Source organism: Phasianus colchicus, chromosome 35 (assembly GCF_987193195.1).
Source record: "Phasianus colchicus chromosome 35, bPhaCol1.hap1.1, whole genome shotgun sequence".
NCBI lineage: Eukaryota > Metazoa > Chordata > Aves > Galliformes > Phasianidae > Phasianus > Phasianus colchicus.
In genome coordinates this window covers 1,033,633-1,147,759 of record NC_143470.1, presented here as the reverse complement: position 1 = coordinate 1,147,759, position 114,127 = coordinate 1,033,633, and the positions used below count along the sequence as shown (strand labels likewise).

At 51.6% G+C, this 114,127-nt stretch overlaps 6 protein-coding genes, 2 long non-coding RNA genes and 4 pseudogenes across 11 annotated transcripts; 5 read left to right on the top strand and 7 right to left on the bottom strand.

Moving 5' to 3' along the window:
• Positions 1-8,546: 8,546 nt before the first annotated feature.
• Positions 8,547-9,576, top strand: LOC116238845 (olfactory receptor 14J1-like; annotated as a pseudogene).
• An 882-nt stretch (positions 9,577-10,458) lies between these two features.
• Positions 10,459-16,836, bottom strand: LOC116240313 (protein OSCP1-like; annotated as a pseudogene).
• A 4,737-nt stretch (positions 16,837-21,573) lies between these two features.
• POLR2I (RNA polymerase II subunit I) lies at positions 21,574-23,447 on the bottom strand. Its single transcript, XM_031608744.2, has 6 exons — positions 23,290-23,447; positions 23,145-23,199; positions 22,964-23,037; positions 22,223-22,297; positions 21,864-21,915; positions 21,574-21,768 (listed from the first exon to the last, which is right to left on the bottom strand). The coding sequence occupies exons 1-6, from the start codon at positions 23,361-23,363 to the stop codon at positions 21,706-21,708; spliced, it is 393 nt and encodes a 130-aa protein (XP_031464604.1). The 5' UTR covers positions 23,364-23,447; the 3' UTR covers positions 21,574-21,705.
• A 12,328-nt stretch (positions 23,448-35,775) lies between these two features.
• On the bottom strand, positions 35,776-44,372 carry LOC116241876 (uncharacterized). 3 transcript variants are annotated; one of them, XM_090129012.1, is made up of 5 exons: positions 44,241-44,371; positions 38,104-38,176; positions 37,795-37,921; positions 37,234-37,332; positions 35,776-37,122 (listed from the first exon to the last, which is right to left on the bottom strand). In XM_090129012.1, exons 2-5 carry the CDS (start codon positions 38,125-38,127, stop codon positions 35,915-35,917), a joined length of 1,458 nt encoding a protein of 485 aa, XP_089985138.1. In that variant the 5' UTR covers positions 38,128-38,176; positions 44,241-44,371; the 3' UTR covers positions 35,776-35,914. The 3 variants fall into 3 exon arrangements, with proteins under 3 accessions (XP_089985138.1, XP_089985139.1, XP_089985137.1); XM_090129013.1 differs by having other exon boundaries at positions 35,776-37,119; XM_090129011.1 differs by having other exon boundaries at positions 35,776-37,332; positions 44,241-44,372.
• Positions 44,373-48,320: 3,948 nt separating this feature from the next.
• LOC116238841 (uncharacterized) lies at positions 48,321-49,083 on the bottom strand (annotated as a pseudogene).
• A 4,179-nt stretch (positions 49,084-53,262) lies between these two features.
• Positions 53,263-54,172, bottom strand: LOC116238843 (kinetochore protein Nuf2 pseudogene; annotated as a pseudogene).
• A 10,969-nt stretch (positions 54,173-65,141) lies between these two features.
• Positions 65,142-69,964, bottom strand: LOC149913727 (olfactory receptor 14J1-like). Its single transcript, XM_090129014.1, has 3 exons — positions 69,886-69,964; positions 67,975-68,256; positions 65,142-66,273 (listed from the first exon to the last, which is right to left on the bottom strand). The coding sequence occupies exon 3, from the start codon at positions 66,248-66,250 to the stop codon at positions 65,288-65,290; it is 963 nt and encodes a 320-aa protein (XP_089985140.1). The 5' UTR covers positions 66,251-66,273; positions 67,975-68,256; positions 69,886-69,964; the 3' UTR covers positions 65,142-65,287.
• Positions 69,965-70,533: 569 nt separating this feature from the next.
• On the top strand, positions 70,534-74,406 carry LOC149913726 (uncharacterized). Its single transcript, XM_090128995.1, has 9 exons — positions 70,534-70,676; positions 70,894-70,955; positions 71,391-71,544; positions 71,750-72,006; positions 72,205-72,290; positions 72,959-73,083; positions 73,596-73,710; positions 74,021-74,348; positions 74,398-74,406. The coding sequence occupies exons 1-9, from the start codon at positions 70,562-70,564 to the stop codon at positions 74,404-74,406; spliced, it is 1,251 nt and encodes a 416-aa protein (XP_089985121.1). The 5' UTR covers positions 70,534-70,561.
• A 3,951-nt stretch (positions 74,407-78,357) lies between these two features.
• Positions 78,358-80,920, top strand: LOC149913725 (uncharacterized). The gene is made up of 3 exons (XR_016460983.1): positions 78,358-78,391; positions 79,493-79,582; positions 80,225-80,920. It is a non-coding gene; the product is annotated as an uncharacterized LOC149913725 (long non-coding RNA).
• A 7,571-nt stretch (positions 80,921-88,491) lies between these two features.
• Positions 88,492-90,413, top strand: LOC149913724 (uncharacterized). The gene is made up of 3 exons (XM_090128994.1): positions 88,492-88,498; positions 88,831-88,896; positions 88,995-90,413. The coding sequence occupies exons 1-3, from the start codon at positions 88,492-88,494 to the stop codon at positions 90,176-90,178; spliced, it is 1,257 nt and encodes a 418-aa protein (XP_089985120.1). The 3' UTR covers positions 90,179-90,413.
• An 8,950-nt stretch (positions 90,414-99,363) lies between these two features.
• Positions 99,364-102,053, top strand: LOC149913723 (uncharacterized). 2 transcript variants are annotated; one of them, XR_016460984.1, is made up of 4 exons: positions 99,364-99,819; positions 100,072-100,189; positions 100,355-100,445; positions 101,346-102,053. It is a non-coding gene; the product is annotated as an uncharacterized LOC149913723 (long non-coding RNA). The 2 variants fall into 2 exon arrangements; XR_016460985.1 differs by lacking the exon at positions 101,346-102,053 and adding an exon at positions 100,870-100,980.
• Positions 102,054-106,247: 4,194 nt separating this feature from the next.
• Positions 106,248-109,257, bottom strand: LOC149913722 (uncharacterized). The gene is made up of 5 exons (XM_090128993.1): positions 109,074-109,257; positions 108,331-108,874; positions 107,743-107,837; positions 107,111-107,222; positions 106,248-106,791 (listed from the first exon to the last, which is right to left on the bottom strand). The coding sequence occupies exons 2-5, from the start codon at positions 108,684-108,686 to the stop codon at positions 106,248-106,250; spliced, it is 1,107 nt and encodes a 368-aa protein (XP_089985119.1). The 5' UTR covers positions 108,687-108,874; positions 109,074-109,257.
• Positions 109,258-114,127: the final 4,870 nt, after the last annotated feature.

The following is a 114,127-nucleotide window of genomic DNA, read 5'->3' as shown; positions in this document are numbered from 1 at the left end:
AGCTGCAGCACGGAATGGAAGGGGTCGGCTTTGGTGGGAAGGAGCTCCGCCTTCTGTGTTTGCTCTCGCAGAGCTGTTGTGTGAGGAAAGGGTTCGGCGCTCTGCCCTGCTCTGCCTCACCTGCTCTGCTGGGAAGAGTCGGCTCTCTCCTGGAAGGATGGGGGGAAGCACTGAATGGCAGCGTGCTGCCCGGGAGAGCTTTCCGTGTGTAGCACAAGTGATGGATGGAAGCTGAAGATGCCAGGCATCCGTACAGACTGGAAGGAGCAGGTCCTTGAGAGCAGCCCTGGGGGTCCTGATGGATGAAAAGCTGAACATGAGCCAGCAGCGTGCCCTTGTGGCTCGGAAGGCAAATGGTTTCCTGGGCTCCATCAGCAGAGGGGTGGCCAGCAGGGACAGGGAGGTGATCGTCCCCCCCTACTCTGCTCTTGTGAGGCCCCATCTGCAGCACTGCGTCCAGGTCTGGAGCCCCCAGTACAAGAAAGACAGGGAGCTGTTGGAGAGGGTCCAGAGGAGGGCCACGAAGATGATCAGGGGACTGGAGCACCTTCCCTATGAGGACAGGCTGAGGGAGCTGGGCTTGTTCAGCCTGGAGAAAAGAAGGCTGCGGGGTGACCTCATTGCAGCCTTTCAGGTTGCCTTTCTCCATAGACTACACCAGAATGCTTTTCTCTTCTGCAGATTGTCCCTTTCCTGGCTAGCCAGACAACAATAGCCTGAACTTAGACTGGAAACAAGCCAAAGTCCCTCAAGATCCAGCTGACTGGATCCATGTCAATATGTTTAATAGGGTCACTGGATGAGAAAGAGCTGCAAATTTTGGAATTCAGCTCTGCCCACACCTTCCATGAAGGCACATCAAGGACATGAGGATAGAGAGAAAGAAGGGAGTATGGCTGAATCTAGTTTGGCTTCTTGCTCCAGGAAGGTCTACGAGCCAATTTGAATGTGTTATAAAAAGAAGAAAGAAGTCAGTGGGCCTGATGATCAGGAGACTTATGTTTCTTAGCAATGTGGACACTGCTGGCTTGTTGGGTGTTTTGCAGATGGGAATATGAGTGGTTGAGGCTGATCTCTGGGTATGCCTATCCCCATTCATTCACTGGGACTGAAGGGAGGTGCTCAGCTGTCTTGGCTTTTGGTGTCCTAGAGCCTTTCCAAGGCACGTGCTGAAGCCACCCAGGCACACAGAGCTGGGTGGAGCAGCTGAATGGCTGGGAGGCCCTGGGTGGAAGTGCTTGTGGTGTTTGCACAGTGGATGGCTGTTTGACTTAGGAGTAGCTCCTGAAGTGCAGAGCCTCCTGCCCAGCTGCAGTGGTGCAGTTTCTCAGCAGATCTATAGCAAATGCTGCTGGATTTGTTTTTTGGCTGTGCTATGCCTCATCCTGCTAGGCTAGAAGTTTGCCTACATTCAAGTTTCCCCATGATGGAAACATATTTGTGCGACCTGGTGTAGGGAAATTGCTTTGGCAGGGGGTTGGACTCGATGATCTCTGGAGATCCCTTCCAACCCCTATGATCCTGTGATCAACTGCAGGGGTGGATTAATTCTTTTTATAGTGCAGCCAGTCCAAAACCATGTCCCACAGTGCCTGTCATGTCTCTCCCCTTTCCAAGGACCCCAAAATTTCATTATTGAGGAGCTTCCTCTGCAGTCAGCAAATCCTCAAAGTCACGGAGGAGTGAGAGGAGGGCTTTCCCTCTCTATTTTTTCTCCCCCAAAACATTTTCATTGCCAATTTCCCACATGTTTTAAGATGCATCAACAATTTAAAACATCAGTTTTTTTTTTTTTTTTTCCACTTCCTCTTGAATTTACCTGTTTTCCTCTGTCTTTGGAGCAAAACCTTCCAAGGGAGCCCTGAGTCCTTTCGGAGCCGTGAGTGCAGCACCCAGTCTGATGGAACAGGAGCATTTCAGATGCCAAAATGGTTTGTTTTCCTTGTAGTGGTGCTGTGGGGTGCGTGGAGGAGGGGAACTTCCACTCTCAGGGTGGATGTTCACACGAGAGGGTGTGCAGTGAGGGTAATGTCTTGGCTTGCTTAATTACAGCACGTTTCACATTCATGGATAACCTGTGTGCAACCCAACTCTGTGCAATAGCATCCATGGTCAAGTCCACCCCTCGGTCCTCATCTGTATCCTGCATCTCTTCCTTGATGGCCTGAAGTTTCACGGACCCCTCAAGCTATGAATAATTCACACTTATGTTGCCAGACCAGGTCACTTCAGTCTTACTGGCCCAGTCTACTAGCTGGAAGGAGAGGTCCTTGAGAGCAGCCCTGTGGAGAAGGACCTGGGGGTCTTGATGGATGAAAAGCTTAACATGAGCCAGCAGCGTGCCCTTGCAGCTGGGAAAGCAAATGGGATCCTGGGCTCCATCAGCAGAGGGGTGGCCAGCAGGGACAGGGAGGTGATTGTTCCCCTCTACTCTGCTCTTGTGAGGCCCCATCTGGAATACTGCGTCCAGGTCTGGAGCCCCCAGTACAAGAAAGACGGGGAGCTGTTGGAGAGGGTCCAGAGGAGGGCCACGAAGATGATCAGGGGACTGGAGCATCTTCCCTATGAGGACAGGCTGAAAGAGCTGGGCTTGTTCAGCCTGGAGAAAAGAAGGCTGCAGGGTGACCTCATTGCAGCCTTTCAGTACCTAAAGGGAGCCTACAAACAGGAGGGGAATCAACTCTTTGAAAGGGTGAGTGACAGCAGGACAAGGGGAAATGGTTTTAAGCTGAGGGAAGGGAGATTTAGGTTGGACGTCAGGGGGAAATTCTTTACGGAGAGAGTGGTGAGGTGCTGGAACAGGCTGCCCAGGGAGGTTGTGGATGCCCCGTCCATCCCTGGAGGTGTTCAAGGCCAGGTTGGATGGGGCCCTGGGCAGCCTGGTCCAGCATTAGGTGGGATGGTTGGTGGCCCTGAGTGTGGCAGGGGGGTTGGAGATTCATGATCCTTGAGGTCCCTTCCAACCCTGGCAATTCTGTGATTCTGTTGTTTCAGTGTTCATCAGTGGCACAACGCATGGTGCACGAGCATCTGCGTGACATCCCTTCACAGCCATGTTCTCTACCTGGGCAGCAGTATCTTTCCACAATGCAGTGGCCCTGATGGCTTTGCCCTGTGCTGCCAGTCGTTCTGCTTCCATTGCTGTAACCACCCCCATCGGGCGTTTGCCACTTAATCGAGGAGTCAGCGCAGAGGTAGAGGACTGGTGACTTTTGTCGTCCAGCAGTGCCTAAAGCCATCTGGATGGCCTTCACGTCTGCAGATTGGCTTGGTTCACCCTTTCCTTCTGCAGCTCGTTGTGTAGAGCAGCAGCTTTGTGCTTCCTCACAATGCAACAGGACCCATCAGTGAACAGGGCATATTTCTTCTCATTCTCCAGCAGTTGATTATATAATGGAAACTGTTCAACACACGTCACCTCCTCTTCTGCTGACGTTCCAAAATCTTTGCCTTTGTAATCTCTTCTATGATTCCTGAATGACCAGGATTCCAATTTCGAAGCCTCTTAGTGCGACTCGCTTACTGCACATAGCATCAGTTGCATGCTGGATGGAGGGGACCTTGCCCTTCAACATCCAGCCCAGCACAGGCAGTCATACAGAACAACTGTCCCAGCTGAAACTAAGGCAAGAAGTAACCAAAACTTATTTTTATCTTTTTATGTCTTTAGTTAAAACCTAAAAAACGGGAGCAGCAAAACCGTAAAACAAGTGATATTTTATCTTGTTTTTGTGAAAAAAAAAACAACAAACCAGTCTGGTTCGGTGGAAGCTGTTGCAATTCTTAGTGAGTTCTCAGGGTGTTTGTCAGAGATTTGTGATGAAATTTTACTCTTCCTGAGCTTCAGCCTTGAAATAGTTGTTCACAAATGCACCTACTGCCAAAAAGTGAGGACAGGAAGAAGTGTGGAGCGACACCATCGCTTCACACGTGGTTGTGAAGTGAGGGATATCTTTCTCTGGCAAGAGAGGTCTTCTAAAATTCTAGTGAAGAATCAAATTTTTGAGTTGGGTGTCCAACTGCAACACTATATTCTATATATATATATATATATCTTATCTGAAAATGTACTGGTAATGTCCACTGGCAATGGAGTCACGGATACACCAAGCAATGGATTAATTTTCTGGCAGTCTTGCAGCCTATTCCCAAATTCCTTTATCAAGATGGAAACTAAGGCTGCATATTTCTCCCCCGTTCGCAGAGCTGTGTTTAGGCAACGTATCAATCAAAATGCCTGAATTTATTTGCCATACCTTGAGCTATCTGATCAACCTCTAGGAATACCTAAGGTGCAGGAGGCAAAGGGATGAGGCCAGACTCTTTTTAGAGGTGTGTGGCGATAGGACAAAGGGGGAAATGGCCACAAACCGAAGTTCTGCACATGTGTGTGTAAGAACTACTTCACTGGAACAGGGCTGCCCAGGGGAATCTCCTTCTTTGGAGACAGTCAAGACCTCCCTGGATTCGTACCTGTGCAACCTGGGCTCGGGAGCCTGCTTTGGTAGAGAGGTTGGACTGGATGATCTCTGAAGGTCCCTTTTGAATGCTACAGTTCTGTGATGCTCTATCAGATGACACTGCACTGTGCCCTGCTTTCAGCCCAGGCTATGCTGGTCACACACTGATGTTTGGTTGTTGCTGAGAGATAGATGCACGCCCAAGGCTGCTTGGTGGGAAGAGCTGCCCACCACGATGGTGCAGAGCAGGGATGACTCCAGTCCTCATTTTCCCCTGGTTATCTTAATCTGTCTTTATGAGTGAAACTACGTTGGTTGATCGTTAACTTTCACAGAATCACAGAATTGCCAGGGTTGGAAGGGACCCCAAGCATCATGAATCTCCAACCCCCCTGCCACACGCAGGGCCACCAATCATCTCACCTAATGCTGGACCAGGCTGCCCAGGGTCCCATCCAACCTGGCCTTGAACACCTCCAGGGACGGGGCATCCACAGCCTCTCTGGGCAGCTGTTCCAGCACCTCACCACTCTCTCCATAAAGAATTTCCCCCTGATGTCCAACCTAAATCTCCCTTCCCTCAACTTCAAACCATTTCCCCTTGTCCTGCTGTCACTCACCCTTTCAAAGAGTTGATTCCCCTCCTCTTTGTAGGCTCCCTTTAGGTACCTTTCAGTACCTTTCAACTTTGTAGATGCACACCCAAGGCTGCTTGGTGGGAAGAGCTGCCCACCACGATGGTGCAGGGCAGGGATGACTCCAGTTCTCATTTTCCCCTGGTTATCTTAATCTGTCTTAATGAGTGAAACTACGTTGGTTGATCATTTGTGGGGCTCCATTCACTGCCCACCCTGGGAAAACTGCCAGTGACACTCCTTGAATCTCCAGACAGCTCCACACCTTCACCTTGATTGCAGGTTCTTTAACTCCCCATCTGATGTCTCTCTGCCTGGACCCTCCTCTGATCCCCATCCACAAGGGTTCACCCAGCCTGTTGCCCAACCCACAGAGGACCTCCATACATCCAGGCAGCTCCTTCACACGGAGGGTTTCTTCTGAATGTTCACCACCTGCCTCTCTTGGAGAGCCTGGATCCACGGTCTTAGCACTCCAGTCATTGCTGTCAGTGTCACGGAGCTGTGATGGCCCAAATGGATTCTGGTCCTCCTCTCCCTGTCCCAGGTAGAGGGCACAGGCATTCCTTTCATCTGCAGCATCTCAGGTGTGTCATCAGGGCCAAGCTCAATTTTGTCATGGGGAAATCTCAAACCGAGCCCTAAAACCCTGTATAAGACTTTATTTCAGAGCATAAATGTGCTGGACTGGATGGCAGACAGCAATGTAAGGAGGAAAGGAGAGATTCATAGGGAGAGCAAATCCGAGCATTGTCCAGGCCAGAACGAAAATGGATTTTGTTGTGTAAACCTGATAGGAACCAACTTTACAATCAGAGATTTCCAATCACTGAGAACCTGATAGGAACCAACTTTACAATCAGAGATTTCCAATCACTGAGAACCTGATAGGAACCAACTTTACAATCAGTGGTCTATTTCCAATCACTGAGAACCTGATAGGAACCAACTTTACAATCAGTGATTTCCAGTCACTGAGAACCTGATAGGAATCAACTTTACAGTCAGTGGTCTATTTCCAATCACTGAGAACCTGATAGGAATCAACTTTACAATCAGTGGTCTATTTCCAATCACTGAGAACCAGTGGAGGTGATGCTGATCTCCAGAAGAGGGAAGAGGCTGCCGGAAAGATCCTGGGCTGTGAACATTCTGTAACCCAGGAACCTTGAAGACTGTTGTTCTGTTGACAACTGCATAATCAAGGGGGTGAGGTGGAGGGAAGAACCAGCAGCATTTGAGAACTTTGGCACATGAGAGGCATGCTTGGCACCCAGCAGCGCCCCTTTCCTTCAAATCTAAGAGTGATCAAAATCCCTGAGCATTGGCTGGGTGAGAAGAGGACGAGTAAAGGATGGGATAAGAAGCAGCAGCAGCGTTGCAGAGCACGAGGACACAAGCAGAAACCCTGGTGCCATGTCTCGTACCAGCTGTGAACGGGCAGAGCCTTGGCTGGCTGCACTGCACCCCTTACTTCAGCACTAAGGTAGAGATGATCCCCGTTCGTCCCTGTCTGGGTGTCCTGTCTATAAACACTGGGCATGAAAAGGTGATTCTTATGCCCAGCAGTTTTTCCCGGAGGAGAAATAATACTTCTAGAAGAAATGCTTGCTCAGCCAAAGGAGGAAACACCGGGGATTGGTTCAGCCTGTCTCACACCAGGCGCATCTCCAGGGAGCCTGGTGGGGCTCAGAGAAAGGGAAGCCTTGGGCTGAGCCTCTGCTGCCGAGATGGGTTGGGCTCCTGGGATGCAAGGAGCTCATACAACTGGGCAGCACTGCAGGGAGACAGATCTGCCCAGGAACAGCTCCTCTGCACCGCACCGTACGACCTGCATCCGGCATGGGGAGAGGGGAGAAGGGAGAGATGCTAAAAGCCGCATGGACTGTGAGCGCGCCGAGAGCTCGCAGACCGTAACGTGGTAAGCCTCTGGCTGCTGAGCAGTGCTGCTGCTGAGCAGTGCTGCTGCAGTTCCCCTAAACCTGGCGTAGCCCAAAGCTTACGAGATCTTTCGGGAGGACTCCAAGTCCAGAGGCACTTAGAAAAACGTTGCAGGGCTGTGAAAGCAAGGTGCAGCTGTGTGCTCAGGCTGTCCAGCAGAGTCCCTGCGCCCCAGGGCTGTGTGCTGGGGCAGGGACTCTGCTGCCTGCCAGGCTGCGGGGAGACGTGTGGGGGGAAGGAGCCCCCCGGCAGGGCAGGGACCTTCTGTTACAGAGCTGCTGCCTGGGGCAGGGGGCTGAAAGCTACGCAGCACCCCAGGACACTGCCAGTGGACTTTGAATGGAGACGAGGCTGTGGTTAGGTGTCTCAAGGCGAGCTTTTCTCAGTCTCCGTTTTCAGTTTTGTCTTCTTTGGCTCAGTGGGAATGCAAATAGAGCCTGTGCTGTTAGAGAAGAGGCAGGGACCCCTAAATCAGCACTAGGACCCGCCACAAGATCCTTTGTTGTTCCTCAGCCTGTAGAAAGCACTAGCATTGCTCGTGCAGTGTCGCTAGCATTTGTCTGACCTTTGCTGGAGCAACCCTCAGTTCTGCCCTCCTTCCCCAGGATAGAACTCTACTGATAGTTTCATGGGAAGTGACAAGTTGCCTTTGAAATCTCTGAGGTGGGGGATGAAGATTCAGATGTAGCTCAGACACCAATGCTATGGGTTCTGTTTCGCAGATGCGTCTTGGAGGTGTTCAAAGAACGTTGGGATGTGGTTTAGCAAGAACCATTGGTGATGGGTGAATGGTTGGACTGGATGATCCTGTGGGTCTTTCCCAACCTTAGTGATTCTATGATTCTATGATACGTGGAGGAAAAGCATCCATGCTCCTCCTAATTTCTGGGTTCTAGGAAATGATGTATGCGGCCTCAAAGTGGGAATTCCATTCAGGACAGCTCATCCTTGGTTCACGTTTGACTTTGCCCCTGTGGTTCCTCCTGGGCTGCTCTGGGACGCAGCTCTGCAATAACAGCTCCGTGGAGAGAACACCTCAGTGCTAAAGCCACGTAAATGTTGCAGGATGCCTGTATGCAGGCAGCCACAAAGAGCCCACTGTGTGCTTGGCCAGAAAGGAGAAAGGGTAGGATGAGATAGGTAAGGGGCTTTGGAGGTCATGCACTTTGAACCTGAATTCCTCTGGTCTCAGCAGCATCTTGAGTCTTCAGGGGAGCTCCTCAGTGCAGCCATCAGAGGACCCTGCTTGACAGCTTTATAAAATTGGAGCAATACTTCTGTAAATACGCCTTGATCCTGCAGGTTTAGTTGATTTGAGATCAGCTCATAAGCTATTTTTTCTGTTGTTAGAGGGCCGGACTGACTCCCCTAGAGTCCACAGCAGAGTCTCCTATTCCCAGTGACATCCCCAGCCACCACCACACAGAACTCAAGCAAGGGGATTTGCAAAGGTCTTCCTGAAATGCGAGTAGCAGGCTGGGGGGTTGTTACAAGGCACGGAGTTGACTTTGCACGGAGAGGTGACACCAACATCTTGTTGTCTCTCCCTCCTTTAATAGGTCCACATATTTAGAGACAGCAGATGCCCAACAGCAGCTCCATCAGCGAGTTCCTCCTGCTGGCGTTTGCAGACAGGTGGGAACTTCGGCTCCTGCACTTCTGGCTCTTGCTGGGCATCTACCTGGCTGCCCTCCTGGGCAATGGCCTCATCATCACAGCCGTAGCCTGCGACCCCCGCCTGCACACCCCCATGTACTTCTTCCTCCTCAACCTCGCCCTCCTTGATCTAGGCAGCATCTCCACCACTGTCCCCAAATCCATGGCCAATTCCCTTTTGGACAGCAGGTCTATTTCCTACTCAGGATGCGTTGCCCAGGTCTTTGTCTTCTTGGCTGGAGCAGAGTTTTCTCTTCTCACCGTCATGTCCTACGACCGCTACGTTGCCATCTGCAAACCCCTGCACTACGGGACCCTGCTGAGCAGCAGAGCTTGTGCCACCACGGCAGCAGCTGCCTGGGGCTGCGGGTTGCTCAGTGCCGTACTGCACGCTGCCAATACATTCTCACTGCCTCTCTGCCAAAGCAACGCTGTGAACCAGTTCTTCTGTGAAATCCCTCAGATCCTCAAGCTCTCCTGCTCACACTCCATCCTCAGGGAAATATGGGCGACCGCGGCTGTCGTCTCTTTGGCATCCGTGTTTTTTGTTTTCATTCTTTTCTCCTACGTGCAGATCTTCAGGGCTGTGCTGAGGATGCCCTCTGAGCAGGGACGGCACAAAGCCTTTTCCACGTGCCTCCCTCACCTGGCCGTGCTCTCCCTGTTTCTCAGCACTGCCTTTTTTTGCCTACTTGAAGCCCCCCTCCATCTCCTCCCCGCTCTCAGATCTGGTGGTGGCCGTTCTCTACTCCGTGCTGCCTCCAACGCTGAACCCCCTCATCTACAGCATGAGGAACACGGAGCTCAAGGTTGCTGTTAGAAAAGTTATTTCACAGATGTTTCTGAATGTTTGTAAATTTACGCTGTCTTATAGCTATCTTTAGTGTTATTTGCATTTGTTATGCTCCTCGCCGTGTTTTCAATTCATCTCGCTTCTACCGAGGAATGAAAGTTCTGCTTACTTTTGAGGCTGTATGGAGGTGTGTCTCAGTGCTACCTCTGAGTCAGCACCCGCTTAATAAAAAAAAGGAATTGCACTGCCTGAAGACCTGGCTCTGCTTCTCAAGCTGGTGCCAGAGACGGGGCTGAGCAGCTGTACCCCGAAAGCCCTGTTGCTCCACGGTTTTGGGAGAGAAGAAGATTGCTGTGATGCTGGGAATTGTGGCAGACTGAGGTTAGGGTTTATGAGTAAGCGAGTGGCATCTGGTGACAGTGGAGATGGTGACTGGTCAGTGAGGTGCATCCCTGCTGTCCCGCACGTGGCAGAGGACATTCCCCAGCAGAGGGGATATGGAGATCCTAAGGGTTCTCCATGAATGCTGAGGGAGGACAGTGACTGGCGCCCCGTAAAATGAGAGCTCAGCCAAGGAGGTGTCACCCATAGGGTGGCCATTTCTCCCATCCGTCCCCTTCAACAGCATGTGAGGTGTTGCCATCCCTAACAGCACTGCCTCATAGCCACCTCGTAGCCACCTCGTAGCCACCTCGTAGCCACCTCATAGCCACCTCATAGCCACCTCGTAGGCACCTCATAGGCACCTCATAGGCACCTCATAGCCACCTCGTAGCCACCTCGTCGCCACCTCCCAGCCACCTCGTAGCCGCCTCATAGCCACCTCATAGCCACCTCGTAGCCACCTCGTAGCCACCTCGTAGGCACCTCGTAGCCACCTCATAGCCACCTCGTGGCCACCTCGTGGCCACCTCGTAGCCACCTCATAGCCACCTCATAGCCACCTCATAGCCACCTCGTAGCCACCTCGTAGTCACCTCATAGGCACCTCATAGCCACCTCGTAGCCACCTCGTAGCCACCTCGTGGTCACCTCCCAGCCACCTCGTAGCCACCTCATAGCCACCTCGTAGCCACCTCGTGGCCACCTGGTGGCCACCTCCCAGCCACGTCACCTGGACCACCTTCTGCCTCTCCCAGCTCTCAGCACTGCTGGTGATTTTTCTGATACAGGAACAGAGCTGGGCAGGGCGGTTTCTCGTATTCTGGCCCTCCTGCAAGACAGCAAAAAAAAAAGAATTTTAGTTTAATTCAATTCAACATTACCTGGAAAAAAAAAAAGGGACGCGTTCTATCAGCTGCAGTGATTGAGCTTTTGTAATAAATCGATGTTTTCACACAGTGACAGCAAAAGAATTTTTTTTTTTTTATCTTTCCAGTTTCTGTTTTAATAGAAAGAGAAAAAATAAATCTTGATGCTTTCCTGTACCTGCATTACGAGTTCTTTGCCTCTTATGCACTGCACTCCTGTTGCATCAGGCAGACCTGATGCCAGAAGCCAAATTTCCAGCAGCTTTCTGGACGTGCATTTGGCGCACAGTTTGGGACTGCATTCTCCCATGGTTGTAAATCTTACACGTTTTGCTTTGTTACTTCTAAAGAAAATTAAAAAGGGGGGGAAAAAAAATATATATATATCCTTCTTTGTACATATTTGTTCCAAGTTTGAGGACTCTGTCTCCATAAAGCTCAAAAGATCCTTCCCTTTGTGGAGTGACATAATTTCCACCAGTGGTGAACTCGGTTCTTTTAACTTCATCTCCATTGCAATTAAACATCCTGATGACTCCTGGTACTTCTGTACCCCAAGGAACAGGGCCTGATATTGGCAGCACAAAGCGACCATTAGAGTTCTGCACTTTATCCTTCAGAAAGATTAGAGACCCTTATGTGCATGTCCTGAAAAAAAAAATGAGGAGCGTTTGCCTGATCAGCTGAAATTCACCAGCAGAAAGACAGCCATTCATCTCAATCAGCTGTCGGAAAGTTTCATCCACTTGGTTCAGAATGCCAGGAGCATCACAGATGAAATCTTTGATGGCATCCAGGTGATTGAACGTGACCAGCAGGATGTCTTTGGGCCGGGGACACAGCAAGACTTGGTACTTGAAAGCCATAGTCATGAGATCATACAGCTTATCCATGCTGGCCTGGTTCAGTCTCATGATTGAAGCATGAGCTAGCCGGTCATACACGGTTCTCAGAGCTTTCTTGGGATAGAGTTCCTGTGGTTTAAACAGCTTTTCCATCAATTTTTTATTGAACGTGGTTGTGATGATGTCATTCATAACTTTTCGGGCTTTCTCACCTGGGATGCTCTGGGCGCGCAGCCACTGGTCCAGGGATCCTGACCTGGTGTAGGGATCCTGCTTTGGCAGGGGGGTTGGACTCGATGATCTCTGGAGGTCCCTTCCAACCCCTACGATTCTGTGATCCTGTGATTCTTTGTCTGTGTGCAGGGATTGGTCTGAGCAGGTGGGAGTTTGTGCGAAGGAGCTGGAATGTTCAGCTGCAGGCTCCAGTTGAGAAGTCTGCTGAAAGGAAAAGTGGTGGAGGTCCCAGCTGACTGATGAGCAAAGTGGTGGGGAAGAGGAAGTGAGGAGGAAGGTCGTCTGTACGGTGATTTTCCCAGACATCCTTAGGAGACAGCCTGAAAAAGCACAGAATGCAACGAGCTTCTAACACTTCTTCGCTCAACAGAAAAGTAATATTAAAAAATATATATATATATACTCTCAAATATGAAAACTCATTTTTAGGACAATGTTCTTTGGAAAATTTCCTCTTTTATCCCAACTTTGAAACCTCCCTCATTAAGAGTACAGATCTTGAAGACTTGAGGGAAATGGCTTATTAGGCCTTTCTCACTGTAATTAGTCCCACGGCGTCGAGTCCAAGCATTGCAGATACTGACTGATGGAACCACGTGATAAAAGTAAAGTCAAAAGGAAATGCTGAAGCGTCTTGGAGCATTAATTAGCCCTAACAGAGCAATTACCAACAAAGACTCGTTAGAGCAAATAACTGGAGGCTGCAATTACAGGTAGGAAAAGACCCTGTGGGGATGATTTTGTTATTGGGTAAAGCCTATGGTTTGTTTGATGAAGCTAAAAGGCCAAGCCACAGATCCGGTCCCCAGGCAGGGAGGTCCTCACACATGTCCAGAGCTTTTCCATGGTCAGTGAGTGCGTAATGTTCTGTGAAGGAGAACGGTCTGACACCTCCTGACCTTCCTGTAGGGCTGCAGGGAGGCAAGGAATCCTATAATCACAGGATGGTGCACTGCTGCTGACCGACACCATGTGAGCTGGTTGGTGACATCAGGATTGGAGGCTGCCTGGCCTCTTGTGACCCTGCGATGCTGGAATTCGCAATCCTGAAGGATATGGGGCAAAGTGTAAAATCAGGATGCTGAATTTTAGGAAAGCCAACCTTGAGCTCTTCAGGGAGCTGGTCAACAAGACCCCCTGCAAAAGCATCTGCAGGGGTAAGGGAGCGGAGCAGAGCTGTCAGATCTTTAAGGCAGCTTTTCTTCAGGCTCTCCATCCCCGGGTGAAAGAAGTCAGGAAAGAAAAGCAAGAAACCGGCAGGGCTGAATCAGGATGTGCTGGTCAAACTGGGCAACATGGAGAAAATGCTGGGCAGTGGGAGCAGGGACAGGTACTCTGGGGGGAACATAGGTGTGCTGCTGGCTGTGTAGGTATGGGGTCGGGAAGGGCAAAGCCCAACTGGAACTGGGCTTGGCATGAGTGAAAGAAGAACAAGAAAGGCTTGTACAGGTATGTAAACCAGAAAAGGAAAGTCCGAGAATGGGGTACTAATGGGTACAGAACTGCAACGTGGATGTGGCACTGGGTCCTGCTGATGTCTCCCAGTGCTCCTCCCAACCCCACACGCAGCTCTCAGGCTTCTTAGCCTGGATCCCTGTCCTGTTAGCTCAGGATCCCTGCGCCAGTGGTAATGCAGCTGTGGTGGGCATGAGTGGACCAGGAGGGAGTAGGGGTTGGGAGGGTGCTGGGCTTCTGACAAGGGGCAGCTGGGCACTCTGACGTGCAGCATTTTTCTGATTCCACGGTGAAGGTGAGTGCATTTCCTCAGCAGCACTGAGGGGGTGAGGGTTTTTGAAGACATACGCCTAAAACCAGCAGCAGTACACACACTTGGACAGCAAAATGGAGATGTAAGTGGCCAGAACAGCTCTGAGCTGGTCTCAAGCCAAACACTTCAACAGCCAAGCCTGAGTTCCTGGCGAACACATCCTGCTGGCACGACAACAATGTGTGGATGCCCTTTTTATGGTGCAGGAGGTGAACGCCTGCAATGCTCCGGGTACAGCACCGGTGGGCATGTGCCATGCTCTTCCAGCCATTCACCAGTGCTCTCCCTCTCCCTTCCCCAGTGAAGCTCAAGGTGAGGGTCTCTGTGCTGAAGGTGGGACCTCTGCCTCAAGCTGACTGGTTTGCTTGGTCCACAACGGGCTTCTACCTGCTGGAGATCGAAGTGAAGTCATTCCAGAATAGGTGTGAGGAAATGGACGTGTGATGTTCATGGACATGGTCTAGAACCAGGATTGGATTTAGCAGGTATTTCTGGTGCTGGAGACCAACCACGTCCCTTCCTGAGTCACCCCTGCTGCCACTGCAGGGAATGCTCTGCTCCCTTCCTAATAAGAAATCTTAGAGACTTTGACCCCAGGGCTTTCAAATCCTTGGGGATATTCTGCTGTATGAGAAGAGTGAAGGGAAGGATGGAGCTTCTGGTGTTCCAGCTGGTGTCCATTGCCCCCATCGCCCCTGGGCACTGCTGAAAAGAGCCTGACTCAATCCACTTCACTGCTGCCCTTTAGATGCCTACAAGCATTAGTAAGATCCCCTCTCAGTCTGCTGAATGGTCCGAGGTCTCTTAGCTTTTCCTCATAAGGGAGCTGCTCCCAAAATCGATCGTCTTTGTGGCCAGACTCTTGCCAGCAGTTCCCTGGTCTCACCAGTGCAGAGTAAAGAGGGAGGATCACCTTCCTCAACCCGATGCCCACGCTGTATTTAATGCACCCCATTGACCTTCTCGGCCACAAGGGCAGGCTGCTGGCTCACAGCTCACCTGCTGACCACCAGGTCGTCCAGGTCCTGCTCCTCAAAGCTCCTCTCCAGCAGATCAGCCCTAACCTGTACTGACAACAATGCCTGTGCTGCCTTTGGAGCCTTTTTCAGTAACTCCCACAATTATCTCCTCCATCATTTTGCAGTTAGCGCTCTCTTCTGTTCCACATAAGGCAAGATTCGGGAGAGTAGAATTAATAATTCAGGGGGTTTTGTAGCTGAATTTCAAAGAGGGAACTTCAAATCGTAGCTGTTCTGACATGGCTTGGTAAAAAAAAAGTCAAAAAGTGCCACCAGCAGTGATTCTCCTACAGGAAATGGAGTGGTGAACCGGAGAAGTCAGGAAAGTGGAAGTCAGTTTTCATCAGCAATATCCAGAAAATGAAAGGGAACAGGAGGGGTTGAATCAGTTCTGCAATCAAGGTCGGGTACCCAAGCATGGACTGGGGTTGTATTTCTGTGCTCTCAGCCACCATTCTCTGCTGTGCTCACAAAGCCATCTCCCAGTTAACACACAATGGGATGCAGCTCCTTTACATTGATTGCTCCTACTGGCTGCACTGCATTAAACCACGGTTAAACCTTGTCTGAGCAAGGAGAATGCTTTTCAGGGTGTTTCTAAGACGAGTTTCTTATGAAGCTTTTCCTCTGCTCAAGGGATACGCGAGGTTTATCTGCACACAAAGCCACAGGTGGCTGATCAGGCTGGGGCTCCAGCTGAAGCTCTTCCAACATCTGGGGTATTGCAGGCTCTGTGTCCTGTGAGGATGTATAGGTTGGTAATGAGGCAGGAACTGATTTTGAAGATTCTTGCAGATTCGGGGCACCTTTATGGTCTGTCACTTCTGTGGATGTGCTTATGGGAGCTGGGCTTAGAACTGCTCGTATTGGCCTTCCCACACCCATTGCACTTAAAGGTCAGACTCCACTGTGAATGTGATGGTAGTGGGTGAGGCTGGAACTGCTTGTGAAACCTTTTGTCCACTCATTTTCCTTGGGTCCCGCTTTTAAAAAGTGGCTTCCTATGACCTAATAAGCAATGCAAATCTTCCAGACTGGGGAAAAGGGGATGGCAGCGAGTCAAATGGTTCAGTGATGAAGCTGATGGTGAAAAAAAGGGGAAGAAGTTAGGTGGGCAATTCCACCATCCTAAAGACCACTGAGCTTGGCCAAAGGGACATTAGCACTTACCTACGAGACCCTGGGAAAGAATGAATATGTATGGCAATGTACTGCATGTGTATGTGATATGATTTGTTTAGTAATAGGGATTGGTACAATTAGTTTAAGAACCAATACGTTAGTTTAGCAAAAGGAATCCATAAGTGATAGCTCTGAAACTTTCCACTTCAGCTTTAGTGAGCGAACAGCTTTGTTTTTCCTAATAGTTTTGCACTGGGGATGATCCCGCTTCACAGGAGCACCAGAGTCAGAATGGACTATTATCTTTGCATCCACCAGGTGCGAGGTCTTTTTCCTTGGATATCATATATATTGACTTGGAAATTGCTCATCGTGGCCTAACAAGCGATGGAATTTATCCAAACTGGGGAAAAACAGCTAGAGGTCAGCCAAAAGTCTGTGATGAAGCTGATGATGGGAAAACGGAGAGAAACCAAGAGGTTGTACAACCACCTTAGATGCAACTGCATGCCCAGAAAGACATTAGCATACATTAATGAGTCGTTGCCACCGCTGATCCGGACAACGTAGCCCTTCCACTCCTCACCAAGAGAATCAGCCGTAACCTCCTTGGCCATTCGCTTCTCATAGAATGTTCTCAGCTTGCAGTCATCATCCACTTCAATAAGCTTCTGGCAGCCAGTGGCTGGGAAAGAAATGTTGAGCTTCATCCTCGCCGAGTTGCGCCGCCGCACAAAAAGGCTCTTCTTTGTCTGAAGAGGAAGACGGTGACCAAAGCCAGGAACTCACCCTTCCCTGCTGGTGATGCAGAAAACCAGCCCCACCTGTCTGGCTGGCAAATTCCCCAAGAAGCCCCTTTCCCCCTCCTCGGCTGGTCTTTAAAGAGCCTGGGTTGCTGGAGGAGAGTGCTGTGTGATTGGTAGGGTGCCCATCACATGAGGAATATATATATATTTTTTTTTCTAGCCAAACCTGTTCCCCAGTTCTTGTGGGACCAGAGGGTGTCTCTGTGATTCTTAGATGGTATCGGAATGCTGTTGTGCCAAAAACAGAAAGCTTAAAGAATTTCACTCATTGTACTCTCAAAAAGGTGGACGAGTGACTCACCTGCATGAGATACTTGAGCTTTAAAGAGGATAGGCAAATTTGAAGGGTGTAAAGCTAAATATTAGCATTGCTGAACTGCTGTTTGAACAGAGTGTAAAAAGAATGCGTGGATGAGAAAAGAGAGAAATTAATATTCGTGTTTTCATTTAATTGTATTGCATGGGAAAAGCTTGAAAAATATAGTAGTTTGGGTTGGAATCACTGTGATGTTCTTTAACTTGGGAATTTTTTTAGAAACGAATGTGTAGGTATTGGCTGCTGTGTAAGACAGAGTGGATAGCTAGAAAAGTGGAACAACTGTTGCATTGCCTTGGGCCCAGTGGTTTTTTAACTCATTCAATCTTATATTAAGCACTGGAATAGGCTCCCCAGGGAGGTGGTTGAGTCACCATCCCTGCATGTGTTTAAAAACTGTTTGGATGTGGTGCTCAAGGACATGATTTAGTGGAGGGTTGTTAGAGTTAGGGTAGTTTGGTTAGGTTGTGGTTGGACTCGATGATCTTTAAGGTCTTTTCCAACCAGAGTGATTCTGTGATTAATGAGTGTTTGAAAATTGAATATGTTTGCCAATATGTATATGCATGTCTTCACTGTTTAAAAGTAGAGCCTGAACTCTGAGTGCACGTGCTTGTTCTGACAAGTTGCCAGGTACATCATGAGGAATAAAGGAACGTTGCTTTCTAACACCACGCTGGAGATAAGAGTGTTTTCTTCCTGGGTTTCAGATGACAAACTTGAGCTCCGTGTGCTGCCCGTGCTCAGCCCCACTGCACCCCACACGGCAAGCAAGGAGTGCTGGGCAGGGCCTCCATCTAAATCACCAAACAAGGAAAGATCCTGCAGAGCAGCTGGCTTCAGCTGAGCACCCAGATCACACACAGGTCCGTGGGGCGGGCTGGAAAGGCAAGCTGCACATCAGGAGGAGCTGTGGGCAAGGCTGAGCTGCAGCCCTGGGCTCCTCCAACACAGCTGAGCAGGAGTTAAGTATACCTTGGTCTGGGCTTAAACTGAGCCCTGAGCAAGGAGATGGACAGCCTGGGAGCCTGGGATCCTGCAGGGTGCTCTGGATGTGAAAAGCCTGCAGCAGAGCTCACAGCTCCCTGCACACCAGTGCTCAGAGGGGCTCCCTATGGAGCAGTTAGAGCCTGGCTTGAAGCCATCCAGGCAGCACTATGAGAGCAAGATGTGCACCAAGGTCATCCTGCAGCCAGGTTCAGGCTGAGAATCTGCCCTGCGTGATTCAAAGGAACCTGGCTGCATGCAACAGAGGTGGCAGCACCCTGCTCTGCACCCAAGGGAAGTGCCCTTCATTGCTTGGCAGAGAAGCAGCCGGGATTTTTCTTTTCTGCCTGAATCTCCAGTTGAAGCAGGGACTGGAAAGAGGTTTAACACTACTTGAAAACACAAAGTTGAGCACTGGCCTTGGAAAGCCATGAAAAAAAGGGAAAAGGAAAGCAGGGTCTGCCTCACCTTGCCGTTACAGAGTGGAGACAGCTGTCAGGATTTCAAAGGGAGCAACTCAGAAAAGTAACTGGACTGCAGAAGAGGAGGGGAATCCTCAGCTGGAAGGCTCCAGGTGAGCAGTTTGGATTCCTGAGCCCTGGATGAGCCCATTTTCACCAGGATTTACACAGAAATGTGGGTCACAAACACAGGGGATGAGTCTCAGATGTACCTGATTCCTCCAAGTCCCTGCTCCCAGTAGTATTGCCTCTCTGTATTTTCTTTTTAACTGAGGGGACAGATTTATTCTCATTACACTGCACAGATTCAAATTATTCTAATAACCTCTTCCTTTCCCTTTTCCCTCCCCTCCCCTTCCCCTTCTTCCCTTCCCTTTCCCTTCCCTTTCCCTTCCCTTCCCTTCCCTTCCCTTCCCTTCCCTTCCCTTCCCTTCCCTTCCCTTCCCTTCCCTTCCTCTCCTTTTCCCTTTCCTCTCCTTTCCCCTCTCCTCTCCTCTCCTCTCCTCTCCTCTCCTCTCCTCTCCTCTCCTCTCCTCTCCTCTCCTCTCCTCTCCTCTCCTCTCCTCTCCTCTCCTCTCCTCTCCTCTCCTCTCCTTTTTTCCTCTCCTCCTTTCCTTTTTTTTCTCTCCTCCTTTCCTTCCCTTTCCCCCTTCCTTTCTCTTCCCTTTCCTTTCCTCTCCTTTCCTTTCCTTTCCTCTCCTCTCCTCTCCTTTTTTCTTCTCCTCCTTCCCTTCCCTTCCCTTCCCTTCCCTTCCCTTCCCTTCCCTTCCCTTCCCTTCCATCATAGCTCTATGTGCTTTTACCCATTCTCTGACGCTTTGTACGACTGTTCCTGTGCTCTTCTGCCCCCTGCCAGCTGGACAGGGAGTGGGAAAAGAAGAGTCAAAGGACAGTTCAGAACCAACACTGCTTTACCCCAAGCGGGATCCTGGTTCTGGCTCCATCTGCTGCCCAGCACAGCAGGTTGACTGAGCCTGATAAGGTGCAATGAGGGGAGCAGCTGTATCAGGGTATGCTGCACACCGAGGGACACAGGAAGGGGTTGGAGCTGGGAAAATGAAGTGAGCAGAGGAAATCAGCATGCTCTACCGAATTGCTGGCTCTCTAATACAGCATAGCTGGAAGTGTGCTTCTCCCTCTCCTTCTAACCAGCAAGTCACAAGAATTCCTGCCTTCCTTCTCACTCTTATCTAATGCCTCCAAATGGATCATTTCCATCTCCAACCCTCAAATTCCTTTAGGGCAGGCATGTTCAACTCCCAGCCCAGCCCAGCCCATACTGCAGCCTCCCCCCTGCTACTCCCTGCCCAGTGACATGCAATCATCATTCAACAACAACCAAACACTGGTGTGTGATTCACACTGAGTTGAAATCAGGACACGGAAAGGGTGCAGCAGAGAATTCACTGCTCCACACGTTAATGAAAATTATATATGTTGGGTGAAACCAGTCTCTGTGCAGCTTTTTACTGCCTTAAATATCAGTCTACCCTGAATTGACTCCAAGAATATTCTGTCACCTTGAGGTCACCTCAAATGTCTCCCAAATGAGAAGCATTCACTGATCTTGTTAAAAATTTCTCTTGGTCTGCATTAGGAGTCACTGCTGCCTAAACTGAAGGCTGGATGGGGACACAGGCACTTACTTTAGGATTAGCTTTGAGCCGCCCTGTTGAAATACAAACCATCTGCTGGGTTGGACTTTGCTTTGTTTCACCACCAAAAGCCCTGCTCTCATGGGGCTCTGTCCCTCCTACGTCCCCGTGATGCTCTCTTCCTTCCAGCCAAATTCTCATGGCTGGATCCTTTGGTGATCTCTGGAAGCTGCCAAGTGCAGGATAAAGGTTCCTAGAGGGAAACCTCATCACAGGGTGTGAAGTTGTAGGACATGGCTTAATCTCAGCCTAACCCCAAACGTGAGCACTTTTGTGAGTGTTCAGGTGCTTTAGAAATTGGGAGAATTCCTCCAGTATGTGAGCTGAGGGTGTTGGTGTGTACCTGAGTGCCACAATGGGGTTTTTTGAGACCTTCTGCTCACATCCCTCATCTCTCCAAGAGATTTGCTTCCCTCTCTGGTCCACATTGGCAAACGATGACAGGGACAGGAAGCGAAACATGCAGAAATCCTGCTGAAGAGCAGCTCTATCACAGACCCCAAGCAGGACAAGTGCCACAAGCAGTGCTTTGAGACAGTGCTGGATGCCCAGAACTGCTTCAGAAACCAGGGGTTCAGAAGGATCACACCTGCCTGTGCCAGTTCTCCAGGTCTGGCATAACCCAATGATCACAGCACTAACGCCTCTTGATCTTTAATCAAAGTTTGATGGTTCCTTCACAGACCTGAAACCACCCTGAGCCCCCTAAAGCTGTTGCAATTGCCTTGAGACATGTCCCTTCCCAGCCCTGCTCCATGCCAGTGCTCAATAGCAGCAACAGGAACAGAGATGGAACAACCATCTCTGCCAATTCTAAAGATTATCTTTAAAGTCTTTGTTTCAAAGCCATTAATTTGGGCCAAACCCAACAAACAACACTGCTGGGACCAACAAGACTTCTACCAACCACAGGCTTCAGGATGCCAGGGCACAGCCTGGGGCCTCTGCTGGCACCATTCACCAGCTGCAGCTGCACCAGGCTGCAGTATGAGGCTCTCTGGAGATATCTCCAGTATCCAGGGGCCAATTTGGGGCCCAACTGGGCTATTCAGGGTATCAGTGAAGGAGATTTGATATCTCTTGGGGCAATTTATGCTTTGATGGTGTAATCTGAGACAGGGCAAAGGAGATTTGACACTCAAATAGGCAATCGAGGGATGCAGAGTGTATGATGTGGTACACTAGGGGTTGGAGTACCCAGAAGGCAGTTTTGGCCCCCGTGGGGCTATTCAAAGCACCAGGACTGCAGCAGGGACCCACAGGGACCCACAGTGGGAAATGTGGAGCTCAGGACATCTCTGGGAGCCGAACCTAGGATCCAGTGAGGTGACAAGAGCTTGGTTGAGGGCACTTGAGGCTCCTCTGGGGCACCTGGGATGACATTTGGAGGTCCTAGGGCTGCAATTCAGGGCCCATCAGGACACTCTGGGGGTACAAGGGATGCCACGTGGGGACACTGCAGGGGATCTGAGACTCCATAGCTGAAAGTGATGGGTGCAACATTTCTGCAGGGACCCAGCCACGTGACAGTCATGCACATCCCAAAGCCTCCCCACTGCCCAGTGCCCCACAGAGCTGCCTCCCATCCAATGCTATCCCACAGATCCACCGACATGACCCACTGCCAAAAGTCAACCATTTTTTTTGTATGCAAATGCCATTCTGGCAGGTACAGAGAAGAAATTTGGCAGGTGGAAGGGGTTGTACAGGAGTCAACAGCTGTTTGGGGGGGACAGCCAGACTCAGGGACGCAGGCATCACTCGGTCCAGCGGTGGCCACAATGCGGGGCTGTGCAGACATAGTAGAGCCTCATGGCATCCTGCAGAGTAGGGGGAGGCGGTGGTCACAGGAGAGGGATATGAAGGGGTGGCAACAGCAGTTGGGAGGCTGTGGGACTTGGGGGTGGTGCCTCACCTCAGCTCTTGCACTGTGCGACTGGAAGAAAACAGCCTCCTTGTGTCCACACCTGGGGGAGAGAAAGGAAAGCAGTGACACAGCAGGGACGTGGAGGCCCTGCGTGGCACAGGAACCACAGGAGGGGATGTTAAATAACCCCACAGGGAAGTAAAGGAGCTGTCAGGAGGGTACTGGTGATGTACAGGATATAGCAGAGCCCTGCAACAGCAACATGGCAGGGATACCACGCCCCTGACACTGGTAAGGTCAGAGCCCAGAGGGAAAGCAGCAGGGTTGAGGACATCTCTTGGCCCCAGGGGAGCCCCTCACATCCCTGCAGGGGCTCCTGGTCCCCACAGGGATCCCCGAGTCCTCACTTCTGGCAGGGGTGGTCCTCAGTGCGCGGCAGCGTAGGGTCCTGGGAGACATCAGCGATGATCTGCGTGAGTTCACTGTGAGGAGACACCCAGACTGTTAATCAACCCTCCTAATGAGCTTCGAGCTAGTTAACGACCCTGTCATCTTTCTTATTACGTTCTTAATAATTGCTCTTGAGTCGTTCCACCTTACTGCCTTCTCCTTATCAATTACTCTCTATTTATTCCTCAATCAATCTTATCAGCAATTCCAACAGGTCCTTTATGATTCTTATTAACTGCCTATAAATATAGGTCCCCTATTAATTTTCTCCATTAGTTGCCCTCCCTTATTACCCATCCTAATTGATTACTCCCCCTTTACACCTTGACCACTGTCAGTAACCCAATCATTCCTTTATCATCCTTACTACCTACGAATTGATCCACTGCGTTAACTGCCCCCCGGTCAGCCTGCCTTATTACCGAGCCACCTGCTAAGCACTTTCCTCACTAATTACCCCCTTATTAACAACCCCCACCACTCTTTTTGAAATCGCAGCCCCCATTCATCAGCCTCCACTGATACCCAGAACGGGGCCGACCAATGTGCCGAGGTGGGAGGATCGAGGGGAGGAGCTTAGGGGCCGTCCTGTCGGGGGGATGAAGGAGGGGGTGGCAGGGATGGCAGCGGACGGCTCTGTGGGTTGGAATCCTGAGGAAGGGGTGTCGGGGGCGGGTCCCAAGGGGGTCCGCACTCACTCCACTTCATGCGTGATCTTGTTGACGTAGATGCAGCTGCTGTCGGCCTCCTGCTGGTAGTCGCAGTTGCGGCACTGGGGGCAGAGATGGGAGCGGGGAGGGTCACGGCCCGGGCCCAGCTCTGAGGGACGCGGCTCGGGCTGAGCCGGGCCCGTGGGGGCACCGAGCCGCGGGGCCTCACCGCGTAAAGCAGCACACGGCTCTCCTTGTCCTCCTTGGGGTACAGCATGTTGTTGCTAAAGAGACGCGAAATCAGCGCGGGGCCGGGCTGGGCCGGGCCAAGGCTCGGTCCCGGTCCCGGTCCCGCCGCGCCCCGCCTCCCTCACCACTCCTGGCAGAAGCGGATCCCCACGAAACCCGGCTCAGAGGGACCCTCCGACTCCATGGCGACCCCACGCATGCGCACCGCGACCGACTACGGCGGCTCCGCGGGGACAAAAGGCATCAGAGCGCGGCCGGAAGTTTCCACGCATGCGCACCGCGTCCAACCATGGCGGCTCCACGCGGACAAAAGACATCAGAACGCGGCCGGAAGTTTCCACGCATGCGCACCGCGTCCAACCATGTCCGCGGGGACAAAAGGCATCAGAGCACGGCCGGAAGCTTCTGCACATGCGCACCGCGTCCGATCATTGCGGCTCCGCGGGGACAAAAGGCATCAGAGCACGGCCGGAAAGTTTCTGCGCATGCGCACTGCGACCGAGACCACGGCGGCTCTGCGGGGACAAAAGGCATCAGAACGCAGCCGGAAGTTTCCGTGCATACGCACCACAACTGACTACGGCAGCCCCGCGCGGTCAAAACTCATCGGAGCGCGGCCGCAAGTCCGCGCGTGTGCCGGAAGGCATCTTCCCCATCTCCCCCCGCCTACAGCTGGGCTCTTTGGGTGTTATAATCGTGGAATCATTAAGGTTGGAAAAGATAACTAAGCTCTAGTCCAACCACCGCCGTGCTTCCTAAGCCATGTGCGAAGTGTCACATGCACACATCCCTTGGACACCTCCCGGAATGGTGACCCCACCGCTGCCCTAGGCAGCCTGTTCCAATGCCTCACCACCTTTTCTGAGAATTTTTTTTTTTTTTTTTCCTAATATCCAACATGAACATCCCTTGGCACAGCTTAAAGCCATGACTGCCAATGTACTGACAATTTCTTGCCTTGTGATCAGCGGAGTTGGAGAAGCTTTGCTTGTTTACACTGAGAGAACAGGCACGTAAAGAGGAACCAGATCTCAGCAGCCGGAGAAGAGCTGACTTGCAACCCAGAAACCCTATCACAAATAAAATACAGCAGCAAGAATGAAGAAGTGCAACCAAGCACAGGGAAAACGACTTATTGTCTTTTTTTAATTAAGGGAAAACTATGCCATCAGTAGTGCTGGTAAGAGAGCAGCATACATGCTATGATAATTATGAGCCTTTAGAGACAGGATTGTAGTGAGACTCGAACTCAGCTGTTCATCAAGGAGCTTTATTAAATCAGACTCTGCTACAACAGCAGGGTCGGGTCACTTCTAGTAAGTGTCCACAGACCCAACATACACACAGGGTATTTATACACTTTTTCAGGGGTGACTTCATAGCAAAAAGGGGGGGATAACAATGTGCTCATCATCTCTTTCGGTTCCTTCCATAACATATTGTCCTCGTTCGTCATGCCTCAGGTAATCTTCATTCTTTACCTTAATTCTCTGAAAAGACACGTGCACTTACTCTTATCTGATAGCCAAAATCTCTGCTCAAGCATTTCAACACTCATTTCTCATCTATTCTTACCCTGACAATTCTACGATCTTGATTTATTTGTTGATTAGTTAACCTAGTGACCCTACCATGGTCCTGGACGGGGCTATACAGGGGTAAATGAGCAGCTTATGTTGCAAACTCAGTGTAAACCTTGCAGTTTCTTCAACAGAGCCTTTGCCTCCAAGCACAACACAAACTATTTCCAGTTGATGTGGTAAAAGGAAATCTGCGTGGCCTCACGCCTATGACTTTGTGTAAGAACCTCCCAGTAGCAGCTTCTTGCACAGGGAATTGAACTCAGGAAAAGCAGGATGCCCCCAGTTCTTTTGTTGAAAGCTGACAGCAGGTTGTACCAAACAGTGTCAGAGCCCCGATCCTGCCGTGAATTCAGGATCAGGAAGGATGATCTTTTGTTTCCAACTGCTCAGTAAGCAGCAAGCTGCTGCACGCAGGTCTGTAGTCACGTTGTCTGAGCTGGCACAGGGGTAGAGGCCGTGGGGCTCCAGGAGGTAATTCCCACATGGAACTGTGGTAGGTTGGCAGCTTTGCCAAATGGGGAAATGAGCAATACATCTTAATGTCTGTAGTTCTTGCTCTTTGTGTATTTTTTTCTCCTCCTTTTCCCCAAGGGTCTTCTTGAAGTCTGTCATGGCTTCACCAGAGGAAGGTCATGCTTGACCAATCTGGTGGCCTTTTATGATGGAGTGACGGCATCGGTGGGCAAGGGAAAGGCGACCGATGTCATTTACCTGGACTTGAGCAAGGCCTTTGACACGGTCCCCCACCACATCCTTATCTCCACACTGGAGGGATGTGGATTTGATGGGTGGACCACTCGATGGATAAGAAACTGGTTGAAAAGCCACAGACAGAGGGTGGTCATCAATGGCTCCATGTCCAGGTGGAGGCTGGTAACGAGCGGCGTCCCCCAGGGGTCTGTCTTGGGACCGGTGCTCTTTAACATCTTTATCAATGACATCGATGACGGAATCGAGTGCACCCTCAGCAATTTGCTGATGACACCAAGCTGAGTGGTGCGGTTGACACGGTTGAAGGACGGGATGCCATTCAGAGGGACCTCGAGAGGCTGGAAAGGTGGGCCCGGGTGAACCTGATGAGGTTCAACACGGCAAAGTGCAGAGTTTTGCACTTGGGCCGGAGGAATCCCAGGCATCCCTACAGACTGGAAGGAGCGGGCCTTGAGAGCAGCCCTGTGGAGAAGGACCTGGGGGTCTTGGTAGACGAAAAACTTAACATGAGCCAGCAGTGTGCCCTTGCGGCTCGGAAGGCAAATGGGATCCTGGGCTCCATCAAAAGAGGGGTGGCCAGCAGGGACAGAGAGGTGATTGTTCCCCTCTGCTCTGCTCTTGTGAGGCCCCATCTGGAATACTGCGTCCAGGTCTGGAGCCCCCAGTACGAGAAAGACAGGGAGCTGTTGGAGAGGGTCCAGAGGAGGGCCACGAAGATGATCAGGGGGCTGCAAAGACAGGCTGAGGGAGCTGGGCTTGTTCAGCCTGGAGAAAAGAAGGCTGCAGGGTGACCTCATTGCAGCCTTTCAGTACCTAAAGGGAGCCTGCAAACAGGAGGGGAATCAACTCTTTGAAAGGGTAGATAACTGCAGGACAAGGGGAAATGGTTTGAAGTTGAAGGAAGGGAGATTTAGGTTGGATGTCAGGGGGAAGTTCTTTACGGAGAGAGTGGTGAGGTGCTGGAACAGCTGCCCAGAGAGGTTGTGGATGCCCCGTTCCTGGAGGTGTTCAAGGCCAGGTTGGATGAGGCCCTGGGCAGCCTGGTCCAGCATTAGGTGGAATGGTTGGTGGCCCTGCGTGTGGCAGGGGGGTTGGAGATTCATGATCCTTGAGGTCCCTTCCAACCCTGGCAATTCTGTGATTCTGTGAATTTTTGTCAGCTGGAAGGGGTGGAAGGACTCACGCTGTTCCCAGTGGTAGCTTGTCTCTTGAATTATTGCAAGAGGCAACAAAGACTATTCAGCTTGAATGAATGTCTTAAAGAGTGTGAGGCAGTTTATCTGAAGTGTTTCTTAAAGTAATTTTATTTCTGGTGGCTTAAGGGATGCTCAAAATTAGTCTTGATCTATTAGTGCCTGGGAAAGCGCTCTGTATGAAAGTGAAATTTAATGTTGAGTTGATAATATTGTGGGGAATGTCTTCATGGTAAAGGGAGCTTGACAGCAAGTTGTCAATGAGAAGAGGGACTTGTCTTGAATGACATTTGGCATCTACAAGAAATGGTTTAGTAGCTTAGTGGGTAGTAATGGTGACAGGAGGATGGTTGAACTAGATGATCTTGTAGGTCCTTTCCAACCTTTGCTTCTATGATTCTGTCGCTGTTACCTGAGGAAATAGGCGACTCCCACCTTGGTTCAGCCTCCTTTCAGGCAGTTGAGCAAGGTGATACGGTCCCCCTGAGCCTCCTCCAGATTAAACAACCCAGTTCCAGGGCCTCAATGTCTTTCTTGTGGGCCTCAATGTCTTTCTTGTAGCGAGGGGCTGAAAACTGCACACAGTGCTCAAGGTGTGGCAATACCAGTGCTGAGTACAGGGGGACCATCATCCCCCTGGTCCTGCTGACTACGCTATTTCTGATAGAAGCCAGGGTGCCGTTGGTCTTCGTGGCCACCTGGGCACAGTACTGGCTCATATTCAGTCAGCTGCCAATTAACATTTCCGGATCCTTTTCCTCCCTGCAGCTTTCCTCTGCCCCAAGCCTGTAGTGATGCATGGGGTTGTTGTGACCACAGTGCAGGACACAACACTTGGTCTTGTTAAAGGTCATACAGTTAGACTCAGTCCACTGATCCAGCCTGTCCAGATCCTTCTGTAGGGCCTTTCTATCTTCAAGCAGATCAATACTTCTTCCCAACTTGGTTTCATCTGCAAACTTACTGAGGGAACGCTCGATCCCCCTTTCCAGATTGTCAGTAAAGATAACGGGATGCAGACGCTGAGGATGTCATCATTCTTGTAATGGGAGAACATGTCCCACCACTGAATGTGTGCTGCTTTCACAGCATGGCTGTGGTGCCACGTGGGCAGCAGTAGGGCCAGGCTCTTGTAGGCACAGGCTGCTGACAGACCCACAGATCAGTTGCCAGGAGGCTCTAAAAATTAAATTTATTTCAGTTGCCTTTGTGGCGGATGCATGGTTTTAGCAGAGGCAAATCTTACCTGCAGCTGGTCTTTGCAAGAAAATCAAGAGAAAAAAGAAGAGTTTTGGGTGCTACACTGGAGACCGGGGTTGACTTACAGACATGCTGTGCTGATGCTGAGTGGAAAGTCTGGTTTAGTGACAGCAGGTACAGACAGAGCTGAGGGACTAAATGGTTTTGCTGCCTGAGTCTTTATTGAAAAGGACTCCAGGCCTCACTGCTTGGGAAGAGGGTTCAAGGAAGATGATGAGTGCATTGAGAGGCATTTCATGAAAGGCCATGAGGACAAATGCAAATGTTTTCTACAGCAAGGCTCTATCTCTGACCGGGGCAAAGGCTGGGGCTGCCAGGCTGAGAGCTGCCCTGTGGAGAAGGTCTTGGTGGGCAATAATCTGGAAAGGAGGCTGCCAGTATGGGGAGGCCAGCAATGTGCCTCACTGCTCTGCATGGCTATTAATCAGCAGTAATTACATTAAACATCCCCAAATTGTGTCTGTCTTACTTGTGATAGTAATTATGAAGATCTCCATATCCTTCTCTCAACCCATGAGTGAAGACCGTGGCCAGAAGATGGAGGGAAGGCATTATCTAGAATGCTGCCTTCAGATTTCATATCCCCAACACAAGAATGATGTCAGCAAGACAGAGAGGATGTGAGAAGGATCACTCAAGATGGTCAAGGCTGGAGCTCTTCATCTGCCCTGGGGAGAGGCTGAGGGAGATGGACTTGTCCACCTGGAGAAGGGAAAGCTGAAGGGGATCTCATTGCAGCCTGCCAGAACCTATGAGGAGGTGATGGACAATACAGAGCCAGGCCCTTCACCATGATACATGCTGGGAGATAAGAGAACATGCGGCTCAGCCTACACACAAGTGTTGGAAATACCCAAATAATTTATCAGAATGGCACCTCTGATAAAGCGAGCAGAAGCGCAAGCAGAAAGCAGCATCATATCCTTTATGCCCTATTACCTGGCACTTATCTTTTCCTCCCCTGGTTCCTGAGTACTTCAGGTTCAAATCCTCCCAGTGCTCAACTGAACATACGGATACTGGCTAAACACAAATTGTTGCTAGCTATGCACATAAATTGCTAATTATTTAACTTCTCCGTAAATTTTCTATCACTCTGTCCAGCACCAAGAATTGCTCTTTCAACATAATGAGCCTACTGATATTCTTGCCAAGGAGTTTTGAGTTGTAAAGGCATTATCCCGCTGTTCAGGAGTGGGATGTCTAATTATCTTTAACGAACTCATCTTTAAGGCAAGGCTCAGAGGTGTTGCGGGTGGCTGGACAGACGAGAGCTGCAGTCTTTGTACCCATAAATTACTCCATCTGCCTACCGAGCAGTGTGAAAAGTCATCCGAAGGACAAGTGATGAAGACTCTCAGAGACCCCTGATGAAGTAAGAAGACCCCTGGAACAAACCGTTAGCACCGACCAAGGGCGCTAGAGAACAGCAGAGACCGTGGAACCAAATCTGCTCCACGCAGAAAAAGTGGTGCCCGCTGGCATTCATTGACGCTTGCTGGGTGTTCATGGAGAACAAACAGTGGGTGTGAATGCAGTGACGCGGTGGGTGGTGCCTCTCGTGGGTGGAGACAGTGGGTCACCTCCGCTGCTGCGCATTTCTATGAGCGTGGAACGCAGGCATTGTTCATTGCTGGGGAAAAAAGAAAATGCATTGCTAACGGTGGTGTTTTGTAGCAGAGAATTTGCTCTGTTAAAAAGTGTCATTGTGCTCTTTGTACCCGCTGTGGTTCCCCTGCAATTAAGAGGCAGTACTTCTGAAGGAACAACGTATGCATGCCAAGACGTGAAATGGCCATGCTCCATACCTCTGCACGTTCGGATTCCAGGATCACAGGATCACAGAATGGCCAGGGTTGGAAGGGACCTCAAGGATCATGAATCTCCAACCCTCCTGCCACATGCAGGGCCACCAACCTCCTCATTTAATGCTAGACCAGGCTGCCCAAAATCTGCTATAGACTTTTCAAGTCCTTGTATTTCAAAGCCATCACCACATTAGAATGAAAGACAATCTAATTTCAATATATATAGCTATACATAAAGTATAAGCAATAATGGAAAATGAGTTCTTTCATAGGACAGCTGAGGTGTCTTCAGTGTCCATCTGCTCAAACCCTTGCCCGTGCAGGGACACTCAAACGATTGTGCCCATCATCATGTCCAGGCAGCTTCTGAAGATCTCTGAGGATGTTAGGAAAAGCCCCACCTCCTTTTTGACTCTTATCTAAAGCCTCCAAGTGGGTATTTTTCAATTCCCACTCCACCAGTCCCCAGATACCCTTTGGGGATCCAACAGACAAGATCTTCCTCTGGTGGCACTTTTAGTGCTACCCGTTGTTCGGTCAGCAGTCAGCTTGATTGCTCACTTGTTCTGAGGCTTCTGCTATCCCCTGAACTACAGGGCAGGGCATTCTTCATTGTGCAGCCCCCTCTGAAGGTTTTTGTTCAGATCTCCCTGCAGCTGAAGGTCCCTTCGCACACAGCTGCCGCCCTGGCTCAGGCACTGGGCTCCAATTCCATTTCCTGCAAAAGCTCTCTGCATTCCCCCTTGTATTTGCATCCCAAGAGGGAGAGGATGAGTTTGTTGGTCAGACAGCAGCAGAGAGCTAAGCACCATCACCTGGCTCACTCACATCTTATCCCAAAAAGGAACAGGGGGAGAAAATAGAATTAAGAGGCATTACTTTTGAAGGAACAACATATGCATGCCAATTAAATTAACTGAAATGAGGTTCACCGACTCAGTGCTAAGCACACCATGGGGATCCTGACACAGAAAGCCAAACCAACTGCTGGGTAGATTGTCTTAGACACTGACAGTTTAGTAAGGTCATGTAGAAATACATGAAGGATGAGGAAGATTAAGTACACAGCAAAACAAACACAGGGCAATGCAAGTACAGGAGAAGATGCATTTGCTATTAATTCACACTCTGAAAAACTCTTGATATGGCAAATCACGGACATTCCATTAATAGTATTTTGTTATTTCAGTTGATGAAGAGGTGCTCACAATCTCAGTGTTTTTAGGCAGAGCACCGCTGTCCTACCGCAGGCACCCAGTGCCACTTCCATAGGCTGTAGTTACCCGTTACCTACCACTTGTTACCTGAGAAAAGAGCTGGACACCCTCCTCAATATCATCTTCTTTCAGGTAGTCGTACAGAACAATGAGATCTCCTCTCAGTTCCTTTTTCTCCATAAACAACCTCAAACAACCTTTCCCTGGCAACTCCTATATGTGAATTTCTGACGCAGGTCAGGCAGTTGTTCATTCTGACTGCCTGGGCACCTGACACCCCCAGGTCCTTTCCTGTCAGGCACCTTTCCAGCCACTCTTCCCCAACCCCTTACAACTTCATGGGGTTGTTTTTGTCCAGGTGCAGCAACCAGCACTTACTCTTGCTGAATGTCATATGATTGGACTCGGCCAACTGATCCAACCCATCCAGATTCCCCTGCCTTCCCTACCTTCAGGCAGATCAATAGGTCCACCTAACTTGGCATTGTCTGCAAATTTAATGAGTGCACTCACTACTCTCATCCACACCACTGATAACAACTTTAAAAACGGCCCCCAAACTTAGCCCTTTTGGCACAGAGAATCACGCTATGAGATACTGACATCTTAATAAAGAAAATCAGAGAGACAAGCTTCCATGAAATGCTCTATTTCTGGATAGCCAAATTTTCCCTTATAACATCACACCTTCTTTACCCTTCCATGTGAGCATATATATATATATATATATGTAGATACATATAGTTGTACATATAGTAAATGCATGTCCAGTCACTTAACAAAGCACCTTTCCCACCAGCACTCTCACTGGGGAAACTCATCTGAGGAATTTCTGTATTTCTACTGTCTTTGTATTTGGATTTTTTTTTTTTTCTTTCTTCCCTTTGTTGTCTTCCTTGTGCTCAGGACAAAGTATTTCAACAAGTCTGGCTGCCCTCCCCATCTCTGGATAGTTCCATCCCCAGCTCAGCTTTGGCTTTAGTGGCTCCATTCCTGCACCAACAGGCCAAGTCTCCATCTGTTCCCAGGGCAGTCTGTTCCCCTTCTGCACTCTCTGCACTTCCTCTGCTGTCTGAAATCTTTATTCAGGGATCCTTGATGACCTCCTGCCAGGCTGTGCTGGAGTCCCTTCATGTCAGACAGGCAAGTTGACTCTGAGAACGCTGTACCTGAAGATCCAAGATAGACCCACTGAAATCTTGCCTTCCTGGACAGCCCGAGTTCAGACTCAACTAAATAATTTCAACGCTCCTGCAGGCAGCTGCGACAAAGCATGAGAAGTAGACCCAACTGGTTTGCAGCCACAAATACTAACCTCCTTCCTTTGACAGTCATTACAAGTGCTTTAAAAGGCGAGGGAATCTTTCTAGGGATGATGCAAGTTTCCAGGCATATTTCTGACTGCAGCTGGAGGTCTCTCTCCCTGGGAATGAAAATAACCTCTCTCCATTCCACTGAATCCCAAAGGAATGAGTGTCCTTCTCTCCCTGTGGATACCTTACTATGGCACTATCCTATGAGTGGAACCACCTGGACTGATCTCTCACTTCGTGGGCTTCCAGTCACTGCCCATCCTTGGCAGACAGTGCCCACGGAGAACTCCTGGAAGCTCCAGACAACTCCATATTCCTTCCCTGGAGGATATCTTCTGTCCTGCCACACGTGGGACTGCCACAAGGATGCACCTCAGTGACCATTCACCATCTCTGCCATTACTGGGCAGCAACAGACTACTCCTAAATCCTACCTTCAGTGTCTGACAGCACACAGTGCTGTGATGAGCTTTTTCTCTTCCAAATCCACGGAGCAACAAACTTTCTGTGGTGCAGCAGCTCAGCCCTGTTGTTGGCACCAGCTCCGAAAGGAGAGCCAAGTCTTCAGGCAGCACGTTGTGGAGATCAGATTTAATAAAGCAGACGATAAGAGCACCGACCTGGAGTTTGTCACGGCCTCAGGAGCTAGCAGAGTAGTTTCATTCCTCAGCAGAAGCAGAATGAATGCAAACATTTCTCTAATAACACAGTACGTGCTGATGGCAATAAAGGTAGGCAATAACTATTGTAATAAAGATGATGGAATAAGGATGAGGTCTGCCTCAAAAATCATTTGTGGAGGGAGAGGATAAATGTATCTCTATTACGAAACATCTGTAAAATCACGTTCTGAAGAGCACCTCTGAGCTCCTGGTTCCTCACGCTGTCTATGAGGGGCTTCATTGCTAGAGGCACCACTGAGTACAGAACTGCCACCACCAGCTACAGAGATGGAGTGGAGATGGAGGGGGGCTTAATGGAGGCAAACACAGCAGTGCTGATGAACGGGGAGAGCAGGGCCAGGTGAGGGAGGCTTTGTGTCGTCCGTACTCAGGGAACATCTCCAGCACATCACAAAAGATCTGCACAGAGGAGAACAGAATAAAAAGACAGCACCCGAATGCTACACAGACGCCAGTCATAATGGCTCAAACTCCCCTAAGGCAGGAGTTTGTGCTTATTGCCACAAGCTCAGGAAAGTCCCACAGTGTGGAGGCTTGCAGATGGCCACAGCGTTCATATGACACGACAGTGAGAAGGGGGTGCTGTGCTGTAAGCAAGAAGAAAATGAGAAAGACCTGGGCAACACATCCTGAAATATTCCTGGTGCCCAAGAGAGCAGTGGCCATGGCTTTGGGGCAAGTGGAGGAGATGCAGACCAGGTTGAGGAGTCCAGGCGGTGGTCACAGGCTACGGCTGTGATGAAGAGGCTGTAGTCCAGGAGGGCAACCAGGCAGATGCCCAGGAAGAGCTGGAAGTGCAGGAGCTGCAACTCTCGTGTGTCTGCAAGTGTCAGGAGGGAGAAGTCTGTGATGGAGCTGCTGTTGGACCTTTGTCGTCTCCGGACACAGTGACCTACTTATGGAAGGAAAACCAGTTTTTTTTGTGAGGGTGTACTTCTCTGAAAAAAACAACCTACCTCCTTTTTATGGAGACCTTTGCAAGACCCTTGCCTGAGCTCTCGTTGGTGCGAACTGAGGGTGCAATAAGGATCGGGAGACTGGTGGGGACTCTGAAGGAGTCCTGCTGTCAACAGGTAAACAGAACTTCAGTGTGAACTCAGATTCAGTTCACCCATGATAAAACGCTCCTCAGCATGGTTACTCCCAGTTCACCTGACCGAAGAGCTTTGTGGATATGATTTTAACTATTTCTACTTGCTCCACCACAACTGAGAAGTGTTTTTAAAGCTGAAATCTGTAGTGCCCATCAAGCCAAAAAAAAAAATTAAAAAAAATAATGAATCCGGGTGCTGAGAGACAAAGGGAGTGGCATACAGCATAGAGGACAGCTGGTGTGTCCATCAGTCTTGCTCTCAGCTGCCCTGTGCTTGCACCTCTGAGGATGTGTGAACTCAGATGTTCCCCTACATGACTCTGGATGCTAATGAGAGCACAGGAATCCAGGCTCAAGGTGCAGAACTCTAAATTTTCACGTACCTGAAGAAGATCTCAGCACCCCCTTTCTTGCCAGGTACACAGAAGTCTCACTGCAGCTGCCCACATACAGCTTCCAGCAGCATTTCCATCTCATTAGCACTTAGACGACTTCTCCATCAGGATGCTGGATTGCAGAGCTCTTACAGCAGAGCTGTGTCCTTGTGCAGGGCAGCCTACAGCACGGTACAGCACACCAGGGAGAGTCTCAAATGCCCTAAAAATGTGCAGTCCTGATATGAATCGGTTGTTTCCCCACCCCAAACACAGCATTTAACAGAGCCCAAACCGTAAGGACATAGGATGCTTTTCCTCCACTGATGTATATGCAGGACGGAATCTGCAACATCAGTGTCCGAACTGCAGCTGAATGCTGACCCCAAAGCTGATGAATTCAAAGGCACATTGTAGGATTCCAAAGATACTAAGGATGGAGATCTATGCTGGAGATGGACAGCAGATCACAGGGTTGCTACGGGGGAAAGAGATGCACTGCAGTTATGGCACAGAGGTGCCCATATCCCCAGCCCCATGGCATTTCTGGGGGTAGCTCCCTCTCCCTGATTATGTCTCTGCTGCCTGCAGATGTCCCTGTCACTATCTCTGTCCCCACAAACCCTCCCTGCTGTAGACTCACAGCTGCTGTAGACTCAGCTCTGCCTTGCAGAGCATTCCTGGCAGCAGGGCGCTGCCCAAGGCTATTTCAATGTGGGCAGGTGCTAAGGGCCTGGTGACACTGCACATGCAATGGCAGTGCTTTCTATTGGCACGGGGGCAGAAAGGAACTCGCGGGGGGAGCGTAAGGCTTAGGATTCTCAGTATTTTCTTGGACATTACAGCCTCTATTTTCACTCCTGAGGCAAAGAAAACAGAAAGGAGAGACTCAGGAAAGCCAGACTTGAAGCAGGTAACCCCTGCATCGTGCAAAGCCCCACCAAAAGTACACTGGGGTCCTGTGCAGTAGAGAGTTCCCTACTCCATGCAGCAGCCTTTGGCAGCAGAAGGCTCCTGTCCAGGCTGGGGGGCTCCTTCCCAGTCCCCTGGGCAGGCTGAGTGCTGAGCCTGGCAGGCATCCCATTAACTTCATCCCAGCCAGATCAAGAACAATTGCACTTGCTCAGAGGAGGTGTGGCCATATGGGCTGGGTGCAGGGAAGGGAGAAAAAGACAAAAGCGAGGACAAGAAGCTGAAAGGGCACAGAGGGAAATTCCCAATTGTTCTAAGGGGAAAATCATCACCACGACTGGGTGTCAGTGCTGAGTCAGGAGAAACTGCTGATCTCAGGGTCAAGTTGTTCCTGTTCGGGGCAGATGATGCTTCTCCAGAGGACCCTTCTGATACAAAATCCTGTCAGAGCAACACTGCTGCACATTGAGGCATCGCTGGCCTCTGTAATCCCTGCCTCTACCTCTCCTCAGGACTGCACACTGAATACGTTCGCTGTCAAAAGGAGATTCTTCTTTACGGGCTGAGGGACATTGCTGAGAATGGGGATGCAAAAGAAAACTGTCAAGCACGGTCTTTTTCACACTCAGGACACTTGTAGTGTTTGTCTCCTGTGGGGATGTGAAGGTGGGAGAGCAGCATGGAACTCCTTTTGTAGCCCTTCCCACACTCATCACATATATAGAGTTTGTCTCCTGCGTGGATGTGCAGGTGGGAGATGAGGTCAGAGTTGCTCCTGAAGCTCTCCTCACACTCACAGCATTTGTAGGGTTTCTGTGCCCTGTGGGTACGCTGGTGAATCATGACTTGGGAACTGCTTTTGAAGGCTTTTGCACACTCAGGACACTTGTAGCGTTTTTCCCCTGTGTGGATGCGCTGGTGGACCATGAGTTGAGATTTGCTTTTGAAGCCCTTTGCACACTCAGGGCACTTGTAAGGTCTTTCTCCGGTGTGGATACGCTGGTGGATCATGAGTTGGTAACTAGTTTTATAGTCTTTTGCACACTCAGAACACTTGTAAGGTCTTTCTCCTGTGTGGATACGCTGGTGGCATTTGAACTCAAAACTGCTCTTGTAGCCCTTTCCACAAATGGAACATTTGTAGGGTCTGTCTCCCGTATGGATGCGCTGATGGGTCATGAGGTGAGAACTGGTTTTGTAGCCCTTCCCACACTCTGGGCACTTGTAGGGTCTTTCTCCTGTGTGAACCCGCTGATGGATCACAAGGTGGGATCTTCTTTTGAAGCCCTTTGAACATTCAGAGCATTTGAACGGCCTCTCTCCAGTGTGGATGCGCTCATGGATCAGCAGGTTGGAACTGCTTCTGAAGCCCTTCTCACACTCAGGGCACTTGTAGGGTCTGTTGTCCGAGTGGATGCGCTCGTGGTAATCGAGCTGAGAACTGCTCCTGAAGCTCTTCTCACACTTGGGACACTTGAAGGGTTTGTCTCCCGTGTGGATGCGCTGATGGACAGCAAGGTAGGAATGGTCCTCAAAGCCTTTCCCACAGCCATTGCATGGGCTCTGCCCATTCTTCTGGCAGACCTCCTCGCTGCTCAGCTCTTTTGGCTGCTTTTGACCTTTGCCGCAGTCCAGGGTTTCCCTCCATCTCTTTCCTGGATGGTTTCCCAGAGGCTTCTTCAAGTGCTTCCCTTGCTCCAGGCCTCCTTGGAATTCCCTTCCAGCTTTTCCAGGAGAGAGATCACCCCACGGACTTCCGGATACACCACTCTCCTGCAGATTCTCCTTTAAATTTGTGATCCCATCACCTGCTGGATGACAGAGGAAACCCAGAACTAGCTTATTGTGCCCAAAACATGCACCAGCTGATCCCACAGGGGCTTTTGCCAACCCCAACCTCCTCCTTTCCTCCAGCACCTCACCTGGGCAGACGTCTCCTGCCATGTCCTTCAGGCTGTGAACATCTGGGATCCAGGGATCTTCCCCTCCTCCAAGCAGGGAGATCACCACAGGTTTAGATGCTTAAATGATAGAAATGGTGGAGATGAAAGCATTTCCTTGATTCTGGCAAAGCTGCTTACGCAACACCTCCACTGTGCGTCCCCTCCCTTCTTATGAAACCACAACCAGGGCCTGAGTGACACGGGGCCAACACAGACTGCCTTGCTTTGGAGTACACTCGGAATTTCCACCTCTGAGAACTATGCTGGGGCTTTTCTTGACAAACGTGACACACAGCAATGCAAGGGAAGCATGCAGGGCGCTGATCCTCCCCCTCCTGACTGATGCCAGAGTGACAACTGTCACATCTGAGTCTTCCATCAGAGTGGTGAGCATACAAATGGCTTCTGAAACTCATGCATTTTTATGAAGCATTAGTCAGCAGGTAATTTTAACGTATTTCATCACTGTCCTGCTTGCAAAGACCCATTCTGTACATCCCAAGGTGCCTGGACAAGTAGGAATGGCAGTAGAGCCCTCACCCAGCGAGGCTATGCACTCGTAGGTCTCCAGCATCACATCCCAGTACAGCGCTCGCTGCGCAGGGTCCAGCAGCGCCCACTCCTCCCTGCTGAAATACACGGCCACATCTGCAAAGCTCACGGGCTCCTGTAAGCAAAGAGGCTCCTTGCTGCAACCACCTGTGGCCTGGGGAAACAGCTTGTCGAGGAGAGAAACCCCAACCCCAGCAGCTTCTCTCCCCGGCTCACAAACGCTGGGCATCTCATTCTCCCCCTGCAAGGCACATCTCTTGCACCTCTGCCTCGATGGCTGCTTCCCCAAGCTCCTACCTGGGATGGATGTGCTGTGGCCATTTGCTGCTCTCCTGCAGGGTAAGACAGTTGCAGGTGAAAGGCAGGCAGCCTGTGGGGGGACAAGAGGAACAGCAGGGCAGTTGTGAGGGAATGCAGCAGTCCTCATCCAACTCAGCCCTTCCCAGCTGAGGGATGAGGAAGAGAACTGGAAGCAGAACAGAACTTGTGGGTTGAAATACCTATTGACTTAAAACAGGACAGAAAACAGAAGCAAAAATACAACTGAATAAAAAAAGCGTGTATACATAAATATACACAAGGCAGTTTCTCACCATCCACTGACAGACCAATGTCCAGCAAGCCTCAAGCAGCCTCCCCCCCCCAGCACCTCCCACAGCTGTCTTTTCCTTCAATTTTTTCATCATACTATTTTCTACCCCTGCTCCTTTTTGGGATAAGATGTGAGTGAGCCAGGTGATGGTGCTTAGCTCTCTGCTGCTGTCTGACCAGCAAACTCATCCTCTCCCTCTTGGGATGCAAATACAAGGGGGAATGCAGAGAGCTTTTGCAGGAAATGGAATTGGAGCCCAGTGCCTGAGCCAGGGCGGCAGCTGTGTGCGAAGGGACCTTCAGCTGCAGGGAGATCTGAACAAAAACCTTCAGAGGGGGCTGCACAATGAAGAATGCCCTGCCCTGTAGTTCAGGGGATAGCAGAAGCCTCAGAACAAGTGAGCAATCAAGCTGACTGCTGACCGAACAACGGGTAGCACTAAAAGTGCCACCAGAGGAAGATCTTGTCTGTTGGATCCCCAAAGGGTATCTGGGGACTGGTGGAGTGGGAATTGAAAAATACCCACTTGGAGGCTTTAGATAAGAGTCAAAAAGGAGGTGGGGCTTTTCCTAACATCCTCAGAGATCTTCAGAAGCTGCCTGGACATGATGATGGGCACAATCGTTTGAGTGTCCCTGCACGGGCAAGGGTTTGAGCAGATGGACACTGAAGACACCTCAGCTATCCTATGAAAGAACTCATTTTCCATTATTGCTTATACTTTATGTATAGCTATATATATTGAAATTAGATTGTCTTTCACTCTAATGTGGTGATGGCTTTGAAAATACAAGGACTTGAAAAGTCTATAGCAGATTTTGGGCAGCCTGGTCTAGCATTAAATGAGGAGGTTGGTGGCCCTGCATGTGGCAGGAGGGTTGGAGATTCATGATCCTTGAGGTCCCTTCCAACCCTGGCCATTCTGTGATTCTGTGATCCTGGAATCTGAACGTGCAGAGGTATGGAGCATGGCCATTTCACGTCTTGGCATGCATACGTTGTTCCTTCAGAAGTACTGCCTCTTAATTGCAGGGGAACCACAGCGGGTACAAAGAGCACAATGACACTTTTTAACAGAGCAAATTCTCTGCTACAAAACACCACCGTTAGCAATGCATTTTCTTTTTTCCCCAGCAATGAACAATGCCTGCGTTCCACGCTCATAGAAATGCGCAGCAGCGGAGGTGACCCACTGTCTCCACCCACGAGAGGCACCACCCACCGCGTCACTGCATTCACACCCACTGTTTGTTCTCCATGAACACCCAGCAAGCGTCAATGAATGCCAGCGGGCACCACTTTTTCTGCGTGGAGCAGATTTGGTTCCACGGTCTCTGCTGTTCTCTAGCGCCCTTGGTCGGTGCTAACGGTTTGTTCCAGGGGTCTTCTTACTTCATCAGGGGTCTCTGAGAGTCTTCATCACTTGTCCTTCGGATGACTTTTCACACTGCTCGGTAGGCAGATGGAGTAATTTATGGGTACAAAGACTGCAGCTCTCGTCTGTCCAGCCACCCGCAACACCTCTGAGCCTTGACTTAAAGATGAGTTCGTTAAAGATAATTAGACATCCCACTCCTGAACAGCGGGATAATGCCTTTACAACTCAAAACTCCTTGGCAAGGATATCAGTAGGCTCATTATGTTGAAAGAGCAATTCTTGGTGCTGGACAGAGTGATAGAAAATTTACGGAGAAGTTAAATAATTAGCAATTTACGTGCATAGCTAGCAACAATTTGTGTTTAGCCAGTATCCGTATGTTCAGTTGAGCACTGGGAGGATTTGAACCTGAAGTACTCAGGAACCAGGGGAGGAAAAGATAAGTGCCAGGTAATAGAGCATAAAAGATGTAACACCGTTTCTGCAAGCTCTCTTGCTTGCTGGGCGCCCGCCATTGCAATCGTGAATAAAACCTGCTTTATCAGAGATACCATCTTGATAAATTCTTTGGATATCTCCAACAGACACCGTTTTGCCTAAATTTCCCTCTGCTGCCATCTGTCACCCGGCAACAACATGTAAGGGAAGATCAGTGGGAAGGTTCAGCCTCTCTGTAAGAGAGGTCTTGGAAAAGTCTGCTGAGGAGACACAATCTGATTTTCGAGTCGAATATGTGATTGCAATTCTACACAATCCAATTGAAAATTTCCAGGTCATGTACTTATATCAACTGGCAATGGTGTTGCAAACATACACTGATGATTTTGCTTTTGTAGTCTTGAAACCTGTTCTCAAACTGCTTTATCAAAACAGATACAGATGCCCCCCTTGTGGGCCTGGGCGAGTGTTGGCACTAAACCTCATGTGGAGCTGATTCGGGGATTTCTAAGAGTTTGGAACCACACGGATCAGGGATTGTGTGTAACCCTCCACCAGTCCTTTAAACAAGGGATAAGATTTCACTGAATACAACTCCATCCAGCAAGAGATCACAGTATAGATACCCCCTATGTTGTGTTTCTGGCCACCTTGATATGGGTTACATAATGAACCTTACCATGTGAAATGCAGATTTTCTCCTAAAGAGGGTTATTCTGAGACCTCTCTTTGGCCTGGCATAATGAGTTTCACCCTGAAACTGAACAATAGCTATTTCTTTGAGTATAGAATCAGTGACGATCTATCTCTACCTCAGTTTGAAGGGAGGGACGTCAGCATCTTCCACTCACTGCTACATTTCACCCACAGGACAACACAAAATTGAGTTCTGCAAGTCATCCTGGACGATCGAGCTGTCCTGCCTAGTCATGCCTTTCCCTTCAACCCCTTTTTTCACCCTTTCAGGCAACTCGATTATTATGAAGTAACTCAATGGTGCAACTCTTTCATACCGCACTCAACTTCCCAACACTTTGGGAAACAGTCCAGGAGACTTATCTAATATCCAATGGATGTGGCTGCTAGATAAACCCATCATAAAGCCTCTAGAATATATAAATTCCTCTCAACAAGATGTTTCTGACATTTTTCGGTGCCAGAGTCATCAGTAGTACTGGACCCGGAGTTACACCTGCAACGTGGTCGTTGGAAAGCATATGGATTTCGATGAGATGCATGTATGTGTTGGGGTTATCCCTCCTACAGCTTCAGAAATCAAGATCCTCGATGTAACCATACTTGCAGTGATACCTTAGATGGCCTCAACTTTGCTTACTGCGGGGTACACTGCACACACTGTCCTCTGAAAGGTACACTCCTCTTCGCAGAACCAGAAATTCACGTTGTAAACTGCAGTGATGCTTGGACTCGCCAAACTGGTGCACATCTCACACCGCTTGGATTGGCGTGGGGATGTTAAAATGGAAAATTTGATTCATATTTGACACTGGAATGACAAGCAGGGTTGAAGTGTGGGACAGCAATACCTTCACTCTGCCTGAATGGAATACTGAGGTTTACTGCCCCTTGGAAGCAGACATGCTGACAAGCCAAATCCTTATCCCTGAAAGAGCTGGGTGGGCAATACGTGGAGTTGAGATACCTAACTATTATACCACCGGACAGGAAATCTCTTTGATGCTTGAAAACATATTTGCTTCATCTATCAATCTGAGAAAATACAAATTTCTCTTAAAGAACATAACCTGTTGTCAAATTGGACCAGATACGCTTTGGGGAAATTAAACTTGTAGGTACCAACAAGTATCAAAAATGGTACTGCAGAACTGATCAGCACTTGGTATGTTGGCACTTAGAGAAAAGGTGGTATGTGGCATGTTACACTTAATTGAAGGGGAATGTATTCAGAATACTAACACAACATTCCCCTTCAATTAAGTGTAACATGAAAGAAATTGCAGACCAGACTTCTGAACTATTCCAATCACTCCAACCAGAAGACCAGTTCTACAGGCATTTGCCCACATCCTAGTTTTCACCCTATTTTACAGTAGGGGACTGTTTTACAGTTTGGGACTGGCCAGGTGGGGAAAATGACTGGTGTCAGTTGGGATAACCTTGTTAATTGGATTTGTATTCTTGATGGTTGGCATGGTTGTTGTTAGATGCACGATCACTTGGCTGCTTTCTTCTGCCTCTTCTCTCTTTACTCCTTCTCTGTTCTTTATGTTTCAATCACTACTTTTGCAGGTGAAGATTAGACCCTCCTTTCCACCAGACTTGTAAGATGGCAAAAAGAAAAATGGCTTACAAATATTGAAGTTATGATTTTAAGTATTCTCCTATTTTTACTGACTGCGATAGTCATAGGTGATATAATTTCCAGAATACCTTTTTTTCCTTTCTTTTCTATTATTTTTGTCCTCTTCTTTCCCTCCCCTCATAGTCTCTCTCTCTCTTTTTCCTTTCTTATCCTCTTTTTTTCCCATTTCTCCCCTCATTCCTTCTCTTCCATTACTCTACCTGCTATATTCAGATCACCGTATTCTTGAGGTGCTCAAGCCATGTGGTGGACAGTCGTGGACTAATGAAAAACACCTGACTGACTTTCCGTGATACGCGTGGCACGTCTCCAACACCTCCAGGACACAGCGCTGCCATGACAACAAATCACAGTTTGCAAAGCACAGGATCCTGTGAAATTACTTTGTCCAAAATGCAGGCTTTCTTTCCAGCATGGCAGTTTTTGCTACAGATTTATTTTACGTAACGTTTCTTATTGCAAACTTGCTTGTTTGTGATTTTGGGACAGTGTAGCTGCAAACACAGCAGGCATAAAAGGGTGCACGACCACCTGCTTTCCTCCTTCACTGGTGAGCCCAGTGCCAGCACTGTTTGAAGCGGACTGGTGTTCTCCTTCCTCTGTCCATCACTTTGTCTCTCATTCTTTCCCTGCTTTTCTCCATTTCCTCTCTTTTCTTTCTTCTTCTTTCTCTTTTTCCTGTCTTCTTTTACTCATTTCTTTAGTGGCCATTTCCTAAATTTGACAGGGAGGTAACAGCAGTGCCAAAGTGTTCTCGATCCACATCACTCATCGTTATTAGAAAGTTGCCCAACCTAGCCTAGAAATACTTAATTGTTTTTAGAAAGTCGTGTAATTTTACATCAAGTAGTTGATTGCCCGCTGTTAGAAAGTTCAGTAAGCCATTTCATACTATTCCTCTAATAAACTGTCTTGTGTTACTCCTCTGAGTCACTGTCTGACTCCACTGTGCCAGCAACTCCTGCCAAGCAGGGAGTGCCCTACATGGGAGATGGGATAAATCCACCTTCCTCACAATCCACAGAGGGAGGGACGGGAGAAGATGAACACCTTTCTCTTTCAACACAACAACACCAGGCCCCACAGCAGTGAAAGCCACGGAACACGATGCCAGCCTTGGCTGGACTGTCCTTCCAACACCCACCGCGCAGTCTGGATTTGGCACCTTCTGACTGTCATCTGTTCAGGCCGATGAAAGATGGGCTGTGTGGGCAACAGTTTCCTAGCAACAGTGCCGTCATAGCAGCTGCAAAAAATCTGCTGGTGCTGATTTTTACGAGCGTAGCATGCAGGCTCTTGTTAATTGCCGGTGAAAATGCATGGGTAATGGAGCTGACTACGCTGAGAAGGAATATTTTGCAGCTGAGAATTTGCTCTGCCAGACAACGTTACTGCGCTCTTTGTATCTATTCCAGTTTCAACGGAAATAAAAAAAAAAAATACACTGCTTTCAGAGCGACCTACGTGTATCGTTATCACCGCTACCACTTCATTTTTCCTCTTCTCTCTTCCTTCTCTCTCACTCAACAGCTTTTGTCCCCAGCCACGCGCTCCTCTTCGCTTCCGACACCCCCGAGGCGTTTCGGACCCGCAGCGCCGCGCCGACCGGCAGCCCCGCACGCACCGACCGAACCCGCACGCACCCACGGGACCCCCCCCGCCGCTCGGACATCCCCGCTCACCGCAGCTCCGACCGCTCCGTGCGGTGCCGCAGCCGCTCCGGACGCCCCGACCGCCGCCGCCGCGCCCCGCCCCGCGCGTCCCCGCGGGAGGAGCTGAGCCCCGTCCGGCCCCGCGGCCGTGAGAGCTCGGGGGGAGTGGGAAGGATGGGGGGATGGTGGGGGAGGCACTCCGGCGGGAGGAGGGGTAGAGGGGGAGTTCAGGAGCCAGCAATCGTTTTCCGCAAGCGCTTTCCCGGTGGATGATGCTGCTGAACGCACAGCGACTGTATTTCAGCAGCGAAGGAAGGACGAGAGGAAACTGAGCGGCACGGGGAGCAGAGACCTCAAGGATTGTGTTCGGGGCCAGAACAGCTCTGGCAGCGTTCCGAGGAGAAGAAAATCTGCTCATGTTCTAGCAACGGACATCTGCTGCTTGAAAGAAAGAAGAAAGGTTCATTATGGCCTCACATAGTGCTGCGTTCCTGTTTGCAGCCAGCCCAGAGACTGCATAACCAGAAACCAGGATGGGGAGAAATCACTGGAATTGGGGAAGGCACCCCACAAGTCCAAAGGGCAGCAACGACGAGCCTGCAGCCTGTGCTCTTAGATACCAAAGCACATTTTCTCCATGGAACATTGCCACTCGGAAGCAGAAATCCCAAAAAAGACATCCAGGATTTGCTACTAAGGGAATCGGTCCAGTTATGGCACAAAGCACTGCACCCAAGAGAGAGGATAAAGCAGAGGAGGAAAACGAAAATCTAAAGAGGATGTTCTGATAAATGGCTCAATTGCAGTCACAGCCATGATGTGAAATTGAGTATCATTTATGTCCATGCGGAGCGTGTTTCCTGGATGCTGTGCATATGACAGCCATGGATTTGGCTGCCTGCTGTGGCATAGGTTTTTTTTTTTTTCTTTTTTTCCCCAGAGACGGGGCACAGTGAAGCAGCACCTCTCATCATGGGGATAAATAAGTAAAAATAAACCTAGACACATGCAAGTGGAAAGGGAAAGCATATCAGGCCTCGCCTTCAGCACGTGATCTTTGACTTTTCCCAGCATTTGGGAATGACTTGGTGATTCTGCCTGGCTGAGGTGCTGCTCTGACTTATTAAGGTGTAGCAAATAGCAGTTTCAGCACTGTTTGCTGCACAGCAAGAACCATTTGAAGAGGACAAATGGGAACGTTTCATATCCAGAGCAAGCTGGGAAAGCCTCGCTTCCATTGTGACAGATCCTCGATCCATTAACAGGCGATGTCTGCAGTTCACATGTAAACTACCAGTGCCTTTTTAATCACATATTTTTCCATTACACACTCAAAAAAAAAAACAACAAAAACAACAGAAGGCTGCAGCACAGCTGAAGAGCTGAGCAGAGAAATCTGCCTTCACAGCCTGCAGTTGTCCCCAGGACAAGCAGCCCTCAGGGATATCCTCTGATGTTGTAGCATGGAAACCCCCATCTGGAAATGCCCTCCTCACTTACACTGAAGAAAAATGTCCTTCTTTTCTATAACAGAGAAACTGTGAGAATCCTCCTGATGGATCCCACACACACTGGGATGTGCCAGCTTTAGCAGCTCCCCTCCAAGAAATGCAGCCACGTGGCCCTCCAGCAAGAGGCTTACAGTATTAAGGACTTTGAAGAGTTCCTCACCAGTGAACTCTCTTCATCCTTCCACTTCTGACTGTCTCTAACCACTTCTGTCCTTCAGTGCTGAGTGAGGACAGCAGTCCTGTCCATCAGTCCTGGTCTCACCCGCCCTGTGCTGGCTCTTCTGGAGGATGACTGCGTGCATGCGCTCCCTCGAAAAAATCAAGGTTCAAGGTGCAGATCTCCAACCCACCAGCCCAGCTCACTGTCTCTAAGATCTGAGCTCTCTGCTCCTAGACAGAGACAGAGAGGGCTCATTTCAGCTGCCTGCATAAAGCCATTCAGCAGCATTTCCATTGTATTATCACTGAGGCATCTTCTCCATGAAGCTGCTAATAAGGACAATAATAAGGATAATAAGGACACGCTGTGGGAGCGCATGCAGGGCAGCCCACAGCCTAGCAGGTAACATTAGGATATATTAAAAATGGAGTGTCAGCTCATTTGCAATTAATTCATATTATAAATACAGCATTTTCCAATGCCCTGGTTATCAGGAGGGGGGACATGGATGATTTCGCTCCATTGGTGTATCTGCCTGAGAAAACCTTCAGCATTCGTGTCTGAGCTGCACATGAATTCTTCACGCTCCTACCATCCAGTAATTCCAAAGGCAATTCATATCAGAGTTATGTGGGCTAGATGCCCACACTGAGGGAGAAAGGAGACCAGGGGGTTGCTGGAAGGAAGATGCTCGCACTGCAGGGATGGCAGGTCGGTGCCTGTATTCCCATTCCCACCATACTTCTTGGAGCAGCTCCCTCCTGCTCCCTCCCCATTTTCTGCTGCCTGCAGCTGTTTCTCCATCCCCATGTCCTCTTCCTGCAGTTGATCCCAGTCACTGTGTGCTCAGCTCTGCCCTGCAGACCCCTCCTGGTAGCAGGACACTGCCCAGGGACATCAGTGTGTGCAAATACTAAGGACCAGGTCACAGCCACCCTGGTGGCACTGGACACAGGGTGATAGTGCTCTCTATAGGCTGAGTGACAGTAAAGGAACTTGCTATGGATTCTGGTAAACCTTACTGTGATGCTTCAGAAGCCTTTGCTTTTCCTTAGAAATAAAAGCCTGTGTGCTTGTTCACAGGGAGAAAAGAAGCAAAATTTGAAAGCAAATAATGGGAAGTCAGAAGTGGATAACGGGATCACCTACTTTTAGAGATACCCGCAGGACACTCAATTCTGCCACTGAAGACTCATCCTGTTAATGAACATTCTTCATGCAGACAGATCTATGCATTCTAACACTGCACACAACCTGTGACATCTCACTTCCCTCTCTCCCAGTGACACCTGCTGGCCATGCCCCCAGCCTTGCTGTGTGGAGCTGAGGATCTGCTCCTGGGTAGAGCTGTCTCTTTGAAGCACTGCCCACTTATCAGCAGCTCCCTGCATCCCCGGAGCCTGGCTCAGCTCAGCTCAGAGGCAAAGCCTGAGGATTCACTTTCTCTGCCACCACCGGACTCCCTGCAGATGTTCCTGGGGATCCAGGGCTCACAGCTCCCAAAAGACAGCAGGGCCCCTCCTGGGGAACACCCACATTAAGGCATGCTGAAGGAATCACTGATTGCCCCTCACACACTGACTCCTAGAGTAGGAATTGCCCTGCTACGATGTGCTGCTCATCTATGGGAGGGGACCATGCTCCCCCATGGACTCTCCATCCCTGTCTCACTGTCAGGCAAGACTCTGGAGCAGTGACAGGCTGGGATCACTTCCCCCATGCAGGGCAGGGAATCAGAGCACTCAATGCAGGCATCTCAGCTCTCAGAAGCAGCCCTGAGGATGGAGGGGGAATTCAGCCGCGCACCTCACAGGTCCACAGGAGGTGGGATTCTTCTTGCTTCAGCTCAGAGTGAACAAAATAGGTGCAACCTCACTGTCTGAGCTGCCATGAAATGGGCTGCCATGAAGACGTTCCAGCCAGACCAAGAACAATTGCTCGGAGGAGGGTGGTGATATGGGCTGTATGCAGGGAGGGGAGAAAAAGACAAAAGTGAGGACAAGAAGGGGCACAGAGGGAAATTCCCATCTGTTTTAAGGGGAAAATCATCACCACAAGTGGGCATCAGTACTGGGTCAGGGGAAAATACTGACTGACCTGATCTCAATGTCGAGTTGCCCCTGTTCAGAGCAGACTATGGTGCTCCAGAGGACCCTTATGATCCACTGTCAGGGATGATAAGGTGACAGGGACAGAGGAGGCAGGGGAACTGGCCATTGCTGTGCACTGAGGCATCTCTGGTTTCTGTAATCCCTGCCTGGACCTCTCCTCAGGACTGCACAGTGAATGCATTCATTATCAAAAGAGGAGTATTCCTTATCGACTGAAGGACACCACTGAGCATGGGCACACCACAGAAAATCTCTCATACACACTGCTGGGTATCAGAGAATAACAGAAAAGCAAGGGTTTGCAAGAGGCCTCTGGAGACTGTCTAATTTAGACCCATCTTTGACAAGCAAGGTCTTTCTCACACTCAGGACACTTGCAGTGTTTGACTCCTGTGTGGATGTGCAGGTAGGAGATGAGGTCAGAGTTGCTCCTGAAGCTCTCCTCACACTCACAGCATTTGTAGGGTTTCTGTCTTCTGTGTGTACACTGGTGCATCATGACTTGGGAACTGCTTCTGAAGGCTTTTGCACACTCAGGACACTTGTACGGCCTTTCTCCTGTGTGGACCCGATAGTGCAACTTCAAGTGAAAACTGCTTTTGTGCCCTTTCCCACAAACCAGACAACTATCGGTCTGCTATGCGGATGTGCTGATGAGTAATCAGGTGGGAACTGGTTTTGTAGCCCTTCCCACACTCTGGGCACTTGTAGGGTCTCTCTCCTGTATGGACACATTTGTGGATCATGAGGCGTGAACTGCTTTTAAAACCCTTCCACATTCAGAGCATTTGAACGGCCTCTCTCCAGTGTGGATGCACTGATGGACTATGAGGTGAGAGAGAACTGCTTCTGAAGCCCTTCTCACACTCAGGGCACTTGTAGGGTCTGTTGTCCGAGTGGATACGCTGATGGGCATGGAGGTGACAACTCTTTTTGAAGCTCTTCTCACACTTGGGACACTTGAAGGGTTTGTCTCCCGTGTGGATGCGCTGACGGACAGCAAGGTAGGAATGGTCCTCAAAGCCTTTCCCACAGCCATTGCATGGGCTCTGCCCATTCTTCTGGCAGACTTCCTCGCTGCTCAGCTCTTTTGGGTTTCCCTCCCTCTCTTTCCTGGATGGTTTCCCAGAGGCTTCTTCAAGTGCTTCCCTTGCTCCAGGCCTCCTTGGAATTCCCTTCCAGCTTTTCCAGGAGAGAGATCACCCCACGGACTTCCGGATACACCACTCTCCTGCAGATTCTCCTTTAAATTTGTGATCCCATCACCTGCTGGATGACAGAGGAAACCCAGAACTAGCTTATTGTGCCCAAAACATGCACCAGCTGATCCCACAGGGGCTTTTGCCAACCCCAACCTCCTCCTTTCCTCCAGCACCTCACCTGGGCAGACGTCTCCTGCCAAGTCCAGCAGCCTCTCTCTTGCCACCTCCCCTGCCCTGTGGCCCTTCCTCATGTTGCCATGCACCATAGCACAGCCCAACTCAGGCTGCTGCCCTCTGCCATGTGCTAGAAAGGCAGCACCGGGCGTGCTCCCATCACTCAGCAATAACCAAACATTGGTATGCTATGGACGTCGTTGCTGTCTGAGCTGACACCAGGACACCAGCCCATCTGTAGTGCATTGCATGAGGGTAAAAGCCACCTGGGACTCAGATCAGCAGCTTCCTTCACAGACAGGCAGGGACAGCACGTAAATTGCAGGACAAGGCAACTCCAATTGGTAAATTAGACTCAGTGGGAGCCCAATTCAAATGCCTGTGAGCCAACACACAGAGCATGAGGAACAAGCAAGAAGCATTACAGAGGTTTGCGTTCCTGAGGCTGTGACGTCACTGGCATCCCTGAGACATCGTGGGATTGCTCTCACAGCTGACATGTAGGAATAGACAGGTATACACTCTTTAGGAAGGACAGGTAAGGGAAAAGGGGTGGAGGTGTTGCTCTCTACATCAATGACCAGCTGGAGTCCAAGGAACTGCACCTGGGGATGGATGAGGTGCTGACAGAGAGCTTGTGGGTTAGGATTAGAGGGAGAGCAGGGGAAGAAGATACTGCAGTGCTTGGAGGCTTTAGATAAGAGTCAAAAAAGAGGCAGGGATTCTCATCACAAACAGGAAATCTATACATGCAGAGGTATGGAGCAAGGTTATTTCATGTCTTCCTTGGCAGGAACAGGAGGGAGAAGCACAGTTCCAGCTACACTGTATTAGAGAGAGCCAAAATGTCAACACAGCATGCCTATCTCCTCTGCTCACTTCATCATTCTCACAGCTCCAACCCTCTCCTGTGTCTCTTGGTGCCCAACCTGGGCTGCAACATGTCTTTAAACTGCTACCCTCCTTGCACTCCTTCTGGCCCAGCCAACCAGAGAATGGGTAAAAGCATGCAGAACAAAGAGGAAAGGAAAAAACGAACAACAAAAAAAAAAAGCAAGAGCTAAAAACACAGAATATCCCCAGCTGGAACTGACCCATAAGGATCACTGAGCCCAACTCCTGGCTGCACACAAGACCACCCAGAAATCAGACGGTGCGTCTGAGAGCTTTGTCAGACACTTCTTGAACTGCAGAAATCTCACTTCCCGGAGGAGACTCTTCCAGCCCGTTCCACAACCAGCTTCCCAGAGAAGGGAGAACCTTTTCCCGATATCCAACCTGACCCTCCCCATCACAGCTCCATGCCATTCCCTTGGGTTCTACCGCAGCCATCAAAGAGATATCAGAGCTGCCCCTCTGCTCCCCCTCCTGACGAAGCCATATGCCACAGTCAGGTCTCCCCTCACTCTCCTCTTCTCTGGGTTGAACAAAACCAAAGGGACCAAAGGGGCTGCTCCTCATATGTCTTCCCCTCTACACCATTCACCACCTTTGCAGCCCTCCTTTGGACTCTCCGATATTTTTACGTTCTTTTTGTAATGAGGTGCCCAAAACTGCACACAGCACTCGAGGGGCAGCCACGCCACTGCAGTGTAAATGGGGACAATCCCTTCCCCCAGCCAGCTGACCCTGCTGTGCCTGATGCATCCCGAGCTATAGCTGGCCTTGTTGGCTGCCTGGGCCACACTGTTGACTCTTTTTCAACCTGCTGTCGATCAAAACCCCCAATCCCTTTCAGTGTGATTGCTCTCCAGTGTCTCAATCCCCACTCCCTCTTGTGGTTTCACCCAGCAGCTGGCTGAGCACCACGCAGCCGTTTGCTCTCTCCTCCCTTCCCAGTGCTATAAGAGAGAGTTGGGAAAAAAAACCAACGGGTTGTACCCGTGCGTGGAGATCAAACTATTCACTAAAATAAAGAAAATGGATAATAGCTATGACAGATGTATATATATGAATGCCTATATCAAGTCATACAGAAGCAATTGCTCACCAGCCAACTATCGATGCCCAGCCAACCCCCAGAAGCAAGTGAGATGAACTCCTTCCCTCTTCAAAAAACTCTCCTTCCTAAAGATGTCATACGCAGTGGAATACCCTTTGGACAGTTAAAATCAGCTGTCCTAATTCCATTTCCCCCTAGCACATTGCCTGCGAAAACTGACTCAGCCTTTGTAGCGTACAACACTGCTTCACAACAACAGGGAACATCTGGGTGTTATCAACATTGTTTTCCTCCTAAAAGCAAAACATAGCATCATATCAGATGCTACCAAAAAAAAAAAAAATAAAACACAACAACACTCAGTCCCAGTTGGAACTACATACAGACAAGTCTGTATTTACAGCCAGGGCTGTCCGTTCCCAAGTGCAGAATCCAGCACTTGCTATTGTTACGCTTTGTGTGGTTACAGTAAAAGCTAGCTGCAATCAGTGCAGCAGAGATAGCTGAACTTTCTTTGTGGTGCTGGATAAGATGCTATCTTCTGGCACTGGGAGAAGAACTGTTAATAGCAGACTGACGTTCTGGTTGGTTCTGAGTGATGTTGCACAGAACAAGGGCAGCTGGGGGCCATAAAACAGCCATAAAGCTGCAGGGATGGGCAGTTGCTCAGGGACCGGATGGGCATTGGGCAGTGGGTGGTGAGACACTGCATTGTGCATCACTTGTTTTGAGTAGACATAGATATGCATAAAATTATCATTAATATTTCTTTTCTCTTCCTTTTCCGAATTACTAAATGGGACAGAAGAGAGCAGCTGATTGTTCCCAGCAGAGCAGGCAAGGCTGAGCAGGGCAGAGCACTTATCCCTTCCCTTGCACTGTGGCGTGCCCTGGGTGAGCAAACAGAGAAGGCAGAGCTCAAAACATAACCTACCATCTGTGGCTAAGGCACAACGGGTTTAACCTGGCAGCAGCTCAGCACCACACGGCTCTTTGTTCACTCCGCTCCTTCCCAGTGGGATGGGGGAGTGAGTCGGAGAAAAATATCTAAGTATAACTCATGGGTTGAGATAAACTATTGACCAACATAAAAAGATGATAATTGTGATGATCTGTGTGTCATAGAATCATAGTATGGCTTGGGTTGGAAGGGACCTCAACGATCATGTTGGCAACAACCCTTGATGCAGGCAGGGTTGCCAAATGCTAGATTAAGTGCTTGACCAGGTTACCCAGGGCCCCATCCAGCCTGGCTTTGAACATTTCCAGGGACAGGGCAACCACTCTAGGAAGCACCTGGAGTGCTTTCACCCCCTCTGTGAAAGACATAGAACATGAGACACAGATCTGTGTAAGAAGACATAAATCCAAATCTATCTATCTGTGTATCTAAATGCATACAGCAAGTGATGCACAAGCAATTGCTCCCCACCTGCTGACCAATACCCAGCCAACCCTTGAGCAGTGGAAGAGAGAGAGCTCTCAGCTCTTTCAAAACTCCTTCTGCACGATGTTCTATGGGACGGAATATCCTTTTGGCCAGATTCAGTCAGTTGTCCTAATTCTCTTCCCTCCCATCTCCTTGCCCTCCCTCCTTGGTATGACAGTAGGAAAAACTGTGTCCTTGGCTCTGAACAACACTGCTTAGAAACAGCTAGAAATGGTGGTGTGTTATGATAGCATTGTTTTCCTGCTAAAACCAAAACACGGTATCATACCAGACACCATGGAGAACAGCAACTCTGTCCCAAGTGAAAAGAAGACAAAATGACAACAATCCTTTGGTGCCTCGTGCGGATCCCAAAGGGCTGAGAGAACAACACCTCTGACTAGAGCATCTCCACACAAAATTGTTATAAATGTCATGGTAATTAAATAATTGCTAGCCACAGAGGTAATCTTTTTATTATCTTCAGAGATCTTACAGAGTTGTTCTTTTTAAGCCATATTCTTTAGCACCTTACTTGCTACATGTGTTCAGCAATTTTATCTTCTCTTGAGGCTGCATAATTCTTTGCTGTCTTTATGAGAGAATCGTGACGCTTCTCCAACCCAGCCTTCAGGTTTTGATATATCTCTTTAGCTTTCGTTTCTTCTTTTTCAGCATTCTCATTCAGTTGCTGGATTTTGAACCTCGTCTGCTGGATTTCCTTCTGAATCGCTGTCACTTTATCATATACAGCACCCCTCTTTTCCTGAACTCTGTTAAAATACTCAAATACAGTGTGCTTATATTGCTCAACATCTTCACGCTTCTTTTTTATCCTTATTTCAGCTGTAGACAGCCTCTCATGTTTTGCAGTGACCAGTCTCTTCAGGGACATTTCATCTGTCTTCCCTTTCTTCAGCTCGATTTGAGCGCTCTCAAGCTGGTCTTCCAGATTTCTGACCTCTGATAATACACTGGCGAGTCTTTCCACATTTGCTGCCTGTCTTTCCATCTTCTTCTGATATAACTGTACCTCCAACTGGCACGATGGCAGAACTTCAACCAGGTCTCGATAACCTTCGTATTTCTCAATAACCTCTTGCTTGGATTTCTTGAGTTTCTTAACTGTCTCCTTCATTAGTTCCTTATAATTCTTCAATTCCTCTGGACTCTCCACAATTTTTGACTTCAGCTGCTCTTGTTCTTCTTTCAAAGTAGCCAATGTCACTTTAAGTTCATTCAGTTTTCGGGTCCTCTCTGTAATATCTGACTTCTTTTGTGAAATCACTTCTTGTAATGCTGCTGTTTTCCGACGATAGTCATGGCTTAGAAGTTGCTCCAGTTCTTGAATATCATCTGACAGTTGCTTGAACTCTGCTTGCTGTTCAACTGGAACAGTGTTTAGCTTCTCCAGCTTCATTTTTGGTCCAGCATTAGGTGGAATGGTGGTGGCCCTGCATGTGGCAGGGGGGTTGGAGATTCATGATCCTTGAGGTCCCTTCCAACCCTGGCAATTCTGTGATTCTGTGATTCTGTGATGTGTTCCCCGCTGTGCTGTCTACCACCTCTAGGAGCTGCATTAAGTTTGCCAGTTTGTACTGTGGAACACTGGAATGTGACACAATCGCTGGCTGTGAAATTAACGTGATACTCAGCACTGCAGTCATCTTTGTCCTTCTGAAGCCGTCTTTTGGAAACTCTAAGTACACTCTTTGCTGTGTCTCCTCAGGGAGTCAGGCTATGGGGGAGACAACAGGGAATGTTTTCCATTGGTTCCTCGCCCTCCCTTTCTCCTTCACCCTTCCCTTTTTCTCCAAGTTACTTAAAATAGCTCCTGAGAATTTTGAATACCCTCGGGATGTTCAAGACAGTGTGTTCCTGTAGCTGTGTCTCCCAAACATGTCTCAGGCTTTGCTTGAGGTTAAACTATTAAGGAATACAACCCAGGGATACGACCGGAGGCAGGAGAGTTATGAATGGCTGGGAGTGTGGGAGCAACAGGGGCACCTCTGGTGCTTTGGAGATTCACCCCTGAACAAATGCAGGATTCTGAAATACATGGAAAGCGTCGTTCCTATAAACAAGACCAAATAATGGATGCAAAAATCAGCTCATTTAGTAGGGAAAGAAACTCCTGAGAAGGCAGTAATGGAAGAAGCACGGCCATCACAAGAAGGGGAGGAGGAAGACACGGGACTCATAAACACTGCTTGCGTGCATGGGATGGGCAGACTGGGTGAGCTCTAATGGGCGAGGGTAAGAGGAGAGCCATCCAGAGTGACACTGTGGCCGGGGGTAAATGCCTGCGGTTAGGCTGAAAAAATGGACAAAGTCTTACTGAAGTCAACTGAGTAAGTTGAGCTCAGTACCTCCAAGGAATGCTTTGGGGACTGTGATCACTTTTCCTTTCACTAGAAAGGGACGCTGATGAGTGCACGGCTTTCCTCTCATTTGCCAACACTCTCAAACCATCAGGGTTTTTCACAGAATAGCTGAACCACAGTGGTTGGAAGGGACCTCTGGAATTACGGAATCACAGAATCACAGAACGGCCCGGGTTGGAAGGGACCTCAAGGATCATGAATCTCCAACCCCCTGCCACATGCAGGGCCACCAACCTCCACATTCAATACCAGCCCAGGCTGCCCAGGGCCCCATCCAACCTGGCTTTGAACACCTCCAGGGATGGATGGGGATCCACAGCCTCTCTGGGCAGCTGTTCCAGCACCTCACCACTCTGTAAAGAACTTCCCCCTGACTTCCAACCTCAATCTTCCCTCCTTCAACTTCAAACCATTTCCCCTCGTCCTGCAGTTATCTACCCTTTCAAAGAGTTGGTTCCCCTCCTGTTTGCAGGCTCCCTTTAGGTACTGAAAGGCTGCAACGAGGTCACCCCGCAGCCTTCTTTTCTCCAGGCTGAACAAGCCCAGCTCCCTCAGCCTGTCCTCATAGGGAAGGTGCTCCAGTCCCCTGATCATCTTCGTGGCCCTCCTCTGGACCCTCTCCAACAGCTCCCTGTCTTTCTTGTACTGGGGGCTCCAGACCTGGACGCAGTGCTGCAGATGGGGCCTCACAAGAGCAGAGTAGAGGGGAACAATCACCTCCCTGTCCCTGCTGGCCACCCCTCTGCTGATGGAGCCCAGGACACCATTTGCTCCCATTGCTCTGCTCCAGCAGCCCTGCTAAAGCAGATTCCCTGCAAAATAAAGTGTCTAGGTGGGTCTTGAATATCCAGAGAAGGAGACTTCACAGCATGTCTGGACAGCTTGATTAAGTGCTATGTCAAAGTAAGTTCTTTCTCATGTTCAGATGTTCCTGTGTTTCAGCTCGTGCCTCTTGCCCCTTATTCCATTGGTGGTCACCACCAAAAAGAGCCTGGCCCAATGCTCTTCACATCAGCCCTTCAGTTATTTAAAGCATTGATAAGAACCCTTCTCAGTCTTCTTTTCCCCAAGCAGAGGAATCCCAGGTCTCACAGCCTTTCATCACGTGGGAAATGCTCCAGGTCCCAACCATCCACTCTGCTGGACTCTCTCCAGGAGTTCTCTCTCTGACTTTCCTGAACTGGGGAGCCCAGAACTGGACATAATACTTTAGATGTGGCCTCACCAAGGCAGAGCACGGCGTGGGAGCAACCTCCCTTCGCCTGCTTGCTCTTGTTAATGCCCCGCAGTGTACCGTTGCCTTTCTTGGCCACAAGAGCACGCTGCTGGCTCATGGTCAACATGTTATTCACCGCGACACCCAGGTCCTGTGCCACGGAGCGGCACAGCTTCTAAGCTACTGGGATGCATGCAGTTGCCCTTCCCCAGGTGCTGAAGTCTGTGCTTATCCCAATTGAATTCCACAAGGTTCCTCTCTGCCCAGTTCTCAGGCCTGCCCATTTCTCGCTGAATGGCAGCACAGCTTTCTGGTGACAGTCATCCCTTCCAGGCAATCAGCAGACTTGATGATAGTTCAGTATACCCCTAAATCGATGTTGTTGATGAAGATGTTCAACAAGACCAGACCCAGACTCTCCTCCTGTCCTTTACTCACCTTCTTGATGATACAGTCATCAACAGGCCAGTGATATTCAGCATCCCTGGATCACTGGATGCCAAGGACATTTCAGCAGCATCTTTTCCTTCCTCGAAATCAGCCTCACCTCCACTGCTGGCTTTTAGGGGCTGCAGAGAAACCATAGACAACAAAGTTGATTCCTATCAGGGCTACACAACCCATCCCTTTTTCTTTCTGGCCTGGAGTACTCCAGAATTTGTCCTCCCTGTGAACCCCTTGTGGCATCCTTCCATTGCCACCTGCCATCCACTCCAGCAAGTTTCTGCTCTGAAGCAGGGACTTTGGGTTGGTTCCACATTTGTGACAAATGTCAATTTGATCCCGGTGCCACGTCTGAGATGCTGCAGCTGAAATGTGCACCCACATCCATGCCTGCTACCTGGGGCAGGGAGAGGAGCAGCTGCACCCATCACAGCTCTGTGACACTGACGGAATTACTGCTGAAGAATGGTGAGCTAGCTCATATGACTCAAGTGATGTGATGATGCATGGATACAGGCTCTTGAGGAGGAGAGGCAGAAGGTGAAAATTCAGAAGGGAATCCCCCTCTGTGAAGGAGCTGCCTGGATGAACAGAGATCCACTGAGGGATGGGCAATGCATTGGGTGAGCCCTTGGGAGGGGGGGTCAGAGAGAGGGGGCAGCTGAGGATACATTATGGAGGCATGTCCTGGTTTCAGCTGGGACAGAGTGATGTTTTCTTCATAGTGTCTGGTACAATGCTACTTTTTGGCTATAGGAGAAGAACAACGTAGATAACATAAGAATGTTGCCGTTGTTGAGCAGTGCTATATGGAGCCAAGGACACTTCCATTTCTCACCTCCCTGTGCTGTCCCACCCCTGGTGGGGGGAGTGGAGCGGGATGAAGGGACACAAGGAATTGAGAGGGGACAGAACCAGGACAGCTGACCTAAACTGGCCAAAGGGATATTCCGTATCATTCGACCTAATGGAAGAAGAACTTGAAAAATGGTGAGGAGTTGTCCAGGTGAGCAGCTGCTGCTTTGGGACTGACTGGACAGTGGGTGGGTGGGTGGTGAACAATTGCTTGTGCATCGCTTGTTTTGTTTATGCATACATATATATGAATATATATTACTGTTCACTATTATTTTTCTCTCTCCTTTTTCTGTCTTAGTACATTGGTTTTATCTCAACCCATGAGTTCTACTCCATTCCTTTCTTTTCCAATTCTCTCCTCATCCCACCGGGAAGGGGAGGAGTGAGCAAATGACTTTGTGGTGAGGAGCTGCCACTGGCTTAAAGCACAACAGTCCTTTTTGACCCACAACACGGGGCTCAAAGGGTTGAGATAGCAGCGGATCTGACCAGTGCATGTTAATACAGGGTTGCTGTTGGCGTTTCTAGGCACAAAGACAATTTCTTTTATTGTTTTGGAGTTCTTTCAGATTTTTTTCATGGAATTTATTATTTAGCACCTTACTTGCTATTTAAGTTTGGACTTATAAGTTTGTACTGCTGTTGGAAAAGTCGTTGTCAGCCGAACAACACAACCTCCAGCAACCCATCATTACTGAAGATCTACATCTGAAGTACGAGCAATGCTGGGACCCTGGTGGTGACTCTCTCTTGCTTCTTAAAAAGACTCCTTGCTTTAATTTTCCTATCTTTTCTGTCACTCCTCCTCCCTCCCCATCTCCCTAAATGACTAGGATTTGTAGTAAACTGGTTGGGCTAACATTTGACCCGTTGTGTCTTAATCTCACTGTTGGGTATACGTATTTTAAAAGAACCTCCTCTTCCTCCTATAAATTGGAGCAAGACGCTCATCTCTCCAAACTGGAAAGAAATGGATTTGACCTGTGGACTGTTTGATGGACGTGGGGCTGGCTGTGAGATCACACTCACAGAGTGGTGGTCAATGGCTCAGTGTCTGGATGGAGATCAGTGATAGGATGGAGATCAGTGATGAGCAACTACTCTCAGTGGTCAGGACCAGCACCAGCGCTCTTCAATACCTTCATCCATTATACTGACAGTGGGATTGAGTGCACCCTCACAGCAACCTGAGAGTGGCCTTTCGGTATCTAAAGGGTGGCTTCTGAGAAAGAAGGGGACAGACTTTAGCAGGGTCTGCAGTCACAAGACGAGGGGAAAAGGTATCAAAGAGGGGAGATTTAGACCGGATATAAGAAAAAGTTTTTCACAATATGGGTAGCAAAGCACGGAACGGGTTGCCCAGAGATGTGGTGGATGCCTCATCTTTGGAGACCTGGAAGGCCAGGCTCTGAGCACCTGATCTAGCTGTGGATGTCCCTGTTTACTGCAGGGCAGTTGGACTACATGACCTCTAAAGGTCCCTTCCAACTCAAATGATTCCGTGATTCTGTGAGTGGCAGTGAGAGGGGAAGGTATAGGCAAGGTGCCTGGAGCAGAGGGCATCCTCAGTAGTTTGCAACATCCCCCAGGAACAACTGCAGAACCCTGAAAAATTTGTAGAATACCTGGGAAAGCTGTGCTGTCACCCCAGCAGTTCTAGAGAGGCACAAATCACTGCAGTGTCCTGGGGCCTGGCCCATGCCTACTGACTCCTGTCCAACACTATTCAGCATCTTCAAGTGAAAGACAAGGTCTCTGGATCAGATGACAAAGCAATGGGCCGTGCAACCGTTCCAACTCCTGTGACAACCCCTGCAGCTGCTCTAACTCCCTGCAATGGGCTGTGGGGTTACTTCAAGCCTCATGACAGACCCTGCAGTTGCAACAGACCCTACAGTTGCTCCAGCCTCTCCAACAGGAACTTCAGTCCAACCAGAGAACCAATCAGTGCCGCTATCAGTTGCCATTGTACACAAGAGGAAAAAGAAAGATGCAAAGTCAGCTCATTTAGTAAGGAAAGAAACTCCAGCAAAGCTGTGGATGGAAGAAGTTGGGGAAGAAGCAGGCCACCACAGGATAAGGCAGAACATAGCAAGGAGACAATGACCATCCAAACCATAACCTTGGGTGAGCTATGAGATATGCAAAAAGATTTCAGCCATCGTCCAGGTGAACGTGTTCTCACCTGGCTGTTCCAGTGCTGGGGTAATGGAGCCAGTAGCCTCAATTTAGTGGCAGCAAAGCCAGGCAGCTGGGATCTCTTGCCGTGGAAGGGGGCATTGACAAAGCAGTTGGAAAAGGGACGTGGTCCTTCACCCTATGGCAGCAGCGACTGTTGACAGCCAGGAAGGAAAGACATCCCTTCAAGGAAGACCTGGAACTTTACCCAAGCAAGTGGACCAGCATGGGGAAAGGTAGCCAGTACCTGAGGAAATTAGCCAGTTGTGCACTGAACGACTGTTATGAAGAACTGAGACTAAAGTCACAGATTAAAGAAACTACACAGGGAAGTTACGGGGGTCAGCCTCGAGGCTATGGGATGGTATCTGAGTCTGTATATCAAAAAGGCAAGAAAAGGTGACAGTTAATCAGCCAAAGGCATTTTCCACAGTCCTGGGTTCAGCCGAGACAGCGTTCATGGCACAGCGATGTCCGGCTGCTGCTGAGTGATGGCTGCATGCCTGAAGGGGAACTGGGGAGGGGTGGCAGCAGGGCTGGGGTGGGCAGTGGAGCTGCACGCACCCACGGGACCCCACCACCACTCAGACCCCCCTGCTCACTGCAACGCCATCCGCTCCATGCAGTGCCGCAGCCGCTCCGGATGCCCCTGCAGGAGGAGCTGAGCCCTCCAGGATAGTGGACACTGCTGTCTGTTGAAGCACTTGTGGCCTTTGTAATCTCTGCCTGGCCCTGCCCTCAGGACTACACAGTGTACAAGCCCATCCTCAAAAGGTCACGCTTCTCTATGGGCACCAGGACTCCAATGAGAATGGCGATACCACGGAAAGCATTTAAGAATCACAGAATCACCGAGGTTGGAAAAGACCTTCAAGATCATCCAGTCCAATCATCTACATGTCACCAATAGTACTCACTAAACCATGTCCCTCAACACAATATCCAAACATTATTCCCAATCAAGGAATAGTGAGGGTTGGGAGAGGCCTCTGGAGAGTGTCATGTCTAAACCCTTCCTACTCAGACATTCTCATCTGGAGCAGGTTGTCTAGAACTGAGTCCAGTTTTGTTTTGAATCTCTAAAAATGGAGATTGTGCCATCTCTCCACAAATCTGATAATAATCGTCAGCCACATACAGTAAAGAGCAAAAGTGCTCTATTTCTTAGCATCATGGAGAAGTGACTAACTCCCTCATCCCATCCTCTCGACTGATGTTTATACGCACTGCCAAGAAGCCCACAGACCTTTTTCATCTCCATGCTAAACAGTCACAGATCTCTCAGCTGCTCCTTTTTTGAATGATGCCTTGCTCCAACAGTTACGTTCATTGCCCATTTGCTGGACTTGCTGCCCTCAGCTCGTGTACTTGTACTGGGGAGCCTAGCACTGAACAGAGCATAGCACAAGTGTTATCACTTATTGTGAGCAGAATGCAAGGATCCTTTGAGACGTTGGCCAGGATGCTCTTCGCTACCTTGACATAAGGGCACACTGTTTACTCCTGTGAATTGGTGAGCACCAGGTTCAATGATGTTCCACCCTGCCTGGTCTGTCCAATACCTGGACCAGGAAGTTATCCTCAGCATACTACAGGAGTCTCCTGGATTGCTTGTAGCCCACCATGTTGTCTTTCCAGCAGACATCCAGGTGGTTGAAATCCTCCATCTGAACGAGAGCCTGTAAGTGTGATTTCTCCTGTAGCTCAAGAAAGATGATCTCATCAACAGGCTGCCCTTGATCAGGAGGCCTGAAGTAGACTCTGACCACCAGATATCCTTTACTGTTCTGGTCTTTGACCCACTAGCTCTGAACCTATTCATGATTTTTTCTCATAGGCAGCTGTTCAGTCTCCCTCACCTCTCCTACCTTGTCCATCCCTTCTAAAAGGCTTGAGGCCCCCATCATAGTGTTCCAGTTGTATGAATTGTCCTACCAAATTTCTGAGATAGCAATTAGATCATAGTTTATAAATTGCACCATGATTTCCATCTCCCCCTGCTTCTTTCCCATGCTGCATACACTGGTATAAGGCATCTCAGTTGTGCTATTGGCCTCGTAACCTTGGGGGTTCCAAAAATCCTCCCAAAATCTCACACAAATCTGAGGTTTCTCTCTGCAGCTTCCTGAATTGACAGCATTCCTCAGCCTTTCTCTGTCACACAGTGGACTGTCTGTTTTGTCCCATCAGATCTAGTTTAATGCTTTAGTAATAAGTTCAGCCAGCTTGCTGCCCAGCGTATTCTTGCTCTTCCTAGTCAGTAGTGTCTCATACAACGACAGCATTCCTAGTCTCTCAAACGTGTGTCCTAGATCATGGAATGAAAAGCCCTGGGCACAACACCATTCATTCAGCTGGTCTGTTCTCCTCCTTCTGCCTGGATCCCAGTTTCCAACTGGGATGAGCAAGAGCACTACCTGTGCTAATGATCCCTTCAACAAATTCCCATGGAACACCAAGGTATGGTTTTTGTTTTTTTTTTTTTTTAAACATTCTTCAATTTTCTTGTTGCAGTCTTCTTTCACCCAGCTTAAAAGAGCAGCAATGGGTAGTAGCCATCTCACTATATCATATCTTCTATCTTCTTCCTAGTGTCAGGAAAGCAGACCCCTGGCAGGCAGCAAACCACTCTAGAGAGGCTATCCGGTAGCAAATGTGTCTCTCAGTGCCCTTCAGTGCAGAATCCTCAATAACTGAGACTGTGTTCCTTTATTTTTAGCAGCACTGGTTCTAACCTGAGTCCTCAATTGGACCACCTGAAAGCGGTTGTCCCTACCCACCTACTAACCATACCTCTTCTCTTTCCCCAGTACTTCGTATTTATGGATTAGAGGGACTTCAGAGTTAAGGGGATGGGACAGGGGGCTTCTCCTTCTGCCCTGATCCGAGCTGAGAGTCCAGTCTCCCTCACTGTTCACATGTTTACCATCTGTCAGGCTGGAAGCCTGCTTCCCTTCTTCCCTGTGCTGGGACCTAAGACAGGGCTGTCGGTCTGCCTGTGTCAATTCATGGTACCAGGCATCAATCTCTCTCTTTAATTTCTGGATACTTCTCAGACTCGCTACTACTTCTCACAGCCTGGCCACCTACTTAAAAAGATGATCAAGCTGGGCAAAACACCTGCACCTGTGACACTGCCCAATTGCCTCAGTCCCTTGGGAGTCCTGGAGATTCTTGAGATTCTGAAGTCCCCCAGAGCTGGAGTTCTGGGCAGCTCTGTCCACCTGGGTGCATGCATCAGCCCAGAAAGGTGGCCCTTCTGCAGGGCAGGAGCAGATCTGTGGCCATGTTTGCTGACAGCTGCCCCCAGGCAATCGTCACAGACCTCTTGCAGCCACCATTAGCAGCATTGGCCTCTCAGACGAGCTGAGACCAGCTTTGTCCCTTGTCCATCCTTGAACCAAGGTTCATGTGTCCATTCTTCATGCCAAGGAGTATCTCAGAGGAGTGCAGAGATGCCTCCCAGCCTCTGGTAGAGGCAGCAGGAGCCAGAGACACCATGACTGCTGCGATGCCCTGCCTTTGGGTGTGCAAGGAAGGGCTCGTGTCTCTGAACACCCCCACATGTGAGAGGAAGTCACAAGGCCAGCTCAGACATGGACACTTCACGGAGCCCCAACGCTCCCCACCACTGCTGTGAGATTTTCCTCACATCTCCATGGACAGGTTCATTGCAGACTCCTGTCTGTTCCATCAGCCTCCCCAGCCTTTCTGAACAGTGTCAACAAACTTGTCAGAGTGACCAGAGTGTTTTTGGAGGGCAGACCACCTCAGAGCACCCTCTGTTTGACAGAAATCAAGCTCATCTTCCAGAAGGGGCAAAATTAAGGGAGAATTAAGGTTGATCAGCCTCTACTCAGTGCGTGGGAGGTCCCACAGCCACTTCCATGTACTTGAAGAACAAAAAAGGAACTGCTGAACTGATACGGGAAGGAAAATAAAGGCTTATTGTTAACCTGGACATGAGAAAGACCTTTGTCATGGTCTCCCAGAGTCTTCCTTCAGGCTGACTGGTGCTATCTGGAATGAGTAAGTGGATGATGCTGTGGGTAGGAAGTCATCAGGATATTCAGGTCCTATTATCATCAGTAATACAGAGTTTTCCTTGCAGCTATTTACAAATGACACACCACAGTAACCAGAACTTGACCCAGTACTGCTGAATTTATTTATTAATCCTGTATGTTGGTATGGAGCATACTTTCACTCCCTTGTTTATGATACCAAGGATGATGTTTGGAGTAGATTATCTTAGAGGTCTTGTCCTAGTTTAATGATTCTGTTAGTTAGTGTGTATGGAATAATTCCCAGAAAATTTCCCACTGTTTTGGTGAATGAGTCTGGTATCACTTCCTCTCAAACATAGGGGTCTGGACAGTATCCCAACCCCTTCCCCTGTGCCCATCCCAAGCCCCTCCACCAACAAGTGCTGCTGCTGAGGCTGCTCTTGTCTCATTAAGGTGTGGGGGTCCTGAAGGACAGCATCAAGACTGTCTCCTGGTCTGTTCCCATGCCTGAATTTCTGTTTTTCTCAAGGACAGAGTCTTTTAAGAGTCCCTAGAAGGGTCTCAGTGCCTTAGGGGAGGAAAAACTAAAGGAACTCCATGTCTCTTTGGATAAGGGCTTATCTGAGCATCCTGGAGCACAGAGTCCCTGTTCCACTGACAGTCATAGAATCACAGAATCACAGAATCACAGAATCACAGAATCATAGAATGGCCTGGGTTGAAAAGGACCACAATGATCATCCAGTTCCAACCCCCTGCTATGTGCAGGGTCGCCAACCACCAGACAGGGCCGCCAAGAGCCACATCCAGCCTGGCCTTGAATGCCTACAGGACTTCAGCCATTCTTCATATTCCTCTCCTCTGGACACTTTACCATTTTCATAGCTCTCCTATAGATGCTCTCTAATAGTCTGATGTCTGTCTTACACTGTGACATCCAAGCAGCATCTCGTGATCAAAGTGAGGCCATATCAGCACATAGCAGAACGGGACAATCCCTTCCCTTGCCCAGATGGCTGTGCTGGACCTCATGCACCCCAGGGCACTGTTGGCCTTTTACTGCTGACTCGTGGTCAAGTAGCTGACCTCCAGATCCCCCAGATCCCTTTCCCAGAGCTGCTCCTCGGCCTCTCATCTCCCAGTCTGTACACACAGTCAGGGTTGCCACATCCCAAGTGCAGAATCTCACACTTTCATTTGTTAAAAGTTCATGTAATTGGTGATAGCTCAGCTCCTACTTTGCCAAGACCTTTCTGCAACGCCTTTCTACATTCTCTGGAAATTTCAGGCAGTGCATTGTGGAAATGCCATTTTATTAAACAGATATTAAGAAGGTCAACAATGATACATGTTTAGACACACATTTCTATAACTGGAAACAAAACAAAGCAAATGCATTCTTCAGTAGAACTGGGATGAATAATAAATATTTATTTCAGAGAACAATAAGTGCAAATGACACTAAAGATTGCAAAAACTGAGAGTAAACTGATCACAATTCAGAAACGTTTGTGAAGTGACTTTCCTAACTGCACACTTGAGATCCTTGTTTCTAACACTGTAGATGAGAGGGTTCAAGGTTGGAGGAATCAAAGAGTACAGAACTGCCACTACCAGATCCAGGGACGGGGAGGAAATGGAAGAAGGCTTCAGGTAGGCAAAAAAGGCAGTGCTGAGAAACAGGGAGAGCACGGCCAGGTGAGGGAGGCACGTGGAAAAGGCTTTGTGCCGTCCCTGCTCAGAGGGCATCCTCAGCACAGCCCTGAAGATCTGCACGTAGGAAAACACCATGAAAACAAAACACCCAAATGCTACAGAGACACCAACTACAGTAGCCCAAATTTCCCTGAAGTGGGAGATGGAGCAGGAGAGCTTGAGGATCTGAGGGATTTCACAGAAGAACTGATCCACAGCATTGCCTCGGCAGAGTGGCAGTGAAAATGCATTGGCAGTATATAGCAGAGCATTGAGAAACCCACAGCCCCAGGCAGCTGCTGCCATGGTGGCACAAGCTCTGCTGCCCAGGAGGGTTCCATAGTGCAGGGGCTTGCAGATGGCAGCATAGCGATCATAGGACATGATGGTGAGAAGAAAATACTCTGCTGAAATCAGAAAGACAAACAGAAAGCACTGTGCAACACATGCAGCATAGGAGATGTCCCTGGTGTCCCAGAGGGCATTGGCCATGGCTTTGGGGAGAGTGGTGGAGATGCAGCCCAGGTCGAGGAGGGCGAGGTTGAGGAGGAAGAAGTACATGGGGGTGTGCAGGCGGGGGTCGCAGGCTACGGCTGTGCTGATGAGGCCGTTGCCCAGGAGGGCAGCCAGGTAGATGCCCAGCAAGAGCCAGAAGTGCAGGAGCTGCAGCTGCCGCGTGTCTGCCAACGCCAGCAGGAGGAACTCGCTGATGGAGCTGCTGTTGGGCATCTGCTGCTGCTGGCCATGGGGACCTGATAAAGGGAGGAAAAGCAAAGCAACATTACAGCAGACCTTTTTGAGCAAGGCCTACTTCATTTCTTACTGAAACCTCCCTCGCTGCCCCTGCCTTCTCTGCAGGACCTTTGCTTGAGCTCTGGTTGCTGTTGGCTGAGGATGCCACTGGGCACAGCGAATGCTGCTGTGGAGACTGTTGGAGTCAGCTCTGGCCACCAGCAAGAAGAAAGTTGAAATACAGAGTGATCTCAGATTAAAGTACATGAGATATAAAGCAGTTTTTTCTCAGTTTCACAAAGAAGCATGGGAGGGCTCTGTGATATCGCTTTCTTTATCTTTTCCTTTTTGACCCACTACACAATAGAAACTCTTGGTGTTTGCTATGCATGCAAAGTGAAATATTTGGGGTCCAGCAAGGCAATGGCGTTATCCCTCAGTGCAGAGAGGTCAGCTGGTCTGTCCTTTAGTCAAGATCGTGGCTGCCCCGTGCTGGCACCTGTGGATGGTCGCACTCAGTTGTTCCCATGAAAAGACTTTGGATTCTGCTGAGAGCTGAGGAATCCAGGTAAGAAGCGCAGAACTCTCGACTCCTTTCCTTTCTCATCATAACTGAGGAGCTCAGCTCTGCTATCTTCATGTGTTCATTTCCATGGTCTTAACACTGAGTTGTTCTCTCTGTGGGGCTGCTGGTTAACACAGCGATGCCATGGGAGATCCAGAGGCACCTGCAGCCTAGCAGACACCCCCAAAAACTAGTTGAATGCCACAATAACAGGGTATCCTGAAGGGAATGTCAGTTCATTCCCAGACCCACAAACAGCATTTCCCAGAGCCTCAGAGGTTAAGGGGAGAAATGAATGTGTTTTCTCCATGGACATATCTGCATGACAGAACCCACCGTGTCAGTGTCTGAGATGCACCTGAATTCTCACCCTCCAACCAAATGTGTCCAGTGGCAGCTATGACCAAGGTTACGTGGCATTGGGCTGGAGCTCTATGCTGGGAGAAATTAACAGGCCAGGGAGCTGCTGCAGGGAAGATGCCTGCACTTCAGGGATGGCAGGGAGGTGCCCAAATCCCCCTCCCACCATCTTTCTGGCAGCAGGTCCCTCTCCCATCCTGCCCATGTCTCTGCTGCCTGCAGCTGTCCCTGCCTGCAGCTGTTTCTCTGACCACAGGTCCCTGCCTGGAGCTCACAGAGCCCATCTCAGCTACTGTGTGCTCAGCTCTGCCCTGCAGACCTGATTCCTGGCATTGGGCACTGCCCAGGGGCATCTCACTGTGTGCAGAAGCTTCAGGCCAGGTCACACGGAACCCGCTGAAACTGAGCATGGGGTGATGGTGATTTCTATGGGCTGAGGAGCAGTAAAGGATCTTGCTGTGCATCCTGGTAAACCTCAAAGTGATGGCTAGGCCATCTCCACTTCTCTGAAATCACAGCATTTATTTCTAGTTCAGCTGTGAAAGAGGAGCACACAGCCCTGGGGCACAGCAGGGACCTGCTCTGCAGGACAGCCCTGGGCACCCGGCTGCACCCCCGGCTGCACAGCCTGCAGCCGACATGGGACACGGAGCCCTCAGGGCTGTGCTCTGTGCTGCAGCAGGGAAGCCCTCATCCAGAGCAGGTCCTTCTCCACAGTAAATAAGTATGGATGACCCTGGTGCAGAAAGCATTTCTAGGATACTCCTTCACACTTCCCAGCCAGCCTGCGCCTTACCGTATCAATGTCTGTGAGAGCTGCTCCTCCAGACAACTCAGATTTGTCCCGCTCTGTACACCGTGTTGGATCTCTCAGCCTTCTCTCCTCCCATTGTCACTGCAGGCAGTGCCCCAGCTCTGCTGCACTGTACAAGCTGTTCCTGTATGAGCTACTTGTATGAGCTCCCTGTGTCCCGGGAGCCCGGCCCAGCTCAGCTGCAGAGGCACAGCCCAAGGGCTCCCTTGCTCTTTCTCCCTCCAGCTCCTGCTGATGTCCCTGGGGCTCCATGGCTCACAGCTCCTGCAAGGCAGCGGGATCAGCCCTGGGAAAAGTGTTCTGAAGGAGACTGAAGGAAGCAACAACTGCTCTTCTCTAAAGCGTGCACAGAGACTGATTCCAGCAGCATGATTTGTTCTAGCAACGTGTGTCTGTCTGTGTGAGGTGTGGATGTTCTCCTCTGCACATCCAGAATGAAAGGACACATAGAAGAAAAGAGGGGTCTGCGCGTTTCTCCTGCTCAGAGCACTGATTCAGGAGACGTGATGCAGCCATCTCACCCCCAGCTGCAAGGTCTCCGCTGAAGCAGAATTCAGTTCCCCATGCAACCCACACCCACAGGAGCTGGGATTCCCCCTGGTTCATCTCAGGTGTGCACAGAGCAGTTCCCTGCATGGGATCCCCCGCCCTGAGCCCCTGGTCTGCATTCAGGGGGGTCAGCTGCTCCCACACAGACACCTGGCCATGAGAGAGGTGCCAGCGGTGCTCCAAGAGGTGTGCGAGTGTTTGCAGGCTCAGATGGAAAATCTCAGAGAACACTCACATCCCTAGTGACAGTCTTCGGTGAGACTGAAGTCTCAGCTGATACGGGAGAACCAGCATGGCTTCGCCAAGGGCAAATCCTGCTTGGCCAACCTGGTGGCCTCCTATGATGGTGTCACTGCATCAGTGCACAAGGGAAGAGCCACTGATGACATGTCTACACGCAGCTAAATCATGATGCCTCAGACTCCTTCTGAGCACGTGCGTGGATGTCACTCATCTAGGGGGGAAACAAGCTGTCTTCCTGTCTGCTCTGCAGTTCTGACTTCAGTTATCCCAGTTCAGGAAAGCCTGGCAATGGCCAGTGATTCAGATGGCCCAGACTACACACAGAAGTGATGCTGCTCTGTAAGACCATAGCCATGTAAAATGGCAGACAGCTGGTGTCAGCCCTTTTCAGTCCAGCTGTTGGCTGATCCTTAGCTGAAAGCTGAAATGTGGTCTTCCCTGGATAAGATGCACATGCTCAATACCTCATTTTTTGTTGGAGATTACTTTTTTCTGTATTAATTTGTCAGGCCACCTGTTTGTTTCACATTATGCTTGTTGAAATTGGTTCATTTTTTCCTACCATAGGCTCTGCAACTGGAAGAAGGTGAGCCTCTGCATGTTTGCAGTATTAATTACCAGCCATTCCAGATGACTTCTTAAATAAATTTGTTAAGGAGTTACAGAAAGTTACTGTAAGTTTTGACCAACTCCTGAGTAAACTGGAATACTGGATAGCACCCCCAAAGTCCTCCTGAAAGATATTTTTCTCTGTTGGAGATAACTGCATGCACGATCCCTACCATTGCCTCCTTTGGGCACAGTTAGGAGCACTTTGCTTTTCTCCAGAGAGATTTTGAATTCTCAACAGCATCCCCACACCCTCCCAGGGCAGGTACCCAAGAACTGTTGTCTTTTGGGGGTTAGGTCTGTGTACTAGTGATGGGCTCAGTTCATTTTCAAGCGTCACAGAAAATAGCACAGCAACCCACTGTTTACACTAAAGAGAAAGATAAATTGGTAAGTTTTGGAATCTGTGTGTCTTCTTCTGTGACTACTGAAGGCAGTCTCAGTATATCTCATACAGAGGGATATATTATTTATTTTCTGGATCCTACTAACCAACAGTGGTATTTCTGACTCTTCTTCTTCTGCAGGACAGGAGGGGAAGCCCAGGCAGTTCCAAGCTGAACTTCAAAACTCAATTTGTTTGATGCTGATGATGAATGGATTGGTTCCAGCAGTCCCCTTCCCGCAGTGAAGAACTGTGACAGCTCCCAGCAATTCCCAAGAGCGCTGCAGGTCATTTCTCTTCTGCACTGTGGAGGTGTCAGGGCTGGGAGCCTACAGTTTTCTAAACTTATTTTGGCTGAGAACGAGTCCCATGTCAAAGAAAGCAAAACCTGCCCCTTCATCTTCATTGAGCTCTGAGGCCAGCCTGCCCTAGGTGCATATTTTGTTATGGGGTTGTTGTGGCCAAAGCGCAGGACCCGGCACTTGGCCTTGTTGGACCTCATCGCATCACCCCAGCCCAGCGCTGCAGCTTATCCAGATCCCTCTGCAGGGCCTCCTACCCTCAGAGCTGGGCTCCTGCAGCGTCAGGGCAGGCAGAAGGTTGCTGGTGCCAGCGTCATAATGGGCAACGGCCAGCACTGGCCCCGTTGCTACGGTGTCACAATGGGTGCTCTGTGACACGGCACCAGGAGCACTATAAAAGCGGCTGCACAGTGGTGGGTGCTGCATCCTGAAGGAGCTTCTGGCTGACGACTGGAAGCGTCTGGAAGGGATCAGCTCCCACATGGCTGGTGCCAACAAGGAGCGATCTGCACGTGCGATACGGAAGAAGATAAGCTTCTGGGAGGATGGCCCCGCAACGGAGCGTGCCTCCAGAAGTCCCGATGTCACCGCCAAAGGTACCGGGATCCACAGCCACCACAGGGCACTGCTGCGACCGGGTCCTGGCAACGAGTGGGCCAGAGCCAGCACTCTGACTGCCTCGGGACCGCCTCTGTTTGGGGCCGGGGACAGCGGTGACCTTTTCCATCTGCCACCTCACTGCCGCTCTCAGGCACTCGCAGTGCTGAGAAGTGGCAGACGCAGAGTGTGACCTGCTTTTCCTTTGCCCTGCAGAGCGAGTAGCCGTCTGGGACGCGGTGGCCGTCTGTGTGCAACAACACCTCCTGCTGCACAAGGTGGGTCAGCACCCGCTTCCCGCTGCTCTGTTGGAGGGGTGGGCAGTCCCCTTGGCCCTGGGCCACGCCGTGCACTGACTCTTCCCCTCCCCGGAAAGCACGAAACTCCCCCCCAAAGTCCCTGCGAAGCACCAATGGGCCTCCCACAGGCGCGGTACCGCTTGGGGCAGGTGGTGCTGTATCTCAGGGCTGATCCCAGTCGCTGGAGGCCTCTGGATTCCCTGAGGCTGCTTCTGCCAGGACTGCTGTGCTGCAGTTTGGAGGGCAGTGGGAAGGAGAGGGTTGGGCAGCTCCTTCCCAAATCTCTCCCAGCTGCCCTGGCCTGCACCTCTGGACAGCGGCAGGGGACCTGAAGCACAGTCCCTGCACAGGGCAACCTCTGGTCCTTTCCTTCAGCCTTAACCCCTTGGCCCTTCCCTTCTCTCCCACGTGCAGGGGGTCCGAATTCCCACCTTCGGTTCCTTCGACATCATCTCCAAAGAGATCCAGACTAAGGACGGGACCCTGGTTGTGCAGTGGCCTGCGTTTCGCCTGGCCAGGAACCTTCTCGACGTCCACAGTCTGATGGGTGATGCGGAATTCCTGCCAGGTAGGAGGAGAACTAAACTCCTGCTGCCTGCACAGACGGGGCAAACAGGACGACTGCCTCCACTGCCCAAAGCAAACGGCCCCCTCCGTGGAGCCAGTCCAAACCCAGGGCTGTCCTGGGTGGCAAATACAATGAGTAGCACTCAGAAGCATGGGCACGAGGGCTGCTAAATGACCAACTCCGACTCTCTTGTGTGATTTCCCAGGCCGTAAGGAGGCGGAGACCATCAAGTACACTCAGGTGGCCGCAGCTGCATCTGTGTCCCGGCAGAGAGGGGAGATCTGCATATGTAACACCACATCTCTCGTCTCCCGCTGCCTGAAGAAGGGGGAGAACATTGCCTTTGTCCTGAAGGACATAGGAGTCCTCATCTTAGAAGGAGCACGGGCTCAGATGAAATTCTACTACGACTTCCTCGAGAAGGTCTGTGGGAAAGTGAACCTGGAAACAGCAGTTTTCAAGGTGAGGTTTTGGCTTCTCCCTGGCCCGGGCAGTCCCACAGCCCTTACCCTGCCTGCGTGTGGCCTGCCAGGACCTGGCCAGCTGCTGGGGCAGGCAAGAGCCGCAGTGCTGTCAGTTCTCCCTGCCTCGGGCCCTCCACTCCCGAGTGCCTCAGCCATCACAAGGATGTTCCACAACCTCCGTGCTCCTCCCCTGCAGGTCCCCTGGCTGCTGGACATGGTGGTGTCCCGGGTGGCAGCGGTGGCCTCCCTGACGCTCTCTGGCCGGGTCGTCGTCTTTCCTGAGTGAGTATGTTTGTGGCTGGAGCCTCTGCTCGACGCAGCTGCTCAGCTCTCCTTCGGTATCTTTTACTCCTTGTGACCACGGCTGTCCTGCCACCAGGACTCAGGGCAGCCGCTGCTGTTTCCATCCTGTCGATCCTTTATCAGCTCCAATAGTATCATCAAGTCCCCATCCCTGCAGGACAGTCACCGAATCTGGCCATGGGACCTTCACCCAGCTCCACAATCAGCATAGTGCTTTCTCTTAAAGTCAGCATATCTGGCTCCCCTGGTGTTTGCTGTCAGCTGAGGCCACAGGTCACGTTGCTTAGGGAACAGATTATCCAGGGCATTCCCTCTTGGAGATTTTACCTTCTCTCCAGAGGTGGGCATTTTGAGAATTCCCACTGGGTACCTATTTTACACGTCCTGGAAGAGTAGAGATTTCTGCAAGGTAGATCTGATGGGAGAGATGAAGGAATTTAGGTGACATGTTCTCCCCATCGTGGCCTGGATTTCTTGGCTGGGTGACCCTATTTCCCAGGACAGCCCCTGGAACCAGGGCACAGTCAACTCTGGAGAATAGTGCACCTTGATGCAATGTGAAAATCGGCCTGTGAGCAGGCAATCCCGGTGAGCAGCAAGGGCTGCTGGAGCACTGGATCACCCCTGTGTCTTCTCCTTTTGTACAGGTTTCAGTTGGAGCTTGTCCCCAAACCACCTCCCAGGAAACCATCCAAGGCCTCGGGAGAAGTCCCTGGTGAGGGCAAGCACGAGAAAGCAGAGCGTTTGCCACCTCTTGGCCAGAGCAAGAAAGGTAAAGCAGCAGCCAGCTCCTTTCCATGCCCCACACAGACAAACTGTGATGGGAAAATGCCCATTCGGTGACCATCCTAAGGCTCTGACTTGTGAAAAGATTCACACCAGCTTGCCACAGCCTCTCCTAACCACATGTTAGCCTCATGACATCTCAGATGCGGGGCGCGGTGTTCCCATGCGCCCCATCCCTGGGTATGGCAGGAGGATGGGGGATCCTCAGCCCTGTCCTCCCCCCAGCAAATGAGCCCCTAAAAGAGACTGTCACCTCACCCAGTGACACCACCCGGCTCCTCTTTCCCAAAACAAATGCCAGAAAGGCAGGCCCAAATCAGAGCTGCACCTCTGAGAGGAGGAGCTGGGCAAGAGGGACAGAGGTCCCCGGAGAGAGTGTCTGTGAGGGAAGTGGAGCGGCCCTCTTCAGGTGCTTTGGGACAGGCCTGAGCACCTCTGCATGCCACAGGGACAGCAATTTCCCAATGAATCTCCTCTGACGAGATCTGTCCTTCCCAGTTCCAGGGAAAATTCCTGAACTGCCACCCTTACCTGGCCGCTTGAGCATTACCAGCAGAGAGGGCACATGCTCTGCGAAGACAACAAGGGTCGACCAGAAGAGCTCTGTGTCCAGGTGAGACTGGGTGCTCGGGGTTGGGATCCTTTTAGGGGCATTTCAGTGACCCAGCAAGAGCCCATTCTCCAGCCTCTGACAGTCCCTGTCTGGGGCTGCCCAGCAGCACTGAATGCAGCAGATGGAGAGGTGGGATGGGGCTGCCGGGAGCCCCCCATTTCACAGTGCTGACCCCTCTCCAGCCCTCAGGAGAGCCCCAGCGCAACCTGTGAGCTCTGCGTGGGGAAGGCTGCGTTACAGCCAAGGCTGCAGGATGCGGCCCCAAAGCCATCACCCACTGACATGGACCCCCCCTGCTCTGTTCTTTCAGTCAAGTTCCAGTGGTCCCAGCGGTGTCTTCTGCCCAAAAGATGGCTGTGCCTAGCAAAACCCAGGGCGAAGGCACTACCAAAAAAACAGCACCACTGACGGCTCCAGCACAGGCAACAAAAGCCCACAGGTGCAGAGAAGAACCAGGGCCGGTGAAGCCAGCGCTGACCAGTCAAGGTCAGCACAAACTTCCAGCCCAAGGAAAAGCACCAGAAACAGGTCGCACTCATGGAGTGGAACCTCAGAGGTGCCAAGAAGAAAGAGGAGCGCTGAAGCAGGTGCTGCCCAGCCAGCTTCAGGGGAAACACGCAGCCAAAGCTCCAGCACAAGCGTCAGGTCGAGCTCAGGCAGTGGAATCTCAATGGTTCCGAAAACAAGGAGCAGTGAAGCCAGCGCTCACCACCCAGTTTCAGGGCAAAATCATCACACACAAAACATCAGAAATACTTCCAGCACAGGCAATGAAGGCTCAGAGGTGTAAAGAAGAAGAAAGAGGAGCAGTGAAGCCAGCACTGACAAGCCAGTTCCTGGGCAAATACCCAGCCAAAGCTCCAGCACCAGAGGCAGGTCGAGCCCAGGCAGTGGCATCTCCGAGCATCAGAGGAGAAGGACGAGGAGCAGAGAAAATCTCCTGTGATGGCACAGTGCTGGAGACAAACAAAGAGAAGCCGAGTGGCCCTCACGGAGCCCAGGCTCCAATGATAATTCCCAAAATAGTGATTCAGTCACCATCAAGCTCTGAGCACAGTCTGCCTGAGAAGCCCACCTACGACCCCAACTTTCTGATGCCACCACCACGCTTCCGCAAGCGACGTCGAGCCCGAGACAGGGCGCGAAGGAGGTGCGTGATTCCTATCCATATCATTCCGGGGTGCCATCTCCCTGTAGAAAGGCAGAGGTGGAGGAACAGCGGGGACTCTCCCAAGACCCCTTGGCTCTGAGGGATGGGACGGCTACGCTTCCTGGAGCCTTGGGCTGGTGCATCACCAGAGGCGAGTTCCTCCTTCTCCAGTGTCTTGCTCTCTTCTGCGGACACACCCAACGCACCAAGGCCCACGATTTGGCAGCATCTGGAAGGCCCAGCAAAGCGCGAGGCTGCTTGGGGCCAGAGAGGAGACTTTCTTTCCGGCTCGATGCTCCTCTAGGTCCCTGGTGGGAAGAGCAGGGCTTTGGGGATGGGGGTGGCATAGCTCAGGAGCCAAACACTGCAGCTGGACACCTGCTAGGGAACAGGTAGAGAGAGGGAGTGAAATGGCTGCCCTGCCCTCAGCGTCCTGACCTGAAGCCTCCCATGGGGTCTGTGTGTGGGCAAACTGCTCCCCAGACCTGTGCTATTGTTTGAGAACAGTTTCTCTTCTTTTACAGAAAATAATTGGTCTTGTAACCATGAAAATATAAGCAAGACTATCAGAGCAGATGCTGTGGAGCAAGATAAACAGGATGTGAACGCAAGGCTGAGAACCAAGGATATCTCTAGAAAAGAGAAAAGCAAAAGGAACGGCTCACAGCTCAGAGTGGATAAGCGCCCGCATGCATGCACAGAGAGTGTTTGTGGAATACTTTGTTGATGTGTAAAGGTGGATGGGAAAGTTGTAAAGGCGGATGGGAAAGCCAAAAAAGGAAACTTGTAAATGTATCTAAGTGATTGGAAAATCTTTAATAAATGATTCGGACCACCCTTCACATCCGAGTCCGTGCCTGGTGTTCACATTTGACCACCTGGAAAGAGATGGAGAAAAGTAAAACAGAGGTCTTGCAATAGATGGTGCAGTTTTCATTTCTTCCCAGTGCTCTTTCACGGGAATGAGGAGGAAGGCTTTCTCAGCTGGGCTGTGGCTCCGAAGCCGGCCCAACACACGGATGGAAGCGGGGCTGTCTCAGTGCTGCCCGCAGTGTGGAAGGACAGAGAGCTTTGAATCCTGTGATCTTACGGACGTGACAGCACGTGGCTGTGACGTGAGCTATCACAAGGCACTCTGTGATAGCTGCCCGTCAGCCTGAGGGACAGGGATGGTTCTCAAACACGAGGGATGAGCTGCTCAAACACGAGGGCTCCCCTCTGGAGCAGGATGGGGAGCGCAGAGCCGCCGAACGGCTGCTGGGAGGATTCCTCCTCTGAAGGCCCTGGGCACTGAGGAGAGGCGACCCTTTGGGCTCCACAGGTTTGGCACAGCCCAGACAGAGCCCCGATGGATTGCACGCCACTGGGAGCAGCTCCAGACACCTATGGCACACCTGCCCATGGTGCTTCCCTCTGTGGGGTGGGCATGTTGTCCCCTAACCAGGTTCTATGCCCAGTGTGTGTGAGGCCAATAGGACACCACAGACCTATAGGAGGCACCCCTTAGGCAAAAAGTCTTTTCTTATCTGGCCTCATCCTGCTTACCTGCATTCCTATACAATGGTTAACCCTTATCTTGTCCTCTCCTAACTCAATGCAGTGTGACAACACACAGGCTCCAGGAACCCGGCTGACGTCACCTGCGCCGTGACATCCTCTGGCTGGCCTGAAGCCTCCCAGCTTCTTTGGCCTCGCACCCTGACCAGCCAAAGACTGCCGTGCTGCACTTGGTCCTTCCAGGCAGAAGCTCTTTGGCTGCAGGCAGCCTCGGGAGAAGAGGGAGGGCCCTGCAGAGAGGACAGCCTCTGTCACACAGAGGAGGAGAGCTGAGCAGCTGCCTTACTCGGCCTGTGCTGCAGCCTGACATGAATACGGTGTGACTGCAAAGCAAAGGGATTTGTTCTCTGGTAATACAGGTCTGAGAATGGTTCAGTACAGGCACACGATCCACGTTTCTTGGAGTTGTACGTGGAGTGTGTTTGCAACTCCATACATCCCGTCTGAAAACTGGCAGGTTATGTCTTTGTGCTGACTGAATGAAGATGGAGTCAAAAATATACCTACAAATTCATCCTTTCTTGGGAATCTTGAAACCTGTTCTCAAATCTCTTTATCATAATGGAAAGCAAGGCTGCTTAGTTTCTGCTGCTTACAGGACTGTGCTTAGCCACTGTATCAAAATGCAGAACATGGCTTGCCACAACCAGAGCTTGCCATCATTTCTCTCGTCAAATGCTGCTATGGTTTGAGACAGCAGACAGAGGTTGATTTTCACCTTGAAGATGCACGTGTAACTCATTTCAGTGAGCAGTCAGCTCCACAAAAAGTGCGAAATGCGCACATCACCACCAAACTACTTAAACATCCTCTGCTGCTGGCAACATTTCCCTTCCTCTGGTGTTGCCACAAACAATCCGAGGCCAGTGGCATCCTGGCTCGGATCAGGCACGGTGTGGTGAGCAGGACTACGGAAGTCATCCTGCCCCAGTACTCGGCACTGGTGAGGCCTCACCTGGAGCTCTGTGTTCAGCTGTGGGCACTTCAGTACACAAAGGAGATGGAGGTGCTGGAGCAGGTCCAAAGAAGGGCAGCAAGGCTGGGGAAGGGCTTGGAGAATATGGCCTACGAGGAGAGACTGAAGGGACTGGGGCTGGTTAGTGTGGGGAAGAGGAGCTGAGGAGAGACCTTACTGCTCTCTTCCAGCAGCTGAGAGGTGACTGCAGCAGAGCGGGGTTGGTCTCTTCTCACTGCTGACAGGTGACAGGACGAGGGAAATGGCCTCGAGTTGTGAAAGAGGACGTTTAGGTCGGATACCCAGGTTGGAAAAACTTCTTTCCCAAAGGGCTGTCAGGCACTGCAATGGGCTGCCCAGGGAGGTGGTTGAGTCACCATGCCTGGATGTGTTTAACAGCCGTCTGGATGCGGTGCTCAGGGACGTGATTTAGCGCAGGGCTGTTAGTTAGGGTAGGATGGTCAGGCTGTGCTTGGACTCGATCATCCTGAAGCTCTTTCCAACCTCAGCCATTCCATCATTCTATTTGCACGCCCTGCAGATGCTGCTCGGAAACCGCATCATCTGCTCCACCCCCCGGCAGTCACAGAGGGAACGCGAGGGAGCACGGCCTCCCCGAGCACCTTTACTGCGGGAGGGCGGCAGAGGACACGGGCAGCCCGGCCGGGCCGGCGGCTCTGACGGGAGCGCCGCGCCTACGGCACGCTGCACGGCACCGCAGGGAGCGGAGCCAGGAGCTGCGTGACGTCTGCGGCTACTGGCCGCCCGCACGTGCCCGCCCGCCGTCTCCGCAGAGCCGATTGGCTGCCGCGGCCGTCACTCAACTCCGGGGCGGGCTTCCTCTCCACGGGCGACCGCTCCCGGCAGCTCGCCGTGCGCGTGCGCGTTCCGTCAGGCGGCGCCCGGCCCGCCACGTTGAGTGAGGGCGAGCCCGGGCGCCGGCCGTGCGGCGGCGTGACGTCATCGTTAGGCGACGCGCGGTGCTGGGGGTGCGTGTCACGTGAGCGGGGGAGGCCGCGGTACGGGGCTGGGAGCGGCTGCGGGGCTCGGGATGGGGAATGGGGTCCTTGTGGGGCTGGGCTGTGGATCGTGGGGACTTACGGGGTCCCGCGGCGCTGGGAATGCGGGTCTCGTGGGGATATGGGGCGTCCCTTTGGAGCTGTGAAGGCCTGGGCGCGTTTTGGGGGCCGCTTGTGGCTGGGGGTTGGGGGAAATGGGGGTCTCGCGGGGCGGAGGGTGGCACGGGGCTGTTTTTTGGGGTGTTCCTGTTGGACTCGGGACGAGGGTCTGGCAGTGGTAGCGGCCGGGGGTCTGCGTGCCTAATGGAGGCCGTCTCCCGACCTCGTGTCCTCTTGCAGGACTGTTTCTTTCTCAGAATCCTGTCCTGAACTGAAATCCTTTATGTACCCAAGTCTGACGCCAACCCCTGCTACGATTAATGTGAAAAAGGCTCAAAAGGGAATCTTAGAGATTTTTAACTTCCTTTGGCAGGCTTTTCACTGCCCCACTTGCACAGGGAGCCTACTCTATCTTGAAGCCCTTTCTCTACACCAGCCCCAAAGCAAAATCTCTCTCAAATGCTCCTCAGCCAGGGCATATTCAAATAAATTCTCACAATGGAAGGCTCTGAGCTGCCTTGGTGGGTGTGGGGAGAGCAGTGGATGTTGTGTAGCTTGACTTCTGCAAGGCTTTTGCCACTGTCTCCCATGACATCCTTGTTATGAACCTTAGGAAGTGTGGGATAGATGAAAGGATTGGCATCTAGCTGACTGGTAGAACTCAGAGGGTTGTTGTCAGCAGTGCAGTCTTGTTTAGAGCTGCATCTAGGGGGGTTCCTTAGGAGTCAATGCTCGGTCCAGCATCTTCATCAGTGACCCCATTATGCTTGAGGCAAATCTGATACAAATCTGGGTGGAGTGGCTGACATACTGGCAGGCTGTACTGCCATTCAGTGGGTGCTGAACAGAATGGAGAGCTGGGCAGGGAGGAACCTGGTGAATTTTAGCAAGAGCAAGTGTAGAGTGTCTCACCTGTGGAGGAATAAATGCATGCGTGACAGATTGTGTTTTTGCAGTAGAAACTTCCAGTACCAAGTTACTGAACTTGCAATTTTCTTACAGAATGGCTGCATAAATGGCTGGTTGGGTTGTTTTTCACAGTAAAGATGCTGAGCAGCAGGATAGAGCGGAGGCTGTGATGTCCTGATGGTGGTAAGAAATTAATCAAGAGAGTTTGGGCAATATCCACTGTGATCATAGATGAACAATGCAAGCTTTTGTAAAGGAATATGCATGGGAAAGACTGCTAAATAAACTTATTTTTATTTATTTATGCTTGCTAGCACAGCATAATAGGTATCATAAATCAGGAATTGGAGCTTAGTAACCTTTAGATATTTTATAATCTGGGTTTCTTCTTAAACATGGCTTTCATATGTAATAAGGAAAGGAAAAATACAGAGCAGAGAAAGGAAAGCCTGGCACAGGATAGAACAGGTTTAATGGTGTCAAGAAATATTGCCCTCCTATGTCCATAGAAATGGACAAAATGATCCTAAACACAATAGGTTGCTGATAGACCTCATATGGAAAAATGGATTAATAAATGCATCGTGTGGATGATAAGCCTGGAGTACCCACCCAGGCGGGAAACAGAAAAGCGTCTCCTCTGATGGGAGAAAAGGATATATAATGAGAAGTGTTTCACTGATCAGTGCGCGTTTTCTGCCTTGTTAGGAGGGGGTGCATGCCTGTTGTTGCAACAAATAAAAAAAAACTTTGCTGCTTCACTGAAATCTTTGCCTGAACAAACATTATTGAAGCTGGGTATTTCTCACACTTGTTTCTATACAGGTTGGGGCATGAGCTGCTGCAGAGGAGCCCTGCGGAGAAGGACCTGGGGTGTGGATGACAGGTTGGCCATGAGTCAGCAGTGTGCTCTGGTGGTCAAGAAGGCCAATGGCATCCTGGGGTGCATTAAAAGGAGCGTGGCCAGCAGGACAAGGGAGGTGATCCTACCCCTCTACTGTACCCTAGGGAGGCCACGTTTAGAAGAGCGTGACTAGCTCTGGGCTCCCAGTTCAAAGAAGACAGGGATCTCCTAGAAGGAGCTCATCAGAGGGTGACAAAGATGATAAAGGGCCTGGAGCATCTCCCATATGAGGAAAAGCTGTTTGACCTTGGGCTGTTCAGCCTGGGGAGAAGAAGACTGAGGAGGGTTCTGATGAATGTTCATAAATATTTAAAGGGAGGTGGGAGGCAAATGGTAGGGGCCAGGCTCTTCTTGGTGTGTAGTGGTAGGACAAGGAGCAACGGCTTAAAACTTGAACATAAGGAGTTCCATACAGACATGTGAAAGAAGTTGTGTACAGTAAGGGTGATGAAGCACCAGAACAGGTTGCTCAGAGAGGTTGTGGAGTCTCCTTCTCTGATAGTATTCAAGATCCATCCTGATGCCTACCTGTGCAGCCTATTGTATAGAACCTGCTTTAGTAGGGGGGTTGGACTCGACGATCTCTTAGGTCCCTTCCAATTCTGTGATTCTGTGAATCATAGAATTGGAGAATCTGGAAGCACTGAATGATCGTGGAAACATCATAGCATCTACATCTTAAAAATACAGTCAAAATACATAGCACTGTGATAGAATGGAGGAAAAAAATTACCCTTAATTGCCCTTGAAGTACTCCAAAATCAAGGAATCGTAGAATCCTCACAGAACTTGACTCAGGCAAGCAAGCACTAAGGACCTCATCCTTTCCCTCCCTGCATTTCCCCCACATCTCATAAAGGATGAGAATTCTCCTGTGTCCTCTTTCAGTTGCTCATATATTTAGAACAGCATTTTTAATTGTCCTTAATGGCAGAAGGCAGATGAAGCTCCAGCTGTGCTTTGCCCTTCTAATTTCTCCCTGTGTGGCCTTACAACACCTTTGCAGTCCTAATTTTGTGCTGGTGTCATGGTTTTGGTTTTTGCTTATTTGATTTTCAATATTCCACATCAAAACATCATGTACTGGAAGTGTTAATGCTCTAATTCTACGTACCTATCCCTATACATTGCGGAAGTCATGGGATCTGACCCTTCCGGGGGGGGGGCAGTCTCTTACTGCCTGGCAGTGGGTGCTGGAGGGTGCTTTCCTAGCCGTTCCAAGCTTTTTCAGGTTTGACTCGGTCTCGGGAACTCTCTCTCATATCTTATTTGATTTATTAGTCTCAATTTCAATTAGATTGTATTATATTGTATTATTTTGCATTCCGATATCATAGTTAGTAAAATAAGTTTACCTCCATAGATAGTTGCCGCTGTTTTTTTCCTTTTCCCCCTTCCTTCCCATTTTGTGGGCCCAGGTGGGGGGTGGGGAGGGCAGGGGCCTACTGCCCCCTGTCACGGGCATAAACTGATCTAGTTAATTCCGTGACATAGGGTCAGGTTGGGTGATATGGAGTTACGGGTCTCAGAATGTTATATGGGGGGGGTGAGCTGGGGGCAGGGATCCCAGAGTTCTGGGGCTACAAAATGTTGGGTCGCAGCGTGATGGGGGCAGGCAGGGTCAGGGAGTCCCAGGGTCGTGTGGGGGTATGGTTCACACAGGGCTGTGGGTCACGCGCCGCCATGGGGTCACGCACACACAGGGTTATGTGGTCATCTTGGGGTTTGGCTCATGTGGGGTCATGGATCGTGGCCCCACCTTTGGGCTACAGGGACCCCCAGTCCCATCTCAGGAAGAAATAAAGGCCTTCCAACACCGCCCCACCTTTTTACCTCAGACCACTCCTCACATCCCACCCTTCCCTCTATGTCCCCATAGCTCCCCATAAGTCTGTGTCCCACCTGCAGCGCATGTCTTGCCTTCTCCTGAAGAGCATTCTGCTCCTGCAGGCTCTGTTTCCACATCCATCCCATGTCCCCCATATGTATATTCATACAACCCCCCACAGATCTCCATAGCTCATTAAGGACCTCTTCAGACCTGGTACACCTCCCTCACATCCAGCCCAGGACCTCACAGCAACCCACAGTTCCCATCAACAACCCTTATCCCTGCTCTGGGCTTCCTCCTTATCCTCTCCCTGTTTCCTCCTTTGGACCTCCCTTACCCACTCCAGGACCCCCTTGGATCTCACAGCTCCCCACAGTTTCTGACTGGACCCCCATCTCCGTCCCAGGACCCCCACAGCCCACGTGGGGCTGCTGAACCTGGCGTCCTCACTGAATTGTGCCACAGTGCTGCACCCTGAGCCCTTCTCCAGTGCTGCAGATCCCAGGGCAGCGGGCACTGCTCTGTATGTCACCGCCCGGCCCAGGAACGCCATCCCTGCACTGCCTGTGGAAGTCTTTTCTTTGCTCCTGGCACATCTTCCATCTGCAGAGCACGTGAGGAGTGTCCCTCAGACTGCGCTCCAGGTTAACCTGCAGCGTCCAAACGAGGAATCCCGCAGCAACCCTCATCTCAGGATGGGGCTACAGCTGTGCCCCAGTGCCTTCATTAAAGAGAGGAGAATGAAGGAGCGTAACGGGGCATCTTTCCTCCTGACATTTCCCACCGTCTGCGTGTTGGCTGAGCCGTGGGAGTGGCATTTGGTCATAGAGCTGTGAGTGCAGGTATGTGTGCAAACAGGGGTGTGCAGAGATCATAGAATCATAGAATGGCCTGGGTTTTTAGTTTTCCATGTGTGTGTGTGCACATGGCTGTGTGCAAGTCTGCAGCTGCGCTCTTGTACTCCAGCATGTGGGTGTGCAAAGTGATGGGTCTGCACACGTGTGTTTGTATATGAACACTGATGTGTGCATCAAGGTCTTTGTACACGGCTGTGTGTTTTTTCACACATTTGCGTGCACATGGGTGGAGTGTGCATGCAGGTGTGCAAGGATGTGCTTGCATGTGCGTGTAAATGCACAGGTTTGTGTGCAGGGAAGTCTTGGACGTGGGTTTGTGGTTCTTCACACGTATGTGCACGCAGATGTGGGTGCAAGGGAGCAGCAGAGGTTCCTGGGAACAGGAGATTCTTGGAGGAGGTGGAACTCACACGAGAGTGCTGGAGAGCACAGGGCCGGGAAGCAGAGCTCTGCGCTCTGCACAACAGCCTGCAGGATGGCCTGGAGCGCTGATAGAAGCAGGATAGAGTCACAGAATCACACAGAATGGCCCAGGTTGGAATGGACTTTAAGCATCATCTCTACCACCTTCCCACCACAGGCAGGGCCACCAACCTCCACATTTCATACCAGACCAGGCTGCCCAGGGCCCCATCCAACCTGGCCTTGAACACCTCCAGGGATGGATGGGGCATCCACAGCCTCTCTGGGCAGCTGTTTCAGCACCGCAAGTAAAGAATGTCTCCCTGACATCCAGCCTAAATCTTCCCTGCCTCAACTTCAAACCATTTCCCCTTGTCCTGCTGTTCTTTACCCTTTCAGAGAGTTGACTTCCCTCCTCTTTAGAGGCTCCCTTTAGGTCCTGAAAGGCTGCCATTCGCTCACCCCACAGCCTTCTTTTCTCCAAGCTGAACAAGCCCAGCTCCCTTAGCCTGTCTTCTTAGGAGAGGTGCTGCAGCATTCTGATCATCTTTGTGGCACTCCTCTGCACCTTCTCAACATCTCTCTGCCTTCCTTGTATTGAAGGCCCCAGACCTGGATGTGATACTCCAGATGGGGAGTGTGCGCCGCCTCAGCTTCTACAGGTGGGTGTTTGGGGGGATAGGGGGGTACCAAGATGGGGACTGGGGCTAAGGGAGCCAGGGGCCGCGTGCTGCTCTGCTTTGCCCCCGTGGGGCTTCTGTGTCACTCAGGGCCTCTGCTTGGAGGCAGGAGGTGCTCTGTGTCCCCCCGCAACCCCCCAGTCCCTCTTTCTGACCTCCAGGGTCACACTCTCCTCTGTGCTCCCCTTCGCACCTGAATACTGGAGCACCCTCCCAACTCCAGTTCCCCCATTCTGATTCCTGCAGTCCTCCTCCACCCCCCACCTCACTGCCCCCTTCTCAGTTCCCTCCCCATTCCAAATTCTGACCCCCAGGGTGCCTTTCCTCGTCCCCTTCCCCTGTCCCACCCCTCCTATTCCCCCATTCTGATGCTCCTCTTCCCTTCCCCCCCCTCCGCCAGTGTACCCCCTGAATCCCCCATCCAGAATCACAGAATCACACCATCACCAGGGTTGAAATCACCAATAGCTCTCACTAATCCACGTCCCTCAACACAACGTCTCAGTGTTCCTTGACTACCTCCAGGGCTGGTGACTCCACCACTCCCAGTGCAGCCCATTCCAGCACCCAACCACTCTGTTGGAGCAGTAATATTTCCTAACGTCCAGCCTGAATCTCCCCTGGTGCAACTTGAGGCCATTCCCTCTCGTCCTATCGCTGTTACATGAGAGAAGAGACCAGCCCCCAGCTCACCACGGCCTCCCTTCAGGAGTTACAGAGAGCAATGAGGTCTCCCTGAGATCCTTCTTGCAATGAGGGGCCCAGAACTGAACACAGCGCTCGAGCTGCAGCCTCACCAGAGCTGAGTGCAGCGGGACAATCACTTCCCTGCTCTGCTGCCATCACCATTTCTGATACAGGCCAGGATGCCACTGGTCTTCTTGGCCACATGGGCACATTGCTGGCTCATGTTCAGCTGCGTGCCAACCCATTACCCCAGGTCCGTTTCCTCTACGTTGACTTCCAGCTGCTCTGCCCCACGCCCATAGCGGTGCCTGGGGTTGTGGTGGCCAAAGTGCCTCTCCAGTTGACCAGGAAGGCTGACAGCTTGGCTTTTCACCTCCCCCAGCTCCCCAGCACGCTTGGATGAATCTCATCTGGCCCCACGGACTTGTGGCAGTCCAGGTGGAACAGGATGTGAACTTTGGTTGGAAATGCAATGCCAAGGGCTGCACAACTGTGGGACAGTTCTGAGTGTAAGGAAGGGCATCTGCTGGGTGAGTGCTTTGCTGGGTGAGCATCGCCCTGCTGAAGAGCAGCCGTTGTCTTTGCAGACAGCCACATCCACGGGGATTGGAAGCTTTTTCTGCCTTCCGGCTCTTGGCTGTTGCTCTGAGAGTGGAGGTTCTTGCCCGGAGAGAACCACCAGCAGAAAGGATCCCACGCGTGGCCTCTGAGCCCCTTCAGGCAAACCAGCTGGATGAGCGTGGCCTGTGACCTTGGCTTGGAGTTAAGCCAGCAGGCTTTGCCCAAAGCAGAATGACCTGTGGGCACAGCGTCCAGCAGGGGGAAGTGACCAACAGCTGGAGACAGCAGCAGCTTGAGCAGCGCTCTTGAGGGAAAGCCTCACTGTGAACACAGGCCCAGCAGAAGAGTAGCTTGTCCCTGTGCTCACATAGTAAGGTCTTCCTTTCTGACCTGTTACCTCTCAGCTGGTGCCTACAGCTGTGTGATGTGCTCTGCAGGAAGTGCTGACGTTTTGCATTTCACCTTGTCTTTCATCTTGCTTAAAAGCTTAGAGGCCATTTTAATTTCCACAGCCGTGAGCTTTGTGCCGCAAGAGCTCTCCAGCTTCTTCCTGTGATGTGAGGCTGTATTGTGTCTACTTTAAGTCAGGCTCTTTTCCCTTTTCATTTTAAGGTAGGAAAATTAATTTCTGGGCCGGGAGGAGAAGAAATGCGACAATCTTGCCGGCACTGTTCAGCTTGCCTGAGTTGCCAAGTGTTCCTCATTTGTCTTGTACCCTTCAATTCCAAGTCCAGGTCAGAGGTAAGCACCTACAGTTAAGTAAGCGATTTCACTATTTATTTCTGACTGTGGCAATTCAGTTCACAAGTCACACTTCATTTACAGTGCCTGCCTTAATTCTGACAAAGCTTGCAGTTGCAGCTGACTTCCCAAGGCTGCAGTACATGGTGGTGGCACAGCCTTGGGCTTCTGCATTTGTGCTAAGGCCACATTTCCTTCCTCTGTCTTGCAGGTCAGCTGGCGCTAGAAGTGGACGGTATCCCAGTGTGAATGAAGGTCAGTAGGAGCAGCTGCTGATGGGAGGAAGGAAGTGCAGGCTACTGGACCTGAAGCATCTCCCGGTACGGTAGCAGAGGAGGCGGTAGTGATGCTGGGGGGCAGTTGCAGAAGAACGGGAGGAACTCCTCAGCAGGAAGCCACAACCCCTGCAGCAAGCTGCAGGAGACTCAGCACGTGTGGATGCCCAGGAAGAAATGCAGGCCCGGTGTTGGAGCAGCGCTGGCCACGGAGTGCTGCAGCCCAAGAACAAAGCTATTCTGCCTTTGCCGAGATGGCTTTTCAGGGTGGACTAGTCTGTTCTCACAAAAACCAGAGGGCTGACTCATCCAAATGCTTGCTGGTTGCTTGGAAGCCCAAATCCTTCAGTCTCCAAGCTGGGGGCAGCCTGGGGGCAACATCTCCTGCGTGTGATCATGCGGTGCCTGAGCGAGAGGATGAGCCAGGCTGCTTACACAAGAGGCATCTTAATTTCTCTGTTTTGTTACTTCAGATAATGCCATTGGGTGGCCCTTGTGTGGTTTTCTTAAAATTTGGTACCAGCCCTGGTGACTCTGGGCCAGAGCCCAAAAGGCAGGAACCAGTCCAGGAGCTTAAAGTCACGGCCCCAGTTAGAGAGGCTGGCACCAGCCCTGGGACATAAAGATGCTGCCAGAGAAGCCAGCAGTGGCCCTGGGGCCTACAAACAGAGCCAGAGAGGCTGGCCCTGGCCACGGGACCTGAAGCCACAGCCTGAGTGGCCAGCACCGACCCTGGGGATTAAAGCCCAGGCCCAGCCAGAGAGGCTGGCACGAGTCCTGGGCCTAAACCTGAAGCCACAACACAAGAAGCCAGCACCAGCTTCGGGCCTGAAGCCACAGCCTGAGAGGCTGGTGCCGGCCCTGATGTCTGAAGCGCCAGCCAGAGAGCCCAGCACCAGCCCTGGGGCCCAAAGCCAGAGGCAGAGGCCAGCACCGGCCCTGGGGCACACAGATGTGCTTCCCACTGGTTTCTACTCATTCCTATAGGACTCCACTGACCACTCTGAGCCCATACTGGTCCTCACTGGGTTTTACTTTGCCACACTGGACTTCTCTGGTCCATACTGCTGTGCACTCCTCCCAGTTCCCACTACTTCCTCTGGGACTCCTCTGACCACTACGAGGCCATACTGCGTTTTCATTGGGCTGCACAAGAGTCATCTTCACTTCTCTGTTGCTTTCCTTCAATTAACCCCCATTCAATCACCCCCATTCACCCCACTGGGTGACCCTGGCGTTGGTTTTCTAAAACGTGGGTCTAGGAGGTGACCACTCCCTTTGCCTGTGATGAGAGCACAGAAGCGATGCAGGCACTCGCTGAGGTCACAGTCGGTGCCAGGGTGGGAGCGTTTGTGCCACAGCTGGTGAGCAGAGCTGGTGCTCTGGTGAGCGTGCTGCACGCAGAGACTGAGCTCTGTGCTTTTCTTGAGAGAGATCACCCTGTGAGAGCCCACTGGAAGCAGCGCTGCGGCGTGTGTGTGAGCTGGGCACAGCTCGGGCTGAGCAGTGACCAGGTGAGCTGGGTTTGGTGCTGGCTGGTTGCCGGGAGGTGTCTCAGCAGAAAAGCTGGGCTGGGGAGGAGTTCCCAGCTCCAGCAGTGCCCTTCTGGCTGTATCCAGAGGAAATGGGTTCTTGTTGAGATTCCATCCCACGATTTGGTGAGGATGATGAAATGTCATTCCTCCCCTGGAAAACTGCTGCCGAGCCCCCCCTTCATGTCAGACCTTTCCAAGGAAGCAGAGCGCAGACTTCACAGAGTGCAACTTGTGGCTCACTGCTCCATGGATTGCTTGGTGTGCCATACCCAGCAGGTGTTTCACCGCACCGCGCTGCAGTCACGGCAGAGAGCCAGCTGCTCAGCTGTGGACATGGACGATCAGCACAGCTGTGGGGGAAAAGGGGACCGGGGGGCACTTGCTGACAGAAGCCATGGCAGTCAGACACAAGCTGGAGCTAGTGATGGGCAGCTGTTGCAGCCAGCTGATGTCCAAGCATTGCCCTCCTCCAGAGACTACATTGCATGGCAGAAGAAAGCTGGGACAATGCTTCTTCCTTGTGACTTTTCACTTGTTGATACTTTCTGTAGGGTTCCTGTCCAGAAGGAGAACTCAGGAGTCAAGGTAGCTGAAGATTGCAGTTGAAGTGCTGTAGGCGATGTCAAGTAAGCATCCGTTTGGAGTGCAGGAAGGGGCAGTGAGAAGTGTTTGTGTCAGTTTGTGTTTGGGCTATCAAAGTAGCACCTTTCTGCTTTCCAGGGGGACATGGGCTTACTGGACACTACTTCTCTGCCTGCTGGTGTCTGTGAAATCAACCTACAATCTGTTGTTGTAGGGACAAAAGCAGTGCATCTGTGGAATGGTGCGGGGATTTACGGTTACCTTTCCTGTCCTGATTGATAGTGGGAAGCCAATGTTTAGCCTAGATCCCTTACTGTGAACATGGTACGGGTGAGCTGGCATTGACTCTTTGGGATTTTGTTGCTTTTCCCTGCAGTGGCGACCAGCTCGGATGTGCTGGAGGACATCACGGACATCCAGGGTTTGCTGTCTTGGATCAACGGTGAGTTTGGGGGCTGCAGAGCTGCAGGTGCATGTTTGCACAGAGTGGGTGCGGGAAGGCTATCATCACCATTCTGGGGGATGTTCTTGCATTTTCAGACGTGGCAAGAGCTGTAGAGGTCCCCCATGAGAACCCTGGCAGCCCTGCCCCAGGATGCTTCGTCGCTGAGCTCCCTGACAACCCCAGGGACAGCAGAGAGCTCAGCACACAGCCTGCCTCCGGGACGCCCGCCGACCCCTTCTGGGGGCTCCCACCATCCCCCGGGTTCCTGCCTGAGCTGCAGTGTGGGCTGTCGCAGCTGCGCCCCATCACGCCACCTGCGAGTGCCCGGCTCAGTCCACGGCCGACCACGCTGGCTGTCACCACGCCTCCCTCAGCCCAAAGCGCACAGCCCACCGAGGAGGTGCAGCAGATGGAGCCCCAGGAGGTTCAGGCTCACTCGCCCCCGTCACCGGGCTCTGTCCCCAGCCGGGTGGCAGAAAAGAAGAAGAGGGGCAGCACCAAGCGGGCCAAGCGCCCTGCGCCTGCCGGCACCCCCCAGAAAGGGGAGAGCTCCCAGCAGGAGCAGCCCACCACCAGCGCTCCAGCCAGGAAAAGGAAGCTGCCGCCGCGCAGGGAAAGAGCAGAGAGAAAAGGCCGCAAGCGCCTGTGCCCAGCGAAGCTGTCTGGGGCCAGCGCAGGAGCCAGCAGCAGCGGGCAAGCGGGCACTGCCAGCGAGCTGCGCGTGCACTTGTGTAAATCCATCCAGGTCGTGCACCCGCTGGGGCAGAGGGTGACTGTGGTGGGCCCGGTGCGCCAGCCACCCTCTGCGCAGCCCCAACCCTCGGCCAGCACCGGCCCTGCTGCCCTCCGGCCCCAAGACAGCGGCACAGACAAGGCAGCGCCGGCATCTCCAGGCAGCACGGGGCAAAAGGGGGGCACTGCCGAGAAGACGGCGCCGAGCTGCCTGCGCCCGTCCCCGCAGAGGAGCTCACCGCTGCGGAGGGACCCACCATCACCACCACCACCACCACCAGTGCTGCACCAGCAGCAGCCTCGGCCGCAGCGCCCCGGGGACTTTGTGCCCTGCGTGGGGCCACGGGCGGGCGGCGGTGCGGTACCCATAGTGATGGAGGTGTCACTGCCCATCACAGCCGAGCAGCGGCCCGAGCGGGAGCGCATGAAGAAGCTGGCCCAGGAGGAGCGGCAGCGGGCGGCCCAGCAGATGAAGATCGGCCCCGTGCAGTTCCTGGTGCAGCGGGAGATAGACATGGCCATAGCCGACCAGTATGGCTACCCGTAACCCTGCGCTCCTCGCCGGCCCCACAGCACCAGGCAGCAGCGGCAGCGTTCCAGAGGCACCGCCAGCGGCCCCATCCCTCCTTTCCAGAACCAAGCTGTCCTCCGGAGTCATCGCGGCAGTGGGATGGGACGTCATCTGGCAATGAACTCTTGTGGGATGGGAATTTTAGGATTATCGTCCTTACTGTGACTCCTTGTTTTCTATGATACGTTATTAAAAGCTTTGTGTTCCCTTTGCTGTGTCCCTCTGCCTGCAGTCATTTGGGCCCTGTCACAGCCCCCAGCTCCTCATACCTGCCTCTGGGGCAGGATGGGGCACCACAGATGGCCGTGTCCCTCTGCTGCCACCACCAGCCCCAGCCTTCCTCTCTCCCTGCAGTCCTTTGTGCAGCGGGATGCAGAGGGTGTGTCACACAGCTTCCTGTGCTGCCCAGTACCATGAATTGCTGTGGGGATGGGCAGCAGGCACGGGTAGACGGAGGGGAATTGCCCTGGCCAGAAGAGACTCCGACAGGGGCAGTTCCCATGCAGGGGTGAAGCAGGAGCAGCAGGGCCTGACGTGCAGAAAGGCATAAAGACAGCTCCCAGGCCATGGCTCTTCTGCCCCCACGTTGTTTGGGTCCTGCCGGTTTTGTCTTCAGACAGGGACCCAACCAACTCTGTACACACACAGCAGGATTTGCCATCTGGCTGCCGCTCACGAGTGCTGCCCCCCAGGGCTCAGTACTGGGGCTGCTCCTATTGAACACCTTCATCAATGATTTGATGAGGGGACTGAGGGCACCCTCAGGGCCAAATCTCACATTCCAAGCCCACAGTCAACATCCCAACCCCACATCCTACAGCCCACATCCCACTCCCACTTCCAAATCTCATTCCCAGGCCCTCATCCCAAGCCCATCACCCACCTGTCAATCTCAATCCCTCACCCCAATCGCAATCCCACATCCCCAATCCCAATTCCAATCCCAATCCCATCCCCTATGGCAATAGAGAGCACCCCGAGGCCCCGCCCCCACAGCCGCTCCACCCAAGTTTAGTTGCAGTCAAGAAAAAACAGTCACAATTAGGGATTGACAAAGAGCGCACGGCCTGATTTGTCCAGCGACATTCCATGAGCTGCTGCACTACTACTGGTCCAGAGTAGAAACTATGCAGCTTTGGACCACCAAGCTGCCATCCTGGCACTGCTCTCGTTGGAGGCAGTGCTCCAAGTTCTCCTGCTGTTGCTGACACCTGACGTTGCCCAGGGAGGACTCGGCCACTGCGCTCGGCTCCACCCCCTGTGCCACACACACGTGTACAGCCCACCACCCTTCCACCTGCTGTGAAAAACACCATCCCATCTTGCACACTTCGGCCATATTGCCTTCCTCCTCCTCCCCCCACCAGTTCCCATTCCTGCTTCCCTTCCTGTGCCCCCCCCGCTTCGTTGCTGTGGCCCCAATAGCCTGCCACCCCCCTTAGCCCTCCGGTTTGCATGAGGCTTTGCATCGCTTCCTCTGTGCACAACCCCCCATTGCTGTGCCCCTTCTTGCACCCCTCTTTTGCAGCACTGTTTAGCCATCCCCCCCTACTAAAAGTACAGCTAACTCAGAAATCCAGATTGTTTTTAATTAGCGTTTTTAATTAAAACACAGCTTGCAGCCAGTGCTGTGAATCTTTATCACTGGACTGTGAGCTACTCCTGGCAGGGAATTCTCTCTCTGTACCATTGGTTTTGTAGCAGTCACTGTTACCTTTGCCTCAGTATCCCTCTGGGTTCTCTGTACGTGTCCCTTTCTGGAATCTTACCTCTCATTGGGAAACCCCTCACAACCTTTCCTCTTTGCTTTTCTGTACGGAACATCTGTATTTTATCCTCCTTTATATTAACTTCTTTATAACCTTTGGGCTGTAACACCCCTGGCAATGAAAACACAAATTGCATTTTAAAGTGACGCTGCTGTGTTTTGTACCAATTTCCAAATTTTTATTTTATTATTATTATTTTTTTAATCAGGACACATTATACCTGTTGCGGAGCAGTGTGGCTCCACAGCTGCACAGCACAGCATCTTAGGGACAGCTTTTATTGAGCTGGCAGGCGTAACTGCCGGACGCCGGACAGGCGGTACATCCCCTGCACCACGCCTTGCTGCTCAGTGAATGCAGCGCCGCCCTGCAGGACCTGGGGGACTACAGAACATTAAAGATCACCGAGTCCAACCGCAACCTGACCATCCTCCCCTCACTCTAACAACCCACCACTAAATCATGTCCCTGAGCACCACAGCCAGACCTCTTTTGGACGCATTCAGGGACGGTCAGGGACACATCCCCGCTTAGCCAGGGCTGCTGAAGGATGATGGAGAGCGGCTTTGCAGCCACATCTGCCAACTCCCTCAGCACCCCAGGCTGCAATCCATCCGGCCCCATGGACTTGTGGGCGTGCAGCTTTCGGAGCAGGTCCAAAGCCATCTCGCCGTGGGTTATGCCTATTCTGTTCCCCATCCCTATCTACCAGCACAAAGGGCTGTGTGCCCAGGGAACAACCCGCCTCACTGGGAAAGACTGAGGCAAAGAAGGCACTGAGTACCTCAGCCTGATCCGGATCCTTGCTCGCTGCGTTCCCCCCTGTGTCCAACAGGGGATGGAGATTCCCCTTCCCCTTCTTCCCTTCCCTTCCCCTTCCCTTTCCCTTCCTACCCTTCCCTTTCCTCCCTCCCTTCTTCCTTTCTCTCTCTCTCTCTCTTTCTTTCCTGTCTTTCTTCCCTTTCTTTGCCCTTCTTTCTTCTCTTTTTCACTTTCCTTTCTTCCTTTCCCTGCTTCCTTTCAGCCTAGCTCTCACCGTGTTGTCCAGATCCCGGTGCTCCTTTTCCCATATCTCCACGTTCTGCCCGGATCCCAGCGTTCCACTGCGTCTCCCTGCGGATCTCCCACCCCACAGCCCCACTCCCTCCGGGCCGCCATCCCCGGAGCTCCGCCCTCCCCCTTCCCCTCCCCCAGCTCCGCAGGAGATCCCTGAGGGCTCTCCGTTCCCCCCACTCATCTTCGGCCCCCGCCGTCCCTCCAGCCCCACTCCGGCTTCAGGCCGTGCGTGCAGGCCGCGTTGCCGTGGCGACGGCGCGCCCTCCCTCATGGCAGCGCGCGAAGCCGGCCCCGCGGCGACGGCGCATGCGCGACGGCGTCGCCGGAGCGACGGCGCCTCAGCGCGCCTGCGCCGCTCCGCTGCCGCGGCGCCTGCGCCGTCCCCGCCGAGTGACGTCATCAGCCCCGCGACCCGAGCGGGAGGCGGCCGTGCGGAAGTGGTGCGGGGCACCGCGGGGCTCCGAGCGCCGCCTCGGCTTCGACGGGTGGGCGTTCGGGGGGGGCACCGGGGCGGGGGCCGGGGTGAAGGGGGTTGGGGGCCGCGTGGCGCTCCGCGTTGCCCCGTGGGGTCTCTGTGCCGCTCGGGGCTTCCGCTCGGCGGGGGCGGCTGCCCTGTGTCTCCCCGCCTCCCCCACCCCGTGTGTTTCACTGCCCTCCTCCCCTCCCCCTGCCGCTGGTCGCCCACAACCCCCCCGTCCCTCCGTGTGACCCCCGGGGTTGCTCCTCCTCCCCCATTTACTCCCAGTTCCCCCGTTCTGATCACTGTAGTCCTCTTCCACCCCTCCCCTCTGTGCCTCCCCCATTCTGACCCCCAGGGTCCACCTGTCTGCACCTTCCCCCCCCGATCCCTCCCCAGCCCCCCGTTCTAAATCCCTCTTGTCCCCCCACCCCGTCACGAGTCTCCCCATTCTGTCCCCTAGAGTTCCCCCACTTTCCCAGTCCCCTCTATCTGACCCCCAGAATCCCCTCTCCTCCCCCAGGTACTCCCACTCCAATTCCACCATTCTGATCCACAGAGCCTCTGATTATTCCCCTATTCCCCTCTCTTTGACCCCCAGGGTCCCGTGTCCTCCCTTCTCCCCCCACCTCCTGGCCCCTTTTTCTGACCTTAGAGCCCCCTGTACCCCCCCCGTGTACTCTTCCCTGACCCCTGGAGTCTGTTTCCCCCACTTGGACCTCCATTCCCCCCAGCCGGACTCCTTTTCTGCCCAATAGAAGCCCCCCGCAACCCCTGGCTCTCTCCTTCCACCCCTCCCTCCGGCCTCAGATGCACTTTCTGCCTTGTAGAGGCTCTGTTCACCCCTTTCCCTTCCACAGCCTACTAAGTTCCCCTCCAACTTTTTTTCAACCCATAGGCAGTCCTCTCCCCTCTTCTCCCCCCAGTACTCCCCTGAGGTCTACCCCAGACTCCCCTTCCAACCCGTAGAAACCTCCCACAACCCCCAGATTTCCCCTGCCACCCCCTCTCCATTCCTATACCCCCTTTCCTCCCAGTAGAGACCCCACTCCCCTTTTTTTTCCCCCTCACAATCCCCCGTCCACTCCCAGACCCCCCTTTCTGCCCTACAAAAGCCCCCTTTTCCCCTTTCAACCCCTCAAGTTCCCCTCCAAAATATTCCCCACCACAATGTACCCCTCCACCCCCAGATCCCCTTTCCACTCACAGAAGCCTCTTTCTCCCCTTTTCCCCCTCAAAATCCCCTCTCTCCACCCCCAGGCCCCCTTTCCGCATAACAGGGCTCCTGGCTCACTACAATCCCCCAGTTTCCCTGTTCCACCCTTTCTCCAACTCCAGACCATCTTTCAACCTCTAGAAGCCTCACTAACCCCTTTCCCCCCCACGCAACCTCCCCTATCCAGCCCTGGAGTCATGCAGAAGAATCTGGAGATGTCCTAGAGGGGTTTGGGGCATGCAGGGTGTCCCCAGGCGGGTCCAGGGAGTGTTTGGATTCATCAAGAAGGGTCTGGCCATGTCCCAGAGGGGTGTCGGGGTGACCAGAGTGTCCCCTAGTGGTTCCTGGTGTGCTCCAGAGTTCTCAAATGGGGAATTTTAGGACAGCCTCATGTAGTGACACGTTCTCGGGCTGCTTTGTCCCCATGAGATCGCTCCCAATAATGTCTGTTTCCATTAAAATATAAGCTATGTCAATTTTGTTGTATTTTTTCCCCACTTCCTTTCAGGAATGGATGTTTCTTGCCAATCCCCCGTACTAGGCACCACGGAAACAAGGCCCAAGGCCACCGGGTGACACTGGGACAACCGCCTGTCCCCAAAGTTCTCACTGTCACTGTGACCGTGGAACCCGGGGCCGTACCAACGTACCTCGAGAGCCCCATCAGCATCCTGCAGCTCCTGGAGCCAGGTGACGCTGTCACCCTGGCTGTCCAAGACTGTCCCCAGCTGTCTCCCCTGCCATGGTGGCACAACTGCAGCGCGGTGACATCCTCATTGAAGAGGTGGCGAGGAGGGGTTCAGGGAGGGGGGCTGGGGACAGTCGGGGGACACGTGGGCTGTGACATGGGGTTGGTGGTGTCACCTTCACTGGATGGCACTGAGTGTCACTGTCTTCAGGTGACACCGTGACACAGGGTGACCTCGATGTGGAACAGCCGTGACGCTGTTCCACATCAAAATACAACAGAATGCAACAAAATAGAACAAAATTGACGTATTGTAGACGAAAAACTTAACATGAGACAGCAGCGTGCCCTTGCGGCTCGGAAGGCAAATGGGATCCTGGGCTCCATCAAAAGAGGGGTGGCCAGCAGGGACAGAGAGGTGATTGTTCCCCTCTACTCTGCTCTTGTGAGGCCCCATCTGGAATACTGCGTCCAGGTCTGGAGCCCCCAGTACAAGAAAGACAGGGAGCTGTTGGAGAGGGTCCAGAGGAGGGCCACGAAGATGATCAGGGGACTGGAGCACCTTCCCTATGAGGACAGGCTGAAAGAGCTGGGCTTGTTCAGCCTGGAGAAAAGAAGGCTGCGGGGTGACCTCATTGCAGCCTTTCAGTACCTAAAGGGAGCCTACAAACAGGAGGGGAATCAACTCTTTGAAAGGGTGAGTGACAGCAGGACAAGGGGAAATGGTTTTAAGCTGAGGGAAGGGAGATTTAGGTTGGACGTCAGGGGAAAATTCTTTATGGAGAGAGTGGTGAGGTACTGGAACAGGCTGCCCAGGGAGGTTGTGGATGCCCCGTCCCTGGAGGTGTTCAAGGCCAGATTGGATGGGGCCCTGGGCAGTCTGGTCCAGCATTAGGTGGAATGGTTGGTGGCCCTGCGTGTGGCAGGGGGGTTGGAGATTCATGATCCTTGAGGTCCCTTCCAACCCTGGCAATTCTGTGATGCTGTATTTATTTTAATGGAAACAGACATTTTTGGGGGCGATCTCACAGGGACAGAGCAGACTGAGAACATGTCACTATGTGAGGTTGTCCTGAAAATCCCCATTTGAGAACACTGGAGCACAGCAGGAACCACTAGGGACACTCTGGTCACCCCGACACCCCTCTGGGACATCTCCAGACCCTTCTGGATGAGTCCAGGAGCCCCAGACACCTCAAGACATCTCTGGGACATCTCCAGAGCCTTTCAGAAGACTACAGATCCTTGCAGAAGACTACAGGACCCTCTGAACCCACTTGAGGACTCCGTGGACCCCACAGGCTCATTCCGGGACCTCTGCAGACCCTTCTGGATGAATCCAAGGACTCCCTGGATCAACGTGAGGATCCCCTGGACCCTCCAAGTTCTCTCTGGGACATCCCCAGACCCTTCTGGATGACTCCAGGACCACTCAGCCTCACATGACGATTCTCTGGACCCTACCAGACTCTACTGGTGGGACATCTCCAGATCATCCCAGTGGCTCCTGGGAACTCCTGGGCCCATCCTCGGAGCTTCCAGGTCCTTCAAGGGATCCCTGGGACTATCCTGGAGACCCCCTGGGCACCCTCAAGACCCTACCTGGACATCTGCAGACCCTTCTGAATGAATCCAAGGACTCCCTGGACCTACCTGGGCCCCCCCCCGCACGCCCCAAACCCCTCTAGCACATCTCCAGATTCTTCTGCATGACTCCAGGGGTGGATAGGGGAGGTCGTGGGAGGGAGAAAGGGGTTAGTGAAGCTTCTAGAGATGGAAAGAAAATCCGGGGGTGGATAGCAGGGTTGTGGGGAATCCACGGGGGGAAAGGTGTGAGCGGGGCTTCTGTGAGGTGGAAACGGGGTCTGGAGCTGGAGAAAGGGTGGAACAGGGAAACTGGGGGATTGTGGCGTGCACCGTCTGCACGTGCTCTGCAGCATGCCTAGTGCAAGCAGGGAGCAGCAGCGCGGCGGTGGCAGCATTGCACGGGAACCTGCTGTGCTGCAGCGCGAGACTCCGGTCCTGCTGCTGGGCAGCGCCGGGCGCAGCCTGGCTCCCTGCTCTCCGCACCTCCCTGCAGGGACCGATGGCCGTGCCCGGGATCTGCCCGAGCCTCTTCTGCAGGCTGAGCCGCCCCAGCTCTCCCAGAATCCCACCCCAACATTTCCCACGCGGTGCTGAGGAGGGCAGGGGACGCGGGGGGAGGAACGGGGCTGGTGGTCGCAGCCCTACGACGCGGCCGTTTGCGCCGCCCCGTCCTTCCCCAGCGGTGGGCACTGGACGCGGTGGGTTCGTGGAGCTGCAGAAACGACCGCGGGCAGAGACGTAGCAAAACGAACGCTGAACGTTTAATCGTTGAACACGCAGAGCAACCCACAGAGAAATGACCGCATTCCCAGCCGGCTCCCGTCCGAACGATCGTTCCCCCCTCACAGCTTCCCTCCTCGGGGCCAACACGAAGCGGCTCCACGTCGGCTTCGCGCAGCTCCGGGAGCTCCGCGCGGGGACAGACGGACAGACGGAAAGCGGCGCTTGGAGACGGCAGCTGCGGGGCAGCAGCTCAGCACGGCGCCGCCGACGATCGGAGCCGAGCGAGAAGCGAAGGCGCCCGCCGGACTCCGTGCCGGGCTCGAACGCGAGTCGATCCGTGGGATCGCTCCCTCTCTTTCGGGGCCGCCCGGCTCAGCCGGGAGCCGCTCCCGGGCACCGGGCGGGTCCCGCCGCTCGCGGTCAGCCGCCGCTTCTCGCAGCCCGGCAGCGCCTCGCCGCCACGACGGAGGACGGCGCGGTTCCCCCTCCGAGATCGGCTGCGTTCCGACGGGGGACGGACGGGGGCGGCGGCGGTGCCCGCGGCCGCGGCCGCCATTGGCGGAGAGCCCGCGCTCGGCCCCGCCTCCTCCGCTCTGCCATTGGTCGGTGTGCCGAGCGGGGCGGGTGCAGGGCGCGGGGTCCTTTCCTCCCGCGGTCGCGCCGTCATTGCGTCATCAGCGCGCGCGCCCCGGACGGCCCCGGCCCGGCTGCCCGCGGCGATGCCTGCGGTCGTCGTGTTGCGGGAACTCGGCGCGGCTTCTCTGGAAAAAGGATTTTTGCAGATCAACTCTCTGGGCGCGCTGCTCCCTCCTGGTTCAGCCCACAGGGTTCCGCCCGTGCAGTGGTTGTTCCCGTGCCTGTTTTCCAAAGCCCCGGCTCCGTGGAGCTGAGCGCTGTTTTGTGTGGTGGCAACCTCTGGTCCTGGCGCTGGGCTCCGCTGGATGCAGCCTGGCTCCGTCCTCTGTGCCCCTCCCTGCAGGGATTGGTGGCCGTGGGTGGGATCCCCTGAGCTGCCCTTCTCCAGGCTGAGCAGCCCCTCGCTCTCAGCCTCTTGTGGTAGAAGAGGTGCTCCAGTCCCTTCACCATCTTGGTAGCCCTCCGCTGGACTCTTTCCAGTATGTCCAGCTGTCTCTTGTACTGGGAGCCCAGACCTGGACGCTGTTCTCCAGGTGCAGCCTCACCAGCGTCGAGCAGAGCAAAAGTAATGGTGCAGAATAACGGTCCTTACCTGCTACAAGTCAGGACTAGGGCTATGATGGGAGCACGCTGCTTTATGACTGACATGGAGAACTGGTAGGAAGAGGGCCTGGTGGGCCTGAACACAGATGGCAGGTGGTCCAGCTTTTGTTTCACTGGAAACCAGATAACTCCATGGGCAGCAATGTGGAGAAATGTTCTCCATGTAGTTGTGTCCCTGTGGCTTCTTTCTGATGTGCTTGGAAAGTCCCACTAGAATAGGCTGCTGCGTGAGACAGAAGCCTGATACATATCACTTGTGTGGGAGGAGTTTTATCATCTCTGTGTTCATCTTTTATGTTTGTTTTTTTTCATTTCAACTCTATGTGTGCATCGGGGCAAGCCTTCCTTTGCTAAATCCTTTTCTTGTGGCCTTAGGCAACAGTCAAGGGGGTCTCAGGTTTCAGTGCTGAGCAAGAAGCACAGGCTCTCAGGAAGGCCATGAAGGGCTTTGGTAAGTCGATCTCCCTCCCTCCTCGGGTCAGCTTTTATTTTTTCCCCAGCACTGGGAATGGCTGCTCTGGTGGTTTGTTAGAGGGAAGCGTAGCTGCTTGCATTGCTCTGCTGCACAACTGCCCTAAAGATGTTTGGAAAGTGGAAACAGAACTGCCCTTCATGTCCCGAAATGCAGCTGCCCTGGAGGTGTGGGTCCTGGCAGCTTTGTGTGCATAGCTGTAGTCCTGGGGCTGTGGAGAGCTGGCTGTGTAGGGGACTGGAGGTGGCACAAGAGCAGAGGGCACTTGTGATTCTTGTGCAAGCAGCCTGACTAGCTTCCATTTCTTTCTTGCAGGCACGGATGAAGATGCCATCATCGACGTCTTGACCAAACTAAATGTTTCCCAACGTCAGTGAGTTCTGGTCACCTCTAAGAGCACCAGTGGCAGGGTAGGTGGTCTGCAGAGATGTGTGAACGTGGTTGTGTCACTTGGGTGAAAAGCGAACAACGACCCAATCTCCCTAAGAGAAAGGTCAGCAGAGACTTTACCTGACCAAGGTTGTTTTGTTCTTGTTCAGTTCAGAGCAGTTGTTGATGCAAGGAGGGTTGGAGCCTGAAGAGGAGTGGTGAACAGCTCAGTTCCTTCTGTCCTCGAAGGCCGTACCTTCTGCCAACTCCTTTCTCCTCTCTTGGCCTTCTAGGATTTGATTGATGACTTGAAGTGACTTGAAGCTGAGTGGGAGTTTTGAGACAGTGATCACTGGGATGATGACTGCCACCACCATGTATGACGTGCACACACTAAGGAGGGCTGTGAAGGTTTGGAAGCCTTCCTTTCGTATTGCTTAAGTTCTGGCCAAGGACTTACTGCTTTGTTATGTATGTCTTCTTATTTATCATTAACCTAAATTATTATTAAAGAAACCTGGTTGCACGTCACGAGCAGTTGCTGGTATCTTAAATCTTGCCTTGGTGATTCCCTAGGGAGCAGGAACAGATGAAAGTTGCCTGATTGAAATTGTGGCTTCTCACACCGATGAAGAGATTCGTCACATGGATGAGAACCACAAGCTTCGTAAGTAGAGCAAAAGGCCAGGCCTTGTCCTGCTGTCTGACAGTCAGTTTGTGTGTGTGCAGGCAGACGTGAAGAGGAAGGAGTCTGGGGAGCTTTTAGGTGTGACACACTGGCCGACCTGGGTGTTGCTGTTTGTCCAGAGAGAAGCTAGACTAGAATTTCACCAGCAACTGAGCTGGTGTAAATAGAACGGGGAGGAGCATTCTGTCTGTCAGCGGGACGTGTGGCTCTCTTGCCCGTTTCTTACTGTCTGTGCTTCTTAATTGGAGACTGCATCACTAATGCTGATGGCTGGAGTGCTGCAGTGATGCTGAGAGCCCTGGGCCCAGTTCTGTACTTAGCAGGTTATGGCTGGTAAATGCTGTGGGCAGCACCCAGGTGGTGGCCCTGCTCCTAATGGGTGCTGTGTGTGTGTTCTTGCTAGAATCTGGCTGCTCCCTTGAGGATGACATCGTATCTGACACATCTTCCATGTTTCGAAGGGTCCTCGTGTCCCTCGCAGCAGTGAGCCACGCTGAGGGGAGAAGGGGGTGAATCTTCAGAGCTGTGGGCACAGCTCTGCACTCAGTGGTGAGGAGCTCCAGGCTGGCTTTTTCTCTCCCTGTGTGTCCCATGGCCTGCTCCTCAAACCCAGCTTCTGCAGGGAGGAGACTCTGACTCTGGGTGTGCATGAGTGCTGTGGGCCCTTTTTTAAACATCCCAGTAAAGTGGGTTGCTGCTTGTTTCAGAAGGAAGCCCGAAGCACACCTGAGCTGTGTTTCACTGTGTTTGTAAGCTAGTGTTCCCTTTGGTGCACTCCATTATCCATCTCCAGCAGCTGTTCCTGAATGGGGAGTTCTCAGGAGTTGTTTCCAGTAGATGCTCTGGTGAACTGAGTCTTCTATCCTTGTGTCTTTGCAGGCAAACAGAGATGAGGGAGTGATGCCTTTGCTCAGCAGGATGCTCAGGTGTGTAAGTAACATGAAGTAATGTGCTTCCCAATCTATTCTTGTGCATGTGATGCGTGGTGAAGAGAAGCCAACCTGTGAAATGGGCATAATGGTTCTAGTCTTGTTTGCAAGTCTCTAATGAGAGGTCTCTAGACAGGCTGGTTACTTGGCAGGGGCAATGACATTTTGGTTGTGGGTTGCCGTGCCTGGTTGGTGCTTGTTGGAAAATATCCATGATGTAGACAAGTACGGGCCAGCAGTGCTCTAGCTCCAAGGAATTAAAGATCTCCTGTACACCCAGTCTTCTCCATGAGCCTTACTTTGTCATCCATGTCTGTAAGTGCCTATACGAAGTGGGGGAGAAGAAATGGGGAACAGATGAGGTGCAGTTTATGTCCATCCTCTGTACACGGAACAGGGATCACCTGCTGAGAGGTAGGACCCCTGCACAGTGTCCTGGGTTTTTCTTTCCTTCCTTGTTTGTGTGAGATGCTTTTGTAGGAGCTCCATAGCTGTTCAGGAGATGGGAACTCTTCTGAGGCAGCAGGTGTCCTAGAGAGAGCCCCATTGCATCCATTGCATTTGGGCTGTGTTATTCCCTCCTGAGACTGAAAGGGGCTTCAGAAACCTAAGTACAACTGGCTGTTGCTCCAGCATGGAAGGCAGAGATCATGAAGTGATCTCCACGTCCTTGCACGACCAGCCGTGCTGCGCTTTGTGTGTACGTTGCCTGTAGGGCTGGAGGTGGGGAAGCTGCCCCAGTGACTGCAGAAGGAACTTGAGCTGCACTGTGCCTGGTTGCAGGTCAGCCTCATAGTCTTGGTCTGTTTGCCCTGACTGGGGGGAGTGTAAACCATCAGGTGTGTGTGTCAAGCCTTTGCTCTCAGTTAATTGCTGTCATGGAATGGTACCTATGAAAGAATGACTTGTCCATAATGCACATCTCATCAGCTCTGCCTGATGCCTCATGCTGAGCTGCCTTGTGCTGGGGTCACGTACCAAATGTGCCAGCACCTCCTGCTGGGACTCCTGGATAGCACTGCCGTTAGAAACTCTGCTGGTGCTGCCTTCATGATGTGAAATTCTCTACCAACCTCTGAGATACAACTTCCTCCCAAGCCCTACGCTCCTGTCTGCTAAGCTGTGCGTTCTTATCGCTACAGGACGTGGTTCTTGTTTGCTTTTGCAGGTGTTTGTAACTGTTGGTGATGTTGGAAATATCCAAATAATTTTCCAGGACGGTATCTCTGATAAAGCAGATTTTAGTTGCAGTTGCCATATTGGGCCTCCTGCAAGCAGGAGCTCACAGAAAACAGTGCTCCACCTTTTATCCCCTATTGCCCAACGCTGATCTCTTTCTGCCCTGGTTCCTCACTGGCTGAGTACTGCAGGTTCACACTCTTTTGGGACGCTTCACTAATCACACAAATACCAAGCAAACACAAATCCTTGCCATCCAAACACAAATATCTTGATTGGTTAATTGCCTTCTAACCATGGCTTTCTTAACAAACATCCGGTCATCACTTTCGGATGCCTGCTTTACAACATAAACATAAACCTAACCTCTTAATTGTTTAATTACCCCCCTGGCATTTGTGCCCTTTCAACTGGGTCATTGTTCTGGTCACCCGTCTGTCCTTGCATAGAGATGAGCTTGGAGGGAGGATAGAGGGGAGTATCCTGGAGTCTGCCTGTGGCATCCTGACATTGCCACAGAGTGGGACAGTTCTGCTTTGTGTAAAGGCCCTGGCTCCTGGAAAGCTTGTTAAATGTATTTCACGTTTGCTGGCTTACCAGTCTTACAATATGTTTTCCAGTTCAGAATACTATACCTACATTGTTTAAAAGATTTAAGATCTATTGCAACTTTGTAAGGAAGAATTTGTGGCATAGCTCAGTAATTATGTTTCTAAAAGATGTTACTAATATGTACATGATATTTCTACTTTTCACACCAGCTACTCCTAAAGACAAGCTACAGAATACAAACGCGTTATGTGCCACTTCTTTAACTCAACTGTCCATCTCAATATCCAGTGCAGAAACAACATGTCTCTCCCACAGTGAATAACACTGTGAAGGCATCACAGAGCGCCTGCTTGTCTCCGCAGTGCTCAGGGGCTTTTCTGAGCTGCAGGCCCCGCACTGCAGCCCCACGGCACAGCCTCACAGCTGGTGACGGACTGAAGCTGGAGAATCCTGGCAGCAGAGGACGCTCCTGCCCCACAGAAGGGCCGGCAGCTCCAGCGCAGCTCCAGCGCCCTCAGTGCTGGAGAGGAGGCTGAGGTGCCTCCAAGCGATGGATGCGGTCCATCCAACCTTCCACCTCGTGTGGTTCACCGTGCAAGGCCAGCAGGAAGAAAGGTGGGCACGGGTAACACGGCATCCAAAGGGACTGCAGAGCTCTCGGGCTGGGAGTCCAGGGTGTGGGGGCCCAGGGGTGCTGTGGGACAGGGGTGAAAGGAGGTGGTGCGTGCCAGTCCTTGGCTGCAGGACTGGTGCTGGTGGCAGGGCCTTGGGTTCTGTGTCTGCAGCACCTATTTGCGGATTGGTGTCTGCTTGGAAGGGATGGGACCCACCTCCCTAAGGGAGGCGAGGATATTTTTGTCAGTAGGATGGCAGCTTCACAAGGGAGGCTTTCAACTAAGAATGGGGAGGGCTGCTGAGCAAAGGGATGGGGTGATGCAAGGGAGAGGGACCAGAAAATGAGCACTTGCAGGAGAGCAAGAAAATGCCTGAAGGCACCATTCTGGGGAGATCCCCCAAAGCCCCAGAGGAGGTTCTGGTGGGTAACAGGGGGAGGCTGCTGGGACAGAGGAACAGATGGACAGAGGGACCAATGGAGGAGAGAACTGTTGGAGGGAGGGAGGGAAAAACAGATTGAAGGATCACTGGGTGGATGGAACGATTGTTGGATGAAAGGATGGATGCAAATACAGGTGGATGGAGGGATCAACAGGAAAATATGATTTCTGCCTCAACGAGCAGCGTGCCCCCAGGCCCCACTCCCTCCATGGGGACCAGTGGGGGTGGCCCCGGGGGTACAGGACCCACATCCCATTGTTTGGAGCCACTCCCTTGGCTGCTAAAGAACCTGGAACCTGTAAGAGGAGTTACACTGTAAAAGGAGGTCTCTTCCCAGGCTAAAACACCTCCCGTGTACATTGAGATAAAGCAAATTAGTAACCGACTCATCTTTTCTTTATGAGTTTAACTTTCAGCCCTGCACTTTCCTTGACAGCACAAGTAGTTCCCTGGCATCCTGGAATAACCTCCTGCAACAACACTTCAGCTACCTCCTGTGCCTTATTAGTTCTACAAGGGAATGCCTGCAGCCACCCTAAGAAGCTACCAGTACCAACACACAGCAATACCCCCCTTTTCTTGGGAGTTCCGAGAAATCAATTTGCCATTGTTGCCCCAGAAGGCTCCCTTTCCCAATAGCCCCACTTGTGCCCTGTTCCTGGTACTAGGATTGTCCTTTGTAGTGTCTGTTCCCCGAGTACGTTTTATCATCTTCCTTGGAACCCACTCCCATAAGATACTGAAGGGCATAACAGTGTGTCCATCTGGGCGCGCACCCCTCTGTCAGCTTGCTCTCTTCCCTCCTAAATCATTAATTAGATTCCTGTCCTCTCTGGAATATTTTACAGGTTCTGCCTCAGGTTCAGAGATGTTAAGTTTGCCATCTGGAATTAAAGCCTTTGCCAACTGCCTGTTCTGTCACCTGGTCCACCGTCTTATTTCCAGTTTCCTGCCCAGAGCCTTATCTTGAGTAAGATTACTTTTAGTAGAGCAAAAGCTTTGAATCACCCTTAAAATACAGAGAAACAAATAATACTGTATTATTTTTTGTTTTATTTTCATATTGTTATTATCAGGTAAAGAGGCAGACAAGTCACATCTCAGAAACAACTTGATTTCAGTGCCTTAAACTGTCCCTCTGTGATGGTTATTTTCTTATTGACTCGCTGTCAAACACAGCCAGTGGATCTCTGTACGTGCAGCTTAGAGTTCCTAGCTGAAATGAATTGCATAAATGCACTCAGGCCTTGAGGGAGATCCGGAATCTCTGGTGAAGCTGGCTGACTGGCTGGGGAAGCCTTCCGAGGCCTGAAGCCTCCTGGCCGGCCAGTTGGGCCAGGCCGAAAGCCGGCTGGCCGTTCAGGGGAGCACTGCCAGGCGAGAGGTGGCCGGCCGGCTGGCCCATGGAGCTCTGCATTTGCAGACCTCTCCAAGCCGGCCAAAGGGGCCCTGCCAGGCCAAAAGCCCGTAAGTTGTGATCCAGATAAGACAGAAGAGACTGTGCTGGATTTCCCTGGGCATCAAAGCACCGTGAGACGCTCTGATGCCCTCTCGCAATTCTTTCTCCCTCCACCAGCACAAGAGCTGGCGTCAAAAGGCGCAATGACACTGTCACAGGCGTTCTGGAGGTTTTTAAAGGGTAGGCCCCTGATAAGGCTTTATTGATGGTTTTGCCCCTCTACATTTCACTCTAGATCTCCTTGTTGGCCTGGAGAAGGGAAGGCAGCGGGGTGACCTCCTTGCAGCCTTCCAGTACATAAAGGGAACCTACAAACAGGAGGGGAGTCAACTCTTTGATGGTGTAGCTAATGGCAGGCCAAGGGGAAGTGGTTTTGAGTTGAAGATTGGATGCCAGATTGGATTGTTCTTTCCAGAGAGAGTGGTGGGATACTGGAACAGGCTGCCCGGAGAGGTTGTGGATGCCCCGTCCCTGGAGGTGTTCAAGGCCAGGTCGGATGGGTCCTGGGCAGCCTGGTTAGTATTAGATGTGATGCAGATGGGATTCACGCATCTGTTTTGCAGCCTCCAGTGGAGCTGTGTGTGTCGTGGGCACCCCATGCCCGCATCAGCGTGGGTAGGGTGTGGCCTTCCTGCGGAGTGGGGGTTTGGTCTTTGGAGGCTGGCACTCGGGAGACCCCGTTTCTTCTTTTATGGGTGGCAGCAGTCCAGGTCGGGTGATGGAAGACTCCTCAGGCAGCCTGGACTCCCCACGAAGTGGTGATGCTGCCATCTGCCCCAGTGCATCCTGCACTGGCCTGATCTTCTTTGCCCTCTGCCTGAGAAGTTTCACCGAGTCACAAGCCAGTGGGAGCCTGGATGGTCGGCCTTGAGGCTCTGTAGACTCAGCCCTTGAGGAAGATCTTCTTCTGAAAGGTGTTGCTGGCCTCAAGGTGATCTGAGGGGGTGCGGCCTTGGCTGTCTGCAATTTTTGCACCGCATCCTCACGATGGGCTTTTCCTGCTTCCTGCACTTCATCAAGGAAGCTCACGTGTTTGGTTCCCAGTGTTCGGCGCTGGTCTTGTTTGCTTGATGGTACTGCCTCCCCCTGCAGCTCGCAGGTCACCGGCTGCTCTTGGGCTTCAGACGCCCTCCGGATGGGTGGCAGCGGACTGAAAGGACAGAGCGGGAGGGGTCCGCGTGAGTGGCTGATGGCTTTGGGGCCGCATGCTGCAAGCCTGAGCCAGGAGCCTTGGCTGCAACGCAGCCCTCCCCACAGACTGCTCGCCGGCTGCCCCGTGGCTCTCCTGGGATGCGGAGAGGGGCCAGCCCTGTGAGCCGGGGGGCTCCTGGCGTCCCCATCCCAGCACGGTGGGTGCTGCTGCGTTCAGCACTGTTGGGCGGCCACCAACAGTGACCCTTTGGGGCTAGGGAACGGGCTCTCGCTGTGTCACCCCCATGCACATCCCAGCCCAGAGCCTCCAGCCTCACCTGGCCTTGGAGCTCTCCTTCAGCAGTGAGCTCCTTATCCTTCTGAGCTGTCCTCCATCCATGCTGTCTGAGCTCAAGCGTTTGATGAAGGTTGGACGGTCAGCAAATGACACTGGAATGGAGAAGGCAGAGGAGATTCACCGTAAACCCTTTGGCTCACTCACAAGGGGCTCTCAGGCCTGTTCCCAGAACATCTGAGAGGGACGCTCTGCTCCCCCCACTGCTGACATCTGCACCGCCCTCGGACCCTTCCTGACACCATCCCTGGCCCCACTCCTCCTCTCTGCAATTCAGCTCTGTTTTGGGACTGCATTAGTGACGTTGGCTTTGGGAAAGAGGAGCTGGGTGGTGACGATGAGGTGGCAGGGTGGCTTTTGGGGACCATATCCTTCTGCTAGGGAAGGGCGGGGCCTAAGATCCACACATCCTCCTGCCATAGCCAGGGATGAGGGCACGTCACACCCAGCACCTTAGTTTGTGAGAGGCCAACAATTCCTTAGTTTGGGAAGAGGCCGTGCTGAGCTGGCGTGAAGCTTTGACACAAGTCAGAGCCCTTGGCTGATGGTCAGCAAGGGATTTCCCATCTCAAGCTGGTTGCCCGTGCCGCGGAAAGGAGCTGGCAGCTGCTTTACCTTTCTTGCCATTTGGTTTCTCCTGACCAGGGATGCTTCCTGAGGACCTGCGTCTTATTGTGGGCGGTGGTTTGGGTACAAACTCCATTTGAAACCTGTACGAGAGGAGAAGACAGCGACCGGTGTGACGCAGCGCTCCAGCAATCCTTGTTGCTCTCTCTGATTGCCTGCTCCCAGGCACATTGTCATGCTGCATGAAGCACACGACTTTCTAAAGTCTTTAGCAGGGTCAGTCGAGATAGGTGAAGGGGAAAGAGTTTCAAACAGCAGGAGGGAAGATTTAGATTGGATATAAGCTTTTGACAGAAGGGTGGCAGGCACCGGAACATCTTGCCCAGAGAGGTGGTGGGTGCCCGGACGGGCATTCAAGGTCGGGCTGGACCAGGCTCAGAGTTACCTCATCTGGCTGTAGGTGTCCCTGTTCCCTGCAGGGGAGTGGGACTAGGTGCCCTGTCAGGGTTCCTTCCATTCTATGATTCTGTGACATATGCTCATGGGCAGGACACTCATGGACACAAGGAACAAGCGCTCCAGAACGAGAGCTGAGCAGGTGCATCAAGCAGCAGCTACAGCCACCAACATACTCACATGGGAAAGACGACAGCGCAGCCAGAGAGCGCCATGGAGGCCACCGGTGCCACCCGAGACACCACCGTGTCCAGCAGCCAGGGGGCCTGCAGGGGAGAAACGGGCAGGATGTGGGACGTCCTCGTGAAGGCTGAGGCATTGGGGACACGAGGAGCCCAAGGCGGGGAGAGCTGACAGCAGCACAGCACTTGCACGGCCCGAGCAGCTGGCCAGGTCCTGGTGGGCCGTGTGCGGGCACAGCAAGGGTCACGGCAGTGCCTGGGCCACGGAGAAACCACACAGCTCACCTTGAAAACAGCTCTTCTGAATGTATCTTTCCCTGATAGCTTCTCGAGGAAGTCAAAGAAGAATTTCATTTGGAACGTCAGTCCATCGATGTGGAGGACGCCGATGTCCTTTAGGACAACAGCAACGTTCTCCCCATTCTGCAGGCAGCCGGAGAGCAGGGACACGGTGCTCTGGATGCAAGTCCTGAGTGTCTCGCAGCTCAGAGAGGCAGCTGCGGCTGCCTTGCTGTATTCCAGGGGCTCCACCTTCCTATGGACTGAAAAATGCAAGGGACAGAGTTGATGATACGGGTGGTTTTCTACAGGTGCTTGCCTAGAAGTGCTTCTGGTGGACATCAGCCAGAACGGCCTCATGATTGGACAGGCTCCTCAGAGGAGGAGGTTTGCTTTTGAGAATGGAGTCGCTGGCCGTTTGCCCTGTCCATGAAAGCAGCAAAAGTTGATCCCCCCTCCTACCTGGCAGGGACTCCCTGCGGGCCTTGAGGTGGTGCGTGGCTATGAGGTTTGTAGCCAGGTGAAACACGGGCCACCGCAGAGTCAGGGTCCCATCCTCAGTGCGGATGTCTTTGGAGATGGTGTCAAAGGAGCCGAAGGTGGGAATCCAGACCCCCTGCAAGTGGAAGAGAAAGGAAGGGCGGAAGGGTTATGGGACGGCTGGAGGAAGAGCCAGAGGGGTCCAAGGTAGGGACAGAGCTCAGGTGCCCTCTGCCGCTGTTCAGAGGCACAAGCCAGGGCATCGGGAATGGCTTTGGGAAGGGGCTGCACAGTCCTCTCCTTCCCCTCGCCCTCCCAAATGCAGCACAGCAGGCAGGGCAGAAGCAGCCTCATGGGATCCAGAGGCTTCCAGAGACCGGCATCAGCCCTGAGATAGACAGTGCCCAGCACAAGTGATCGTGCAGGAGTTGCAGGAAGCCCGTGGGATGCCCAGGAGAGAAATGTGGGGGCAGTTTCCTGCTTTCTGTGGAGGGGAAGACTCAGAGGAAGTCCAGGCTGAGCTGGATGGGGAGAGGAGGAACCCGACAGCCAACACACCTTCCGCAGCAGCAGCTGCTCCCGTACGTAGGCGGCCACCGCATCCCAGACGGCAACTCGCTCTGGAGGGCAAAGGAAAAGCAGGTCACACTCTGCATCTGCCGCTTCCCGGCACCGCTACCGCTGCCAGGTGAGAGCGAGGTGGCAGATGGAAAGTGTCATCTCGTGCCAAGGTTGGCTGCAGCACCGCTCCTGTGCTGGCTGTGGACCCGTGTACCTTCGGTGTCGGTGCGTGTCGGTCTGGAGGCACGCCTCGCTGCGGGGCCGACCTCGCTCATCCCGTTCCGCCTCGTGCCGGCGGCTTGCTCCTTGTTGGCGCCAGCCATGCCGGAGCTCATCCTTCAGATGCGTCTGCTCTCTGCCAGATGCTCCTTCAGGATGCAGGACCCACCAGCGTGCTCTGCCTTTACACCCCTCCCGGGTGCCCGTGTCACAAACGTCGCCACGGCGACACGATGACAGCGTGGCCGGTGCTGGCCGCTGCCCATTGTGACGCTGGCACCAAGACCTTCAGTCTACTGTTTTAATCTGACCCAGCTGGAAAACTTCACTATAGTTAGTTTCCTTGATTCCTGTGCAATTTTATTTCAGAACTGAAGCTTGATTTAAACAATTTTTTGCAAAGTCTGAAATGAAAGTTGCATTTCTGCTTAGATATAGCTGCTTTGATCCACGATGAATGAAGTCATAAAACAGAGTGTAAAGGGAGTTTCTAAACTGCCTGTTGTTGAGTTCATTGTTGAAGGCAACAGGAGAGCCCAGAATGTGGCTTTTGAGAGTAGATTTGCCACTGCCTCTTACTGAGTTCTGTATTGCATTTTTCTGTGCGTGCAATTCTTTTGACTCAGAAATACAAGTTATAATGAAGGTGAGGTACTTCACAGCACATTAGAGATTTTCAACAAAAATGCATTTGGAAAACACATTATAAACCTAAATGCTGCAGAAGGACATTGATTAGGATTCTATTTAAGGGCAATAGATCCTATCTTTGCGCACAGCCAGAAAATGCTCCTTCTACATTTCACTGATCACCATGTCAGCACCTCTAGGGATCAGCCCATCGGTTCATTGGAATAGCAGTACACTGACAAAGTGCTGCTGTAATCCTGGAAACCACGGAATGCTCATGGATTTTGTCAGCCAATTTACAGCCTGGTTTCAGCATTGCTGAATAGGCATTTGTTCTCCAGCAGAACATTTCAGAATGTACAGAACATTGCTAATAACTGCAGTGGAACAGGGAGGAATGGTGAAAACAGATTTCTGCTTAGAATGCTTTCCAATTTAGTAACTAATGCATTTTTACTTTCCTAGAATTCTCATGAGCTCTAGATATGCAGTTACATTTGAAAATGCTAAACGAGATAGCAAAACTGAATCATAAACACAGGAAACAGATTCTGTATTCAGTTTCCTGCTTTTCTGTCCTGCTAGCATGTTTGTTGTGCTTTCTACCATTTCAGAACCACAGGAGCTAAAACAGTCTGAACAACAAGAGTCCAAATCCTTGTCTTTGGAAGGCCCGCCCAGTTACCCAACCCCCGAGCAAAGAAAAAGAAGAATCAAGTCCTCAGTCACCACACATACTCAATCAGTCAGCTCTGACATAAAAGCTACCTTTTTCATGCACCTCCACATATGCGTGGGAGAAAAGTGTTCTGGGCATTCAGCAAATGGCTTCCTTCCTTCTGATCACTCAGGCTTTCTGGTGAGAAACTTGATAATGGTTTAAACCAAGCCATTCAGCAAACTCACAGTCCATTGCACACAGTCCTCTTCTGTTGCTGTGGCATCCACAAATGCAGTATGGTTCCACCCTGGAGGGAGGCGCCCAAGTCTCAGGCTCACGAGTTGACCAGCTCTCACAGCTCACTGGGCTGTTCTCACAGCCCTGGCTAACACTGTCCAGGTTAACTGAGTCTTTCCTCCCCGGATTGGGGTTCTCCTCTTCAAAGAGAAATGATTTTAGGTTTCATTTGGTCAAAGCCGGCAAAAATCAATTTGAAAAAAGGCACCTTTCAAATCCAGAAGGTCAACTCCACCTACTCATTCATAAGTTGGTTAATTAAATGTATGGATTTGCCACAGCTGGGAGCATACCTTCAACCGTTCTATTACTTGCCCTCAAGTCTTACATACCAAAGTACAGCTCTTGCCATCCAGTTTTTCATCATCAAGATTGGGGTGCTGTATTTGGATTCACATTCAATTAGTAATCCAAACTCCAGAAGTTATTTATGATTTCCATCCTTCTCCAGTCTCATATCCTCAAAGGGCACTGCTTTACGCTGACTGGGCTGGCTCCTGCCTTTAACTTCACTTCCTTTGGGGCTGCATTTTGGCTCTGCCAGGCATCCCTGATAGCCACACTCCTAACTAATTTAGGATTTAAGATCGCAGTAACTTCTGGGGGTACAGCCTTGTTTTTCCCAGTTTGTGCTAAAGCCAGAGGAGGAGGAGATGGTGGGGAGGGAATGGGGGAGATGGGCGATGGGGAGATGGAAGGGATGGAGGGGGGGGATATAGGGGTTGGAGGTGGGAGGATGGGGGGGAGGAGAGTGGGATGGAGAACAGAGGTGAAAGGATGGACGGAGAAGAGGATGGATGGAGAAGGTGGAAGGAGGGGTGGGCAGAAGTGAAAGGATGGATAAGGGGAGGGATGGAGAACAAGGAAGGAGGGAGGGACACGCACCAGGCCACGTGCTTGGCTCACGTGCTTGGACAGAGAAGGACCACGGCGGCGCTGGAAGCGATGGGCAGAGCCAGCACGGCGTCCCTGCTGCAAAGGGCACTTTTCCTCTCTCCTGCTTTGATTCTCACCAGGCTCTGCAGGGTTTCTTCCACTCCATACCCGCTCAAAGTATCATACAGAGCCAAAGTGGAAAACCTGCTTGCAAAACAAGTCTCGGCACAACCAAGATGAACTGCCAAGCTCATTCCTTTCTTCACTGCATGCTTTTTTCATAATTTTTTTAACAACTCCTCCCACCCAATACCCTTCCAAGCCCCAACTTAACTTTCCTGCTATTCACTGTCTTCTTGATTCTCTTGGCTTTTGCTGCTACTCTTGCCTTGCTTTCCTTTGCAGTGCCATGCACTGCTCTCTCTCTATTTGTTGCCACCCATTCTTTTCTTAGGTGTTCTTCTTTACTTTTTACTTGACTTTCTTTTTTCCTCTTTACCTTTTGTCTCTTTTCTTTATTCAGTTTTCCTTTTTGTCTTTTTTCATATGTTATTTTTCTTTTTTTCTTTTTTTTTCCCCTTTTTTCTCATTTCCCCCCCCCTTTTTTTTTCTTTTTTTAAATCATAGCTTTTTCTTCAAACCTCCCCTTTTCCTCTTCTCCCATCCCCTACCCTCCCCTTCCCCCTGCCTTAGCCTACCATTACCATGCCTGCCCTTCACTTACCTTCTCCTCACTTCCTCCTCCTTGATGCTCTTGGCTTTTGCTGCTACCTTGATGCCCAATCTCAACACTTGCCTGCTCTGCTCGCTGCTCTGCCAAGTGGCTCTCAGCTCTGCTCACAGCTTCACGCCTACTGCCTCCCGTCTCTATTCCCTTCTCGTGCCCTTCAGGCTTTTCCTCCCCTTGCTGAGCAAGGCCATGCCCGGTAGCTCCCCTTCGACCTCCTCTGCCCTTTGCCTTCCTCCACAGAGATGCTTGCTTGGCCAGCACTCCTGCCCGCCGCCTAGCCCACAGCCCTCATCTCTTGGGGAGACAGCAAGGTGGCCTGGAGCTACCCACACCTCCTGCCGGGCATGGCTTCTCAGCTTTGCTTCAAGCCCACAACCCAAAGGATTATAACTTACAATAGCAGGTTGAGAGCTGTCTGAGAGACTGTGAGAAATTAAATAGAAGCATTCATCTTCTATACATCAAATAAGTACAAAAATGATGAAGCTAAATGTTCCACAAATTATATTGACTGGTATTAATAAAGAGACATTCACTTCTGAAATACTCAACTACATTTCCATTCGTTGGTACTAGAGATCACGTCTGGACCACAACTGCCCTAGGTATCCTGAAAGGCACCTAAGATTTGTGCACTCTATTTCTGAACTCTCTTCAAGAACTCAGCGAAGCTGAGATGATGGACAGCTGGACTGAAAATGCTGCAGTATCGTACTGATACAAGAATTTCCTGCCTCTGTTTAAGCAGGAGCAGTTTTGAGCACAGAATTATTTCACTGTAACACTTACATTAGATTACTTCTAAAGCTTTCTGTCAGACGTGGGTTTTAGAGAGGGTTTTTAAAATGAGAGTACAGTACCTGGCAAATCAACCTGTGCCCTATGACCATGGAATCTAACATGCAGGAGTTTGCCATCAGACACAAGTTCCTGAATCACGCAGCAAAATTCAGAAGCAGTGAAAAGCTCTTCATTCACAGTTAGCTTCTAAAAAGTTGTTACGTGCCCTTAACACCTGGGCACAGAACTGTACTTTTGTGCCTACTCACCATGAAATGCCTC

Bases quoted from the DNA above. Each gene is read 5' to 3' on its own strand.
- POLR2I (XM_031608744.2), bottom strand. From the start codon at position 23,363: ATGCGTGGGGTCGCCATGGAGTCGGAGGGTCCCTCTGAGCCGGGTTTC. The intron at 22,298-22,963 runs GTGAGTGCGGAC...GTCTCCTCACAG, and splicing joins AAGATCACGCATGAAGTGGA to TGAACTCACGCAGATCATCG. The intron at 21,769-21,863 runs GTGAGGCACCAC...CCTACTCTGCAG, and splicing joins CGCACAGTGCAAGAGCTGAG to GATGCCATGAGGCTCTACTA.
- LOC116241876 (XM_090129011.1), bottom strand. From the start codon at position 38,127: ATGGCCACAGCACATCCATCCCAG. The intron at 37,922-38,103 runs GTAGGAGCTTGG...CTTTGCTTACAG, and splicing joins CCACAGCACATCCATCCCAG to GAGCCCGTGAGCTTTGCAGA. The intron at 37,333-37,794 runs GTGAGGGCTCTA...CTATCATTTAAG, and splicing joins CGAGTGCATAGCCTCGCTGG to CATCTAAACCTGTGGTGATC.
- LOC149913727 (XM_090129014.1), bottom strand. From the start codon at position 66,250: ATGCCCAACAGCAGCTCCATCAGCGAGTTCCTCCTGCTGGCGTTGGCA.
- LOC149913726 (XM_090128995.1), top strand. From the start codon at position 70,562: ATGGCTGGTGCCAACAAGGAGCGATCTGCACGTGCGATACGGAAGAAG. The intron at 70,677-70,893 runs GTACCGGGATCC...TTTGCCCTGCAG, and splicing joins TCCCGATGTCACCGCCAAAG to AGCGAGTAGCCGTCTGGGAC. The intron at 73,711-74,020 runs GTGAGACTGGGT...CTGTTCTTTCAG, and splicing joins CAGAAGAGCTCTGTGTCCAG to TCAAGTTCCAGTGGTCCCAG.
- LOC149913724 (XM_090128994.1), top strand. The intron at 88,897-88,994 runs GTGAGTTTGGGG...TTGCATTTTCAG, and splicing joins TTTGCTGTCTTGGATCAACG to ACGTGGCAAGAGCTGTAGAG.
- LOC149913722 (XM_090128993.1), bottom strand. From the start codon at position 108,686: ATGAAATTCTTCTTTGACTTCCTCGAGAAGCTATCAGGGAAAGATACA. The intron at 107,223-107,742 runs GTAAAGCAGCTG...TCTCCATTCCAG, and splicing joins GAAACCAAATGGCAAGAAAG to TGTCATTTGCTGACCGTCCA. The intron at 106,792-107,110 runs GTGAGGCTGGAG...CTGTCCTTTCAG, and splicing joins AAGGAGAGCTCCAAGGCCAG to TCCGCTGCCACCCATCCGGA.